At 43.1% G+C, this 144,179-nt stretch overlaps 1 protein-coding gene across 2 annotated transcripts; it reads right to left on the bottom strand.

Annotated features, from left to right (window-relative positions):
• Window positions 1-50,697: 50,697 nt before the first annotated feature.
• On the bottom strand, window positions 50,698-128,839 carry Ryk (receptor like tyrosine kinase). Of its 2 annotated transcripts, none has more exons than XM_038323950.2 (15): window positions 128,656-128,839; window positions 102,668-102,789; window positions 96,849-96,948; window positions 93,924-94,058; window positions 92,006-92,059; window positions 88,759-88,903; window positions 82,473-82,573; window positions 77,132-77,266; window positions 74,784-74,870; window positions 71,776-71,845; window positions 65,678-65,810; window positions 64,415-64,524; window positions 64,113-64,272; window positions 52,887-53,023; window positions 50,698-51,758 (listed from the first exon to the last, which is right to left on the bottom strand). In XM_038323950.2, the coding sequence occupies exons 1-15, from the start codon at window positions 128,837-128,839 to the stop codon at window positions 51,647-51,649; spliced, it is 1,785 nt and encodes a 594-aa protein (XP_038179878.1). In that variant the 3' UTR covers window positions 50,698-51,646. The 2 variants fall into 2 exon arrangements, with proteins under 2 accessions (XP_038179878.1, XP_038179879.1); XM_038323951.2 differs by having other exon boundaries at window positions 77,132-77,257.
• Between the last annotated feature and the right edge of the window lie 15,340 nt (window positions 128,840-144,179).

The following is a 144,179-nucleotide window of genomic DNA, read 5'->3' as shown; positions in this document are numbered from 1 at the left end:
AGCCTCTTGTCAGATATCAATTGACTTTATATATGAATGAGTGGAGGAAGGTGATGGAGAAGAGAATAGAGAGGTCTCATGAAGCACTAAATCCCTTCTCTACCCATCTCTCTGTGTGTACATGTGTGTATGTGTGTACCTGTGTGTTTGTACACAGATGCTCATAGGTACACATGTGTGTGTGTGTGCGCATGTCAAGGCCAGAGATCTTAGTTAAGGCTTCTGCTGCTGTGAAGAGACACCATGACCATGGCAACTCTTATAATGGAAAACATTTAATTGGGGTGACTTGTTTACAGGTCAGAGGTTCAGTCCGTTATCATCATAGCAGGGAACATGGCAGTGGGCAGGGAGACATAGTGCTGGAGAGGTAGCTGTTGCAGGCAACAGGAAGTGGTCTCAGACACTGGGTGATACCTTGGGCATGTATGAGACCTCAAAGTCCACCTCCACAGTGACACACTTCCTCCAACAAGACCACACCTACTCCCACAAGGCCACACCTCCTAATAAAGCTACTCCTTGTGAGATTATAGGGACCAATTGCATTCAAACTATGACACTGGTGTTCAACCTTGGTTACCATTCCTCAGGTGCCAACCACCTTGTTGAAAATATGGAACACATGAGCTAGAGATCTGGCTCAGTGGTTAAGAGCACTGGCGGCTGTTCCAAAGAACCCAGGTTTGATTCCTAGCACCTGCAGAGCAACCCACAACCATCTGTGACCCTGCACTCTGGCCCTTAGGGTGTTAACGATGGAGAAACTTCACCCAACTGACCCCTCCTCCCTCTACATGTGATGAGGAAGTACCCACGTGAGCAATCCTGGCTTCTGCCCCCTGCTGTTCTCTTCCTGGCATTGTAAGGCCAGGTCCTGGAGAAGGCATGCTGTCTCTCTCTTCCTGTAACTGCCCCACAGGCAGGACTTGGGTGGGGTGCTGCCTGGAGCACCTGGGGAGCCTAGCAGGCCAGGTCAGAGGCTCCTGGTTCTGCTGATCTCCAGGACTGTCTGCCGTTCTTCACGTGTTGCGAGATAACAACGGGGCTTTCACTGTTGTCACAACATTAGCGTCCTCAGACCATGGCTTTTGCTCTATAAACACCCAGGGATGTCTTGTTGCTTCACAAGGGCAGGGACTGGTGACCCTGCGGTATGCTTCTAGCTGACCACATTCCTGGGAGGCAGATGGAACCAGAGCTGGGGAAGTCACGGAGCTGACCAAGCCTCGTTTCCCAAGTATCAGTTAGGGGTTATGGAATGACGGAGTGAGGAAGCCTCTGTTCTCAAACAGACACCGAAGACCCAGCCGAAAATGGGAATATTCTATTACTTACCGCTCATAGAGGAAGATCGCCATGAATGGGAGCGATCACACAGAGGGGTCTACAACGGTTGTCGGCTTCCTCACCTTGCTTCTAAGCCACATCGTCGGTGGGTTTAGACTACTAAGAGCCACAAAGAGTCATGTGACTGTTTGTAGTGGGAAATTCCTTTCTGTGGTCAGTTGGTCAAGCATGCTCAGATGCCGGTGAAGGGGTAGAACATTCTCTTTGCGTAGGACAACCGTAGGCAACTGCCTCACTGTTTCTTTCTGTAAGGCAGGATGATTTCAGGCAGCTGCTTTTCCCAGATAACTGTCAGGCACCATTTCTTAAGAAGGATTTTATAGTTTAAAAAAAATGCCTTTTTCCTCTTAATTTTCTCTTTTACAGGAGTTCATTGTGGCCAGGGTGATGCTTGCTGATCTAAGCAAGTGTGTGTGTGTGCTGTAGCTTGCACAGGGAGGTCAGAGGACCATTGGCAGGAGCGAGTCCCTTCCTTCCATCATGTGGGTCCCAGGAATTGAACTCTGGTCTTTGGTGGCAAGCGCCGTACCCTTGAGCCATCTCACGGGTCTGTGTGTGCTTCTCTTTATGGGCATGTTCTATTGCTAGCAGGCTTTCCAACTACAATGACATATGCAGAAGATTTTCTCTTACCTCTACATGCCCACTGTGCATACCATGTGTACAAACACTCACTCTATCAATCAATAAAAATAAGTTTTTAAGCAAAATCTAAAGAAGACAAATTCCTTTCAAACAAACAGCCTTATATGGCAAACTGCTGATACCTCATCTGGCCTTTCAACTTATTTATTTATTTATTTATTTATTTATTTATTTATTTATTTATTTTCGGTTTTCTTTGCATCAGTAAAATATGTCTTATCTTCTCCATTATTGGTGTGTAACACGTCACAGGTCACAGGTTATAGCAGACAGATAAAATTTGCCTAGTCTACTTTAAGGTGAGGATGTGTGGAAAGAGAAAGCTTATCCACTCGCTGCTGGTGGGAGCATCCTCATTTGCCAGTATTTGTTGTTTGTTTTCTTGATGATAACTGTCCTTACTGTGCTGACCTAGAGTCCTGAAATCATTTGAATTTGCATTGAAATGGTGACTGAGAGACAGGTGTGTCCAACGGTGCAATAGCAGCATGGTGGTTATTGGGGTGACCAACCCTTTCCAGACTGGATTTGAGACCTTCTCCACAGAAGGGACTCATGTGTGGCACTAAAAGTCTGGTCAAAAGCCTGTGAGCCTGGAGATCTTAGGCCCTAGACAGGGAATCCACTGGTGGTGTTTGGAAAGTGGTCATGTTGTTAAAGTATCTTCTTAACATTTATGTTTATACACACACATTTGTGATGCTCTCTGCCTTGGTGAGAGAAGCTTGTTTTGGCAGTGGGTGGTGGCTAACGCAGAGATTCATAACTGGCCAAAGTGCTGAGAGTTAGAGACGTGAATGCTCAGCCACAGAAAGTCCTGGACAGCTACAGATGATGATATCAGCCCCGCCCAACCCACTCAACCCAAGTCTCAGGAAACACCGAAGAAGAAGGATGGGAAGAATGTAAGAGCCAGAGAACGGGAAGGAGAGCTATGAAAAGCCAATGTAGGCTTCAACTCCCGGCAGCTGTGGCTGCCTGTACCAAGTCCTGCACAAGAGCAAGTCACTCAAAATTCCAGCATGAATGAGGCCTCATCCCTAGGTGAGCAGCTTAGTTCGATGCTTATTTAGGGATAGAGAATCACTTTTCAATAGGAACGTAGTCACTGTTTGCCCATGCCTCGTTGGAACATGGCCCAACATCCATATACATGTGGTCAGCTAATTCAGCTAAAGAGGCTATTCATAATAACAATATTTTTTTAAAAAGACATGAAGTTGGGAGGGAGACAGGTTGGTGGATCCTTGCAAAAGTGGGGAGAGGCTGAATAAGGTCAAAATATATTATATGCTTGTATAAAAATTTCAAAGTAAAATGTTCTTTTAAAAAGAAAAGAAAATGTTGCTAAGGATATTGGATGCTTTTTAAAGTATTTACTGGCTATTTGTATTCCTAGAAGGTGAGCTACTAAGGAACAGAAAGGGAGCCGCAGGAGAGAAGGAAGAAAGGAGACTGGGGAATGACTATGATTAAACTAGCTATGCAAAGGTCTGAGAAGAAAACCCATCGTTTCTCACAACTAAAAATGCTAATTTATTTTTAGTGAAACCGGCCCCTCTTAAAAGGATTAATGGACCCAAAAGCTGCCTTTTATGTTCCGGACATGGCCGTTCCTGGCACCCTTCATTCCCTTGTACAAATCTACACTCCTGTCTGATGCAAGGATTTCTCTGACCTTCCTGGTAGGTGCAAGTCTGCACTTGCCGATGACTTCCTCTGGGATTTTTAGGCCTGAAAAAGGTTATTTCACCGTTACTGAAAGACATTTTTACTAGGAAAAAAATGCTCTTATCTCTATTTTAAAAATGTTGTTCTAGCTCGTGACAATTCCGACAAGGAAGATTTCTGCCGTCTCTCCTCCCTCGGGCTATGGATTAGAATTTGTCGCGTCAATCTTGAAGCATTTAGTAACGAAGTGCTTGGTGTGGCTTCTATAGTCAGTAGCTCATAGAATTACTTTTGTTCCATCTCTCCTCTTCAGGGGCTCCAATGACATGCGCACTGGGGTGTCCGTTGCTGCCTCGGAGCTCACTGTGTCTTGTTTTGTTTCAATTTTCAGGGTGTTTTTCCTTTGTGTTTCCAGGTTGTTTGTATCTTTCTGTCTTCCGTTCCCTCGTCTTCTCGCTGTGATGTCCAACCCACCATTTTCAGTTCTGGATAAACCTCCCTGTCTGTAACTTGGGTCTAGCCCTTCTCCCTCTTCCGTCCCTCCCAGCTTCCCCCAGATTCAGTGAAGCGATGTGTGAAGGTCTTGGCCTACTGAGTCTATTGTTTATGGAGGTTCCGAGTTAGTTCTTATTGGTAACATTCCCTCTTCATTGTGGATCATGTCTGAGTCTTTTCATACCTGGTAATATTTGAGTGCATGCTAACATGCAAATATTATCCTGTTGGATACTAGAATGTTTTGGTATTCCTATAAGCATGCTTGAACTTTGTAATGAGACATAATTAAGACACTTAAAGACTGATTCTTTAAATAAGAAAAAGAAATAAAATTATTTTTAAATACGCGTATGTGTTTCCATGTGGGTGTGTACACGTAAGTGCAGCCTCCCAGAGAGGCCAGGAAAAGGCCCTGGATCCCCTGGAGCTTGAGTTATGGGGTGGAAGGGCTGGGCTGCCTATCGTGAGTGTTGGAAGTGAACTTGGGTCCTCTGCAAGAGTAGTATATGCCCGTAACTGCTGAGCTACTGCTCATAATCCCAAGAGTAATGCTTTTAAGACTTGCTTTTAAATTTGATTATATTAAATCAGAATAGCATTTAGTCTGAGGCTAATTTCTTCTGGTCACTGCTTCAGTGACCAGACTACAAAAGTTTCCATTCTGGATGGCACAGCCAGAATGCTTTCTTTCCTTTGAACTACAAAGATTTCCCCTCTTCGGTCTTTTTGGGGGGGATGTGTTCCCCTGCCTTATATGACCTACACTCTTGTGCTCTAGATACTTGAAGGGCCCTCTGTGTATTTCTAGTGTTTTCTTTCTACAGATTCTCTTGGCTACTGATTTTCTCTGCAAAGCCAAGCCCCTTTCAGCCTCCAGTTCTGTCTCCTCATTTTAGGGCGATTCTTTCATCTCTCCCTAATTTATCCTTCTGGAATCAGCTGGGGCATGGTGGGCTCCACCTCCGTTGCCTCTCTTGCATCAGGGGTTGGAGTTCCTTCTTGCCCCATATCTAATGTGTTAAGAGAGAGTGTGTCATACATTTGTCAAGAAGTTTGGGCTGTTGAGGGTGGAAGTAAACCTGCTCCATTAATCCATCTTGTTCAGAACTGGGAGTCTCGAATATCCATCTTTTGTTGGATAAGCCTGAAGTCTCTGTTAGTCATCCGAGCTGTGATGTATATCCCAGGACCTTATGAGTCAAAGGCTGTGGGGAATGGCCTGTTTTCTTGGAACTTGCTGCGAACACCTTGGCAGCTGACAGATAGGAGAGGATCCCAAGACGTTCTGTGCTGGGAGGAATGTGTGGCCCAGGCTCATTCCCCGCTCCAGCACTCCGCCACTCTGACGACTGTTCCGTCTTGAACAGACAGAACCATGTCTGCTGCACCGCTGTCGAGGCTTGTGGTAGATTACAAACTGTAATTCCTTCAAGCGCTTACTCAATGGCTAATTTCTGTGTTAAGTTCCGGGTATTAATCACAACACGTTCTTTCTCCTCGTGTTCTCAAAGCTGAACATCGGCTTTCTCACACCCACCACTGCTGTCTCTCCTCTTGAACAAAAAAGGCAAATTAAAATTTTTACCATGAGCATTTATTGAACGGGTATGACTGAACCGTTGTTGTCTATGAAAAATTTCATTTTATTCCTTCTCAGAGCTTCAGAATCTTCTATCATTATTGTCTGTCCAACACCCTCCTATTTTAGAATGTCTTGATTTTATTGATTTCTATCTATGGTGGCAGATTTTTTGCTGGGTGCATGACATTCTTGCAGTGCTAACTTACCCAATGACATCTGTGCCCACTATCTGGGACTCTGCTCACCTATTCCTTCCTGGTCCAAAGGTTCTGGCAGTGTGTGCCCTTCCTCTCCCTCTTGACAAAACAATGATTCTACCAAACAATTGCCCTCTGACAATGTGGGCCCCTTCTCCAGATGCTGGTAACCAGCTCCCTCACTCTTACAACCTGTTACTAAGCCAGCAGCGTTTATTTGGGGGGATTTTATCCCAACAAGCTTACTGCCTTTAATCATCTTTGTATAAATCAAGGGGCTAGTACAATATATTCTTGTGGGGCTTTCTCCTACTCTAACACAGTGAGTGTTTCTGGTTGAGTGCTTGCTTTTAGATGGTGGCTTCTCGACAACCTCAGCTAGGTCCTCTGTGTTCAGGGAGCTAAAGGCAGAAGACAGATGAAGTGCTCATGAGGTGGCCAGGCATGGTGGTGCATGCCTTCAAACACAGATGAGGCAGAAGCAGGTGAAGTTGTGTGAACTGGAGGCCAGCCTAGTCTACATAGTGAATTCCTGCACAGCCAGAGCTACATAATAGAAATATTCTGTCTCATACAACAACGTCAGCAACAACAACAAAAGAGTTCACAAGGGAGCTGAAGCACAATTAGTAAAAACTCAGAGAGAGAAATCAGAGTTCACCCTGAAGACCTGAAAAAGAAAACAGCCAACCACTGGCTTTTACCTTGACCTCAGTCCAAAATGGCAATCCTGCCTCCAGGAATCTCAGAATGAGACTGTGTCTGAGAGCTGTCTCCTCCCATTTTATATCCTCTCTAGGACTGGGATTAAAGGCATACACCACTGGGATTAAAGGCATACACTACCAGGTTTCTATGGCAAACTAGTTTGGCTACTAGGATCAAAGGTGTGTGTCACCACTGCCTGGTCTATAAGGCTGACTAGTGTGGCTGTTTTACTCTCTGATTTTCAGGCAAGCTTTATTTATTAAAAGACAAATGGAAATACCACTACAGGGAGCTTAGGCACTGGGGCAAGAAGTGACATTGCATTTGCCAGAACTAGCTGCGTGGTCTTGAATGAGAAACAGGAATGAAAAAGAAAAGGAAATGACTGGCCCTGGGTTTCTGCACCAGATGAATGAGTGAGAAACAAGGGGAGGGAAGGACATGACTACTATGATTGTGGTGGAGGAGAACGTTTACTGTAGATAAAAGGGAGAGCGTAAGTAGAGGCAGGATGTCTGGGAAGTCAGGAGCGAACATGACCAGACTGAGCTAGGGGAGAGGAGGAGGGAAAAGGAGAAGGGAGGCAGGGGAATGAGGTGCAGCAGCCAGGAGACCATAGGTACAAAAGGGGCAAGTAACCAAAATGTCTGGATTATATAGGAAAGAGTCTCTGAGGCTGGAGGATTCAGGGTGGGGTGAGGTGGGGGCATGCTAGCCATCCATACCCAGTAACAGAAAGGGACTGAGGGATGCTGGGAAAACCTGGAGGCCAGATCCACTTCGATATGTTAAATAGGCACTTCAGCTATTTGTCCCAGGTTTGAAACTTAACAGGCCCCATCCAGAAACAGGGAACACTGGGAAATGCAGTCATCATACATGGCATTTACTCTGAAAGAAAAGAAAATTGCTTGGAGATTTCCCAGCACTGTCCAGGTACCAATCTTCACACCCTCCCGCCTGCATCCCTCTCCCCACTGCAGTCAGGAGCCTTCAAAAAGACAGAAGCAACAGGCTAGGCTTAAGACATAAGGAAAGAGATTTACTCTGAGAGACTGGCACGTGCAATTACGAAAGTTGAGATGCCCCATGATCTTTGACCTGCAAACTGGAGAGCAAGCAATGCTAATATACTTTCAAGTTATGAAACCTGAGACCTTATAGCCAATTGTATATTTTTTAGTCTGAATTCAAAGACTTAAGAATCAAGGATACTGACCTCTGAGGAGAGGAGGAGACGAGAGAAGAAGAGAGGGGAGGAAAAGGGAGGGGAGGGGAGAAAAGAGGAAAGGAGAGGAGAGGAGAGGAGAAGAGAGGAGAGGAGAGGAGAGGAGAGGAGAGGAGAGGAGAGGAGAGGAGAGGAGAGGAGAGGAGAGGAGAGGAGAGGAGAGGAGAGGAGAAGACCATTTCCTAGACCTTTTTGTCCTATTCTGGTTTTCAATGCATTGGATGATGTCTACTCCTACTAGCCAGGGTGATTTTTTTTTTATAGTCCCTGACACAATGTTTTCTAGAAACATCCTCACAGGACACTTAGGACTAATGCTTAACCAGCCCTCAGGACATCCCTTAGCCTCGTCAAGTTGAAATAAAAAATTAAGTCTCCCATCGTCCTCCTTGTGATGCGCAACACTTCTAAGCACTGACCATTTCAGAGGCCAGGACACGGGGTAGCCATGTGTTGTTGTTTGGGTGTGTCCTTCCAAAATCCACAGGCTGGAACCTTCAGTTCTTAACTGGCAGTGTGCGGAGTTGATGCCTAGGGACAAGGCGATTGGTGTCAGCTCCTTTCGGCCCTTTGTCTCCTGTGCCTAGTTCCACATTCTTTTGCCAGTAACTCCTCATACCTGTGAATACACCTTTTTCTTAATTCATGAGGGGGGGGTGTCTCAGAAGGGATATATCACTCTCATGTCACTAGTGGGGACATGCTTCCTTCCCTAGGACAGAACCTAGGCTTTTATACTCGGACTTCAAGGAAAGGAGTCTATGACCCTCCTCTTGGACACACAGTCTGGGGAGAAAGAATTGCCTGCCGCACTGCTAGTTCCCGTTGGTGTCGGTATCCACCCTGTTGCCAGACCTTGCAGCCCCTGCCGACGCAGACAGATCTTGTCTGTCTGTCTACCTCTGGCAGCAGATACGTGCTGAATAAAAGAATGTAGAATGGGGGAGACTGAGCAAGACACTCCCAGGGCTTCTACTCTCTGTCGATGGAGCTGACTCTAGTCTTCGTCTTGAGGAAGTGGAATTTGTGTGCAGCAGAGCATAGTTCGTGGACGGAAGAAGCCTCCTGAGGCCAAGTGATGGGAGGTTGCTGTTAAAATTCCTTTCCTGAGGGCAGACAAGTAACGTCTACCTTTCCTCCCCAGGGCCCAATGACACACTAGGGCTCCACCAGACTTCTCTCTGGAGGCTCTGGAGGGCAAATGACTTTAATGACTCTTTTAAGCCTAGGTGAGGGGTTACTTTCAGGGATATGACACTCCTCCCACAGCTGTCCACATCTGGAAAGCCTTAACCAACAAGCATGAGGGTTTCCTAGTCTTCCCCAGCCTGCGTCCTCTAGCTCCTTCCCCAGGTGATGTGCGGAGCTGCTGGGTGGTAGGGAGCAGCTGGATACTCAGAAGAGGCTCTAGCGTATAAACTGTCAATCATCCCAAATGGGATGGTATTTTATGTGTGTGTGGGGGGGTACAGCTGAACTCTCCAAGATGGTGGTGGTTGTACTTGGGGGACAGTCACTCATGGCAGAGGTACCACATCAGGAGCTTCAGCTTCAATTAAGAAAAGGTTCAGGGCCCCCTCCCCACCCACTCAGATGGACTGGGAGGCAGCACTACGTCCATTAGTGCCTCTCATGTTTGTGCTGTAGCATAAGGTCTTTAGTTATGACGTCATTGTAAAGTTTGTTGAATGCTTATCATGTGCTGGGTACCATGTTGGATGCAGGCGATCTCATACAATCAACACAGGTCCTCATCTAACGGTCCTTCCAGCTAACTAGCCAATAACTATCTGTATAGCATGGGGACTTCACAGTCCCCTGTCCAGGAATGCATCTCCTCCTTCTCTACACCCACCCTGGGTGACAAGAAGGCTCTGTGTAGATGAGCAGGGTTTCCTTACCCATCACTTGCCTTCCTGGGGCAAGATTCCAAGTCACTTCATCTCTTCCCAAGTGTGATGATTAGCCTTCACTGTCCATGTGACTGACTTGGAATCACCTAGGGTGGGTAGGTGGGTAGGTGTGTGAGGATGTTTCTAGGAAGGCTTAACTAAGGAGAGAAGACCCATTTTATGTATTTATTTATGTATTTATTTATTTATTTATTGGATTTTTGAGACAGGGTTTCTCTGTATCTTTGGTGCCTGTATTGGAAATAGTTTTTGTAGACCAGGCTGGCCTCGAACTCACAGAGATCTGCCTGCCTCTGCCTCCCGAGTGCTGGGATCAAAGGTGTGCGCCACCACCACCCAGCAAGAGAAGACCCATTTAAAATGTGAGTGGCACCATGCCATGGGCTAAGATGCCAGGCTTAATGAAAAGGGTAAAGAGGAGGCCGGCTGGGCACCACACTCCTCTCTTCTCTGCTTCCTGGCTCCCAGCACAAGGTGGCCAGCCACTTCACGCTCCGACCACCACAGCCGCGCCTGCTAGAGCCCCCACACCTCTACTATATGCACTGTACCCTTAAACTGAGACAAAGTAAATCCTTCGGGAAGCTGATTTGGCAAGGTATTTTATCACAGTGATAAGTAATTAATACACCAAGCTAGGCTAACGGGGAAAGAGGAGGTATTCCTGAGGGAAGTGGAGGGAAAAAGCAGAAAGCGAACATTAAAATGTACCTGGGACACATCAGGCCTGCTTGCCCTTCAGCTCTGTGTCACATCATGTACCGGCAGAATGAGGGTACATCTGTCTCTACAGAACAGGGTGGAGACACAGCTGGCTTGAGAGTTGCACCCAGGCGGTCCTGACAGAGTTCTAAAGAGACCCTCGCCCCCCTTCCCAGTCACTCAGGTAAAGGCTCCCAGCAAAATGGCATCTTTCCAGGAGTCTCATCTGGAAGAGGGGGGAAAGCTGAAGCACTGGTGCCAGCCAGGAAAGGAACTTCAGCTTTGGCAACTTGCCAGACCACTCTGCGGGAGAGAACGGGTTCCGTGATGGGAAGGGCGCCACCTTTCCTGCACCGTTTAGTTACACAGACCTCTTACCCTCAACTTAAGCCTCAACTTCACATCGGGATCCCGAAGATTGACCTGGGGGAGATCACTGGACACCTTCATCTGCTCCTCTTCCTCGTGTGACCACGTGGACTAAATCACCTTTCTATACCTGACACTATGACTTGGTTAACTGGTTGACTGAGAACGGTAGCCCAGCCCACTTTGTTAGGGCTGCCTGGGCCAAGGTTCTGACTGTACCAACGCCGGAAACGACAGGGTAGCCCAGGTGAAAATGTGTTGTCCTGAGGGTGCATTTCCAAAGCCTCCTGCTCCCCCAGGTACACTTCCACATATAGGATGACACATTCCTAGATCCCGAGAGTGTGCCTGTCAATTCCACAGGAAGCCCCGTCAGAGGTGGGCTCTTCCCTCAGGGTTTCCAGATGGAGCTGCCACCAGAATCATAGTGTTAGATCCACAGGCACTAAACTTAAGGAAAGGTCCCAACACGTCCCTTGGTGCCATGCTTGGATCTTTCTGGAAACTTCTATTGCTTAGGTATTAGTACAACATTTTGAGTATTCACAAGAAGCACCCAAAGACTCACTGTTGGTGCCACAGTTCCGGGGGACCTGGTATTTTCCATTTGGTTTTAACAGCTGCAGTGGGAGAAAGCAATTTTTCTTTTCTAATAAAAATATTTTTACGTGTGTGAATGTCTTGCCTGCATGTATGTCTGTGCACTGCTTGCATGCCTAGTGCCCTCAGAGGCCAGAAGAGGTCACTGGATCCCCTGTAACTGGAGTTACAGATAATTGTGAGGCACCGTGTGGGTGCTGGAAATCAAAGCATGGGTCCCCTGGAAGAGTAGCCAGTGCTGCTAATCACTGAGCCATCCTTCTGGCTTTTGTTGGGCAGATAGCTTTGTGCTTTGGGAAGCCTGCTGTGGTAGCACAGGACAGGAGAGGACAGTGGCCATATCTTTGGACTTGATCTCGTTCTCTGCTCCTTAAATGGCACGCGAGTTCCTGCTGAAGGGTTAAACGTGCCGAGAGACTGAAGATACGTAATGAGAAGATAAGACCCTGTGTGGAGAGGGTGTCTCTAAAGAATCCCCATTAGGCCCATGCCTTTAATCCCAGCACTTGGGAGGCAGAGGCTGGTGGATCTCTGTGAGTTTGAGACCAACTTGGTATACAGAGTGAGTTCCAGGACTGACTCCATAGACACGGAAAACCTCTGTCTTGAAAAACCAAAAAAAAAAAAAAAAAAAAAAGAAAGAAAGAAAGGAAGGAAGGAAGGAAGGAAGGAAGGAAAAGAAAAAGAAAAGGAAAAAAGAATCCTCATTAGGTACTATTCACTGTAGTGGGGGCGGTTGACCCCTGCATAGTGGGTGAGCGCTGGAAGGTGGTTTCATTCCTCTAGGTCCTGAGACCATTCATGACTCTTTATTTTGACATTGCCTTCCTGCTGCCCCCCTCCCCCGCACCCTTCTCAGCCTCATTCTGGTGAAAAGATCAGCTGTTACTATTTCTAAAGGGAAACACCCCTCTGCAAACACAGGGAAGACTCGCTTAGCTAGCTCTAAGCGGGGTGAGAAAAGACTCCCGTGAGGAGGTGCGAGATTTTTAAAAGATGAAACAAAACCTGTGCACTATGTAACACCCCCTCCCCAAGTCCTCCAGGGCCAAACATCTGAATCTTAATGATTAAACAAATCAGTCGAGGATCTAGTTAAAGCTCAGATTTAAAAGGTATGCAGGGGCTGAGGGAGGAGTGGTGTAGCTGGAGAGATGGCTCAGGGGTTAAGAGCATTGACTGCACTTCCAAAGGACCCTGGTTCAATTCCCATCACCCACATGGCAGCTCACAAGTGTCTGTGACTCCAGTTCCAGGGGACCTGGCACCATTACACAGACATACATGCAAGCAAAACACCAATGCACATAAAACCTTAAAAAATGTATTCCCGATGCCACTGAACCAGGCTGCAGAGCACACACTGAGGACAAGGCCTAGGAAACTGCTAAGCAGGCAAGTGGGAACCCTGCAGGGCAGTGGTTCTCAACCTTTATATGCTATGACCATTTAATATAGTTCCTCAGTTGCAGCATGAATAAATACTGTCGCTCCCAGACAGCAGGAAGTAAATTTAAAAACACAATGCTCACATTCCCAAGAGGTGGGGTGGGTGGTTGTTGGTCTTTCATTGGGTTATAGATATTTGTCTTTGTTTAGGGGGATTGTTTACAAGTTGTTATTGGTAATCGTCAGGAAACACACTGAGCAAAAGAAATTAGATTCAAGATTCTTGTTTTGAAAAGGAAAAGGAGGGATATAGATATGATAGGATAAAAGGGTAGATTGTTGAATCTACTCAAAAAATATAAAAATGATAGGATAAAAAGGTAGATTATTGAATCTGCTTTTAAAAAGCAACTACTAGTTTTAAATGTTTTACATTGGATTGGAGTTTTGTGTATTGTATACAAATTTTATATGTTGAAACAAATTTCAGACTAATCTTGTTAGAGCATACTGTACATACATTTCTACTCTTGTTTGAGGTTTGTACCTATACAACTCATTTAACAAGGTAATGCATATTTCTAGTCCTTGGAAATTATTATCACCAACTGTTTAGAAAAATAAGGAAATTGAGAATAGTAATTAATCACCTGTTACAATTGAACTTGTAGCCACATTAGGTATTTTCCAAGGTCAAACAAAGATATATTTTAGATAGGTCATTTTCAAACACTCCAGAGATCTACAGAATATTTATTTATTTATTTATTTATTTATTTATTTATTTATTTATTATGTATACAATATTCTGTCTGTGTGTATGCCTTCAGGCCAGAAGAGGGCACCAGACCCCATTACAGATGGTTGTGAGCCACCATGTGGTTGCTGGGAATTGAACTCAGGACCTCTGGAAGAGCAGTCAGTGCTCTTAACCTCGGGATAACACGTAAGATATTTTAATAGCACAGGCTCTTTTTAATGAGAATGAGACACATCTGTTCCTGGCAGCATCAATCTACTCCAGAGAAGATGATGGGCATTGAAGAAACTCCACATGGAGTTTATTTTCTTTGTGGTAAAAATAAGCCACTGGACAAGAAAGTGCCCTTGCCTTGACTGCTGACAGTGTGTTGTTCTAATTGGACAAGCAGAACACACACACAAAAGTGACTGCCAAACATTGTCAAGACAAGGAGGGATAACCCTTCAGAATATCCTGCTTCACAGAAAATTCTGTCAGATATATAAGGCCTGTAGCCCAAAGATGGGTGTACCAACATTACAGAGAAACCTTGGGTGACTGTCCAGGCAGCCAGATGATTTTGTCATTTCTCACATCTTTTGGAAGTTGCTTGTTCACATTTCTTGCTTACTCAGTTAATATTATTTTATTCTTGCCTCCCTGAAGGAGTTGAAGACCAGATAGTTACAATTATAGTTTTCTTTGTTTACCAGATGTAGAAAGGAAATTCACTAAAGAGGTGTAAAGTGTATAAGGTTGAGAGATATCAAAAGATAGTTTTGGATGGTGTGTTATGATAGTTTGAATGGCAAGTTATGATAGAAAGTAAATTAGGTACAAGACTTTGGACTCACCAAAATAGGATAGATAATGGAGTGTTTTCTCTGAATTTGTCAAATGCAAAAGACTAGACAATATTGATATACTTATTGACCACATATATTGTATTTGTTATTGTATATTGTTATTGCATATTGTTTTTATAATTGTTGTATATCATTTTTTTTTAATCCTAGTGTTTGGGAGTCACACACCTTTAATCCCAGGACTAGGGAGGTGGAGGCAGGAGTGATATGGCTGGGCAGAAAGAGAAATATAAAGGGAAAGAGATAGGAACTCACTAGAGTGTGGAGTCTACAGTACAATCCAGGTAGTCCGAGGATCGCTCCTTTGACCTTAGCATTGGTAGAGATAAAAGATCTCTCTAGTGGCTTACTGTTCTGCTTCTCTGATCTTCAGTTTTAATGCCTATATCTGTCTCTGGGTTTTTATTATTCATGCTACACTCAGTTCCTTATTTTGTGGTGAACTCAACCATAAAATTATTTTCATTGCAACTTCATAACTGTAATTTTGCTGTTATGAATTGTAATGTAAATATCTGATGTGACCCCCCAAAGGGATTGAGACCTACAGATTGAAAATCACTACTTTGAAGCTTCCCTCCAAAGACACAGATGCACAGAACCCTTCCTTGAGCTTGACCAGATGCTGCAGGTAGCAAAAGCCCAGGCAAAGGGACCACAGATCCCATTTGGACAGGAGTTCCCTGGGGAACTTGGTGCATTGATACCCTACCTCTCAACCTCTTCCATCCCTTCTCTTTCAATATCAGGCGGGTCACATTTTCTGCCCCATGTTCCTTCTCTCTGTTTCCTCTCCCTGATAACTGGTTCATCAGAAGGGAGACAGACTTACCAATATGATGGTTAGAACATAGAGTATTTGCCAGCTGACCTTCCAGATCCATTCAGGATTCACTGTTGCCTGCAGATCCTCTTGCTAACCTGAGTGTTTCTTTCCTACATAGAGTGTGTAGTGATGAGGCGAGCAGGTCTGCTTTTGGTCTCGCCAGGATCCCACACGGCTAGCTTAGCCCCAGAATAATTACATGGAAACTGTATTCATTTAAACACTGCCTGGCCCATTAGCTCTAGCCCCTTACTGGCTAACTCTCACATCTTGACTAACCCATTTCTATTCATGTGTGTAGCACTATGAGGTGGTGGCTTATGGAGAAGATTCTACCCTATGTCCATCTTGGGCCAGAGCTTCATGGCGACTGCCTCACTGCCTTCTTCCTCCCAGCATTCTGTTCTGTCTTCCCCGCCTACCTATGTTCTGACCTATCAGGCCAAGCAGTTTTCTTTATTAATTAACCAATGAAAACAATAGATAGAAAACCCTCCTACATCATTTCCCCTTTTTATGTTTAAACAAAAAAGAAAGGCTTTCATTTTACCATAGTAAAATTACATATAACAAAACAGTTATCAAGCAAGAATTTCAGTTACAATATTTATATCTACTTTATCTTTTATCATAACTAAGGAAAACTATAACTATTTATTCTTCAACTCTATCAAAGACTCCAGAAGGATATACTACTACCTAAGTAAACAAGAAATAAGCAACTTCCAAAACTCTAGAAATGACAGAGACATCTCGCTGCCTGGACAGTCACCCAAAGTTCCTCTGTACCATTGGGGCATCCATCTTTAGCCTACAGGCCCATAGTATCCAGCAGACATTTCCATGAACCAGGAAATTTCAAAGATAGTTCAGTCACTTTCTTTTGTATCCTGCAGAATGTCTCGCAGACTCTTTCATGTATCAGGAACCCTGAAAGACCATCTCACCTTTAGGCAAGTTCAGCAGTCCTCTCTCTGTGGGTTTTTTGTGTCCAGTTTATGCATCAGTCCAGGCAAGAGCAGTTTCTTGCCCAAATGGCTATCAAACTCCATAAGGAGCCTCTTCAATCCCCATCTTCCTCTTGAAGTAGATTGGTGCTGCCAGGAGCAAACGTGTCTCATTGTCATGAAAAGCCCTAAGTTATTAAAACATTAAATACCATATTCTATAGTCTTTGAAAGATATGAAGAATGCCTATTTAACTGAAATAGATCTCTATATATCTAGAAAATCTAACTAACATGACTACAAGCTTGACTATTATTGATGATTATCCATTAACAACCCATATTTCCTAATTATACATTACATTTTAAAAATGAACTACACAATCACAATACCTTAATCAAGAGCAGAAATACATACACATATAACAAAATTGACCTTAAAATCCATACCAATGCAAATTATTCATATCTATATCATATTCTCCCTTTAAATATAAAAGAACATTTATAAACAATATTTGGGAACATGGGTGCAGTTTTTTCTGTCTAAACTGCTTCCTGCTGTATGGGGGCACTGTTAATCAGGTCTTTTATGGTGACATCTCAGTCACCAGTTGAGTGTCATGTGACACTTCTCCATGCCCAGATAGTAGATTGACTTGGGATTTGAGGGCAACTCTCCTCTAGCCATTGTCTTTCAAAAGCCTCACGCTGATAAGTACCAGTGTATTAACTACGTAACTATTGCAATGAGAAAACGCCATGAACAGTGTCTTAGCTAGGACACTATGACCTAAAAAACTTTAGAAGGAAAAGGTTTATTTCATCCTTCAATTGGAGACCATTATCCAGGGAAGACAGACAGGAACCTGAAGGTAGGAACTAAAGCAGAGGCCATAGAGGAATGCTATTACTGGCTTACTCTCATGGCTTGCTCATTCTGAATTTTTATACAGCTTAGGACCACCAACCCAAGGGTTGTACTCCCCATAATGAATTGAACTCTCCTAACATCAACCTCCAGAAAATTCTCCATAGGTTTGCCCACAGGCCAACCTTATGAAAGCATTTTTTCCTCAATTAAGATTCCTTCTTCTCAAGTGACCTTAACTTAATTTTTAGTTCAGTTCTTTTTTTCCCCAGTCCTGGGGACCAATCGGTGTTCTGCCACTGAGCTACACCCCAGCCCTGGCTTATATGTCCTAAGGGAACTTATTTATTAACAATCTTAAGTGTCTAGAGATAGGTCTGAGCTGCCAGCTAGGGTGCCAGGACTTGGGGAAGGGGCACAGAGAAAAAGACTGGCACACTGAGAGTCTGCTCACCTGTGTGATGGCAGAGACCCTGAGAAGGCACAGTGGCTGGGGTGGTGAAGCCAGACTGCAGCCGCCGGTCCCCCATTTCCAAGCTCACTGTGTAGTATTCATTGTTCTGACCAGTGTGTCTGGCTTGACTCTTTAACGATCCCTGCATCCACATTGTTTTCTGGTCCAAGGCTTCGAAGTCATCTCTCTCTGGTCTCCGTTCCTTGACAGTTTGACTTTTTGATGACCCCCACATGCAACTGTCATTCCAAAGATCCTAAGCAAAGACACCAGGTCTGTGGCAAGTGAGGCCTGGAGCTATAAAAGGAAAGGAAACTAGACAAGAAAGCACAAACTGTAATGCCTTGGTCCTAATTATACACACAAATCAAACCCAAACAGCAAGAGGGTGACGCGGCTCGTGTTGCCACAGGGTCGTCAAACATTAAGAACAATTAAGATGGGAGACAGTGTTTGTTGTTGCTGTTCCTCACTGCCATGTTAGGAAAACCCCCGAGAGTTTTGCTCAGCCAAGCTTCTAGCCATCGTTCTTTCTCCCGCCCCGCCCCACCCCCATTCCCGGGCTCACCGTGCAGCAGCCATTTTTCTGACCAGTCTATCTGGCTTGACTAAATGGGAATGAATCAAACTAAAATGTGGGGATAAAAATGGGGGTAACAGAGATAGCGAGACGCGGAGACAGAAACTGAAAGTTGTGGGAGCAAGAGACGAAGAAACGACAGTAGGGACGCAAGCTCGTACACCCAGAGTCACGACAAGCTCGTACACAGAGCCATCGCAAGCTAGTACACCCAGAGTAACTGCAGGCTAGTACACAAAGCCATAGCAAGTTAGTACACCCAGAGTAACTGCAGGCTAGTACACAGAGCCATCACAAGTTAGTACAGATAGAGTCATGGCAAGCTAACACACCGAGCCATTGCAAGCTAACACACCGAGCCATTGCAAGCTAACACACCGAGCCATTGCAAGCTAACACATTGAGCCATTCCAAGCTAGCACACCGAGCCATTGCAAGCTAATACACAGAGTCATCGCAAGTTGACACACATAGAATCATCACGAGCTAACACACACAGAGGCATTGCAAGCTTACACACAGTGAGGAGTCATTGTTGGGACCATCTGGAGTCCTGGCCTCCAGCTGCTCTCCCCTGCTAGTGACCTTTACTTGGCCTTCTGATTTGTGCTACTGAAAGCTGTGGCCAGCTCTGCTTCCTGAGCACGTGTTGTCTTGTCCTTGATTAAGGATCAGGAGATGAGGTTTTCACCTGCTGGCCCACCTGACTGTGTTGGGTATATAAGCCTCTGTGGTGTTATTCAATAGGGGGCTTCTTTACCAGTGACTAGAGGTGTATGTCTCTGTCTGAGCTGTCTCTGTGTGTCTTTGTGTGTTTCAATCTCCGGCCCCTTGCCTGAGGCTCACAGATGGTCCTGTAGTGCAGGCGCCGCAGTACAGGAGTAGGGCCGCACTGTCCCGTAGAACAGGCGGGCAACTACAAGTCATCACTGAGACAGAGTGGCTTAAGAGGAAAGCAGGAAGCCAGTGCTTTTTACTGTGCTGGTGCTCACAAGTCAGAGTACCCCGGATGTAGCTCTAGCTGAACAGGTCTTTGCTGCAACAAGGGAAACCACGGCCCCCGGGGAACTTTAGGATGCTGCTGCTGCCTTCAGTGCCGTAACAACAAACCAAATTTCGCCTAAGTGTGCTTCTAGTAGTCTTTGGCTGAAGTCATCAATACCTGGGATGGCAATGATTGTGATAGTGGATCCACCATGATTTGCCTGTTGTTTTGAGACAGGGTTTCTCTGTGTAGCTCTGGCTGTCCTGGAACTTGCTCTATAGACCAGGCTGACCTCCAACTCAAGAGGTTTGCCTGCCTCTGCCTCCTGAGTGCTGCGATTAAAAACATGCACCACCCACCACTTTTTAAAAGGCTTTCAGAGCCGGGCGGTGGTGGCGCACGCCTTTAATTCCAGCACTCGGGAGGCAGAGGCAGGCGGATCTCTGAGTTCGAGACCAGCCTGCTCTACAAGAGCTAGATCCAGGACAGGCTCTAGAAACTACAGGGAAACCCTGTCTCGAAAAACCAAAAAAAAAAAAAAAAAAAAAAAAAAGGCTTTCAGATTATATTTGAAAAAAAGTGAAAATTACACTGTTTTTTTTCCAAGAATATAATAAATTAAACAATAGGAGAAGTTTTAAATTAAAAGGATAGATAAAGATACGGCACACAATGCTAACGAAAAGGAAGCAAGTGTATATGTGTGTGCGTGTGGGTATGTGCCACCGTGTGTGTATGTGGGAGAATGGAGCTTATAAAAGAGGCAGACTAAGTCTCGTGTAATAGACAACTTTATTCAGGGCCCCAGGAAATTTATACTCTGAGAGTTCAAAAAGGTAGCCTGCTGAGATAATGGGAGTGGGAAGGCTTTCTCCACATCCCTCATCCACCATGCGGTGGCGAGGGTGGAAGAAAGATGCCATCCCTCCTTGCCTCTTGCCACCTGTAGTGGATGCGAGAGCCGACCCTGCCCCTAACAGGCTGCGGCACTCGGGAGAGCAGGCCCTACATCTTGCCTTGGCAACACAGTAGAGAAGGGACTTGGGTGAACCAACCCTAAGAACGTAAGCCTGAGAGATCTGGCTCTGCACCTCATTTGTCACATGATCATGAGAGCGAGGGAGAGATGCCCTCCCCACCCTCCCATTCCTCACCGCATGCAGCAGGTAGACTGGCCCTGAGGTAGTGAGAGCCGGTGAACTGGCCTGGCACCTCAACAGCTGCAGCCCTCAGGAGATCAGACCCTGCACCGTGCCTGGGTACCATAGCAGAGCTGGCCCTGCCGGTGGGGCATGGCTGAGCCTGCCCTGAGGGCATGAGCATGGGAGTGCTGGTCCCACTACTTTGCCTGTCATGCATGGGTTGGGGGGAGATGCCTCCCCTTTTACCTCTCATCCTTGCTGCCTGTGGCAGGTGGGAGAGATGACCTCTGGGTCATGAGAGTGGAAGAGATGGCCCTCCTCCCACACACACACCAGATGTAGCACTCGGGAGAGCAGGCTCCGCACCCCACCTGAGCAACATAATAGAGCTGACCCTGTTGATGGGGGTGCAGGTGAGCTGGCCCTAAGAATGTGAGCATGAGAAATCTGGCCCTGCCCCTCATCTGCCATATGGTGGCTGAGCAAGAGAGAGAGGCCCCCTCCTCCAACCTTGTGCCCTTTGAGGTCTGTGGCAGGTGGGAGAGCTGCCCCTGGGGTCATAAGAGTGAGAGAGCTGGCCCTGCCTCTCACCAGCTGCAGCACTCAGCAGAGAGGCCCCTACACCTCTTGTGGGCAACACAGTAGAGCTGGCCCTGGGAATGTAGGTGTGGGCAAGCTGGCCTGAAGGATATCAGCTCCACCCCTTGTTGCTTACTCCATAGAGTGAGCTAGCGTGGGCAGTGCTGGAGAGTTCACCCTGGCATTGAGGGTAAGGAAGAGCTGGCAGGCTGACCAACCTAGCAACAACCTAGACCCAGAACCAGGGCTAGGAGTTGGCCCATCCCAGCATTCACTCTTAGATCTGCTGGAACAAACAAAGGGGCTGGTTCTGCAGACCCAAAGTTTCAGGATCTCCATGGCATATGACAATACAGGATATCCAAGAGGAGCCCTAGTGAGGGCTCAGTATCGATGGTATAGCAGAAGTCAGAGGCCTCGAACCAGACCAATGACTCAATGCGATGAACACTTAAAATAATAATATGTGTACTAAAGGGTGCACTGTGTGACTCACCGAGCCACACTACAGCTTCCATGATGAGATTTGTCTTTCCTTTTCTCTTAAATTTCATTTTGTTTCATCTGGGGGTGGGGGTTTGCAAGAGTAGAAGGTAGATGGGAAGGGACAGGAAGATGGAGTGGAGTCAAAACACATGATGTGAAGTCCACAAAGAATCAATAGAAACTTAAACTGGGGAAAAAAGAGAAAGGTAACCTGAACAAAACAACAAACAAACAAACAAACAAACAAGTAAATAGTCCTCTGAGGAAAGGTTCTAATGAATTCAAGAACAAGCTACACATGGCAAAAACATGTTTTTCCATAGAGGTATATAAAGGAGAGTTTACGCATCTGCTAGAAGAGCAGCAGCCAGCTGTAATGAGTGATCTAAAGTCAACTCACACCTCCTGCTACACCTGGGAGCAGCATGAAGAGACGTTCCAAGAACAACTCCGTGGTTGGAAAAACTGAGGTCACAAGACTCTTGTCTGTTTTCTTGGAGTTTTCTCACAAGCACTCAGAATTCTCCTCACATGACTCCATTCCTGGACGGTGTTCTGACGTGTATGAGTGTATACATGTGTATGTGCGTGTGTGTGTGCATATGTATATATGTGCATGTATGTGTATATATGTGTGTACACATGTGTGTGCATATGTGTATATGTGTGTTCACAAGACTCTTGTCTGTTTTCTTGGAGTTTTCTCACAAGCACTCAGAATTCTCCTCACATGACTCCATTCTTGGATGGTGTTCTGACGTGTATGAGTGTATACATGTGTATGTAAGTGTATGTGTGCATATGTGTATATGTGCATATATGTGTGTACACATGTGTGTGCATATGTGTATATATGTGTGTATGTGTATATATGTGTGTGTGAGAGAGAGAGAGACCTCTGGCCTCTGCAAGCATCTGCATTCTCATGCACATATCCACACACTGGTATACATGCATACACATAATTAAAAATAATAAAATAAATATTTTTAAAATATGTGTGAAATAATGAATGAAAAATTGGAAATAAATAAAAAAACCACATACACCAATTAAATAAAAAGTCAGCACAGAAAGTTACAAAGCATGAGATGGGAGAAGGATGTCTAATAGGAAGCATTATAAGATGTTAAATAAGATGCATAATAAAAAGATTATACTCTTCATTAATAAGAAAGCATGGCAATTGTAAGTCTTTACACCCAAACATGTTTCACACTGTGTGAAATTAAGATTGCAGATATGCATCGAAACTGCATACCTATTAGCGTAGAAACACGACTTCAATGAATATTCGTTATTTCTCCTCAAATTTCTCTGGAGGATTAGAAGACCTTAGTTTACTATCAGAAACAGTGGTTCAGGAAAAATTGAAAAGCAAAGCTCAGGAGGGTAACTCAGATAAAGCTGGGACATTGTACTCAAAACAAAATGAATAAACACATTTTTTAAAAACCTGGGGTAATCACAGCACCTCCCATTATAGCAAACCTCTTAAAAAATAAATCTTGACCCTGCCTGGGGTCCCATAACAAACTGTGAGGGTTGTGAACAATCTGGTAGAGGTTAAAGTTTTCTGAACCCACGAGGACTAAAAATGAATCCAAAACCAAAGATGTGGATCCAAGCTGCTTCCAGAGACGCTCGCCCCTGCTCTGCCACACAACACGTGCACCTTACATTGAGCATGCCACACGTGGTGGCATGCTCTAGCTGAGACCCCACAGTTTGACATGACTGTGCTTTTTGCTCTTCCAAAGACACATTGGCTTGATTCTGTAAACAAAAGGCTCGTTCTCCCACCATCATTTCTTGATGTGCAACTAACTGGCTCAGTGTATCTTTGGACTGGAGTGCGTTAGATGAATAAACACATTCATCTCATGAGTATAATTTTGCCTTTAATAAATGTAAAGTTATATACATGCCAAAGAATTGTTTTAAAATAATCTTCCTTATGATTTGCTACCGGTAAATGCTTGATTTATATATCTGTACCTATACACTCTGGCTGAAATGATGAAAAGAGATGTGAATAGAAAAGTTCAAGAAATCCTATCACAGACGACAAAGCCAATCTCCAAAGTCCCACCTGTTCACGAACCGTAGTTAAATTTAATTACAAATTAGTACTAAAATGAGAGCAAGGTACAGGAACATGGAAAAAATAATCTTCCATTTTCTAAGTCAATTTTAGGTTACAAAAAGGGGAGAAACTCCATCAAAATCACATTTAAAATTATTTTGAAACGATTTAAACTATTTGAGGCAAGTAACACCAGCAAGATGGCGAACCAGGAGGCCACAGTCACGGTTATTAACAAGACATGGACCCAGTCTGCCTCTAGGAGGATGCCAGTGAGCAGTGAGAGACTGCACAGGCCGACTGTTAGACAACTAAAGCCACAGCCCAGTGAACACAGTAGCGCCATTTTCGGAGGAAGATGGATCTGATCGTACCCCTCCTCCACACACAGCATAGATTACCCAGGCAGACACTCACAACCAAGGCAGGGCTCTTCTCTGAGAAGGAAAGCAGAAAGATGGACCTTACACTCAATGTCATGGTCTAAAAGACCTAACAAGCCAGAGTCTGGGAGCCACTGAATAGAGGTGAGTGTCACGAGGCCACTGCAGGTCTTCAGATAGACATCAGGGACAGCCCGAGATAAGGGAGATCTATCTGTGAGGCCCTAAACCCTCTGAGCTGGGCCAATCCACTCAAAGTACTGGGAGGGGCAATTGCTTTTTTTATCCCCAAATATCAGCTAAATAAATAATAAATAATATAAAGTACAAAGCATACAAAACACCAGAGACGTAGTCCAGTCGAGCCCTATGACAGGAAGAGAGAGGGTTGGTGGAAGTCACCACTAATATTTGAGTACTCTCCTAGACTGTCCTAGAAAATCTTCAGACAGGACGAAGAGGCAGTACGTCTGTCTAGACTACATAAACAGAGCTATCTGTTATTGTTAGCAATAAAATCATGTACATCGGAAAGCCCCATAAAACCAATTAAGCCGGGCGGTGGTGGCGCATGCCTTTAATCCCAGCACTCGGGAGGCAGAGGCAGGCTGTTCGAGACCAGCCTGGTCTACAAGAGCTAGCTCCAGGACAGGCTCTAAAAAAGCTGCAGAGAAACCCTGTCTCGAAAAACAAAAAACAAAAAACAAACAAACAAAAAAAAAAAACCCAATTAATAAGTTGTCAGAACAAGAGGTAGGGCAGCCTGAAACACATGATTTTGGAATTATAATGGAAAAATCACTATTCTGATTTTCAAAAGTTTCATGAAACTTCTAATTTCAGGCTATAAAAAGTATTACTATAAAATAATATTTAGAATTAATTGCTGAAACCCTTAATACAGAGACTATACATTTTTAAGCCCTTTATATATAAAGTAGATGTACAGTTTTAAAGGACATGGACTGGCAAGACAGCTTGGTGGGTAAAAGTCTTTGCCATGTAACCCTGGCAACTAACCCTGGCAACGCTACTTCGATCTTCAGAATCCCAGTGGGAGGGAGCGACTCCTGCAAGCTGTCCTTTGATCATGTACATGAGATACTGTTGCATGTGTGTGTGAATCACATGTAATAATAATAATAAAAACAAGAATTTGACATACATAAAAAAGTGACTTGTTATAAGGAACATACACTGTGGCACTGAATAGGAGGGCCCTATATGTCACCGTGTTAATTCTCTAAAATGTCCTTGCAATGTTCCTTCAATATCCACTGAGGCTTGGCTCCAGGATTCTCTCCTCCACCCTGAAGTTCAAAGTCCTTTCTAGAGACTGGATGGGTATTTGTACATGTTCACACCAATCTTCCCGTGTTATTTCAGCCATCTCTAGATTACTTACTAGGCCTTGTAAAATATTATTTTAAGGTGTGTTACTTTTGTTTATGCTCTGAAACATTTGTTTAATGATGTAAAGATGTGTTTGATTAAATAAAATTCACCAGCGGTCAGGAGGTTGACTCAGCAACCAGCTGACCGGAAGTTGTAGGGAGGAGCCAGGTAGAGAAGCGTTCTTAAGGAGGGGCGATCAGAAGCAAGAGAATGTCTTGGGAGACAGGTGAGCTGCTTGCTATTCAGCTCTCTGGGGAGCTGGATTCCACCTCAACCTTTGAGTTCTAAGAGGAACTTAGATTTCGATAAGTTCCTTTTGTAGCTTTGAAAGAGCTGGTGCCTGAGGGAACAGAATTTCCTCAGGCCTACCGCTGCTGGTAGCAGTGTAGTTGCAGCTGCTGGCTAGAATAGCCGTAGCTTAAAAGGCAGCAACAATTAGAAAAGAAAGCAACAAGGCCTAATGCAAAGCGAATGCTATGTTAAGTAGCTGCCTTACTGTCTGTTTAAGGGATCATGGCAAAAGGAAAGTCTGTCCAGATTCAGTGCACATGCTTTTTTAAACATAATACTTTTATTTGATTATATGGGAACTTCACATAATGCATCCCAAGCACCCTTACTTCCCAATCCTTCCAAGTCTGCCCCCCACTCTTGTGCCCACTTCCTCAAAAAAGATAAAGAAAAGTCCAGTTTGTGGTGTCCACATAGTCACGTGGTCAAACTCCTGGTGGCCAGACCAGTAAAGAAAAGTGGGTCCCTCCCCACCCTACCCCGGCCAGTAGCCCTCTCTTGTGGGTCCCTCCCCACCCCACCCCTGCCAGTAGCCCTCTGTTGTGGGTCCCTCCCCACCCCACCCCTGCCAGTAGCCCTCTGTTGTGGGTCCCTCCCCACCCTACCCCTGCCAGTAGCCCTCTCTTGTGGGTCCCTCCCCACCCCACCCCTGCCAGTAGCCCTCTCTTGTGGGTCCCTCCCCACCTCACCCCTGCCAGTAGCCCTCTGTTGTGGAGAGCTACACTTCAGCATCCCTACCACAATTTTTAGAGTTCTCTTCCATGGCCTTCGGTCGAGGTTACTTTTGGGGGCGGTCACAGAAGCCCTCCATGTCTCCTACTCTCGACCATGAGTCTGCAGTCATTGGTACCACTGCAAACGAAGCCTCCCTGTCCTCCACAATCAGGAAGAGCGGGCATCATGGATTTCTACATGGTATCTGGTGAGAGCACAGACCAGAGAAGTCCACCTGGCCTTCGGTGGCAGTACAGGCCACGGACCTCAGCATGGTCTCCGGTGGCAGTACAGGCCACGGACCTCAGCATGGTCTCTGGTGGCAGTACAGGCCATGGACACCAACATGGTCCCCACTGGCAGCCTGGCCCATAGATTTCAACCTGGTCTCTCACATTTGTCTGGTCCCCAGAAGCACCACAACCCATGGGCATCAACATGACTTTAGGCTGTGGCTCAGACCGTGGACATCTGCATGGCCTTTGGTTGCAACACAGGCCATGGTCATCAATATGACCCTCAGCATGGTCTCCAGTGGCAGTACAGACCACAGCTTGGGCCACAGATACTCTCACAGCGCCAGGCAGCAAGCACAGGCCGGGGACCTCAACTCTGCCTTTGGAGCAACAGGAGCCACAGACACCAACATGGTCCCTGGCAGCTACCCAACCCACAGAACATCAACACAGTTTCAGGCAGCAGCACAGACCACAGGTGTCACAAGCTATAAAAATAATTTTAGGGGTTGGAGAGATGGCTCAGAGGTTAAGAGTACTGGCTGCTCTCCCAGTTGTCCTGAATTCAATTCCCAGCACCCACATGGTGCCTCACAGCCATCTGTAATGAGATCTGGTACCCTCTTCTGGCCTGCAGGTAGAGCACTGTATGCATAGTAAATAAATTTTAAAAATAACTTTAATATCGACTAGTAAGTTCCTAGTTAAAGTGAAACACAAGAATTAAATTGACTCATGAAAGAGAAGTGAATTGGTTAATGGTGGCCTCACAGGTGAGTTTTTCATTTTGTTTTGTGAGGTCAGGTCCAGCTATGGGATCCAGGTTGGCCTAGAACTCACCACATAGCTCAGACTGGCCTCAGCTTCAAGATCTTTCCAGCTCAGTCTCCCAAGTGCAGGTTTTACCGGCGTCTGTCATCATACCTGATGCAAATGGGTTTTTGAAGGATGGGATATTTGACCAGTGATTTGGGGACAATTGGCTGTTACTGTGGAAGAAAGGACAGAATAAACTCACCTTATCCCTCTATAAATACAAACTCTGAGAGAAGCTAAGAACTAAATGCAAAACATAGCCAAAAAATCTATAAAGAGAAAATTTAGTGTGATGTATTTAGAGTTCTTGGAGACTGGGAATATCATTCTATTAGCAGAGCACTTGCCCTGAATGCACAAAGCCCTCGGTGCAGTCCACAGCATCATATAAATAGACATGGTGTTGCATGCCTCTAGTCTGGAAACTTGCAGGGAGGCTGGAGGGTCAAAGGTTTCATCCGCAACTGTAAAGGAGTTTGAGATCAGCCTGTGCTACATGAGACTCTGTGTTTGAGCGCACATGGAAGCCAGGGCCAGTGCTGGATGTGTCCCCTTCCTCAGCTATGCCCTACTTTTCTGAGCAGGGTCTTTCAGTGACCCTTTCTCCGGGGGTCTGCTTGTCTCTGCACCTCCAGTGCTGGGACTTCAGATGTGTGCCTATCTTTTCATGTGGGTGCTGGGCGTCTGAACGGACTCAGCCGTCTGCTCTGTCAAGAAAGAAAGGAAAGAAGGAGGGAGGGAGGGAGGGAGGGAGGGAGGGAGGGAGGGTTGGAAAGGTAGCTCCGTGGTTAAGAGCACTGTCTGCTGTCCCAGAAGACCCAGGTTCAATTTCTAGCACCCACATGGTAGCTCACAGCCATCTGTAACTCCAGCTCCAGATGATCCCGCACCTTCTTCTTGCCTCCACAGATACCTGGCACTCAAGTCAGGCCCAGACATACATGCAGACAAAACATCCATATACATAAATTTAGAGAAGAATTAATTAATTCCCAGTATAAAAATTAATAGAGAAAAAACTGATAAATTTGACCATACCAAAGTGCAATTGTTAGCCTAGTGTGGTGGCACACACCTTTAATCCCTGCACTTGGGAGGCAGAGGCAGGCAGATGTCTATGAGTTCAAAGCCAGCCTGGTCTACATAGTGAGTTCCAAGACAACCTGGGTCTTTCCCATGAATAAACACTGTCTCAAAAAAAAACCAACTAGAAATATAAGCAAACAAACAAAATATAATAAAAAGTATGACAGACTGGGAGAAAAACATTTTCATCCTCTACATCAAATAATAAGTAATAGCTAAAATATCATAAATTCAAGTGAAAAGAATAAGCGAAAGAGATGCCACTCAAAGGGAAACTAATAAGCAAGTGTCACAAACAGGCAATTCTCAGGAAAATTTATTTTTAAGATTTTATTCTTTTTTTAATTAGACTTATTTTATGTTTTGTTTATGTCTGCTTTGCCTGCACACATGTCTGTCACCAAGTGTGTTCCTGGTACTTGTGGAGGTCAGAAGAAGGAGTCAAATCCCCTGGAACTGGAGTCACAGACAGTTGTGAGCGCCTGTGTGGGTGCTGGGGATCGAATCTTGTCCCCTGCAATTGCTCTGAGCAATCAGTGCTCTTAACCACTGAACTATCTCTGCAGCCCCAGGAATCGTGTTGTTTTATTAGTATCCAAAACTGTCCCAAGAAGATGAGAAAACTTCCTACCATTCTGTCTTTCTGCTTTTGGGCCTAAAACAGGAGTACAGTTGTGGGAAGCAGGGAACTAAAAACTGGATTTAGTCACAGCCAGAAAACCAAAACGAGAGGTCCTGGGAAACAGGAAGTAAGAGGGGGTGCAAAGAATAAGGATCTGGGTGCAGAACTCCATTCTATTCTGTATGGCATTCCATGTTCACCCCTAACTGTAAATGCATGGATATGACCCTTAAAAAACACACCAAAACATCCGAGAACCACATAGAGTCAGAGCAGGGTGCCTGACTAGCAAACACAAGGGTTTTGAAAATGGAGTTTCACAAACACAAACTCCAGAAGTTAGGTTAGAACTTGCAAGCAGAACCCAATTGAGTTGATTGGCTCTAAAAGCCAAGAACAATGTTCTCTGGAGAAATTACACCAGACTTGGATCTGATCCATCATATCCAAGATGACCAGAACACAACCCAAAATGATTTGACACACAAAGGGCAGGAAAATTTCAAATCCCATGGGGAGAGACAGCAGCAAGTGCCAGCACCAATATGACATGAATATTGGGACTACCTGACAAAGACCGGACCAACTGTCGCGAAATGCCACGAAGTGAGAGCATGCCTTCTTAAAATGGACAGAAGTGAAGATTTAAAGGAAAACCGCGTGGAAATTTCAGATCTAAATAATACAACAAGCAAACTGGAACTTCCCAGGATGGATGAGAAGGCAAGGAAGATGGCAGGGGAAATTCAGAGACCTTGAAAACCGATCAGTAGAAATGATCCAATTGGGAGAATGGAGGGAAGAAATTAAATTAATATTTTTTATAAAACAATAGAGCTGTGAATAATTTGTGTCATCAAAGTTGCAGAAGAACAGGAAGATGCAGAAGAGAAACACACACACTCACACAAACACACACACTCACACAAACACACTCATGCACACACACACACACACACACACACACACATACTCACACAGAAGTTGAACTCTCTCCAAACGGCATATGAGATGTAACTCTACAGACTGAAGCTCAGTAAACTGAGAAAGTAAACACCAAGAAATCATCTCAGCAAATTGCCTCAAGCTAAAGACAAGGGGAAAGATCCTGTAAACACAAAGTAAAAATAAAACATCTTTTAAAAACAGACGATCAAACGACTGGTTTCTTTTCAAAAACAAAAGCAACACGGAGGGAGTGGAGTGACATTTTGAACACGATGTGTCCTGATGGCGCAGATGTTTCCAAACCTCTGGCTGTGTTGAAGTTCATAGGATGACACACAGGAAAAACTAAAATTCTCATGTTAAATAAGTTATTAAAATAAACTCAAGAGTAGACTTCTCCTTGGGAGGCAGAGGCAGGCAGATATCTGTGAGTCCGAGGCCAGCCTAGGAATCTGACACCCTCTTCTGGCTTCCACAGGCACCTACACATACGTACCATTCTCTCTCTCTCTCTCTCTCTCTCTCTCTCTCTCTCTCTCTCTCTCTCTCTCTCTCTCTCTCTCTCTCTCTCTCTCTCCTCATGCTTCTGCAGTCTTTAACTTACCTCTAGCGCCCACACCACCAGGATGTTATCATCAACAACATCCTGTGCTGACGACTTGAGCAATGCAGTCAGCAAATGAGTAGCAACAGCACGTTTTGCTGTGTGAATCTAACAACCATGGATACACATTCTTTTCAGGCACACTTAGAATAGTTACAGAAATCTGCCATAAAAGCATAAAAAAAAACCCAACACATTTTGTGTGAACATAAATAGAGAGAAAGCACTCTGTAGCCATTATGTAGTTATTTCTGGAAATTGATTCACTACAGTTACAATTTCTTGTTTATTTGGTTATTAATGAATTTGCTTATAAATAATCACTAGGTTAAATAATCACGCTAGAAATCAGGCATTATTCTGGATAGCGATGACAATGATGAGCAGCAAAGTCACGGAGCTCAACTGAAGCAACATGTGTCAGGAAAGGCAGGCAATAAATATGAAAGAAAAACACTAACGGTAAGCATTTCAGATAAAGAAAAAGATATACAATTGAGTCAGTGAAATACAAACAAGCAAATAAGAAAAAGATGGAACAGGGAGGACAAAAAACTAGTTTATTACTTCATAGAATTTTAAAAACTGATTGACTTGCCAAGACCCATTAGTGAAAAATAGGTTAAAATACAGTAAAATAATAATAAAGATGAAATAACTCTTTATACTATGGCCATTAAAATGTAAGAAATATCAGAACAACATGGCTTTGAAATTCTTAGAGAAAAAAACTAGCAAGAAGAAATAGAATTTTATAATCGTCCTATATCCTCAGAGAAGCTAACCAGTGGTCACAGGGCTTGCTGCAGAGAAAAGCCTAGAGCTAAGATTACTAATTAATCTAGAAATAAACAATCCCAATATTATATGACTTCTCCTAGAGAAAGAAAAACAAGGAATACTTCCAATATTCAAAAGAAGGAATGTTATTCCTTCTGGGGACTGATACCATAACCTAACAAAGAAAGTAGGACAGAAAACTAGGGGGGACTATCACAATCATAAACCAATAAAGGTCTTTCAAAAGTGCTGCTGTATCTGATTCAGCAATATATAAAAATAATACATCCTGACAGAATAATATTTACTTACAGAATATAAGATTGGGATGTTAGTTTCTGTGTTACCAGAAAACTAATCAGTAAATTAATTTTCCACCTAAAGGGCTAGATAAAAACCTATATGATATTTATTATCAGTAGGTGTGCATGTAGAATAGTTTAAGATATATCCCTCCTGTTAGTCAGTTTTTCCATCACTGCGACACAGGACACCTGAGCAAAGCAACTCAGAAAGCGGAGAGATTTTTCAGAGGCCGCAGCCACGGCAGATTGGTACCCTTGCTGTGGGGAAGCACAGAGAAGGAAGGGCATCGTAGAAGCAGAGCTGCTCCTCATGCCAGCCAGGAAGCAGAGAAAACGTGACAAAGGAAGAGGCTTACCGGGAAGATTCTAGCCTCTCCATCTCGGAGAGGAGAGTCATGGTGACTGCTTGAGCCATCTGCCTCACTTCCTTCTTCCCAGCATTCTGTTCTGTCTACTCTACCTATCTAAATCCTGCCCTATCAAAAAGCCAAGGCAGTTTCTTTATTAACAAATGAGAGTCCTCCATCAGGCATGCACAGGCCCTTTGTGAAGGAGCAAGTCACAGCTCTGGACATGGGACCTGATATGGATTCTCCATTCTGTTTTGTGAATAACTGTGCATGGATTTCGATTGTTAATAAAATGGTAAAGTAATCAGTTGCCTTCATTCATTAACTAAATGTAAACATAGGCAGAGTTCTTCTTTTGTCCTGGACACTTGATTGTTGACAGGGATTTCTATCCTACCTGGTCCTGCAGCCATTCAGCCCCGAAGAAACACACAGTGGTCAACATTAATTATAAACCGGTTGGCCTATTAGCTCAGGCTTCTTATTAGCTTTTTTTTTAAATATCTATTTATTTATTATGTATACAATATTCTGTCTGTGTGTATGTCTGCAGGCCAGAAGAGGGCACCAGACCCCATTACAGATGGTTGTGAGCCACCATGTGGTTGCTGGGAATTGAACTCAGGACCTTTGGAAGAGCAGGCAGCGCTCTTAACCTCTGAGCCATCTCTCCAGCCCCCTTTTTATTAGCTCTTATAACTTACATTAGCCCATAATTCTTGTCTGTGTTAGCCACGTGGTTTGGTACCTTTTATCAGTGAGACATTCTCATCTTACTTTCTCTGTGTCTGGGTGATGACTGCAAACTCGGCCTTTCCTCTTCCCAGAATTCTTTTGTTCTCATCACCCATCTCTACCTCCTGCCTGGCTATTGGCCAATCAATGTTTATTAAAATACGAGTAACAAATCTTTACAGGGTACAAGACCATTGTCCCACAGCACTTGGTACCAAATATTCACACAAAAGCTTATATTAATTATAGAAAGCTCGACCTATAGCTCAGGCTTATTCCTAAGTAGGTCTTACAACTTAACCTGTTTCTTTTAATCTACATTTTGCCATGTAGCTTTGTGGCTTTATCTGTTATCTCATATCTTGCTTCCCTGTGGCTGGCTCATCTTTTTCCCTTACTCCATCTTTCTCCTCTCTGTATTTCTAGTTTGTCTTTCCTGCCTAGCCTTATTCTGCCTTGCCATAGGCCAAAGAAGCTTCTTTATTAACAAATGAGAGGAATACATATTCACAGTGTAGAGAAGGATTATCCCACAGCATTTTCCCCTTTCTGTCTAATCAAAAAGGAAGGTTTTAACTTTAACATAGTAAAATTATATATAACAAAACAGCTATCAAGCAAAAATTACAGTTACAATATCCATTCCATTTGTATTTGTCAAGATTAGAAAGAATACTCTATTATCTACCTTATCTTGGTAAATCCAAAGTTTTATATCAAATTTACCTTTTTATCATAACAGAATCTTTTTATCAAAACTAAGAAAACTATAACTATCTAGTCTTCAACCCCATCAGAAACCTAAGAAAAAATAATAAACAAGTAGGAAGTACAAGCAAGTGGCTCTCAAAAAATGTAAGAAATGACAGAAAGAGCTGACTGCCTGGACAGTCACCCAAAGTTCCTCTGTACTGTTGGGGCATCCATCTTTGGTCAATAATACTAGCATATCTGACAGATTCTCTGTGAAGTAGGGAGATCTGAAAAACTGTTTGAGCTTGTCTTGACAAAACTTGGCAGTCAATGTTTATGTAAATATTTTAAGTTATATAAATACAAGCTATAAAGATATTTTGTTACACTGAGATTTCAAAGGTTCAAAGTTTTAGCATTGATAAATGGAGTTCTGATAACCAGTAGAGCACTGACTGCTTGCTGTGGGACAATGGTCTTGTACCCTGTAAAGATTTGTCATTTGTATTAGTTTAATAAAATGCTGATTGACCAGTAGCCAGGCAGGAAGTATAGGTGGAGCCACCAGAACAGGAGAATTCTGGGAAGAGGAAAGACTAAGTCTGTAGTCATCACCCAGACACAGAGGAAGTAAGATGAGAATGCCTCACTGATAAAAGGTACAAAGCCACATGACTAACACAGACAAGAATTATGGGTTACTTTAAGATGTAAGAGTTAATAAGAAGCTAAGCTAATAGGCCAACCAGTTTATAATTAATGTAAACCTCTGGGTATTCTTTGGGACTGAATGGCTGTGGGACAGGGTGGGACAAAAACCTCTGTCAACAACTGCTCACTATTCAGTCACAAGGTCAAGATTTTAAATTTTCTTTTGTTGTCTTCTAAATATAGACTTAAAGATTTTTTTTATCAAGCTTAAAACATCTCTATCCAATCTATATACCTGGCTCTCAGACAGAGGAAAAAATAGTAATGCTTTTTAATACAAAGCCATAACTTTTGTTATGACTCCAAGGTATAAATCTGGTCCAGCTGTTTTACACACACCCATTAATTGCTTTTTCTACCTGTGAATTTCAGTACAATGGTAATGCTAATATACCTAAACCTTTGTAAACTAAAAATGTTCTTTGTAAATTAAAAATTCATGTAAGCTTTAGGGAGTCAAAAAAGGTCATAAGGCTTGGAGCCATCTGTCACAGGTCAACTGGACTCTAGATAAGTACAGCCTAAATTTTTTTTTTACCTTTCTATTCCTGGAAATGGAATCTCTCTCCTGCTCTTGGGATTTGTCCTGTCCCTCAATTTCTAGGACTGTGTTTGGAACTGAAAGTTCCAAATGGAAGGTTTTCGTTTAAGTTCCTAAATTTTAAGTCCCTAGACTGTATTTGTCTCAGCAGATTTCTGCTTGGCTGACAGAGACCATCCAGGTGCACACTGCCAGCTCTGGACTTACTGAAAGGTGGTGTGATTGTTCCCTGTCTCTTCAACTGGATCCGCTAACCAGAGGCTTCTAATAAATGCCCATTACCTAGTCTCTGATTAACCTTTCAGCCTTCCTGGGCCACAGCAACCGACACTCTACTTCCAGCTGGAAGTCGTTACAGAGGAGAGTACACCATCCCTTGCCCCTTTAACAGGCTGAAATGCTAAGTCAGAAGGGAACTCCCAGACATAGGCAACAAAATGGATACCTATAATACCAATTAGCACACCAGGAAAAGAGGGCTCAGATATCTCAACAGGTAGATTCATTAACTAAAACAGTTCTACAATATTATAGGACACTTGGCCTGCTTTATATAGAACAAAGAAATATCATTCATCACAGAGCTTTTGACCTTCCTGTTTCTGCCAATTACTATTGGCTCTTACATCATTGGTAAAATAACTAAGGAATAATTCCTATCTGGGTACATAAGTTGATGATTATGAGATCAAAATATAAAAAAGCACCTATCAACCATTTGACCCAGGATACAACTTGGTGGGGGGGAATGCAATGCCCTAAGTTAACCTGTAAGCCTCACTTGCCCAAAGACCAGGTAACTCCCAGGGATGCGAGGAACTGTAATTCTTAGAGAGGAACAACAAAACCACATAGGAAACTGCAGCGGCCTTGTGGGTTTTCCTTAAATAGCTTTGTAACGTGTGTTTCAGGGCCACTCAGCTGGGAAATTTCAGAGAGTGACCCTGACCAAAGCCCAATTTGGTCAGTATTTAATATATAAATAAAGCTTTCTTCAAATCCGGCTCAGAATGGTAGAACTGGTTTTTCTCTGGTGAATCACAGGATTAACACAAGTTGCGCTGCAAACCAGGGAGACAGACAAGCGGATTGAGAACACCATAGCTCACTCGGAGAGCCCCGGGAGTGGAAGCCACAGCTGGAGTTGGGAAAAGGGAAAAGGAATATTTAAATAGAAGTGCTGGTGAAGTCGGTTGTCTTGAGGCAGCAGAGTGATCCCAGATACAGTACAGAACACACGACACCAGACTCTCAGCAGAAAGGAGATCGTATTATTGTTAGAGGGACAAGTGGGGACCGCCTCTAGATTGGGCAAAGACAGGGATGGCGCCTGGCACAGCTGTTGCTAAGAACTCAAGAGTGGGGAAGGAGGAAACGGTTGTCCTCTCCCCCAGAGTCAGGGTGGCTGTCTCTGACTAGCTAGGAGGACAATGATGGAGGTGGGGTAGAGGCTTTTCATCAGGTAGCCAGATGCCACGTCATGAGGTAACATGCTTTTGGTCACAAGATTGTCGGGTTTGAGAGAGTGTATCAGGGCCAACAATTTTTAGGAATGATCGTGGTAGATGGTGATACTATACCATGACCTCATTTGAGACACAAGCTGGGTGGCCATAAGGTTAATGACGTCAATGCTAGGAGCCAATTAAGTAAATAGCCTTAAGAAATGGCCTGGCTCCCTGGGGCCCTCAAGAGGTGATAAGGTTTACAGGACCCTCCTGGCTCAACAGCAAAGATGCCTAGAGGAATACTGGCCCTTGGGAAGGCCCAATCAGTTTCATAATCGCCAACTGGCTTCCTGTCAGGCCCTATAGTGGTTCTGTTGGTGGCGATGGTGGTGAGGAGGAAAGAATGTGACTGGATCTGTCAAAGTCACAAAAACTGAACCAAAGGAACTCGGAGAGATCTACTCCACTTTTCTAGAGTTCAGGAAGTAAGCCCAGGATTCCACACAGATGAGCAAGGTGTGCACCACATAGTGAATGACGTCGCTAAGGTCTCAGAAGAGCACAAAAGGTGGAATTCCATACATAGTACGTTTAAGATTGCTGTGAAATCCCACCAGCAATAGCAGCTTTGTAAAGGAAGATCTCAAAACTCGCCTTGACTCTTTCTGTGGATACTCCCAATTCATGGCATCCTGCACCATCTCTTTCTGGCTGTGTTGGTTTGACCCCAGTTGTTGCTGATATTGGCACCTTAAAGTGCCTCTCACTGCATAGCCCATAGCTCTTCAAACTGTAGTTCCACACAGTCAAGAAACCAACTATCAGCCAAGAGGATTGTACAAAGATCTGTGAGGTAAGAAGACACTGTATGCTGGCTCCCTAGGCGCCTGCCTCCAGAATAAACAAGAGTATCAGGCACCCCTTAATTGCCCTAGTCAAAGACTTCAACAGTACCCAGAGTCTTAGAGAAAGCCAGACTGTGATTGTGAGACCTATGGGAAGTGTCCACAGAAGAAGGGGAAACCCTCTCTGAAGCACAGTGCCCCTTTGGACAATCTTCCCATTGGACCATATCGTTCCTGTGGTGGTTTGAAAGAAAATGGCCCCCAAGAAGAGTGGTACTATTGGAGTTGTGGCTCAATGGAGTAGGGGTAGCCTTGTTGGAGGAAGTGTGTCACTGTGGAAGCAGGCTTTGAGGTCTCACATATGTTCAAGCTTTGCTCAGTGTGATACACAGTCCACTTCCTGTTGCCTTCTGATCAAGATGTAGGCAGTGCACATCTGCCTGCATGCCACCATGTTCCCCACTATCATAATGGACTGAACCTCTGAACTGTAAGCCACCACCCCAATTAAGTGTTTTCCTTTATCATGTCTCTTCACCGCAATAAAACCCTAACTAAGACAATTCCTGTGAACCAAGCTCAGTCCTCCTGGGCCCCATGGAGCCAGGCTATCCTAAGCACAGGATGCAGCTGGAAGGAAGAGTAGGCTTTTGTTCCAGGGCTGAGGGCTAGGGTATGTGACAACCTTCTCCTCACTGCTCTCAAAGCAAAGCTACCCTGCAAAGGGCTGAGTTTCCTGAGAGGAACACTGCTCCATCCTTCAAGGCCAGGCCATACTGCCTCACAAAGCCTCGCTGACCCACCCATTTGAGTACCTTCTACCTCTTAGGCTGTAACAGTAAGCCAGCCAGCAGTGCATGCACAATGCTGGATCCAAGGCCCTCCCATCACTCAGCCTCCTGCACTGGGCTGCTTGTATACCAGGGGTCTACCCCACTTATGCACAGGGGACTTTTTATTTTGGTATTAGCATTTGTCTAAAGATCTGGGATGGAGGGCTACATTGATACATCTAACATTCTGTATGCTCCACACAGATTTACTCCACGGTAAGAACAAGTGGATTCTACATCCCCATCCTCAGGGTCCATTCCCACTAGGTTCTCCAGCTACTCTCGGGGGGAAAAGTTTGAGAGTCCAGTCTGCCATCCCATCACACTGTAACCCAGATGGTTAGCACCACCTTTCTTCCAGGAAGGACACTCCGCATAGTCACAGGTTTTGACGGAGATCTCAGAGCCCTAGGGAGAGGAAGAGAAGTCACGAGCCCAGGGTCTCCCCTCTCAAGCCTTAGGCTAGCCTCCAGCAAAGCAGTCGTCATCACCGGCAGTCATGGCCCAGCCCTGTAGCCAGCACGGGAGCTGGCTAACTCACAAGCCAAGCCATCTGTTATCATCAGGCTACGGTTGAGCTATAGCTAAGAGGCACCGAGCCCCCACTTCCATAAATAAAAATCATTAGTGACAATAGATCTTTTCACACTGTTATAGAAAGTGAGAATCAAGCCCCTTTAGAAGGCTTTTCTGTAAGCCTGTGGACTCAGAAGAACAGAGTGCTCTCTGCAAACCAGAACAACGGATCTCTGGGTCCCCTCCACCCACAATGCCGCCCAGACGTTCTGACGCTGACACGGGTTAGTTCACTCATTCTTCAATCTCAGAGCACTGTGTACTTCTCAGTGATGTTTATGACTTGTAATCAATTTACTCCTTACCATGAACAAGTGAATTACAGACTGTAGGCAGCAAATTTCCTTCTTCCTGCTCCCTCATGCAACCTCTAGCAGGCTCCCCAGCTTTCCAATTATTCTTGAATAGTTATCACTAACCATTATCACGTCTCCAATCACTTCTGGTTTTAAGAATCTTATAATAATGACAACAGCCCTGTGAAATCACCAAAGCTCTGTGACCAGTAAAATTTTCTCCCTCGGTGCCCCAGGCCACTCCCTCCTGGGTTGTCATGTTCTGAAGTGTTTGGGCAAGGGCCCTCTGTGCCTCAGTTTCTTAGTCAGCAAAACAGAAAAGCTGCCATGTACACCGTTTATCTTACCAGTTTCTCTTCCAGATAAATGTTAGGTCTTGTTTGCCAAGTCCGTGTTGTAACTGCACAGCCTGCGTTAGCAGCTTGGGAAGAAGTGATGTGTTTATGGTCTTGGATCTCTGTATCAGAAACACAGTCAACATCGCTGTGTAATCAGAGCTGTTTTCAGTTCGCTGCTTCCATGCATGCGTCATGCATTTGTTGATTTGTTTATTCCTTATTTATATCAGTTGTTTTAAAGCTATTTTACTCAATTCTTCTAAAAAATGGTTACTGAATTTATTACTAGCTATACGACACATTAAGTTCTCTTTACCAGGTTTCTTGGTTATTAGTATTTTAAATTTATTCTAATAGGTGATTGGCTGTCTTCCATTTTCTGGGTTCATTACAAAATCACCTATAAACCACCCCCCTCCCAATAACTTCTTGTCCATGTCTCACTGTCAGGATGAATGTGCTTGCTAGTTTTATGTCAACTTGACACAAACTGGAAAGAGGAAGCTGAGAAAGTGCAGCCACCAGATTGGTCTACGAGCAAGCCTGTGGGGAAGCTTCCTGACAGACGATTGATGTGGGAGGGACCAGCTCAGTACAGGTGGTACCACTCCTGGGAAAGTTGTCCTGTGTTCTATAATAAGCCAGGTTGAACAAGCCTTAGGGAGCAAGCCAGTAAGCTACACTCCCCCATAGTCTCTGCTTCAGTTTCTGCCTCCAGGTTCCTGCTTGAGTTCCTGCTCTGACTTCCCTCAGGGATGGAGTTCAACGGGAAAGTTTAAGAAGAAATAAACCTTCCCTTGAACTAGTTGCTTTTGGTCATGTTTTATCGTAGCAATAGAAAGCCTAAGACAGTGAGCAATAATGTAACAAGAGCAGCAGAAACCGGGCCCTGCATCTATATCCTGCTGCTGTAATCATGTATGTGAAATGTCCATGCCCCCCATATCTGTATGTGGTATGTCCACATGTGTGAGCATGCACGCGGAGGCCAGAGGAGCTCGGATGCTATCACTCTCCACCTCTTCTCTTACGAGGCTCTCTCACTGGACGACAGCTAGTGGCCGGAGAGGCCCCAGAGATTCCCATCCCTGCTCTCAGCACTGGGGTGTAGGTGGGGGCTTGGCCATGCCCACCTATTCCATGGGTGCTGGGATTTGAACTCAGGTCTCCACACTTCTAGAACAAGTGCTCTTACCCACTGAGCCACCTCTCCAATACTGCATGTGCTGCTGCAGAAGTTGAGTGTGTTCGGGTGAGTTCTCGAAGAATTCTGTTGTGAATGGGTGCAGGATTATCCAAGGCTCTTTTTAGGGTTTATTAAGGCAATGTTATTTTTCCATCAATCTCGTGCTGAACCAACATTAACTTTTCTCTATTGATTATGCTCATGCTCCCGACATTAACTTTTCTCCATTGATTATGCTCATGCTCCCGACATTAACTTTTCTCCATTGATTATGCTCATGCTCCCGAGAGTCAGGTTTTGGTTGTCATGATCTTACTATCATACTTCTATTTTTGCTGGTTTCTACCAAAATTTCACTATTCTTTCATCAGACGAAGCTGTTTTTTCTATAGTTTCCAAATGGATGGCCTTAAGGTATTAGTTTTAGATTTTCTTATACCGGCATTCAACCTTAGCTATACCTCAAAAATCAGTAATTTGTTATTTTGTACGTATTTGATATGTATAGGTATGAATTAAGCTTGCCACATAACTTGATGGCCTGAGTTTGATCCCTGACACCCCAAGAAAGAAGAGAACCAACTACTGGAAATTTTCCTCTGACTTCCATACATTCAACATGGAACATGCATGCCTGCACACGGCTGTGTACTGTGTCTGTGGGTGGGTGTGCGCGCATGCTCATGCGTGTGTGAGGCTCTCATAAGCAAAACTTGAAGAAAAAAGAATTATTATATTGATTATCAAGTTTGGCTATACTTGGAATTATGTAGGAAACATAAAAAAAAAATACTGATGCCTAAACTTCTGATATAATTGTTCCAGGTTATAGCCAGGGTATCTTGGGTGTTTTTTCAGTTCTTTCAAACTTTAAAATGCAGTAAAAGCTGACAACCGCTGCACTGTGGCCATTGTTGGGCACCTGCTGTCTTCAGACTAAGAGCAGCAGCAGCAGCCTGGAACTCTTGAAAGGCTGGATGGCAGGCTCCACCCCAGACTCTAAGGTGAGGCTCAGGGTTCTGTATTTAGAGAAGCTTCCCAGGTGGCTATGAGGCTCACTCCAGTTTGAGACCACAGATCTAAGAGAGAAAACACAATCCTTGAGAAGGCGAGAGCAAGGGCCAGACCCTAGACGGAACTGACCTCTCTCAGGCTGGGATGCTTTCCCACCCTAGAGGGAAAGGCACTTTTAACACATGAACCTTCTGGGGGAGGAGACATTCCACATCCTCACCATAGCAGCAGCAAACTTGTGCAAGGATGCCATGTGACGTCAGAGGTCTTCATTCAAAAGGGTCTATAATTTTCAGAAATACTCAGAGTGGTTTACTCTCTTCCTTTGAAACTGCCGTTTTTCCCCCTTTTATGTTTTGTTTTGATGAGACAAGAAAATTCCATGTAGCTCAGGCTGGCCTCCAATAGTTCTAATGGAGTTCTGGGAGTACAGAAACATGTGTGTCTGGCTTTTGAGGCAAGAAGCAGACTCCAAGCACCTGACCTACAATGAACCTGACCTGGCAGGACAAGGAAGGAGTCTTACTGGTGGAATGGATTAAACCAATGAAAACAGCCTTCATGGATCTAAAGGACAGGTGGGGCAAAGCTGATAGAGCGTGGCTAGTGTTTTAGTTTTAGCTGCTATCATAAAACACTCTTGACAAAAGCAACTTTTGAGCTACCAGATAGCTCAAGTCTGATGGCGTGAGCTTGATCAATCGGTCCTTCATGGTAGAAGAGGTGAACCAGCTCCCACACGTTATCTTCTGACCACACATATGTGCTGTGGCCTGACAAGGATGCACGCCCCACTACACATAATATAAAATAAATAAAACTGGAAAAAATGTGAAGCAACTTGGGGGAGAAAGGGTGATTCTAGCTCATGGTGAAAGTATGGACCGGAAGCAGAGAAGAAGGATAAATGCATGTTGCTGCTATGCTCCTTTACTCCATTTATATACAGTTCAGGATCCCATCAGGAATGGTGCCACCCACATTGGGCAAATCTTTCCATCTCAATTAACATAATCAAGATAATCTCTCCCACAGGCATACCCAGAAGCCATTCTCCCAGGCAACGTTAATAATTAACAGTAACTGTCACAGCCTGCAGGCCTCTAAGCAGCAGAAGCCACCCATGATCCTGTACAACACTGATTCCACCCCATTTGGAAGAAAAGGGCACTGGGTGACTGGGTGAGAATGACGAAGGGTCCCCACTGTCACTCTACTTCCAGGATTTACAGAAGAGTTTGTTTGTGTATACAGCCAGTAGTTTATTCTAAAGACTCTGACTTGAAGCCCCAGTTTCTAGAAGTTTCAGACCTGAAATGTATACTGACGGAGTACTTAGGAGAGCCAGGGTCATCAGAAGCTGCCTCACCACCAGGCAAAGGAGTGAAAGGTGCCATTGCATCTTCATCCTGGGTTCTGAGAGGGCAAGAAAACGTACCCTTGAGGAATGAACGATCCTAGACTGGCAACTGCATGTGTTTGAACTGTATCAAAAACAAGTTAAGGTTTAATAAGCCATCAGTAGGCCAATTAGTAATAGAAGCAACCAGTGAGCTAAATCACTAGGAGTCATAACAAATGAGACACGGGCTTGCTGCAGAGCCTATGGATTTTGACAAACAAGGAATAGGGTTAGTGAAACCATACGAGGAAAAAAGCCACCATGGATAGACAGTAAAAGCATGCATAGCTTTCAAGAGCTTCAAAAATCACTATAACATAGTTTTTTTAAGAAATAAATAAATAAATAAAATAAAAAAAATATAAAAAAAAAGAAAAGAAAAAGCCCGCAGTAGTGGTGTACAATCTGTTCTCAAAAATGACCAAATGCTCAAAAATTAACATAGATAAAAAAGAAATCTTTAAGAATTTTAAGAAATGTTGAGCATATTAGTGTACATCTTTAATCCAGCACTTGGGAGGCAGAGGCAGGTGGATCTCTGAGTTCAAGGCCAGTCTGGTCTACAGAGTTCCAGAACAGCCAGGGCTGCACAGGGAAACCCTGTTTTGTAACAAAACAAAAATAAAAAACAAAAAGCACCTAAGTGCAGTATCTGGAAGTGGATAAAGAGAGCTAAAGCAGACAGCGGGTTACAGTCCCTCTGAGCGCAAAATTAACATGAGGAGCAATGTTTTCAAAATACCCTAAAAGGGTTGCAAGAATAGAGAGAGACCATAGAAGGCTTCAAAACTAGTTCTTCTTATTGTTAAGAATTTATTGACCAGCTATAAATCCTGAGCCTATATTCAGCATTTGACATTTTGTTTCAAAAATGCAATCAAACGCTTACTGTAGCAAATACAAAAATGTAGCAAAAATCTATATTTCAGTAGAACTTCGGAAAACAGTTTCAAAGCATCTTTCTAGTAACCTGGGCCTGTAGGAAAGAGCATCTGTAACTTTGTAACAAGGTACCGTGTACAGCAGAAGGTTGTCTCGAGAAACCCAATTTCCCAGGCAGGAGAGAGACAGGCTACTTGTTGCAAAACCATTCTGTAGGCAGTATCTCCCCCAGGGAAGAGCAGCCGACTGTGGCAGCTCTGTAGAGCAGCATTCTAGCTCATGTTCCTGTGAGTGAACCGATGAGGTAGGATATGGCTGACGGCAGGTCACAGGCCATTTCCTCAGAGGCTCACAGTCATGGGTTGAGCCCAAACCCAGCAGGCGCCTTGTGGTCTCAGGCCTAGATGCAGAGGTCAGGGTCAACATGTTGAAGTTCCTACTTCTACTAGGAAAGCAACGTTGGGACTAGCTGGGTAGCGTAGGCTGAGTAATTATGGGCCAGAGTGTGAGCATAAAGACAGGCTGTGAGGAAAGGCCCCTTCCTTAGACATGGCTCTCTCTGCGGGTCAGCACTGAGGTGCCCAGACTGAGAACAGAGACTTCGAGAGGCCAAGGATTCAGAAGAACCTTCTTAGGTGGGTTGTACAGAACAAAAGCGTTGCCTAGACTACAGGGATGGAGCAACATTAGACAGATGGGATTACATGTGAAGGCACAAAGGGTGTGCGTGTGTCTGTGCACGTACAAGCACATGCAAATTCAATGTCACAAGTAGAAATGAAACCCGCTTGTGAAGTCGAGGGTCAGGGACCAAATGATGCTACAGTTTGAGCCATATGTTAAAAATTTGGTCCTCAGTTCAAGGACAAATTGTGAGGGGGTAGCACCTTTAAGAGGTGGGGCCTATTTAGAGGTCTTCCAGCCAAAAGCGGTCATGCCTTTAGATGAACTCTAGGATCCTGGCATTTCCTTTCTCTCTGGTTTCTGGCTACCATCAGGAAACCTGTTAGTCCCCCATATGCAGCCTCCCATGTCATCAACCTGCCATGCCATACTGCCTTGCCACAAGCACAAAAGCAAGAGGGCCAGCCCCATGTGCACTGCAACCGCCACAAACTGTAAGTGAACATAAGTTCTCCTCTTTCCCTCAGCCACCTCAGGTATTGCATTAGATTGAGCTAAGAGAGAGTAGAGGGTCCTGTGTCCTAGATGCCACCGCTGACCATGCCATGCTGTGACTGTCCCACCCCAATCCCTCCACCTCCCAAACTATGGCTTCAGGAGTCTTATCCTTCAGAACTAAGACACTTTGGGCTCAAATCCAGATTCCACTGTAGCCACAAACCACCACCTTTCATGCACTGACTTTCTGCCCTACTCCCATATTTACTCTGGAAACTCTCAGGCTCATGGTATTCAGATCTCCGGTATCTTTGCTTCAGATACTTTGCTTAACTTGAGGGCATGACGAGGTAACTCACTTTAGCCATCAGTCAAAAATCTGAGTGCTGCTAACCTCACAGCTATCCAGAAAAGCCCAGTTCTTGATTAACTCCTCCATTAACCCTTCTCTTCTTTGGTAGGCTATTTCCATTCTCTCCCAGCCAGTGGCCTCGTTGAGGCTCTTTCTAGATGATGTCCCTGCAGCTGGTACTCATGTCTTCCCCGACAGAGCAGCAGAAGCATAGCTTTTCTATCACTTGTGAGAAAATGACTTTTCACTAGGCTTGTGCCCTCTTCTGGGAGTTGCAGTGATGTCACAACCCAGCAGTCCCATAAAAATGGCGTGTGATGTGGAAGGACAGGATGGAAGGTGCCTGAGATGGGTCCTTAGACACCCTCCTCCCTTTGGACTACAATATAAGAGGCAAACTTCTGTAGTGAGGAGGCGAGCAGGCCTGCTTTTCGCCCTGCCTGGCTCCAGCATGGCTAGCTTAAAACCCGAAATAACAACACACAAACTGTATTCATTTAAACACTGCCTGGCCCATTAGTTTCAGCCTCTTACTCACATTTTGACTAACCCATATCTAATAATCTGTGTAACAGAGTGGTGTCTTACCGGGGAAGATTCAGCATGTCTGACCAGGCGGCTGGCTCCATAGCGTCTGTCTCAGAGAGGAGAGGCATGATGACTGCCCAAGGCATCTACCTAACTTCCCTTCTTCCCAGCATTCTGTTCTGTCTACTCCACCCACCTAAATCCTGCCCTATCAAAAAGCCAAGGCAGTTTCTTTATTAACCAATGAGAGTCCTCCATCAGCAAACGTTTACTTTACTGTTTGTTACAGCAGATTCCACTATAACCAAATTCCTGACAAAAAATGGGATGATCAACCAGGGTAGTATCAATATGACTTGCCTTAGCTCTGGCCCCTTTTTCATTTGTACCTGGCTAGCTCCCTTTCTAATTTCCCTCTGTAGAGTTCTAGCTCCTACAAGGCTTATAAGCCCCTATTCAACCTTGCACTCCCCATCAGAATTACTGCCTCTCACACCATTAGAAGTGTTGAGACCAATAGGCAGGGTCTCCTAAGATGTCCTGCCACCCTTGCAAATCTTTTCTTCTCACCTCAAGGATACGGTGTTTTGGCCAGACTCCCTGGATTAAAACACAGCACTACTTACGCAACTGAGCTCAGCTTTCACTTGCTCGAATGCAAACTGGACAGGACAGTGGGTAACCAGTCCCATGCCTGATGTACGGTGGCAACAGCTGCCTGCCACTAACACTGCAGGAACAGCGACTGCATCACTCTCTAATGTGAGCCCTTTATTGAGTTTCTATCACCTCCTCACCGAAGTGTCCACTTCTGGTTGTTAGACCCTCACGGCACCCCTGCCCACTTACCTCCCAACCTTCCCTCCTTGGGAAGGAACCTCATGTTTAACCAATAATAGCATGCTGTCCATGGGTCCAGAAAACCAAAATCATGAATCTGTACTCATTTGACAGGTGTTAATTAAAATGACTATTAATGGGATGTAGGTCAGCGTCCTATCAAATTCATTTCCCTTCCCGGAAAAGTACACCCACCTCCTATAATCACCAACACAAGAAACAGCCTGCTACACACCTTATGCCTACAAGCGACAGTGAGTTCCATTTCCTTCATTTGTAAAATAAGGGAGTTAGGCTATTAGTGCCATCTCCAAAGCACAGCTATGCAGAGGCGTGTGCAGGCGGAGATGGGAAAATCCAGTATTTATATCCTCTACCAGATCTTATACTATTTCAGTGCACCTAAGGGCCACATCCTGTGGAAAGAGACCAGAGTTCCTCAACAGGGACGTGAACAGCACGAGCCAGAGGCCGAGGCCAACAACAAAGGGTGCCTAAAGCGTGCAGGGCCTGAAGGTCAGGGAAGGTGGAGCAGGGAACTTCCCACCAAGCCCAACAGGCCAGCCTGTCTCTTCCATTTCCTGCCTTCCCAGAAGGGCTGAGGAGGATCCTATGGGAGCACTTAACACAAAACAAGAATCTGTTTAGGTGACCAAGATGGCTGTCAGGTCAACTACACCCTCACCACCCTCTCCTTCAGCTAAGGCATCTGTGGGACAAAGGGGCATTGCCTAGAGATTGCAACACAGAACTCAAACACAAACACTGTGCACTGCACTTCCTGGCCTCGTCAGACCAATGCCATTCTGGCTTCAGACAAGTTGGGGCCGAAGGATTTTTACACATAATAGTAACTCTGGCATTTCTGTGAAGCCGGGAATGGCGGCCAACACCCCCTTCAAGTCGCCGCCGATCTCTGAAGACAAATCCTAAATACACATACTTTTGTGACTACGTAGAGCTAGTTTAAGTTGACAGACCTAGGTGCCAGGGGAAGGAGGAGATGGCTTAGTCACCAAAGCACCTATCAATGGACCACAAGGATCTGGGTTCAATCCCCAGCACATACACAAAAGCCAAGTGTGACCGTATAAACCTGCAATCCAATGCTGGGAAGCGATCAGAGAATCCATGACGCTTGTTAGCCAGCTAGTCTAGACAATCAGTGAGAGCAACTGAGGAAGTCAGCTCTGCCCTACACACACATAAAATTAAAATGTCTAGCTGGACATGATATTGCACACCTATCTTACTGCCGACACTAGGGGATCAAGAGTATTTATATCTACTACCAGATCTTATACTGCAGGACACCTCATAATGGAAAGTTCAGAATAGAGATAAGCAGATTAGTAGCTGCCTAAGGCTAGGAGTGGGAAAGGAGGGCTGGAGAGATCTCAGAGATGAAGAGCACTGGCTGCCTGTCCAGAGGACCTGAGTTCAAGTCCCAACAACCATGTGGTGGCTCACAGCCATCAACAAGGAGATCTGGTGCCCTCTTCTGGATTGCAGGTATACATGCAGGCAGAATCCTGTATATATAATAAATAAACCTTAAAGGAAGTGGGAAAGGAATGTGGGCGACTGCAAATGGGCACTGGGTTTCTTTCAGGAGTGACGTCTGAGATGGAGAACAAGGCACAATGGTGCCCCACTTTATTCCAGTGTTGAAGAGGTTAAAGCAGGAGGAATGCATGGCCAACCTGGGCCACAGTCAGAACCTCCTGGGCTGCACTGTAAGGAAGGTCCTGTCTCAAACAAACAAAAAAAAAACCAAAGACAAACTGAATTAGACTGTGGTTGATGACCATTCAACAATGGACATATCAAAACCCACCTACTTTGAATTCAATTATCAATTATATCTCAGTAAAGCTATTTTTTAAAACCCAACAAAATCTAACTCCTGAGCTGCAGACATAGCTCAGGGGTTAGAGCAGTCACTGCTCTAGCAGAGAAGCCGGGTTCCATTCCCAGCATATATGTGGTGGCTCATCTGTAACTCCAGTTCCAGGTCATCTGACACCCTCTTCTGGCCTCTATAGGTACCAGGCACACACACGGTGCACACAGTACATACAAGCAGGCAAACACTCATACACATAAAATATAAATAATTCTTAAAATTTCTTTTTTCTAGAATGCCTAATAGTCATGTGTACTCATGATAAAACTACAGTTAGCCCGCCCTGTGTTCCATGTCTTTGAACTCAACCAACCTTAGACCAAGAAGATTTGGGAAACTGCACTAAACATGTATGGATTTTCAACTCAGTGTTCCCTACGAGCACAGCAGGGCAACTATTCACGTTCTATTGGTAACCTAGAGAGAAACCATTTTAGGAGCCTTCAGCATCTGTGGATTTGGGACCTGGAACCCACCTCCTTTGAGATGCTGTGGAGTGACTTTTTTTTTTTTGGTTGCCATCACTCTGATGTAGGTCTCCACCTAATAACCTGTGCTAATTCTTGGATGCAAAAAAAAGGTCAAAACCTAAAAAAGATAACCAGAAACGCTGACTCCAAATGGAAAGTATCTCCAAATTTTGTTTAAAGTTAACTTTTTAGAAGATTTATCTATTATCTACACAGTGTTCTGCCTACATGGCAGAAGAGGGCACCAGATCTCATTATAGATGGTTCTGAGTCAACATGTGGTTGCTGGGACTTGAACTCAGGGACTCTGGAAGAACAGCCAGTGCTCTTAACCTCTGAGCCATTTTCCAGCCTCCAAGATGATAACTTTCAAACTGTGCTTATTTCTTAATATTTTTTTTATAGATTCAGAGATGCCCTTACTACTTTAGACATGTCCATACTACTAAGCTAGACATGGTGGTTTTACTTTTAGCCAGGCAGGAGGATGGCTGCAAATTTTGAGCCTAGCCTGGGCTACATTGCAAGATGCTATGCCAAAAAATTTTAAGAATACTGTCAGCAAAGACAGCCTACGGCTGTCTCTGGTGCTCTATCAACGTGCTCCTTTTTTATACACTTATGTTTTTCTGGGGGTGGGGAGAGATAATGCTCAGCAGTAGTCACAAGGTATACAAGCCACTGGAGGAGGATCAGCTGTGGAAAGCTTGGAACTGTCCTTTTCTTCCCTTGTCACTATCTCCAAATAGTTCAGCAGAAAAACCTACTGAACCAAAAGAGCACGTACATGTGCCTATGCAAAAGAGCTTAACAAAACCCAAAGCAAACTGAAGCACGTCTTCACTTTACCTTAAACACGTGTGCGCGCGTGCAACGCACGCCTTTTAAGTTTATGACATCATGTGCGTGTGTGTGCCTGGCACCTCTGGAAGTCAAAGGGATCCCCTGGGGTTGGAGTTCCAGGTGACTGAGCCACCTGCTGTTGTGTTCTGGGATCCTAACTCAGGCGCTCTAGACAAGAGGTGAGCAGACTTAACTACAGCCATCTCTCCAGTCCCAGAGAGGGTTTCTCTGTGTAACAGCCTTGGCTGTCCTGGAACTCGCTTTGTAGACCAGGCTGGCCTCAAACTCACAGAGATCTACCTGCTTCTCCCTCTTGAGTGCTGGGATTAAAGGCGTGCACCACCACCCAGCTGCCTTTTTTTCTCAAAGCAATTCTTGTACACTGAACTGTGACTTCTAAACACTGTTCTCATCTGACGATAGAAAGAGTGCACTGAATGCTGGAAAAGACGGGAAGAGCTGATTGCTCTATGAAAGTGATGTACACCCTAGGATTTGTTGACTGCCTTTTAAGATGTAGGTTATTCACAAAGCATCTCCAAGTTACAAACACATCAAAAGAAACATTTTAAAACTGAGACATGTGGGGATGAAGCGCATCATGAACACAACACCAGCATGTTTTGTGTGGACAAAACATCTGCACGATAGGCTGTGTGGACAGAACACCAGCAGGTTAGGTTGTGTGGACAGAACACCAGCACGTTAGGCTGTGTGGGCAGAACATTAGCATATTAGATTGTGTGAGGGACACTGTGCGTAGGACATCAAGGTCCTGATTGCTTGTGGGAGCTTGCACTGCGGGAGCTGTTTTTCAGATGTTCTGCTCATTCGTAAGGCTTATTTTAACATAACAGCCCTGTGTTCTTCCTCACAGCCCTGAGAGGAAGGACAGAGAGGCAGGCCGCTGTAGGCCGCCCAGTAAATTCACAGGCTCACTTGACTCTCCCTTAGGTCAAGAAAACACATGCCATCGACTGGCTCTGGAGAGACGGCTCCATGTGATATTTCCTTGTAATACTAATTCCAACTTCACACGCCACAGAGGCCAGTAAGAGTCAGCTGCCCTCCTGTAGGGGTTTTGGAACTGAGGCACACTCTCATGAGATCAAACACAACTATCCAGCAGTTGCATGTTCAAAGACTTCCAAGACACAACCACCAACCACACATTATGAGCAGTATTTGAATACCATTGTATAAAATGAGTTCTTTAATTTTCCAAGTGTTTTAAAAAACAAATTTATACTTAAGCCAGCTTTGAAGAGAAGCATAAAAATTACCAATTTAAACTAGAAACAAAACAACCCAAGCCCACAGCAACCGAAGCGCCAGCTCTGTGTACACAAGCCCAGGTGCACACAGAGGGAACCGCGGGCATAGAGAGGGTTCACTTTCTGGAACTGTATCATCTCCTTGCCCAGAGAGCAAAAATAAATAAGGTCACCACTGCTTCTGTGAATCTGCCCCAGCCTTCTTCTGGCTCACAGGAAAGCTGAGATGTGATGAACGCAGCCACCTCTTCCCCAGACAAGAGAGCAGAGCCATGTTCACTAAACAAGCAATTTTCTATGCAGGGGCACTATGGCTTTTGTTGTTGTTGTTAAATTTTTCTCTTTACCTTTTCTTCAATTTTCCTTCTGCTGATATACTGTCTTTCTTTGTATAAGGCAAATCAGGCATTTTTTATGCTGTTTTTCCTAAGAAAAGTACCATGTTTTGAAGACAAACCATTCCCAAAAGCAGTGAGAAAAATATTAAAACAGCTGTAAAGGTGAGTCACCTATATCACCTCAGTGAAGTAAAACATAGAGATAAAAGCAGTTGGCACTAAGACAGCTATTCCAAATATCTGTGTCTAAACAATTTTTAAAACTGTTTATTTTTTTAAGAATGCACCCCCTAGTCCAAAGTAACTATATTTAAAAAAATTTTTGGCCAAAAAATTTACAAAACCCCTTCAGTTCAACCTAATAAAAGTGGTATCTAGAAAATACTCCACATGAAGTCTGTCTTTAGAAGTTCAGGTTTGAAAGCATTCCTAAGGCACGGTGTTCTGGGAGACAGGTGCTTCTGCAGGCACTGTGCTAAGCATCTGCAACAGGCACTTTCTTCGGAGCTGTGGGTCTGGGAGAGCAATCAGACGTAGGCTCCCAGGGCGGCATGGAACTCTGTGAGGCACTGGACCAGCTGCTGAAACTTAGGCCTCTCCTCCGGGTCCAAGGCCCAGCAACAGGCCATCACAGCAAACCTGCGGAGTGACGTGGAAACAAGGCTAGTCAGGGTCTTGCGGTCAGTTCTGCGCCAGCTACGTTTTCTGTTCAAATGTGGTTGTGGAGAAGACAGCCTAGTAACAATCACTTAGTCTGACTATGAGCTAGCAGTTTTAGAATTGAAAAGAAGCTGAGTTATTTGGATTACACACATGGATTTCAGTTCTTCCTGAGAATACAAAATACACAGCAGGTGCAGAGTTTCTTGTAAACACACAGAACACAGAACAACAGCCTGTGTCATCCTGGATGCTGAGGGAGAAGAACTCTGAGGAAGTGTTAACTGAAATCAGGATTCCTGATGAACTGGCAGAGAAACCTTCTTGGGCCTCTTAGACAACATTCACTTCTGCACTCACTTCCCAGACTCTGTGCACCCCACGGCCATGATGGAGAAGGCCAGCTATGTGATGAAGGCAGGAGGTCAGAAGCACCTGTCACCCGCTAGCCCAGAGCATCTTCCTGAAGCATCACTGACGCTTGGCAAGGCAAGATCACAAAGAGAAATATATCTGTCTTTCTGTCTCTGATCTCTGGTGTGGTCTATGTACATGTCTGTGTGGCTGTATGCATGTGTGTAGGCCAGAGGACAACAGTGAGTACTGCCTCTATTGTTTTCTATTTTCAGACAGGATATCTTACTGAGTTCATAGATGCAGCTATGAACGCTAGCCAACAAGCTTCAGGGATCTGCTTGTCTCCAGTCACCTTGTGGTACGGTCACAGACACACACTACCATACATGTCCTTTTAGTGGGTGCTGGGCATCCAAATCTGGACCCCCAAAAAGGCTTTTCTAAGTACTGGATCTTGTTAAACAGTCTGTTTAAACAAAAGTCAGGAAACTGAAATAATATCCTGTGAGTTTCCTCACTATTATGTTAGATTCTCAGACCAATTCTTAGTAATTAAGATTATGCGCCACTGATACAAGATGCTAAGGCATTCAACAGTGACTGTGCAGTTGTCCACAGGTCTCAGTCACATCTAAAGACTCATCACTCTCGAGGGGCAAGGCTCTGTATGAACACAGGAACTTGTTTTCCTACTTTTATAATAATACAGTAAATGCATCAAAGCTCACGTCCAAGACCCAAAGCACTCACAGTTCATCAGGGCAGTTGATTGGCTGGGCGATTCGGTAACCATCTTTCAGGTAAGCGGCCATCTCAAAGGGGTCGATGTCCACGTAGGGCGTCTGGCCCAGCGTCATGAGCTCCCACAGTGTCACTCCAAAGGCCCACTAAGAGAGGAATAGCAGCATAATGAAGGGACATTTAAAAACTGGATGCTGGTGTCTACAGCAAGCTATAGACCAAAACCAGCAGCTGAACAAACTCTTAAAGAGAATAGTGTTCATAAAAGAAATCTATCACACTGGTTAGTTTTGCTGGCTGGGATAAGAAAGAACATTTTAATAAATTTATTCTTTAATATGAATATTGGTATTATTTGTTCTGAGTAATTTATGTTTGTTGGAATAAGCCATTTTTACCACTGGCTATAAATCATGCTACCCCCAAATTATTTAATCATGCTGGGAAATGGAAAACAACTTAAATGGACAGAACACCCTCGATAAATGAAATACGTAGATTATATAAACTGTAAGAAGTTTTGAGTTTCTGATTTGCTTATTTTGCAGAGCTAGAGATGGAACTCGGGTATAGCGCACGAAAGCACTTGTTCTGTCACTGGGGTGCACCATGAGCTCTCTATTTACAACTTTCGGTCAGTAGATGGAAACACCCTGACTTACTCAATTCAGCAGGGGAACGGTCAGTAAGAACAGAACCTATGAAGAGGCAGCAGGAGCACTGGGGGACGGATTAGGCCTTCCCCTCTCAGCTCAGCCCTGCTGCACAGTAGCTCCTGGAGAATGTGCTGAAGACAAGCTCCAAGTGCACCCAAAGCTACTGGCATGCCACCGGGAAAGGTCTGGGTGGGGACAGTCTCCAGCCTGCTGTCACTTGTGAACACTGAACACACAACAGCTGAAGCCAGGGAAAGAGAGCAATGCCTGTGTGCCAAGAGCTCAAGAATTCTCGCAGTATTTTGCCAAGAGCTTCCAGTCACATTCAGTTTGCACAACAAACTCGAGAAGCTCAGATGGGGAGCTAAGATTCATAAGGTGAGAAAGCAGGTGAAATTAGTGGCTTTCCCAACCACACATTTCCCAGTGAGTGAGAGAAAAACTGGGGAGTGGGGAACACAAGGCAAATACATTCTGCAGAGTCCAAGCACAGAGCACTGAACTTGAGGTTATTGCTTTTCAGTATGAATGAAATCTGGAATCAGTGGGTAAAATACACGTCTCCTTGTTTTTTTATAAAAGCTTTTGCAGGCTGAACATCTCTAATCCAAAATGCTCCAAAATCCAAGTTACAGAGCTGACATGACAATAAAGAAATTTCCATACCATAAAACTGTTTCATGAACAAAATCATTAAAAATATTACACAAAATAAAACTGTGTTTAGACTTGAGTCCTATAATACATGCACACGCACACACACGCACGCACGCACACACACACATACACACACACACACACACACACACACACACACACGTCTAGAAAAAAATCCTGACATTTTGGATGAAGGATACTCAACCTATTAGTGAGTAACAGCCACATTTCTTAGCAGAATCTATGAAAATAACAATGGAATGACATTAAAATTTACTCTAAAAAGTGATCTCCTTTCCAGTTCTAGCTTCTTTGGTCAGCAGTCCTTCGTGTTTCTTAACGCCACATTCCTAGTTACAGGGATTAGGATTTCAATACATCTTTTGGAGAATTGGGGTGGGGAGGTTATATAATTCAATCCACTACACAATGCTATAAACTCTTAAGGAGCAGGCAGCACTTCCTCAACATCAAAGCCAAAGGGTCCGGCCTTTCACAGTGAGCAGCACAGCTATCTGACCTTGGGGTTGCTTTGACAGAGGTCATGTAAGTAAGAGGTGTAGGTGAATGCTCTTCTCTATTTTGGGGGGAGGTATATGTACACTCCTCTCTCTCTAACCCAGGCTGATCCCAGACTCCAGCAATTCTTCCTCAGCTTCCTAAAGTGCTGGGACACCACTCGTGATCTTGCCATTTAAGATGAAAGACATGAAGCTATTCTTTCCATTAACAATACGGCATGGGTTGTCAGAAAGTATGCAATTGTTTTCATCTTAATGCACAAGGCTGGAACCACTGGACGATGGAACTTCTATGTGACCGATTGAAACATCAGACTGTCTTTAGCATAGCAGTCAGTCAGCTGACTGACAGTAAATAAATATGAATATTCAGTGGGAAAGTAGTGCAATGAAATACGCTTCCATGCTCTGCGCTGTCTGGCTGGACCCTGGCAGACAGCCACCAGGGAAGTTTTGTGAGCAGCTGTGGGTGAAGTTACCACTGGACTGGATGGCAAGGTTCTGAGCTAAAGAGAATCACAGGAGTCTAAAGTATCATTGCATTTGTTGGGCTTTGGCTTTTTTTTTTTTTAAGTCAGACATTGTATTGTGGTTGTTTTTCCTTTCCTGTTTTATCCTTTTGGAGACAGATACACCAACCTAAACCCACCCCACCACTGCATTTTCAAAGTCAGCAATTTTCTTGGTTTCCTAAACTTAGAGCTGAAAACAAATTTGCCTCCGCATAAATCTTACCTTGAGGCTGACTCACATCTGACGAGATTCTGATTTTAGGCAAATGAGTTATAAGGCTTTTAGGACTATTAGGAAGGAATGACAGCAATCTACCACAAGAAGGATGTGAATCAGAAGACCTGGTAGCAGAACATGATGTACTCTCTGTGTGTGCGCCTCCGCCACACACACGCTGAACTCCTGACCCCAGTGTGATGGAGTTAGCAGGTAGGGCTTTGGGGGAGTTGACACCACGAGGGTGGAGACCCCAGGAGTGAGATTGGCACCTTATAAAGACCTCAGCAGACCCCACTCCTCCCTGTGCCATGTAAAGATGTAGCAGCAAGGACGTTCTGATCCAGACCTCACACTCGACTTCCCAGGCTTCAGCGCTATGAGGAACACAGCCTGTGTCTTAAGAGACCCAGTCTTCTATCAGCCATAACCTACTCAGACACCACTTAACCTTGAAAATCAGCAATCTGTAGCTGCAAGTAAAACTAAGTCCTTAGACACGGATACACATGGCTTCATCGGAACATCAGGGTCTTCCAAGGGAATATGAAGCAGAGGGGAAGAACAAGCTTTCAAAGCAACCAGGAAGAGAGATGCTCAGAGCCCCATGAGATCTCGAAAGGCAGCAGCCACAGACAACACTGCCTGGGCAATTGCTCACTTCCGGAAATACTAGAACTGGTCTTCCTTCTTTCCTTCCTTCCTTCCTTCCTTCCTTCCTTCCTTCCTTCCTTCCTTCCTTCCTTTCTTTTTTACAAAACAGGGTTTCTTTGTGTGGCCCTGGCTATCCTGGAACTTGCTCTGTAGACCAGGCTGGCCTTGAACTCACAGAGATCCACCTGACTCTGCCTCCCTAGTGCTGGGATTAAAGGCGTGTGCCACCACTGCCCGGCTAGTGCTCATTTTTAGGAAATATCAGGACAACTAAAGTTAGAATAATACAACTAAACAGCATCTTAGCATCAAGAATAGTAAATCTCTGTTTTTTAAACGAAGTCTAAACTCATCTTTTCATCTCTGTGTTGTTCTTTGTGTCTTTATATTAATTCTCTTAATGAAAATTGGAAACTTAAATAATAGGTTCAAGATTGCTGGTGTGTAAAACCTGCAGCCATGAGGGAAACAATCCTCTAAGCACTACTCTAACCTTAGTAATGGAAAACATAAAACAAAAAGCATTCTATACTTTTAAAAATAATAAGCACCTTCCAGCAACTCCAGCCTTCACTGAGATACCACCAGCGTTCCAAAGGCAGCTCTCAGGGAAATACTGTGAACCTTGAGGGTCTCCTGAGTGAGTCTGCTCAGTACATGGCAATGGTCTCTAGAACACTGGGCAAACAGGAGTAAGATGCAGATGCAAGCTCTGGATAACACAGATTTTTTTCCTCCTAGGGAAATGCCCACTAATGTCTACAAAGAAACAGCAAGGCACTGGGGCATATCTGATTTGCCCTGTGGCGTAAAAACGGTTCAAATGCGGTAAAAGACGGCTGTAAATCACACTGGTAAGATTAGCACGGGAGTCATTTCCTTGATTTGTTTTTCTCAAGAAAATGCTTTTTAAACACAATGTAGGACCATAAAGACAAGAAAACCAGTGTGAAAACTCTCAACTGTGGTTTCCTGATTGCATTCAGCCCTCAATTGGGGATAGAGTCTTGACAGCTGAACTATGTTAGCTACTACAATTATCTAAATAATTCAAAGGAGGAATCTATCAAAAATTTTTTTTCAAATACAGGAAAAGTCATAGAAATCTGTGTTTGTACCTACATTTGACGAAAATATTGAACAAGAACAATACCCAGACAGCCCTCAAAGGGCCTATGTGAAATCACATAAGATTAGAGACATTCATAATTAGCTGAATCTGGTAGTGGGCATTTCCTAAGCTGATAGTTAAAAGATGATGGTAATACCATTAGACTCTTTTTTTAAAAATATTTATTTATTATGTATACAATATTCTGCCTGTGTGTATGTCTGCAGGCCAGAAGAGGGCACCAGACCTCATTACAGATGGTTGTGAGCCACCATGTGGTTGCTGGGAATTGAACTCAGGACCTTTAGGAAGAACAGGCAGTGCTCTTAACCACTGAGCCATCTCTCCAGCCTCCCCATTAGACTCTTAACGCACCAAAATATTGGAAGTTTTCAGTAAGAATTACAAAAATAAAACCCAGTAACAATATATTACTTTTATGACAACAGGAAACAAAAACAAAAAACAATGTGTTTCTAAGCAGATCATGAAAAAGTCTTAACTACAAAGAAATGCAGAACTGTTAAGGTTCTTTCAAGGAAAGAAAAGCGTCCTGTCTATGGCCATACCACCCTGAACTCACCTGGTCTCGTCTGATCTCAGAAGTTAAGCAGGGTTGGGCCTGGTTAGTACTTGGATGGGAGAAAAGGGTCCTTATTCCTACAAATGTTCATTTTACACACCTACAAAGTGTGCATTTTACACATGCACACTCCAGTGGGGGTGAGGGTAATTTTTTTTAGTACATGATGGTGAAAACTGTTCAGCAACCTCTAAAAACGATAGTGAGTACAATTCTGACACCCACCTCCTAAGCTGGGCATGATACCCACCTCCTAAGTTGGGCATGGTGGGTGGAACACACCTTTAACCCCAGCACCTGGGGGACAGAGGCAGGTGGAGCCCTAAATTTAAGGTCAGCCTGGTCTACAGGGCAAATTCCCAAGAACAGCCAGGCAACTCTGCCTAGAAAAATAAATAAACAGAGCAACTCTGCCTAGAAAAATAAAACAAACAAACAAACAAACAAACAAACAAATAAATAAATGAAACCTCCCCTCCACCCACAGAGGTAAATGAACTCTGCCTGTGTTCATGGAGTTGTTGGCATTTTCTACCCCAACATTAGAATGTAACATTTAACAATCTCTAAGAATTTAAAGCAATATTCAATGCCCTAAACTGAAAGGCAGAATTTTCACACTAATAGGCAATCATAGTCACAGAAAAAGACATAACCTTTAGTCCCAATTATTCAAGGCAAAAGACACTTAAAGAAGGTATCTGTGCATGAGAGAATTTGTGCATGAGATGAATCTAAGAATTTAAAAGAGAAAAATCTGAACATTTTTAAGAGTTAGCCACTTTAAATGTAACCAAGGGACATTCTTATAATGATGTGCTAAGCCCAACCAAAAAGAATTTTAAATAAGACAAAAATATAATACTTAAACCCTGGTAGCACATGCCTGCAATCCTAGCACTTAGGAGGCTGAAGCCAGATTTCATGTTTAAGACCAGCCTGAACTGTAAGAGTGAAAACCTTGTCAAAACAGGGATTGGTATTGTGAGTTTAGAAAATTCTGTCAAGATGTCCATTACTGAACTCATAGTAATTAAAACAAAATAAAGCTAGGCCATTTGAGGAAACCTACCACAATAGAAATTTCTTAAAATATATACATATATGAAAGACAGGCAGATCTCTAAGTTCGAGGTCAGCCTGCTCTACAAAGTGAGTTCCAGGACAGCCTCCAAAGCTACATAGGAAGAAGCATCATCTCGAAAAACCATTTAAAAAAATAAATTAAGGGCTGGAGAGATGGTTCAGAGGTTAAGAGCATTGCCTGCTCTTCCAAAGGTCCTGAGTTCAATTCCCAGCAACCACATGGTAGCTGACAACCATCTGTAATGGGGTATGGTGCCCTCTTCTGGCCTGCAGGCATAAACACAGACAGAACATTGTATATATAATAAATAAATAAATATTAAAAAAATAAACTAAAATTAATAAAAATTAAATTAAACCATTAACACACACACACACACAAAAGAAATCTAAATGGAGTCACCAAATGATGGAAGAGAGAATGCCCCCCAACTAGACATCTTTCACCATCAAGTGAAACTTCCAGTAACAGGAAAGAGTTACATCTAGTTGAGCTGCTGCCAAAGGGGCCCCATGGAAATCCCCAATCAACTCATGCTATTGCCAGGGTTATTGGTTGCTCTTCACAAGCTGATAAGGACTTATCACTGAAGACAACACCTACATTAACTCACTGAACATAGAGAAGTCACACTGGTGCCTAACTAAGTGTCTTCACCCCTACTGACTAGTGTTTACGGCACACTACCGAAAAAAAAGGTAAAACCACCAACCCATTCACAAACCCTGAAATCTACGATGGTTACTGCCTGCATGATGCGCTGGTGCCATAGTGGCACAAACACTGTGGGAGTAGCCGACCACTATCTGACTGGATTTAAGACCCACTCCATGACATAGAACCCATGCCTGATACTGGGTGGGTGATCAAGAACCTGAGATTAGATTGACCATAATCTTATAAGAAAACCAAATACTATTGTTATGCTAAAGGAATAATATAGCGATAAAATGACTCCTAATGACATTCTACCTGTCCCATAGATCAGTGTCTTGCCTAGCCATCACCAGAGAACCTTTCTCCTGCAACAGATGGGATTACTACAGAGAACCACAGCTGGACAAAGTGTAGACAGCGAGTCTCTGGAATTCTTAGTCCTAACTGGACTGTCTCCTCAGAGCTCAAGGAACTATGCAGAAAAGGCGGCACGAAGATTATGAGAGCCAAAGGGGACAGACAACAGCGAGGAAACAGTATCTTCCAGACACGAGGACTGACATACATATGAACCCATAAGAATGTGGCAGCATGCACAGGTCCAAGCCAGATGGAGTTCCAGGACTGAGAGGTGAAAGTGAACACAATCCCTAACCCAGAAGCTATTTCTGATTGATAACTGCTTACAAAGGAAAAAAATTCAGTTCTCTGCAATGGATCTCACTGGGTTTGGAAACAGTTAAGGGCAGGCCCCATGTTCAGCAGCAGTAGGCCAACACAAAATAAACTCACTGATATTTCTGGTCTCATGTTGTTTTGTTTGGGCCTTTTAAAAAAACTCTTACTGGTCTTTTGTATATTTTGTTTATTATGATTTCTGATTTTGTATTTTTATGGGTTTTGCTTTGTGTGTGTGTCTCTGCATGTGTTCTTATGCTTTATCTTTGTCTTTGTTTTATCTGATACAATTTGGTCTGTTTGTATTTGCTGTTTGTTTTCTAAGAGAGAGAGGAAGAAGGCATGGAGTTGGATGAGTGGGGAGGATCTGGGAGACAATGGGAGAATAGAAACCTCACTCAGATATACTGTATATGAAAAATCTGTTTTCAATTAAAAAGTGAAAAAATTAAATAATAAAAAATAAGGCTGTCAAAAAATAGAAACAAAGTATTTGGTATAACGGCATTCTGAGTCCGACAGGATCTTACACAAATATGAATGCTCACAAGTTTTATAAAATATCATGACTGCAAAGATAAGTGATTATAAGTATGATTTTGAGAATTTTTTAAAGCATGATGTTCCAGTAGCCCAGAGCAGTTTCATTCAGTAATTCAGCATTCATACATTATATTCTAGTTAAATAAAAATACATGTCTGAACAGTGCCTGAAGAGGCACCATCTGTACTGTTTAGATTTGCATTATATTAACTAGAGTCCCATTCGTTCTGCTTATCTGTACCGTCTAGATATGCATGACATTAACTCGAATCCCACTCATCCAGTTTATTTTTGCTTTAGGAGTCCTAGAAAGTATGTGATCATAAGTGTGATTTTAAAATAGCTTTGCTGAGGCTGGAGCGATGGCTCAGCAGTTAAGAGATGCTCTTCTAGCAGACCCAGACCCAGGTTCAATTCCCAGCACCCACATGGCAGCTCACAACTAACTGTCCCTAAGTCCAGTTCCAGGGGATCCAGACATACATGCAAGTAAGATACCCACAAACATAAAATAATTTCTAATTATTCTATTATATTTTGGAATAACTACACAGACACAAATCAATTAAGCAATCCATACTGAAGCACTATTGGACATCTAGCAATTCACATTACGGCTCCAGACATCTTACACGCTCTTCTGAAATATTTTTTAACGTTTATTCTTCTCCTATACAATATATCCTGACTATAGTTTCCCTTCCCTCCACTCCTCCCAGACCCTGCCTGCATACCCCTCTCCCCCAGATCAATTCCTCTTCCGTGTCAAAAAAAAAAAAAAGGAGCAGGTCTCCCAGGGATATCCACCAAACATGGCCTAGTAAATTACAGTAAGACTAGGCACAAACCCTCATTTCATAGCTGGATGTGGCATATGAGGAAAAGGGTCCCAAGACCAGGCTAAAGAGTCAGAGACACTCCTCCCCGCTCTCCCACTTTAGTCCCACAAGAACACCAGGCTACACAACCATAAGGTATATGCAGAGGACCTAGCTCAGACCCATGCAGGGGCTGTGCTTGCCACTTTAGCTTCTGAGAGCCCCTATGAGCCCTGCTTAGTTGATTCTGTGGCCATGTTGTTCTCTTGGTGTCCTTGACACCTCTGGTTCCTACAACCCTTCCTCCCTCTTCTGAATAGCTATCAATATTCTTTTTACCAAGAAAAAAATTACTATTTTCCAGTCTCCTGAAGTTTACTTTAAAATAACAAATATATTTACAAATTATCATCTAAGAAATGACTCCTTTTTCCTGCCCATCAAATAGCTTTTGAGTTTCCAAAACTATGATTTCAGTCCAGGCAGAGACGCCTACTGATTTCACTGGAACGCTAACTTGTGAACATTAACGTTACAGAAAGAAGCTGTTTCATGACAAGAAGCTCTGGAGAGCCCAGACCTGGTTCTCTGCTTTCTTGTAAGCTGAACCCTTAAGACTCTACATTTATCTTCCCCCCACCCGCCACCTTCTTTCCAGCATGCTGCAGGCTTCTCTGAGCAACATAAAGCAGGTTCCTTTTGGAGTCAGCCCGGCAGTCCCTCCTGGAGTCAGGTAACACCCATTCTTATAATCATGTGTGCTTACTCTACACATTTCATATGTCAGGGTTGGGTTTTTGTTTTTTGAGAATAGTTAATTTTAAAATAAGTAAAAAATGACTTTGACTATAATATATATAGAAAACCTTAATTAACAGGAAAGGTTTTTTAAGAACTCAGTAAATTATTCATTCACATCAAGTGAACAAATTTTACAATACATAGTACATAAAAAGAAAAATACATCAAACAGCATCCAGTTTATAAAGGAGAAAAAAATCAATTAAATCATAATTAATGAGAGGTTTTTCTTTCTTTATCAAATCATTCTGTTTCCAAATACTGTAAATTGGAGTTGTTTTTCAATAAGAAAACCAGATCATTTCAATTATGGAGAACAGTGAACTGAATGATAGCCCTAAAGATCCATTTCCTAACCCCTAAAACCCTTGATGGAAAACAATGTGACTGAGACCTTGAAAGGAGAAGCTTATTCTGGACTGTGCAGGATGAATGCAGTCACCAGTCTCGTCAGAGAGGAACAGAGTTCTGAAACGCATCCAGTGCATATGAGTGTGCAACACAGATGGAACCACAAACCAAGCACTGCCACCAGCCACCAGATGTCTCTGGAAAGATCACGGTCCTGCCAACATCTTTAATTCAGCCTCTAGAACCTTCTGTGAGAGAATAAATCTACTGTTTTAAATTACTGTGGTTGTAGTACTTTGTTATAGCAGCCAGCAAAAATTAATACACTGAGTATATGACAGAGTTTACACTAATCAATGTAAATAATAAACTAGTAAAACTGGTGTCAGCAATACACTATTAAAATAGAAATTTCTAACGCATACAAACTGAAATTAAAAAGGTAACTCAATAATAAAATACAATGGTATACAAAACACAGTAGGCCCACTTCTTCAATGCAGAAACATGAGATCAAATCCCAATTAATTATATAAAAACTATAGTATTATTGAGAGATGATTTAGGAAACCTTAAAAGCAAAAGTTCTTACCAAATTTCTAAATATACAGCTACAATATGTAACAGACAAGAGATAGAAAAACACATTAGTTTTTCATTCTTCTTTTCTTTTTGTTCTCTGTGTAGCCCTGGCTGCCCTGGAACTTGCTTTGTAGACCAGACTGGCCTCGAACTCACAGAGATCCGCCTGGCTGCTGAGTGCTGGGATTAAAGGCTTAGTTTTTCACTCCGACTTGAGATAAGTCACTATGTACCCTAGGTGGGCCTGGAGCTCATGAGCCCCGTCTTCGCCTTTCAAGGGCTGGGATTACAGGCATGTGCCACCATGCCTGGCCCAATTATGATCTAAACTGGAATAAAAAGTCAAGCAATGAGAAAGAAAACTATGACAGCAGATGAGAACATGTGGCTCCTGAAACTGCCTCACTAAATAGAAGGGCCCAGATGTGTGATCTGGATGAGGAGACGGAGTAACTGAAGCATTGCTGTTCAACTGAGAAGAGACCATTTTTAGAAAGCAATGCCTTCTGTGCTTTAGTAGCTACTTGGTCATCTGAGACTTGCACAGGGAGATAATGAGCTGGTCAACTCTCCCAACCTCCGTGTCCTACTCTAACACTGGACACCAGTGCTCGCCATAGTGGTCAGCTTGTGTCAACAGGGAGAGCACAGCACCAGCCCAGGATCTGGGACAGTTTCTGTGTTGTAAGAGGGTCAAAAGGGAGCTAACCACACATGCTCTCTAGTGAAAATACCAAGGACTAGCAGCAAGGTTTTTAAAATGACGAAACGACTACATGCTGTTGACCCCTGGGCTCCAAACTCACCACGTCGCCAGCGCTAGAGAATTCATTGTTAACCAGGCTTTCCAGAGCCATCCATCTCACTGGTCTGTTCTCATTGTCCCCCAGACAGTGGTAGTCCATGGGAAATAAGTCTCTGGAAAGGGCATTGTCTGTGATTTTCACTTGAAGAGTGTCGTCAATGCTGAGAAGTAAAAACACATCAGGGTGTCAAGAAGACCCACCGTCACCCATACACAGTCTGAGTCCCACAATGACTCCCAAGAGAACCCCAAATCCAGGAAGCACTACCCAGCTAGTGAAAGTAGCGAGCCCTTGACACCTACACACAGTTCCTAGCAGCCAGGTCTTTATGGATCACTTCCCTTCTTGCCAGGTAGCTCATTCCACAGGCAATCTGAATAGCCATATGTACCAAGTCTTGCTGGGAAATTGCCTGTCATAACAGAAAAAAAAAGACATTTGCTGACAGTACAAAGGTGGTTTGAGATCTGACTCTATGAGTCCATAGTCCAACCCTAAAACACTTCCTTGCACTGAGTTTTTTTAAACCTATTTCTCAAGCAAGATGTGCTCTAGAAGTACTGTGCGCTGCTCATCTACTTGAATAGCCCCGGATTTGCCATCTGTATGACTTCATCTACATGACGTAGCTCATCTGCTGCATGTCTCTAAAATCAGCATTACAGAACAGCTTCTCGGTGACTCCTGCTCAATGACCATGGAATCTCTGAAGCAACATGTCAAAAGGGTGTGCAGCAATGATCTGCTCTTTTCCTTTGTAGTAGTAGGTTTTATAGGATTACCCCTAGGGTCCTTCCACTAAACAAGTCCATAGCTCTCTCTGCTGACATGTTCCTAGATGCACAGCAGCACTGCAGGCTGGGGAAGGAAGTTCTCCCCCTGGTGATACTCGTGGGCCAGAGCCTCCAACTACATGGTTCAAACCACAGCTTTATCCTTTTAGCTTAAACAACGTATCATATACATTAAGCCAAATTCTCAGTGCAGATCTGAGTCCATTTTTCTTATTAACTACAATAGGTATGCTATTATAAATCTTAAAACCAACTTAATGAAACCACAAAATATAGTCGAGGGCAAAACACCAAGCAGACTCTCTTACCACTCCTATAACACGTCTGGACTCTGCTCAGGTGTCCCAGCAGAGGATATGGGTAGTAAAACTGATGGCATCTTACAGCCAAGCAATGACCTCCCACAATGCAGGCCTCTCATCATTGCCACTGTTAGCACACTATGGTCACACAGACCTGTTATGGTTTCCTTTCCTGGAAGGGAAACCTGGACACACGTCTTCAGAAGCTATCCTGCAAAGGACTGAGATGCTGTCACCGGGCACCGGAGGTGACTATGAATGAATGCCCAGTGAACAAAGCAAAACAGCATCAGTCAAGTGTGCTCCAGGGGAACCACGAGTCATCCTTATTTTCCTCTAAATCAACAGATTATAAATAATGCCTGATTCATTCTGAGGTTCTTTGCAAGTCTTTAAAACACATGTGTGGTTATTAATATCTACTTCAAAAGACATCAGAAACCATTGGTATTTGGGGAAAATTTCTCACCTGTGGATTATTGGCTTCTACTAATTTGCACTGCCGTAGAAACAACTTAAGATTCCCCCAGTTCATGTATGGCAGTATCACCATGGGCTTTTCTCCTTCTTCTATGCACACATGAGTAATAGGAAGAAGGTTTCTATAAAATAATAAGAAATTGGGAAAAATACAAATGAAATCTAAAACTTTATGGGTTTATCTTAAATTAAAATAAAGATAATCGAAAACAAAACAAAATCCCAAAAACATCTAAAAAGATAATCATTACAACTTTTATTTACAAATGTTCTCCTTTTTGAACCATGTGTTAACAGTCTCTGTATATATGAGCATTCTTTGTAGGATAAAAATTACTAACACAAAATGGATCCCTTTATACTATACTTTCTGAAGATACTCTAGGCACGCTAAGTCTCCATGCCAAAGGCTAATCACGGACAGCTGAAAACGGTTTGGCCCGAGTGCATCAGGATGAAATACCACTAGTCTCACCAGCACACTTAAAAATAAAAAGGCCCACACTAGACTGTGAATAAAAATATGGTCATCCAAAAGGTCTTTAACTGATAAGTAAAATGCTTATGGTCACACAGAATTTAGAATCCAATTTTTAAAAGCAAAATTCACTATCTGGATGAAAGAGAGGGAGAGAAGGGAGTGTCTGTGCACCTTGGCCTTAGTTTTCAAACTTGTAACATGGATTTCACCAACTAAAGACAGTTTTATATGCAAAATACACCAAGTGTATGGTGAACAATCTTATCTACCTTACCTTTCTCTCCCTCTCTCCCCCCCCACACCATTCTCTGTGGAATGACACCCCAGCTAATGTATGAAAATAACTATTTTTCCCCAAGATTGTAACTATTTAAGTAATCACCTCCACTTTACTAAGCCAGAAGTAATCACAGATTCAACTTATATATTCAGTGTCATGTCCTGTGCCATTACAATATTTAATACCTATTTGAAACACATATAACAATGATCTAAAAGCAATCCTATTTCTTAGTAAATTTTGTTTCTAAGGATAGTTTCATAAAGAATTAAATATCAAACATAAAAAGCTACAATACCAAGATCACTCAATAGACTATCAATAGTGAAAAGTCACAAACAACGTGAATGCCCAAGAATAATGAAATAACACGTTACAGCTGAATGATCACAAATTTAAGAAAACATGAGAGGAGCTTAAAGAACATGAGACACAAACCACACATTCACAGGATAGTCACAAAGACAGAGGGAAAACTGCAGAAATATACCAAGGAGTTGTCTCTTTGACTCATAAGACTACAGTTAGTTTCTGCTTTGCCTTTCTTTATGTACTAAAAACGTCCCCACTGAGCAGAACTGTAAGAGGCATTAGTCTCTAAGAGGCACTGGACCCTCCAGGGTTTCTGCTTGTACTACTGACAGCCAGGCCAGGGAGAAAGGCTAGGGAACCTACGGACAAAGATCAAGTATAAGGAGAAGAAAATGCAGGTATCATGAGATTCCACGCTCCATACTTTCCCCTGGGCTGCTGGACATTTCCTCCCAGTTAAAAAGGGAGAACCCAGGAAGAACTGCAGAGCCACACGCACCCCCAGCAACCTCCATGCACACAACAACTCACAACTCACTTTGAGTCAGCCAAAGCAAATCCTGACTTCAGAATGAGTAGGTGAACTGGCCCCTTCTTTAGCCCTAAAGGATTATCTCTGCTCCATCCCTCACGACTGAAATAGTTCAGCAGAATTAATGGCATTTTGTCCAGATACAACAAATACGATAAATGAAATCAAAACTTTTATTCTATAACCCCAGGATTAAAAATCCTCTGGAGTCAGTGGTTAAGAACTAAGAACACTGGCTGCTCTTGTAGAGAGACCAGGTTTGATTCCTAGCATGCATATGGTGGCTCACAACGGTCTTTAACTCCAGTCTCAGGAGATCTGAAGCCCTACATGTGGTGCACAGATATACATATATTCAAAACACTGATGTACATAAAGTAAAAGGGGAAAACCAACTCTGGAAGCAGTAATAAGCTTTATGGAAATGTTTTCAAGAACAAATGACAGCCCTTCGCTCTGTTCATTTTACAAAGAAAAACAAAGAGAAAGGTCTGAGACATCTCAGAATGGATTAATGGGTGGGTGTAAAGGAGGTGCGTGTGGAGAGAAGGTAGAGGGAAGGTGGGGTTGTGGGGCTGGGAACACTTCCCCACTTGCAGCCTTAAAGCTGTGTGTCATTCAGCACTAACAAGTGTCATCATCAGGCATTCTGGGCCAATGGGGACTGCAAGTCACAAGAAATGGCTTAGGGATTCTCTGACATGAAGTAAGGGAAGCAGATTATTTTTAATTTATGTGAGTATTTACTATGATAAAAACTTATGCTTACAAGTCCCAGTGGAAAAATAAAAACAAAAAATAGAATTTCAAGATGCTTTAAAATGCATCAGTGCCTCTACCCTTCATCACAGAATATTAAAACAGAAAGCAAACTTTATAAACACACCAGTTCAAACAGTGAAATCTGCAAAAAGGTAACATTTCTTGCCAAGCACATTGAGTCTGCACAAAAAATTCTATAGTATTGATCTAAGATTACTGTTTCATTTTTATTCTGCGTCTAGCACCAAAACGGGAAGTTAATGAATCTTTAAATCAAAGAGAGCGAACACACAGCCATGAACGCCTAAGACGAAAGTGTGGTGAGATGAAGTGCTACAGGGAAAGCTGCACACGAACAGTTTTATCCCTACAACTGGAGCCCTGATGTCACTTCCCACACAAGACGACGAGTTGACCAAGCTACAACCTGCCTACAAGTCTCCCTCTTATCCAGTTATCAAATGTTTCACGTCAATATCACTCAGCTCCATTCTGTGGGGTGTCATGGGACTGCTAATCCATCATGGCGGGATCCTGAGACACCATGCAGTCCACAGCTCCATGAAGGAATGCTGTAGATACCTGCCTGGGTTGCTTAACCAAAGAATGCTTAGGGATACAGTGGATCTAAAACAACTTCTTAAGGAAAACCTGCCTTTGCCTGCATTTATCCCTGCCACATGCTTCTGTGCTGGTGGGTAAGCAGTTCTCTGGGCAGAGAACTGGCTAGGAGAAGTCCTAGCACAGTAGACTTGTGGGAAACACAGCTGGCGTGCCCTCCACGTGTCAATCAAGACTCACTCACAGCACTGTCAGAAAGGACAGTCCAAATGTCCCGAGGAAACAAAAACACATTTGGGGGGGCTGTTTGTTTGTGTTATTGTTTTATTTTGTTTGACAAATAAAGCTATTTTTTAAAAGCACATATAACCTAAAAGGGGAGAGCTGTCTATCCGTTCCCCACAAGTGAGGACGTCAGTTCCTGGGGCTGAACCTGGCCAATGAAAGGCAGCATTCTTGAGTCGTGGAGCTCAACTCTTTCATGGCACACTCTACTATTCCACAATACTGAATTCAACTTTTTTCCAAAGCCTATTGTTTTTCTTCAGTGAAATTTTTAGAAATGAGTATTTACTTTTATATCAGGCACTATCTACATTATATAATAAACCAAATGTGACATATCTTAGAATCTGAAACTAAAAAACTTTTTAAAATTCCTACCCTAAACAAAGTATTTTTTCTTTTCCATCTGTTACTAAGATTTACTGGACTTTAAGGTTGCCTTTGTTTCAACGAACCAGAAGTTAAGAATTATATTGCTTTAAAAAACAACAACAACAACAAAAAAAAAGATTTAGGGCTGGAGAGATGGCTCAGAGGTTAAGAGCACAGACTGTTCTTCCAGAGGTCCTAAGTTCAATTCCCAGCAACCACATGGTGGCTCACAACCATCTGTAATGACATCTGGTGCCCTCTTCTGGCCTGCAGGCATGGAGGCTGAACACTGTGTACATAATAAATAAATCTTTAAAAAAAAAGATTTACTTATTATATATATGTATATATATATGTGTGTATATATAAGTGTGTGTATATATATATAGTGTTCTGTCTGCATGTATGCTTGCACATAAGAAGAAGGCATCAGATAGATGGTTGTAAGCTGCCATGTGGTTGCTGGGAATTGAACTTAGGCCCTCTTAAAGAGCACTCAATGCTCTTAACTTAAGCCATCTCTCCAGCCCAGAATTATGATGTGTTTAATCCCAGCCCAAACAGTTGTCTTCTGCTCTTCGTTTGTTTTCTTTTCTGCTAACACAATGCCAAAAGTCTGTCTCATTTTCATTACCAGTCTTATTTTTATGTGGCTGTCATCTTCTTGGGCCCTCAAAAGCCAAAGTAAAAAACAAAATGAAAAGAAGAAAGTTCTGTGTTTCTTATTTTTTATCAGAGCTCAAGTAACCACTCAAGTCCACTGAAATGGAATCATGGTGCCCTCTGCATACATCACTTCCTGTTCCCAGAAGTCCATAGACCCTTTCAACATGTAGAGTCATGGTTCATTTTCTGAGCATATGAAATTCTCATTAGTCATACAAACTAAGGTGAGTCTACACAGTATTTGTGTGTGGTGCATGTACATGTGTATATACATGTTTGAGCATGTGTGTAGAGGTCAGTGGTCAACATCATGCGTCTTCCTTAGCTGCTCTCCATCATGGTCTCTCACTGACCTGGAGCACACTGATTCAGCTAGGATGGTCAGTGAGCTCCAGATATGTACTTGTCTGTACCCCAAGAACTCTGGGTCATAGATGTACACCACCTCTGAGATCTCTAATCAGTGCTTTGCCAGCTGAGCTTAGTGACACACGTCTTTAATCCCAGCACTTAGGAAGCAGAGGCAGGCGGGTCTTGGTAAGTTTGATGACAGCTTGGTCTACAAAGCGAGTCCCAGGACAGTCTGTATAGAAACCCTGGCTCAAAAACAAAAAAACAAAAAACAACAACTTTGCCATGATATTGATGCTGCTGTCCCTTGGTGATTCTTGATCTAGAATTTTCCCTACAAGTACCTTTTGTGAAATCATACTACAATTCTAAGAGATGTAATAGATAAATTAAATAAAATGTGGTATAGCCATTCCGTAAACCACTAAGTAGCCTTTTAAAATGAGACAGGAATTTATAGTTACCAACATGAAAACCTAGAAACAGTTATTTTTATTAGAATAAGAAATGCATTAATTTTATTAAAGATAATGCTATCCTTTTTAAATGTATACTGGAAACACTAACATGTTGAGATATCTAACATATTATAAAATATCTCTACAGACAAATACATAGATGCTGTTTCTAGATATATAGACCTCTACCACAGACACACACAGACACGGTCACACACACACACACATACACACACATTTGAGTGCACACTCAGCAAACATGACAGACCATCAACCTCACTATATATCTAAGAGTGATGGAGGACTTTCATTGGTTAATTAACAAAGAAACTGCTTGGCAATAGGTCAGAACATAGGTGGGTGGAGTAGACAGAACAGGATGCTGGGAGAGAGAAGGCAGACGCTTCAGGCAGTCACCATAGTGAGTCGCCATGCCTCTCCTCTCCAAGAAAGATGAAGGTTAAGATCTCTCCTGGTAAGCGACCACCTTGTGGTGCTACACGGATTACTAAATATGGGTTAATTAGCCAATAAGAGGCTGAAACTAATGGGCCACGCAGTGTTTAAAAGAATACAGTTTCCGTGTAATTATTTCGGGTGTAAAGCTAGCCGGGCGGCGAGACGCAGCCCCGCAGCTCCATCTACATAAGAGTAGTTGAAGTATTTTTGTCAATGGTGTTCTATATATTTGAAATTTTCATTGCAATTAACTTTAATCTATGCATCACTTTTGTCATATTTTTAAGGGGAGACAAGTGCATAAATATGCACAGACTATTTTATAAAGCTTAGTTGTATCCATTTATTATTTACGTAGCTTACATACTGCCCCCTATCTTCTTTGTGCTTTACTATCTTCAAATATTATTCAATAAACATGCATTTACCATCATAGTCAGAAAAAAAAAGGCAAAAAACAAAAACCAAGCTATTGCAAAAGTTTTCAATTCAGAACCAGACAAAACGTTCTTAAATAATAAAAGGAACTGAGCTGTGCTTGATGCTGAGGTGTGGCCTTTGCTCTCACCTGTGATGGAGACCGCGAAGCTTACAGCTCTCAGTCAGCATCATCGTCACCTGAACTTCAGACGCTTGATCTGTATGAAGAAGAGACATAGCCTTGAATGACACTGTATTCGGGACATTAACATTTTATTAGCAAATACCTTTTACTCCAAGGTAAATTTTCATTGTAAGTTAAGAGTAAATCAAGAGATACAGCCTAAAGTTCCATTGCAGCAGACAGAGCCCTGCTGTATAGGTCAGCTTTCTCAGAAACTCCACAGATGACAGGAACTAAGTAAGGTTCCATAAGCCAAGGAGAAGAGACGGCAGTAGACTAGGAAAACACACAAGACACACAGAGGGCTCGTCCACTCTTCATAAAGATGCCATACAACTACTAGGGAAATACAGAAGCACAGATGGAGCCCAGAAAGATTATAAAAAGACTCTGGGTCCCACTACTAAGTGAAGATACCCAGACTGAACTAGGAGAGGCCACTTCCCATCAGACCAGTTGCCTGCTGATTTGGGCAAGAATGTATGGAGGCAAGCTTGTGGAGGTGGGTGGGAGAAGCCACACTAACAAATACGAGAACACATTTATTTGCACTTGCATCATCACCAAATGCAGACTCATCAAGAGCCACATGGGCTCCCTGGAGTGTCTCAGAGATAGGTCTGCATGAACCGACAGTGGAAGTCATTAATTTAAACATACATTAAATTTCAGGAGCAAAGTGCAAAGGTCTGTGTGATCACTAAAAACAGAATTTCATGAAAAAAAAAAAAAGAAAAAAGATCAAAAGATCCAGGAGCATGTTTTTCCCTGACTCGGAGAAAGAGTCATAAACTCTTATGCTGGTTCCTTGGGATAAGATAACTTAGATTTTGCACCTCTCTGTACTGTTTCAACTTTCTGAACTTAAAAAGTCTCCTGCTATGTAGCCTAGGGTGGCCTCCAACTCTTGGTCCCCCTGCTTCAGCCTCTTAGACGCTACGATGACAGGCATGCTGTACTATTTGTGGCTTTGGTCCAGGTGACACTGGACATCCATTAGCTCTCTGTGTACAATTTTTAAACTTAAAAAAAAAATTTTTCCCATAAAAAATGTGTTCTCTAAAACGAAACCCCAAAACCCAGAATTTATTCTTTGTAAACTACTGTTTATCAAGCATGTGATAAGAGGAAATAAAGCAACGACCCTGTAGGAAGTCTGCTGGCAGTACACAACACACACTGTTAACCAAAAATCACCAGGCTAAAGGATAAACTCAGTGTGGGGCGTGCCCCGCTGTGCTTCCCTCAGCCCAACACCAGCCCTGACTGGAGGCTGAGGACCCCTGTGTTCTCCCGTTTCCCTCCAATTAGGGAGAGCACAGGAGTGAGAGCAAGGCCTAGCCATGACAACAGCTCTGGCTCAGAAGAGCAAGCTTATCGCAGAGTTGCAGAATCCGTACTGTGTTTTCTTATCATTATTATTTCCTTTTCAACCCTAAATCAAGCCAATTCTGTGTGGAAAACTCTTTTGTTAATCCAGGATTCATTATGATCCATAGAGTGTTTATAAATCCAAAAAATATCAGCATTAAAATAAAATATGTCCTTTAAAAAATAAGAAAACAAAAAGCCGTTTCTTTTACTAAACTTGTGGCTCAAACCTCATATTTATAAAGAATAAAATATAAAAAGAGTCATGAACACCATCCTTCAAAACTAGTCAGAAAGCCCACTACAATCTAACAAAATATTAGATGTTTTGGGAACTAAGGGGAGTTGGTAAACAAAAACTAAATAAAATAGCAATTTAAACCATTTATCTAGAAAAGGTAAGGGGAGTGTGAAGGGTTTTAATTATTTGCAGCTGCCTTAACTGGGCAATTTTGCTAAATTACAGGCAATAAATTCCAAGCATTTTACTTAGACTAGTAAAACCCAAATATTTAGAAATAATATACGTAAGTCTTCTATCCTTCCCATGTATGCCTTTAAGTAAATTTAGAAAAAGTTATCGTTTAACTTTGTAAATCTCAAAAAAAAAAAAAAAAAGGAGTATAGGTAAATTCCCCTCAATCTCTGCAAAGTGCTTAATTTCTTTTTCAGAAATTAGACTTACTAGGTTGGGGAGAAGGCTTGGTCTGTGAAGCACCTGCTTCAAGCACAGGGCACAAGGTTGATGGTGACGTAAAAACCAGCACTGTTGAGACATGTCCAGGTGGGTCCCGCCTAACTGGAAAGCCTGGGCCACAGAGAGATACCTGTCCCCAAAACAAGGTGGGCCGGGCTAGAGAGACAAAAAGTTCTGGCAGCTTTTCCAGAAGACCTGGGTTCAATTCCCAGCACCCACATGGTGGCTCACACCATCTGTTCCAGGGGATCCAACATACTCCTTGGGGTCTGGGGTACCCATGTGGTAAAAACACACACAAGCAGGCAAAATACTCATATACATAAAATAAAATATTTAGAAAAGAAAGTGAGAAAACCAAGGTGTATAGCACTTGATTAAAGAAACCTAATGTTGACCCCTGGTCTCGGCATATATGTACACTTGCTCACCCACAGGGGTGGGGTTAGGGAGTAGCAATGGGGGCAGGGACTGTCAGGCAGGCATTCCCTAGGATACTATACAGCATATAACAGAACAAGATGGAGAGGAAATGAAAGATAAACTGCGTATATCTAAGGTACTGGGGATCTGAGGACATTTAACTGTTTTCTTTGTAATGTCTCTGTTGAAAAATAATTGTAATATTTTCTTAGGTGGGATAAAGGATGGTATGAAAAAGTTTTACAGGACAAACCCAAAATTAGATACAGCAACAGTCAAGTTAAGAACTTACAATTTAACTACAGTTAAAATCATATCTAATGTTTAGTAAGTTAGAAAACTATTTTCTATACCTGATAAGAAAAGTGAGCCTCTGAGTTACACTAATTACAAAGGTCTGGCACACAGAGACAGAAACAAAGCTTTACTAGCTTGAGTCATCTACACGTAAACTATTATGAAAACAGCAAGAAGACACTACCTTTAACTGTTTTTACAAATGTTTGCTTTTCTTTATTTGGATCTTTTTCATCTACTAAAATCCCATGGAAAATACGCCCAAAAGTACCTAAAAGAAAAAATAACAGTTAATGAGGCCATATGATCATCTATCTTCACATCACAAAGCTTTCTGGCAATGTCACCCAACATGATGGATATGGCGGTCATTATTCTCGCTCCAGAGTAAACCCTGGACCAAAGCAGCTAAAAGCCATCTGTGTCCACAAAGCCACTTGCTTTGAGTTTCATAAACTAAGTATATGAGAATGTTTTTCTTAACTTCCCTAACTAAACTAGGAACACAGTCAGGACTGCTTCCTGCATAGCTACAGGTATCAGCCCAGAGAGTCGCCTCTGATCAATGGCAAAGGGACAAAAAGGGCTTCTCCTTTCTGCTGATGCAGACTTCAGTGAAGAAATTGCCAAGGTGCAAACCCTGGCTTGAGAGGTTCCATGCCTTGCACCGTTAAGTCTCAGACAGGTGACTGAACTCTCAGGTCATTCTGTGTTCCTAAAAAGCTCTTACAGCAGAAAGAAATCCTAACACTTCTGTGGGGATAAAGCAGTGGTTCAAACAGATATATAAAAATCCCCACAGATTTATTAGTGAAATATTTTAATTTTAATCCTCTTTTTTCTTGTTTCATTTTTCTGGGGAGAGGTTGTGAGTCAGGGTTTCTCTGTATAGCCCTGGCTGTCCTGGATTCAAAAGGCTTTCTCATGAGACGAAAAATTAATTGCATGTTGTTCTTTCACACAAGACCATTTTTACGTTCATCCTTCCATAATTTAAAAGAAATGCCTGAGATGCTTTACATTGCTGTGGACATTAAACACACCCTGGGCTTTAATGTCTGTCACATTATGGATGTGCTGAAGTTACTGGTGCCCGTGTGGAAGGTCCCACTGAGGCACAGAAATGGAGGAACGTGGATGCTGGAGGCAGAAGGCATTGGAGAACCTTCGTGCCTCTGCACTGTCAAAGAAGCTCCTCCGTGGTACACAGTGGTTCCCCATGCCCAGTCCCTCTAACTAACCGGGCGAACCCATACTAAAAGCACATGTGCATACAGATCAAACAGTTTATTCCCTGTCTGGATTATCTAGATATATCTTTAATTATGTCTAATCTGACAGATGGAAAGTGGCCCATTAACTATTGCTTGATTTGTATTTATCAGAGTTCCAGTGAACCTGACCAATTTACAAAATTTTAGTCAGCCATGTTTTCTTTCCTGAAAGCAAAAGTTCTAAACAAACAAACAAAACCCAACCATTTCAGTTCCAAAAACATCAAGAAAAACACCTGATTCCAAATTTCCTCAAATTATGAGCAAGTAACCTTGCTCCATTCTGTTTGGGGTCCCAGAAAACTGTAAGCAAAACCATTAATTCTGTAGGAAATGCTGTCTGGCCTAGCTACCCTCTTCAGACTGCAGACAGATCTGAAAGCCAGTTATTCTTAGAAAATGGACAGATGCAGCTGCAGCACTCATACACTGCAAAGGGAGGGGTGACACCTGCTTCCACTGAGGGCCATTTCCTTTAAGGGACTTTAAGTTTCTCACTTTGCTGAGGCTAGCTTCCAGGGGTCCCAGCAAACAGAACGGTTTCATATGACCAAAAACATTCCATAGCAAACGGTGGCAGAGGAAAGAAGTTATCTGCCACCTAATAACATGAAAAGCTCAGGGCAGTTATTTTATTGTTAATTTCTGTCCTCCTCTTTTACCATCTCCTTAATCAAGACCCTAAAACTCAAAACAGAAAGCAAGGACCTGCAAGATGAGGTGGAAAGAGTACTGGATATGTCAAATACAAACTCTGTGAACTCTTTCACGTGCGTCCTTCCATCTCCGCTCTCAGCTAATCTAAGAGTGATCAAGACCACTATGTTGTTAATTCTACTATTGTGGAAATTCATTCAGCCAATAGCCTTTTGGGTGCCAGTCCATTAGGGCGTGGTCTGAGGTACTACGTGGGGACTGATAACTCTAAGATGCTGTGTGGTTTCTCTACAGTCACACAGGGGCTGGAATCAGAGTCTAACCCCAAAGCCCATCCATCCACTTGATCACCCACAACCCATGAGAGTAAAAAAAAATGATCCAAATATTTCAAATACACCTGCTGGGAACTGATCACTTTAAAAAAGAATAAATAATAAAATATACACCTATAGATAATAAGTGCTAGTCTATGTTTTATCACACTTCAAAATCAAGATGCTCATCAAAGCTGCTAGGGCAAACCGAGTGAAGTTTAAAAAAAGGAAAATGAAATCTTATTTTTTTTAAACAAATCTGAAAATTTAGAGAAAATAAGTACCTTCTTGAAGTACATCTTTCAGTGTTATCCGTTCCCTGGATATTGCTATATCCTTCACCTTGGCTTTGGCCTCCAAAAGGGTGACACTCCGCAAGTCGTTCTTCTCTATCCTCAAGGTAGGATAACCTGAGGAGCCAACAAAGCCAGACCAAGCAATATAAATACCCTACTGTGGCACTGGAGTGGGCTAGTTATTTATGATCTCAGGACTGAAGGCACAGCAATGAATAATGCAACAATACAAAAGCAAACAAATATATACACAAACCAGAAAAGCTACTTATGAAGGGCACATAAGATGCTTAAAAAAAAAAAAGAAAGAAAGAAAAGAAACTGGAGAGATAGCTCAGTGGTTAAGAGAATTGTCTGCTCTTCCAGAGGACCCAGGTTCAATCCCCACAAGGCAGCTTACAACTTTTTAACTCCAGGTCCAAGGGATCAGACACCCTCACACAGACATACATGCAAGAAGAAAAAAAAAATCAATGCATACAAAATAAAAATAAATTAAAAATATTAAAGAAAACATTGCAACCCACCACAATACTACCCCCAAAAGTATAAATACAGTGAAAGAAAAGCTAAAACTATGACTACTTGAAGGCCTTTAAGACAAACGGCATCCTCTGATTTAGACTTTAATCCTTCTTATGTAGTTTTCCTTCCAAATGATTTTCAATATAATCATGTAACAAAAGATCTTTTCAAAGGAAGAGACATCTGAAAAGGCATCGTTTAATAACATGCATCATCATTTGATCACTTGCGTTTGTACTCCCACAGCCTAGCCTGGGGTCCAAATTTAAGTTCACTTAATTTCCACCCACTCTCAATACATTGACAACAAAAACAGAATTTACAGCCATAATTAAAAGTTCTCATGACAAGAGAATAATTAGGATAAAAGGAAGAACCACTATGGGCAAACAAACTGAAATGGCATTTCTAATGACTTACTACCTTTGATAGATAACAGAAAGAAAGCAAGGAGGAGGGATGGGCAAGGCTAGAGGACGGGAAAGGAGGAAACCATGCGATTACATCTTAATTTTTTTTAAATATTTATTTATTTATTATGTATACAATATTCTGTCTGTGTGTATTTCTGCAGGCCAGAAGAGGGCACCAGACCCCATTACAGATGGTTGTGAGCCACCATGTGGTTGCTGGGAGTTGAACTCAGGACCTTTGGAAGAGCAGTCAATGTTCTTAACCTCTGCACCATCTCTCCAGCCCTACATCTTAATTTTTTTTAAAAAAAAATGGGGGGCTGTTGACATGGCTCAGAGGTTAAGAGCACTGACTGATCTTCCAAAGGTCCTGAGTTCAATTCCCAGCAACCACATGGTGGCTCACAGCCATCTATAATGAGATTTGGTGCCCTCTTCTGGTATGCAAACATACATGGAAGGAATGTTGTATACATAATAAATAAATAAATCTTTAAAATAAATAAATAACTGGAACATAATGAGCATCAGTGGCTGCCAGAGGACTATATGAAGGCACTAAAAAATTTCGTAACAGATGTAGTCTGGCAAAGCCTGAACCCAATGATAAGCCATTTTCACATGTTTAATTCTACCTGAAGTTCTCTGAGTGTCTTGGATCTGTGCTATGTTCTATTCTGTTGCCTTGAAAAATTCTTGGCCAATATATCTTAAGTTTTTGGGGTTTTTTTTTCTGCCTTCTTTTCTTTTCTTTTGGAGACAAGGTCTCACTAGAACTCATCATCTGCCTCAGCTTCCCAAGTATAGGGGTTATGGGTATGAACCACTATGCTCCATTCCTTTTTTGTTATTAGCTACTATTTTCTCTTGAGACAGGATCTCACTATGCAGAGCTGGTATCCCTGGCTGGTGTGGAACTATGTAGAGCTGGACGGCCTCAACTTTACAGAGATACACCTGCCTCTGCCTCCTGAGTGCTAGGATTTAAAGTGTGCACCACCATGTCTGGCCTTCCTTTTTTAGTTATAAAACAAATGTATTTCTATTGAGCTTTTTTTTCTCTAAGAATTTCCTTCTTTCTTCTTTCTTTCTTTCTTTCTTTCTTTCTTTCTTTCTTTCTTTCTTTCTTTCTTTCTTTCATCTGTTGAGCTTTTTAAACAGTGTTTTGTGGTGGCTGGAGAGGAAGAGGTTAAGTTCCCAGCACCTACATGGCAGCTCATGACTGAAACTGGTCCCAGGAGATCCAATGTCCTCTTTTGCTCTCTGCAGGCACCTCATGCCCACGGTCACATATACACATACAGGCAAAACACTCATACATATAAAATAAATGTAAAGGTTAGAAAGTTTTAAGTGTTTTGTTTTCATCATCTATTAATAATGAATTACCTGGTTCTTTATGGTAATGTTTACAATTCAAAACAAAAATTAAAAATTTCATATTAATGATAAATTTTTAAGATGTAAATATACTTTTATTGCCTTTCTTAAAAGAAAAAATTTATCATATGTAGTCACTGAAGTATCTACTTATAAGGTCATATCCACAGGCAAGAACAGGCCCTAATAAGCAAAACCTGGTGTGTAAACATTAAAAGCAATGGCGTGTCTTTCTGAGCAGGTGTGACTTTCATATCTACCATGGCATTTTCGTGAAGGGCTCTTTCTATTTCTTTCTTTCTAGAGAGTGACAGTAGGTACTGCAATGATTTCTCCTAAGTTTCTTGTCATCCCCTCTTTCTTGACACAGTGAAGGAAATGGATCACCTCTGCAGAACTGGCCCCTCTGCTCCTTGGTGTATCATGTATCTTCTTTCTCTGCCTCTTTATTACACAAAACTGCAATTCCTACAGCCTTGGTTAAATTCAAATATTTAAATTTAAATTGGTTAAATTCAGGCTAATTATTTTGGGTTGGAATATCATATCCACAGGTACAAAACATGTTTGCAGCATTTTTTCTACAGCTAATTTTTCTACAGTGGATTCGAAGAGGATTTGGGCTAGCTAATGGTAAAGCCTCCATTTTCCTTTGTTCTTAGGGTTTTCATCAATGACAATCTTTCCTAAATAAGGTATTTTGTTAAGGATTGTAAATCTCATTTTCTAATTGTATCATTCCTTTCACTTTCATAATCTGGGCGCCTTCTGTAAAGAAATGTTTATCCTAATCAACCAGCACCAGCTCGTGACCCTGGAATATAATTCATTTAGCTAGCTGCCAAAATAATAAGGTAGTGATGGAACCCTAGATATTAATTATGCTGAGCAATGTTAAGCATTATAAATGTATAGATTATTACACATCTTTTGTAATCCACTGCAGTCATCATTCTCTTGGATACTCAATGGCTCCGTCCTTGGTCAGTGGGGGCTTCAATCTGCAGCAACACGTCTCAGAATTACTATGTTCATTTCCTGACCCAGACCTGGGATCTGCTTTCTCCTAAAAATGCTCATTCTTTTTCAGGGGAAAATTCAGAAAGACCACAACAAAGGGTGGTGGCTTGAATAAGGATGGCTTCCACAGGTTCATATACTTGAATGCTTAGCCACCAAAGAATGGAACTGTTTGAAAGGATTAGCAGGATTAGAAGGTGTGGCCTTGTTGGAGGAAGTGTGTCACTGAGGGTGGGCTCTGAGATTTCAACATTCCATGCCAGGCCCAGGTTCTACACCTGTGGATCAGGATGTAGATCAGCTATTGTCCTAGCACTATGCTCCCAGGCATAATGAGAATGCGTGAAACTGTAAGAAAGCCCCCAATTAAATGTTTTCTTTTGTAAGAGCTGCCTTGGTAGTAGTGCCTCTTCACAGTAATGGACCACTGACTAAGACACAGAAGAAGAGAGTCTTGATCTAACTTTCCTAAAACAAAAATGCCAGTCCAAGGAAACGGATAACTAACTACAAAATCCTAAACTAATTAGCCACCTTTCCAAGTCAAGGTCTTATCTGGGACTCTTTAGACCTTTCTTTATCTTATATTTTGTTTTCATGCTGATTCCCCACTATAATTAAATTATATTTCCACAAAGACTATATTATTACATGCATATTTCATATCACACTGTATATAATAAATCTGTCAATTAATTATTTTTTAAAAAGAATTGCTTTAGCTCGGTGGTGATGGTGCATGTCTTTAATCCCAGGACTTGGGAGTCAGAGGCAAGAGATCTCTGAGTTTGAGGCTAGCCTGGTTTACAAAGCAAGTTCCAGGATTATCAGGGCTACACAGAGAAATCTTATGATCCCTCCCCAAAATTAAAATAAAAATACCCCCAAATACATAGCACTGACGTGCATGAAAATAAAAATGGACCAGGAATGTTGGCCCCTATAAGGTCAATCAAAGTTATGTGCTAGAGTTCCAGGCTAGCCTGAGCTAGAAACCAGTTAGGTAACATTCATCAAAATTCTGTTAATCAGAAGGAAATTAAGGGGGCCTGGAGAGATGGCTCAGCAGTTAAGAGCACTGCCTGTTCTCTCAGAGGTCCTGAGTTCAATTCCTAGCAATCACATGATGGCTCACAACCATCTATATAGTGGGATCTGATGCCCTCTTCTGGCATAAAGTTGTACATGCAGACTGAGCACTTCGATTCATAAAAACAAATAACTCTTTTAAAGAATCTTTTTTTAAAAAGAAGGAAAGTAAGGCTCAGGAGATGGCTCAGTAGCTAAGAGCACTCAATACTCTTCCACAGGACCCAAGTTCAATTCCCAGAACCCAAATCAAGCAATTTTCACCAGCATTCGTGTGTGGACGTGTGCACACATGCATACACACAAACACACACACACGTTTAAAAAAATTAAGACACTAGGGATGTCACTCAGTGGTAAAGCACTTGTGGCATAAGTGAGGGCCCTTGGATTTGATCCCAGCACAGTGGGGGGAAATTTAAAATTCCATGTACATAACCAATGGTAACTAGCTTGTATTATGATTAGAAAACAGCATAAAGGACTGGTGGACTGCTCCATGACACGGAATATGGTCGGCATGTTGGAGACTCTAGGCTCAATCTCCAACAGCAGGTGAATAAAACCAATTGCAAGTTCCTATGTGTTCCGTGGAAATATTAACTCATTCCCTAAAACTACCTAAAAACTTTCAGTTTGGATTTGTAGAGAATTGATTTATAAGCTCTTTTAATATCATTAAATATGGAAATCTCCCCCAAAGCAGAATTAGCTTTAATAATTTTTATATTAAATACTCCAATTTTAAAATGTTTTATTCAATGTTCTAAGAAACAAAACTTGAAGATCAAACCAACTTTAGAACAAGTTAGATAATTCCACAAATACACTAACCATATTAGGGCCACAGACAGAGACCATACAAGATTTGCAAACAGCTGTAGAATTAAATTAACTCTTACTGGTGATGGGAGTTGCATTGTTGGGTGTGTCAGCTCTCAGATACTGAGTCGTCTGGGTGGACGGCTGAGACAGCCCTTGGGAACTACTGCTGGCGCTGATGCTGCAAATAATTTTGAGAGAGAAATATTTGGCAAGTGAATCTCAGTAAGAAATTTCTTTTGCGTACATATAAAATACATGCTACTTTACAACCTGCCTAGAATTCTCGTAGATAAATGCATTCATCCCTATCAGTATTCCATTCTGAACTCCTAAGCTACTTCACAATACATGGTTCAATTTAGCCTTTTATTTGTACCTCCAAAATGACCAAGCATGTCATCATAGCAAAACTGTTCAGAAATGTAGATGGAAGTCCTCAGAAAGCAATTCTGAACCTCACACAGGGTATATCAAGGAACTATTGGCTCATCTCTCTAGAGAAGAGCCCATACCATTCAGCTGGACTGGCTTTCAGAAAAGAGAAACAAGTTCCTTTAAGTAGTGGTCCAAAGCAGATGGACTTGAGATGAAGTGGTCACAGTCTACATCAGTGTATCATGTGCAAGTGTAGGAAGCGGCATCATATCTGACCCGTTTCCCCTCTTCACCTCCCCTCACCCCACTTCCTTGGAATTCACAGTTCTCAGAAATCTCTAGTACTTGAAACTTACATTATACCACACAATACCCAAGTAAAAGGAAACCCTGAAGGCAGTGGATGCAAATCTTGTTAATTAGATATCTGCAATTACTATAAATCAATGGCTCCCAAACCTTTTCTGTGGGTGATCTTGTTCCTGGTCACCCCTGGGCACATCCTGACCTCACTGCCTTATTTTAAGTTTGTAGCCAAGGGGAAGTAAAACAGAAACTCAGCATAGATGGAACTCCTGTAACTACAGAGGCAGTAGAGCCATCAAATTTCCTATGTATGAACAAAGTTTGGACTGACTGCTCTTTGTGCCTTATCACTGCACTCTCAAAGCCTAGTGATTACAATGAGACTAGTGATCAACGGCCATATGATCTGGAACACTTGCACATGTACTTGTATTTTGTCAATTTCAAGAGTCCACACACATGTGAAAACCATAAAGACATAAAATATCCACACAATGAGTGCTGTAAGCTCTATGTAGCCTTCTAAAAGGTTAATATAATTTTGAATTATTATATTGTGGTTAAAGTAGTGAGATAGGGGTGTCCTCTGACAAATATCTGGAGAGCATCTGTATACACAAGCCATTTTGCTGAGCACATCCTCCATCTGAAATGCCTGTGTGTCTAATGGGATGCCCTCAGCACGCTGTCCCTGCACATGCTCACATTTCAGATTACTATCTTCCTGTGAGCCTGCAGTCAGCTTTGTTTCCAAGCAACTTTGCTGAAGGGACTTTCAACTCAGAGAATCTAACAAAGATTTGTCAGGACATCGTGTGGTCGGAGTTCTGGAAGTTATTAAGTAGTGATTTATGTGAGTTTACATATGTAGTTGGTCATAAGCAAATGAAAAACATAAACCTTTAAATCATAATTGCCAGCACCACCAGCTGCACAGCTTAGGCAAACTATTCCATCCTTCTGGAGCCTCACACTCTCTGGGGATAAAAGGAACATAAAGCAACTCCCAACAAGACTGCTAACGGGGTTCCATGGAGGATGTGCAGGTACAGCCCTGAGGATGCCACTCAGCCCTCAAACACACACTTATAAACCATCATTATTTTACCCTGAGGAATACTGTGCATCATGTCCCCAACCTTAGAATAATAAGGACCTACAGGGTGCATGCTTTTGCTGAGGCGTTCTCAACGATCTCACTGAAGACTAATTTGTTAGAAGTTCAGTATTTGGTACAGTGGGGGAAGGGCTGCATCTCAAAGGGGAAGCAGATGAGGAATTCCTCCTCAGAAGTGAAGCGAGAAAACCTTCCTCACAGGATTTCTGTGAGGCTCAAATTTATGATGGATGTGAAAGCTCAACAAAATGCCCTGCAAGCAATGGTACCTATGGCCGAATAAACTTCAACAACTGAACACTAGGTGGCACTCCTGGGTCATCTAAAAATGTTCAAGATTGCTAGCGGTCAAGCAGCCTTATGGCCATGTACGTCAGACTTTGATTTCCTTAAGATATTGGGGTGAAATGTCCAAGAAAAGAATAAGCAAAGCAACAGTGGAGAGAGAAACATTTTTTGGAACCAAAAACTTACTTTATAAGAAAAGCAAGGTATAGTCAGAGGCCTGCCCCTGACATCCAGTAAAGGCCACACGTTCATAGCTACATCACAAGACGTAGAAAACAGATTAAAATGTATATTTGCTAACATTTAATAGTTTAAGACTATTCTAAATAGATCTGATTTTCAGAAGTAGGCATCTTGGTTTAGAATAAGCTAAGAATTTGGACAGAGATCTTCAAAATACTAAATTCTTACTCTGTATTCTCAATAAATGTTTATCAAGTGTCTATGGGGTGGCGGGTGCTGCTCTGGCTGCTGAGGACACAGCAGTGAACACGAAGTAGTTTCCCGCCCTATTTACAGCTGGGACTTCTTGCTGGGTGTCTCACTGAGGCAGACCATAAACTCCATGGGGAGAGTTAAGTGCCCGTCCACTCTGCCCTCTCCAACAACACCAGTGCCTGGCACAGTAAGCCCCTGACCCCCATGTGAGCCCAAATCACAGTGAGTTAACTACTCGCTGATGCTGATGGAGAAGCCACATTCACCAAGTGGGAAGACATAACCCAGACAGCAGAACACTTGCTTCTGACAGGAGTGGCTGCTACTTGATGAAAAAGGAACTACTCAGTGTGGATTAACTTTCCTGCTTCTCTTCATTCTTCATTCAAATGGGTGTCCTGGATAGTTTTTGTCAAGCTAGAGTTGTTTCAGAAGAGGTAAGTCAATTGAGAAAATGCTCCCATCAGACTGGTCTGAGGCAAGCCTGTAAGGCATTTACCTGATTAATGACCCATGTGGGAGGGCTCAACTCACTGTGGGTGGTTCCATTCCTGAACTGGTGGACCCAAGGTGTCTAAGAAAGGCTGGGCAAGCCAGTAAGTAGCTTCCTTCCTGCATGGATTCTACATCAGTTCCTGCCTGGACGTCGCTCTGGGATTGAGTGTGATCTGCAAGTTACTAACTGAAATAAACCCTTTTCTCTCCAAATTCTTTTGGTCATGGTGTTCTATCACAGCAATAGGAACTCTAAGCAGGCTGCGGTGGATACACAGAGAAACCCTATCTCAAAGAAGAAAACAAAAGAAACTCTAGTACTCTTTATATCATTATGTATGCCAGTCTGTTACAGCATGAAGGTAAAAACAAATACAGGAAAAACAGACACACTCTGTCACCGATAATGATGAAGGTAGTGGGATGCTGGAAAAAAATGGAAAATAGAAAAATGAAAATACCACCAAATAACACATCCAAGTATCGCATATGCAAAGAACTGATTTCTCAATCTCCGACAGGGAGACCACAAAGAAGACAGTTGCAGGCTCATCTCTCTGGGGGAGACAGACACTCCGCCCCTTCAGGACAGACTCACTGGTGTAACAGACTGCAGATCAGTTTGCTGGGTTAGGAGAGGGAAAGTCACATGTGTGGGCTCCATGGGTCCCTGATGAGAACACACCTCAGGGTAGCTACACTCTCTGCCTCTAAAGAAACTCTATATGTAACAGGTCACTGGCTCCTGGGTGCTCACAATGAATGAGCTCTCTACTGCCCCAAGAGTTCACTGCAGTACAGGTTCCTGCTAGCCTACCAGGGAACACAGCCTGGCATGCAGCAAGCATGTTATGTAACTACAATACAGAAATGATCAGAATGCAGACTTCCTGCTTTGCGCAGGTCATTATGGTACAATCCCAGAAGTCACCGTCTTTAAAGTCTGTTTCTGGGTCTTGATTACACAATCAGCAAAAGGACTCTGCAGAGAGGAGCAGCAGGTGTCTCTTCAGTGCTGTCAGAGCGCTGCATAGGAACCTGGGCTCCACCATCAGCTTGCCTGGTGTGTAGTTGTTGCTAGGAGGACCCACGATTAGCATACTGCACCTTTCTGAAAATGAAATTGCCACGGCGGCACTTGCTGCATTTGGGGCTGAGACCTACTACCTCTCTAGCATCATTTCTCTAAACCCCACTATCTCTGCTTTACAGGTGAGGAGGCTGGAAGGCTAGTCACAGAAGATCTGGACACAGATACAGACAGCCGGGCCCCAGGGGCTAGCTCTTAACTACTAAGCTATGCCCTGAAAACAAGCAATAATATAAATTGCTTTTATTCAGACAATATCTAGAAACCTAGAGAGTTTGAAGCTCCTACTTGTGTGGAGACTACTTACTTAGCTGGAAGACACATACGTTTCATGGAATCTAAGTTACAGAACAACTTCAGCTTGTGTGAATTCATGACCTTAAAACACATACCAGCAGTCAAGAAAAACACAACTCTATGGGCATCAGGAGAGATCTGTGAATTGGGCCTAACAGTAATGTATGTGCCTGTTAGGAAGTGGAGGCAGGAGGATCAAGAGCCCAAGACCAAGACCAGCCTGGGTTCAAGAGACACTGCCTCAAAAAAACAAAACAAATAAACAAAAGACACACCTAAGTGTGACTTATGACTATCCTGCTCTTCAGTGACTCCTGTCGCTTACACCATCTCTCAAAATCATATACAAAATGTCTGTTATCGCTTTTATCCCCTCAACTGCTTCCAAATGTCAGTTCATCCTCTGTTAACACTGAACTCCATTACCACAGTGTATACCACACATTCTGAAACATAGCATCCACTATCCTAGCTAGCTGTCAACTTGACACAGCCTAGAGTCATATGAAGGAGTCTCAGTTGAGGACTGCTCAATCAGACGGGCCTGTGGCTATGTAGATGAGGAATTAACCACTGATACGAGTGGGTCCAGCCTACTGTGAGCATCAACCCAGGCAGGCGGGCCTGAGATGTATAAGGAAGCTAACTGGACAGGAGTGAGAAAGCCAGGCAGTTAGCATCCATCCCCCCGTAGTTTCTGCCCCAGGTTCCTGCCTTGATTTCCCTTAGTGACAGGCTGTGACCTGAAAGTGTAAAATGAAATAAAGCCTTTCCTCCTCTAACTTGGTTTTGGTCAGCGTGTGTTACCATGGCTACAGAAAAGCCAACTAGAGCGTCCGCACGTGCTCCACTGTGCGCCCATCACTTCTCTTCCTTCTCTACTCGAGGAAGGGAAGGAACAATGAAGACAGTACTTAGGAGTACTGCATCCATCCAGCTCCCTGGCCTTTCTGGATCTTGTTTATAAAGGAATGTTTCCCTTTATGCCTTTTACAGGTCTACCATACAGTGTTAGGACTCAGAGTTTAGGGAGAGGAGACACTGCTCTCTGCCTGGAAAAAGCTTACATTGTCGTTCTAGGAAATCTGGAGTATGAATTATGGGTTTAGACTGGCAGAAAGACCCCATGGCCCCAGTATGAACAAACACTCTGAAGGGCAAGGTACAAGGCACACGGTGAGGGGTAAGGACTCACCCGACAAGGTGCAATTAAGGATTCAGCAAGAGTGGTAGCAAGTCAAATACAATGCTGAGAATGTCTTAGATGGTGTGTAGGAGGCACTAAGGATTGTGGGTTGTGAGCAGGCATCTACCATTCCATCTTTACTTCTCATTGCGTTCTGGCTACAGCATCATCTCTGACTCACCCAGGTTAGGCAGGCACCTTCTGTATTCACACACTACATTATACATATCACAATAATCAATTCTATACTGTAATTATGAGTTGACATCAAAGAACCTTGATACCATGAAGTGTATCATTAATCTTTGTAATCCCAGCACTTAGTGTGATTATCTATCCAAGGTATCTCTACTCTGCTATGTATTAGGATCATCCAGAAAACTTTAGAGCACAGCAGATACCCAAGTGGGGAGGGAAGGCAGGTGGGAGGGAAGGATAGAGGGAGGGTATTGGAAGAATCTAGAAGGAAGGAAGGAAAGGAACAGTTTCAAAAGGGCAATTGGAGCCTGGAAGCAAGTCAGGATAATAGAGATGAAAAACATATTTGCCCACTACTTCTCACTAAGTTATAACTCCACAAAATTTAAAAGATAAAAATAAAAGCAGGAAAACATAAAGAGGGTAACAAGGCATCTTATTTCCTCTTTGGCTGAGGCTTGATCACCCTCCCTCCTCCCCTGCACCGGTGCGCATGGATGGGGGTTGGGAGGCACTCATGCACATGGCAAGCAACTGATTTTATTTTTTCTTTTCCCAAAACATGTACAATACCTGTCATCCAGTTCAATCCTTTTCATACTATGAAGGTGCAAAACAGCTAATATTATTGCTACAAGAAATATTACTGCACAACAAACTCCTACACTGATATAAAACACACGCGTGGAAGTAGTTGGAGCTGCATGTACAGGATCATCTGAAACAAAAATGAAAAGCACATTAGGCTTTTTAAACAAAGCCGATGGCATGCTCTGTCCTAACACAGTGAGTACTCACCGTTCCTCACAAAACCCATATTTCATCACACTCATTCTTTGATAAAAATCAGAAACCTGCAGTGTGGGGCTCACGCAAATTTTGGTGTCTTTGTTATAGTTTTAAGAAAAGACTTACAATTTCTGGTTAATAAAAGCCATAGACCCTCAAAGGGGGCATATATAAAGTGCCCAGTCCATAAGACATTGGCAGAGCTGTCCCACAGAATGCTCTGCAGGAAAGCAATGTTCTACTGCATATTTACAGAAACAGAGAAATGGAATATTCCATCTAACACAGTTGCCACTAGCCACCTTGGCTATGTGGCATGAAAAACAACTAGAGCAATTTTATATCATGCTAATGAATTTACAACTTTGAGGTTACATGGGGCTAATAGTCACCCAGCTGGGCAAACAGCACAGTTTTTTTTAATCAATAAATATTATTTTGCTTCTTTGATTTTTTAAAAAAGGTTCTATTGATTAAATATGATTATACCCAGCTAATGTTATTTTAAGACAAGAAACACCTCAGGAATAGGAAAATTAATTCAATGCATAAAAGATTATACCACACACACAACACACAACACACACACTCTCTCTCCCTTCTTCCCTTTCTTTCTCTGCTTCCCTCCTCTCCTCCCTCCATCCCAGGCTGATCAGAGGACAGCAGAAGGCAAACTGTGAAGGGGCTCATAGAGACGGAAGTATACATATTATGAGTAGAATGCTGAGACAGAGCTGCACATGTTTCACATCACAACCCTATCTTAAAGTACCCAAGGAATCTGGAGTTTATTCCAAACGAGACTGGCAGTCACAACAGACACACGCAATGGCCTGAGGACTGGATGCTGCGTGACCCAGCTACAGAGGGAGCAAGAGCAGAGCTGGAATGAATGAGATCGTTACTAAGCCCTCTGATAGAGAGGCTACCTAGGCTCTGCTGAAAGAGCTGGTGAAGGCACCAAGTGAGCAGAGTGAAGCAGAGTCACAAACTTACAGGGGCTCAAAGGAAAAGGCAGCAAAGCTGTGGCTTAAGAACCCATTGATGCTACCTTTAAGAAGCTATAAAAAAAAAAAAACAGGTTGGAGAAGCTTGAGAATTAATTCTTGAATATTTTTTTCCTTGTGTATAAGTTAAGTTTAAAATTACCATGTGGAGATGTCAAACAAAATAACAGACAAGCACTGGGTGGTAGAACCAGCTCAGTGGGTAAATGTGCTGCACAAGCCTGGCCACCTAAATGTGGGAGCCACATCAAAATCAAGTACAGTGGCGCGCACTTATAATCCAACATTCCTAAAGCAAAACCAGCAACCAAACAATTAAACTTTGAGAAAAAAAATCCAAAAGATCAATTCAAGCAATCACGTGGGAGGGCTAGCTGTGCGTAGGTGAAGACAGGACTCTCGAGGGTTTCTGCATGCCAAGGGAGAGTTGCAAAGTCTTGGGAGGGGTGGAAAAGAGCTAAGGCCTGCGTGGACAATGAGACTCAAGCAGTGGCCAGAGCAGAGCGTCTTCTGGGCAAGCTGTCCACGTGCACTCAGTCCAGCCACTCAGCTTTCGGCAGGCGTAGCTGCTCCTCCTCCTCGCTGAGGTTCAGCTGTCAGAACCCAGCTGTCCTGCAGGTCTCAGGCACTTTCCTTAGACAGCTGCTATCTCTATCCTTTAGAGGAGGTTACATGCCCCTCCTCAGGGTTTCCAAAGTCCCTTGTACTCTCCCTCCGAATCTCTCAGTCTACCATGCTGGGCTGCCATCACCACCTGATGCCTGTTCCATCTCCCCTGGAACACTCTAAGCACCTAACAGCTGGGCTGTTTGCTCAGTTTGCTTCTGCCTCAGTCATATCATCCTGGTCATTGCAGACTCAATAAATGTTGAATAGAAGTATAAAAAATAAAAGGAACGAGCAAGGAAGAGAGGGAGGCCAACACTACCACATTGCTCTTCCTAAGAAATACCCTAAGAGCATTAAAAAAAAATAAAGCACCAGAATTTAAGTAAACTTGGGAAACAGTGGCATTTAAATTTTTTCTTTTCTTCCTTCTCAGAGATAAATAGTCTAGCAAGTACACAATCTCTGACATTATTTTGTCTTTTGAAAAGCTCTACTTAATTCCTAGCACTCCAGAGGCAGAGAAATGAGAATCAGAAACTCAGGGTCACTCTCAACAACACACAGAGCTCCAGGCCAGCCTGAACTAGTGTGTGTTGGTCTGCCTGTCCCATCCCGCCCAAAGTGTGTGTTATATCTCTGTCACTGTCTCTGTGTGTGTGCGCATGTGTGTTTGTATGTTATATGCAGGTGTTTATATGTGTGCACATGTATAGAGACCGGAATCTGACCTTCATTATCTTCCTCTATCATTTCCTACCTTACTTTTGGAGACAGGACCCCACGTAGACCCTGGAGCTCACTGACCAGCGAGCTCTGAAGATCTGCCTGTCGCTGCCCCTCTTCCACCTCCCACCTTCCCATGCCACACAGTGCTGATGGTACAGGAGTATACCGCAACACCCGGCTTTTACATGGGTGCTGGGAATCGGAACAAGTCTTCATGTTTGCGTAGCAAGCACTTTACCAACTAAGTCATCTTCCTCTCAAAATAAAAAAATAAATAACATAAATTTGCATTTTCACCTAGATGAAATTAGCTGAAGGTTGGGTCCAAACTATGAGTCAGATTCTCTTAACACTGTGCTAATGAAGGTCTTACACATATTTTTTTTGATATTTGTTCCTTTATTAGGCCTACCTGAGAAAAATCACAATATAAAGTCTTGCTCCTAAAAGGCGTTTGTTAGTTTGTCAGTGCTGTAAAAGATGTACAAGTTTCAATTCTCAAAATCTTCAATATCCTAACAGCTTCAATTGGTCTATGTATCAATCCACAGAACCCCAGCAGAATAAAGAGCAAACTAACGTCAACACTGGAGCAGGCATCAAGCTCCACGCAAGCACACTCACGTGCTCACACACTCACATGCACTCTTCACTCTCATGACAGAGAAAGGTAACACGGTAACACTTACAAATAGTTCTGCTAGTGTTTCTGTCCAAGGCTGAAGTTTTTACTTCTTCAAGTTCTGGATTAAAAAGGAAATAAAAGGTACTTCAGAAATGGCTTTCCATAAGAATCCTTACACACTAACACACACACATCCTCTGAACACGAGGTATTTGCTGTGCATCCTTCTATGGTCATCAGCGCCATCACAGTAGAAAAACAGCCTGTGCTGGTCACTTACAGCTTCCCAATGAGATAGATAGGTTTCCGTGGTGAAGAGCGTAGAGAAACCCACAAACTTACCGTCTTCATGGAAACTCACGGCACAACCAGCTCAGTGGAAAGACTCTAGAATGCTAGAGAAGGAATGCTTCCTGATCCCTAATTCTCACCCAAAGATAAAGAAACTTGCAGGGAATAACAGCTCTTAGCATTCCACACAGCACAGGGGTGCTTGCTAGTGCAGTTGTGGACAAATTACGACCACACATTAAAAAGGTGGTATATAGTAAATCTAAAATGGAAATTTTCAGAAGTCAGGCATGGTAGTGCATGCCTTAATCTCAGTTTACCAAGGAGTGTCACAAGTTTAAGGCTTGACTGGGTAGGTAGTGAGTTCAAGGCCAGCATGGGTAATTTAGTAAGATCCTGTCTCAAACAAATATGCTAAAATAGAATTTGAATACAGCTCAGTGGCAAAGCACTCTCCTAGCACACCAAGTCCAACCCTAGTATCCATCCATCCTCCATCTTGACTAGTTATACAAGTCCAGGTAGTGTCTTCAAGGCCCAGTGTCCTCATGCCAATCACATAACGATAAGATTAGAGTAGAGCCTCTATAATCCCCCTAGGCTTTAAACTTACATCAAAGTAGGTATATAACTCATAGAACTAGAACTGCACCAAAGCTAAGGGCGCTAATTTTTTATTTTAAAAATGTCTCTACTCAATGCAATATAGCTTCTTTGTTAGTATGTGTCTTGACATTTGCCACTGTAACTCACTTGCTGACCCTGGATGTTTGAATAACACCCAGCACTAATTTCAACTGGAAAATTTGTAAATAGACAGTTTCACAAAAAAGCCAAGAACCCGGGTTTGCCCCTTAGCTGCAGCACTTTGTCTGAGCCTGGGCAGGTTACTCAGCTCTTCTGAAAACACACCACCTGGAGCTGATGTAAGGCTATGTGGTTCAGTGCAGGTAACACTTACAGACCACTGAAAGTACTGAGTGAGTTTATAGTTTGTTTTGTTTCTACCTTAAACAGTAAACAGTTCGACCTATTTGTAAATTCAGAAACTTTACCTCTGGGCTACATGGAGATTAGATAACCTTTAAGAATTCTTAACATCTCAAAACTCAGCCTTGGTGTGCTAGCACTCACTGCATCTGTGGTGACCCAAAGAGCAAAAAACTATTAAGTACCCACACATGACATCCTAATTCTAGGCTAGATTTAATTATCCTTTAAACCCTCTCTGAAACAGCATCATGCGTATTTTATAGATGAGAACCTGAGCCTCACACGGTGTAACAACTTATCCCCTCCTGAGAAGAGCAGAGATACGGTTCCAACCGGGCCCACATGACCCCCAAGTGAAGCTCCTGCAGAAGCCAAGTCCATCAAGCAAATGCTTAGTCACAGCTGCTGTGGCCCCTGTGGAGTTCATTTTCCTTCTTTACCTGTCAGTCATACAGGATCCACTTCACACATCTAATGGAAACATGCGGGCAATTCTACAGACAGAGAACCAGAGGCTGAGTGGGGTTGAGTGAGATCCTGGCTACATACTATCTGGGGTTACCCCAGGATTCCATCAACTTGTCCTTTTCTCACAACTATATTAAAGACTTGGTCATAATTAGTCTGTAAACAAGCACCACGATCTTCTATGAACCTCTTATTTTCATGAAACACGTTTTGTTAAATACAATCCTTACTTTTGTAGCACATTTTCCTTCGTTTAAAATTTAAGACTGTGAAGTTTTTGGAAGGATGTACTGTCAGGTTGAGCTGCATTAGTATCATGACTTCAGAGTCTACTTTGCCGGTACAGGAAAGCTCGACCCGAAACACTGTTTAAAAGAAGAAAGAGAAAATACTTCAGTGTCCTAAAAATCAGGATCAATGCCCCAACAGTACCATTCAACGTTTTCATTTATTTCTGCTCTCAAATAAAACAAACAAACACATTTAAATAAGTGGACCAGACAGAAGCTTTCAGAGACTGAATCACCTCAGTTCTGGACATTTATTTTCTTTAATATTCATTTCTTTATTTATTATGTATACAATATTCTGTCTTGTGTGTCTGCCTGCAGGCCAGAAGAAGGCATCAGATCTCATTTCAGATGGTTGTGAGCCACCATGTGGTTGCTGGGAATTGAACTCAGGACCTTTGGAAGAGCAGGCAATGCTCTTAACCTCTGAGCCATCTCTCCAGCCCAGTTCTGGACATTTATATTCCTTTCACTGTAGATATAGAAGAGTGCTGAAGAGGAAAGCAAGACAGAGAGGAAGGACAAGGACTGTCGAGCTTTCTTGAGATTTTGAACATGCTAGTTTGTTGTATTCTGCTTTCCAATATACTGAAGCTACAAAACCCTACAGCAAACCCTGCTGACCTTGCCAGTCTCACGAGAAACAGTAACAAGATTACACGATAAGTAACGACTATGCAGTAACAAATACAGTTATATATCACTCCAGGCCTTGAAGGATGTAAATGTCAGGAAGGCAGCATATGTGTTGTTCTCTGTGGGGCAGACATGAGATGCACAAAATAAAACACATATTCCTAGAGCAGGGCATCCTTTCTTGCTGTCTAGCTAACAAAATGGGGGAAAACAAAAGCCACGCTGAACTGGGTGGCAGGAGAGTTCCTGTTGGACTTAGAGCTATGACATACAGATGAGCAAATACAAACATTAACACATCACCATGACAAACAGAGCCATAGTAAGAGCATGTTTGGAAGTACTCTCTGTGGAAAATGTGTATGTGTATTTAGTGATCACATTTAAAAATTATCTTATCCAAAAGAGAAATTACTCATAAGTACCCCTTAGGAAATAAAAACATTGTTACTGGGGTAAATTACAATAAATGTATAAACGAAACTGACAAATTCTTCGCTAGGAATTAAAAACAACACTGCCCTTCTAAATAGGATTAGCTTTAAAAAGTTTTCTAGGGCTGGAGAGATGGCTCAGAGGTTAAGAGCATTGCCTGCTCTTCCAAAGGTCCTGAGTTCAATTCCCAGCAACCACATGGTGGCTCACAACCATCTATAATGGGGTCTGGTGCCCTCTTCTGGCCTGCAGGCATACATACAGACAGAATATTGTATACATAATAAAAAAATAAATTATTTTTTAAAAAGTTTTCTAGTGATGTTAATAATGAAAAAGTAGATTTTAATAACTTTTTTCCTATCTTTTGGTTTAAGATTTCTTTCCTATAAATTGAGAAATTATTTCACTATCTATATGAGTGGATCAGAGATTTAGGCATTTCTGAACATCCTTGCTGACCAACAAAAATTAACCAGCCTTCCAGCACTGTCTTAAAGCCTAAACGAGCATGTGCCACTAAGAATGAATGAATAAATAAGTGAATAAAACTGCCAGGAAAGCTCTACTTCTTTGTTCTTTAAAACAAAGTGGTGGTGGTGATGATGATGATGGATTTTAAAAACTCCCATGTCCTAGAGTCTTTCTGTGTTGCTTAGTTTTTATCAGCTTGACACAAACTAGAATCACCTGAGATTGGAATCTCCAGCGAAGGTAACTGCCCCCATCAGACTGGCCAGGCACATCTGTGGGGCATTTTCTTAATTAATGATTGTTATGGGAAGGCCTAGCCCACTGTAGGAAGTGCCAGTCATGGGCAGGTGGTCCTGGGTTGTATAAGGAAGCAAACTGAGAAAGTCATGGAGAGCAAATAACGCTCCTCCAAGATCTCTGCTTCAGTTCCTGCTTTGAGTTCCTGCCTTGGCTTCCCTTGAGAATGGACTCTAGAAAGTTGAAATAAACCCTTTCTTCCCCAAGTGGTGTTTAAGACAACAGAAAACTCCCCAGGATACCTTTCAAATGGTCTGTTTACAAGCTGTGAGGGTAAATACTCAGTCCACTTATTCAGACACATACTGAGCGCCAATTGCATGCCAACTGCTGGGCAAGGAATCACCAGATACTGTAATAAGTTTATTAACAGTTACATGCCAAGTTGGTATGGGCAAGAAGCACAGAGGAGTTAACAACTGGAGGTGGGAAAGGAAAGGGATGGTGTAGACTGCATCTTATACACTGGATAGATGGGAACTCACAAGCAGAAATAGGGGAAAGAAGGTTCCAAATTGAGGCCAGCACGTACAAAGGCCTGGGTGTGAAAATTATATACAAACTGGAGTGTTTGAATATTCTGGGGCATGTGCAAAGGCCTAGGTATGAGAACTGAACAAAGATCAGACTCTTGGGGTGCTGGAACATGGGCAGTGGCCAGGGCAGGTGGTAATGGACGCAGGAAAAGTTGAGAAGTCTGCAATGAGCCAGTTGACTGGAGCAGGAGACACTAGAGGTCTTGATGCCCTGTGGTCAGATGCAAATGGACAATGGCCACCCAAGTCAATGGTAGCGGGTGGGACTTAAACCAAAGGGAGTAAAGGGCAGAGGCAGGGACTCAGATGCAGATGCCAGAAACACAGAAAAGGAGCCAAGGATGAGCTAAGTAAAGACAGCTCTACAAAGATATAACAGAATTCATTAAAAGTGCTTTTCAAAGCCAGGCACTCAGTACACTGTCCTTGTAGGGATGTGAGGGAGACAGCTGAAAGCAGTGTGCTAAGGCTGTTTTCGCTGGCTCACCTGATAAAGTGCGTGGCACTTCCCCTTGAGCAGAGATATTGACCTGGGGCATGCCCATAGCCACAAAATTGTCTACTTGGAATCCCAGCTTATATTCAACCTGTGAAATGAAGAGAGACAAAAACATTGGACCTGTAACAACAGAAAGGACTTCATTAATGAGCTCATAATTAAGCAGGGCACAAGCTATTCACAGGTGCAAACAATTTCAAAGAGCAGGTCTCCAATCCCAGCACTCGGCAGGCAAAGGAAGGTGGTTCAGTGAATTTGAGGCCACCTTGGCCTACATGGTGAGTTCTAGGTCAATCAAAGCTACAAAGTAAGACTCTTTCTCAAAAAATAAATAAAAATAATAAAAATAAAATCATACTAGGAATTTTCAACCAGATAAAATTCAATCCGAAGGCTATTTGGTATCTAGACCAGGACCACCCTTTCCCATAAAACTCCAGCAGCCTTCCTGACAGTGATGATACAGCCAGAGATTTACTGTTACCATGGTGTCACCACAACATCATGACTGCCACCAAGGGGTGCGAGAGAGCTATCCCTAAGGTACCCTCGGGCTTTCTAACAATAAAAGGATGACTGCACAGCTGTGCCAAAGTTATCTCTGAAGAGAACCATACAGCCAGGAAAGGTGCAAGAAGGAAATTAGCATGGCTCTAAAACCACGAAGTCATGTGACCTACACAGATAAGCAACTTTTCCCAAGCTTCAATTTTTAGAAAATAAGGATCATTCAACATGAGGAGCAACTGTGTTGACAACAGAACACACTGTGACAATGGCTCGGGGCCCTTTGCTAACTGAAGACCCAGAAGCCTCAGAAGCCTCTCCCAATGCCAAGCCACACTTCTCAGAAACCACCAGCTTCCTCCCACTCCAGGGGTTCTCATGCAAACCTCCTGTGCTGTCAACACCGCTGCATTCCTTTTTGTTCCCCATGTGAGAAAAACCTCAGGATTCTGGACAGTCTTTCCTACTCTCAGCCTCTTCACAGCTATCTCCCTCACGCTCTCCCTCAACATGACTTTCCCTTCCAGGCAACCTCCTCCTCTTCCTAATGTCCTGGGGTCAGTAAGGGTCTGAGGCTGTAATGGCCTCTCTAGAAGTCCTGTGTGGAATCACCCTCTACTCCGAAGCTCACTCCCACTCCCAGTGGCATGTCTCCTGACATCCACATGCTAACACACTGGACTCTACAGAGGTTCTGACCTCTGGCTCACTTTGTCCCCTGCCATCCACAAGCTAACACACTGGACTCTACAGAGGTTTTGACTGCTGGCTCACTTTGTCTCCTGCCATCTTTCTGTTAACTTTGAAATGCAGTGTTCATTCTGACATACCACTCAACTTCTCCATGTCCAAAACAGATAGAAAAATACTGCCCATTCCATCCAAGATCCCAGCACGACTACTGACCACCCACCACTGGTCCCTACAAAAGCAGTTCTTTGTGCTCACTACTTTAAGTCAGACAACATTTATGAGGCATGTTTATGAGCCAAGGCTGTGCTTGTAGAGGGGGAAGGCAGTGGTCAATTAAACTACTTCCTTCCTTCCCAGCACAGCCAGGACCACTTGGTTTCACGTTCCCACAGCCTGAGCCCCAGCAGGCACATCACTGACACAGTCATTTTGACACCTTCTCCTGGTTCACTCCTTATTCCACACATTTGGATAGCAGCTGCTGCAAACCCACTGCCCTTGGCTTAGCTTGCTGGGGGAATGAAATCCTGGGGCACAGAGTTTACACATGATGAGACCCCATCCCCACCCCCGGCAAGTCCTGTGCCCAATGGTTGCTCTTCTTCAACCTCACTGATGGTCCTTGGTCCTTACTGCTACGGCACCTTCCCCGCTTCTTCTCTTTCAGCTAGCACAGAGGAATTTTGTTTGTCCTTTCCAGCATCGGACAGATCTGTCAGAACATCTACTCTCTGTAGTCTGGTCCCAAAGAAAGATCCAGCCTCTCGTCACAGAATAAATCCTTCTGCCCATACACTAGGCTCCAACCCATTTCACCACGACAAAGATCTCATCTTGTCTCTCACTCTCCTTTACCTCCAACTATCTGCTAGGCATACCACCTTGTAACCCTACAGCCTCACATTTAAAAGATTCAGAGTCGAGCTTCCCCCCCTTTCACCAAACTCACAAAGTTTCTGTAGAATGTCATGCTAAAGAATCCAGCCTCTGCTCAGGTCACTATCTGTAGCAGTCTCCTCTCATAGATACAGACAGGCACCCTACTGAGACACTGTCTGTGAGTTCCTAGCTAAAGTCACTCTGGGGCCAGGATCTCTCACCTGGGAAATTAGTTACTTGGTGACACTTCCTGCTCCCCAGTCCCCTCCTGGCTGGGAATCAGAGAATCCGCCTATAGGCATATGCTATGAGACTTAGTCCATCTTCAGATATAAAAATAAGACACTACCTCTATCACATGGATTCTGATGCCTCTCTCCAGACACCCTGCCATGCTGTCATTCTCTGATGCTAGAGCCTAAACTCTCCTTGAGACGCTTGTCACTGTTGCCTGTCTGCCCATGACATTAATAGCTTTTCTAGAAACTTCTTACTTCCCTAGCAATCCCCTGCAGTGTCCCTCTTGAGTAATCCCCACAAAACCTTTTGATCTCCTTTATTAAAAGCCTCAGTTACTATAAGCAGAGGAAGAGCTGTCCAGGGACCAAAACCCCTAGGAAAGCAAAGACGGTACAGCCAAGGAATCAAAGGACCCCAATGGCAGAGCTGAGGGCAGGGGACAGAGTATTAGGCAGGTTTAGAGAGGGAAAAGAAATGATGCTGTAGGTGGAGGCAGGGAAATGAGGAGCGGAAGCAGGAGCAGGAGGGGACAAAGAGGCTGAGGAGAGGCTTAGAGGAGCCATGGGAAGAAGCAGGAAGCCTGCCCTTTGGTCAGGCTGAATGGACAAGAGAAGCATCACAAGGCAGCAATCTCCTCCCACTGGGCTCCTTAGAGTACCTAATTTTTAAATGTACTTTTCAAAGTCAGAGAAGACTGCCAATTACTGAAATCCAATTTTCCCTACTTTGGCACGCAAGGATCTGTAAGGAACACTTGTCAATCACCTTTGAAGAAACAGACCTATTTAGAAACTACCTCACAGAGTACCAAACAAAAAACTCTGAACAGCAGTTGTTTATCAGCAAAATAAACAAGCCAAAATACTTCAGAAAAATTACTAGATAAAATATAAATATTTGAAGAAGCTAAAAAATAAACGTTTGGTATTTTTCCCCTACTTGGAAGACATGGCAGCTGATGAGTGAGACCGTCTCTCTCTGGAACACAGATCTAAAAAGGGAATGTGCTCGCTATGGTCCAACGGCCTTTCACTTTCTCTGACACTGCCAGACCTGCCTTTCTCACAGCTACTTCCCTCCACTGGGACACAGCAGGCTGGCTCCAGAGGCTGCTGCTGCAGCTCTGACAGGCTCTCTGCAGCCTCTCCTGGACCGACACCAAGGAGAGTGGGTGGTGGGAGTCTTCTGCCACGTCTTAGTATGCCTCTGCCTTTTGGCTATCTAGGATAGCTACTGACACTTAACAGACACAGTTGCAAGCTTTTTCTTGAACGCTGGGGAATTTTCTGGAACATACAAGAAACTAATTATCTGTTAAGACCGCCTAGTAGTCTACTCTTGAGAGAATCAATACCAGAGCTCTACTCCCATCTTAAAACACAATTAACACACTCTCAACCACTCACTAAGGCACGCGTGACGTAGATGTTAAAGAAAAGGACACACACAGCTCCAGCCTCTGAGGGAACTAAAATCTTTGGCACGGCCAGTCAAGTAAACACTACAGAACACTACCAGCTAAAGCTTTGATGTGGAAAAACTGATGTTAAAGTATCTGTGCTGCTGAAGTGATACACCAGGGCGTCTGGAGACCCTCGGAAGCAAGTATTTCGTCTTCTGGCAAATCTTAAAGAGACCAAGCTGAGAGTTTCTGACAGAGTGTCAGACATTGAAAGTGGCAGCCTTCCTTCTGAAAGTTTATGACTGCATCTCAAAGCCAAACGATCAAGAAAAGCCATCATCATACCACTCTGGCCCTCCTGGGTGACTGCCATTTCAGGTCACCTAGAGTGCCTGCTTCTTCTGCCTCCAGACTCGTTTGAGCAAGTCCTTCACAAACAAGGGTCACAGTTTCCTCTTGCAGGAAATGATCAACAAACCAAAGCACAGCTATACAGGAAAATATGATTCAGTTATTTGAAGGGGGGAGACAAAAATCAATGCGAAGGAACAGAGAACCTTTACCAGGACACGTTGCCCAGAACTCTGCACTACACAACAGCATGACACATTTAAGTGTATATATGCACAGCACATACACATACACTACCTTCCTTAGGAGACAGAATCGGGCTAGAAGGCCAGGTGAGAACAAAGATCTGGACGGGCTTGCTCAGCATGCTACTACAATGGTGGAAAACCTTCCTTTCCATTGTATACTCTTTTAATGTTTGGAATTTTATCATATCCATATACTGCCTACTCATATGATTAACTTTTTAAATAAGCTGCAACTAGTCAACCGTGCCAAAAGTCACCAGATTCTATGACCTAAGAACTAGAATTAGGAACTGCAACATCGTAAGAAGAAGCCCAAAGCTATAGTTTAAAAACATATTCTAACCAAGTGTGGTGGTGCACATCTTTAATCCCAGCACTAGCGAGTCAGAAGCAGGCAGATATCTAGGAGTACAAAGCCAGCCTGGTCTATGTTGAGTTCTAGGACAGCCAGAGCGATAGAGTAAGACACCGTCTCAAGAAAAGGAAAGGAAAGGAAAAGAAGGAAAAGGAAAGGAAAAGGAAAGAAATCTACAAGATAATGGAATAATTAGAGTTATACCAGGCCCCTCCAGTGTTTACCCTGCAAGCATATATATATTCAGAGAAGATCCCTCCAAGCTAGCTTACGCCATGACAGGTTCCCCACTATCAGTAACTTCTGAGGCTGAAACAAAACTTGAGATTGACACAAACTAAAGCAATATCAACTAGTGAGACATTAGAAAGACGCTGGGGATAACCATGAACTGCATTAAACTTCCTGATTCTGGAAACTGTACTTGATTGTGTAAATAACACCAGTGTCCTGCAGACTAAGGCATTTAGGAGTGAGGAAGGCAATACTTTCAATGAACTTTTAATAGTTCAAGGGCAAACAAAAGCAGGGAGCAAATAATACAAACAGTTTCACTTGGCAAATCTGTGAAATGAGGATGTAAGATTTCTTGGGCTGGAGTAATCTAGGCAGTCAGAGATGTGAAGAAATCACCAATGAATAAACCAGACAAGAAGTTGCTAAGTCCCCACGTTCAGCCTCTAAGGTTACTGGGGCTCAGCACGGTGCACGCGGGAAGCTGCCAATGCTGCACCTTTGTTTCACTGTGAATATGAAAACTGTATTCAAGTCAACAAGAGTGCCTGGAAGAACCAGCTCAGCAACGCTTCTCCCCACACACGCACACCCATCCTCCAACCATATACGGCTTCTCCATAACAACAGCGTCATCATCAAATCCAACTGTTCTCTTCCCAAGTTAGAATCAGATCCCACTGAAAATGCCTGTAAGGACCCAGTCGTAGGTGATGATCATCCACCTGGTGGTCACCTAAACCTGATGTTTTAGCAGAACAGGCTCAAGACTCTATCTGTAAGACATAAACCTGAAAAGTCCCAGTGCTCCTCGGTGTACTACCACTCACCCTTCTATGGAGAGGAAGGCCCATCCTCAGGGGCAGTCCCTGTCAAGCTGTCTGCCAGCGGCTCTTACCTTGGACTTTGCATGCCAAGTGAAGTGCAGGAAGTTTGTCTCACTGGGCACTAGCAGGTTAAAGGACAGAGCGTAGTGACTAATAAGATCATTTCTCACATAGTAAAGTTCTGCGTCAAGACCTAGAAAAAAAAAAAGGAGAAACAGTTAAGCATCCAAATGTCTTCAGAGTATCACAAACACTAGTGCAGTGCAGAGAGAGAACGCTGATGCAAAGTGTGCGCTGCAGACAGCTGACATATGAGCAGCCTCACGAAGCAGGAGGCTGCAGCATCATAGCCCGCAAACAGAGAAACCGGCACCCAAAAAGTAGCTGTCCTTCTGAGACAGCCATGCCAGGACCACCTGCAGCCACTTGTATCTCTGGATACAGTGCCTCTCGGAGGAGCATCAAAGAGGAAGAACTCCTCCTTCTTCAACACTGACCCATACGTAGAGGGAGGGAGACTGCCTGCACTGGAGTTATGGAAGCTTATGAGCCACCACCTCTTGGTCTGAGCTAAGTCACTTATCTCTCCAGCCCCTGAAGAAAAGTTTTACACCACTACCTTCAGTGGAAAATCAACTTCCTGTGGGTTAAAAGAAAGGAAGGAAGGGAAAGATGGAGGGAGAGAGGAAGGGAGGAAGGAAGAAGAAGAAAGAAGTTACAAGGAAAATAAAACAACAGTAATTACTGGTGCTATCAAGGCAGTGAACTTGAGGCCTGGGCACTGTTAACAAAAGAGGGAGGTATTAGCAAGTGTTAGAGACAGGCAAAGAATCAAAGAACTGAAAGAATCATGGCAGAATTATGTCCTTTAAATTGATTTGCTGTTAAAGTTTAGTCCAGATGTTCCTAGTGCTCAGGCAGGACAAAATGAAATTGAAATCGTACATTTCCTGAGCATGCACAGCAGGTCTGAAACCCAAGGGTGGTAAGAAAGAGGTCAAACTGGCACCTCAGACCTCCCAATCGCACAGAGAAAGCACAACTCCGCCACAGACAGTTCACCTGTCAGCGTTGCTTCTTCATTTGACTCGGATCTGATAATCCCTTTAAGTCAAAAATGAGACTTGGGCAGCACTGTTTTATGCATTCTGCATGGGAATACAACGAGAGAAGCTGGAAGCCTGTGCAGAAGGCTCTCCCTGCTGACACGACAGGAAATGCTAAGTGCAGAAAGACAGAAAGACCGCAGGAAGATATAGGGATTGAATGGGAAAGAAATATGAATTCAAAGACAACACCAATAATCACAGTAATATGTGGTTTAAATTCATTTAAGGGGCTGGAGAGGTGCTTGGCAGTTAAGAGCACGATTGCTCTTTCAATGGACCTGGGTCTGATTACACCCACATGGCAGCTCGCAACAGTTCATTACTTCATTCCCAGGGGTCTAATGCCCTCTCTGGCCTCTGTGGGCACTGCACACATGCAGCGCACAGACTTTCAAGCAGATAAAACACCTATGCACATAAAAATAATAAAATGTTTACAAAAACTCACTTAGGCCTGAGATATGCTAGTATAGGTAGGTTTATAAAAACAGGACTAAAATAAAGTTCAGAAATATATGTCAAGAAAAAGGAAAAAAACAAATGAAGCAGAAGTGACAGCAATCAAGAAACCTACCCAAGGAGAAAACTCTAGTCACCAGTAAATTCAAAACATTACAGACGATAACACCAATCTTAAATAACTGTCAGAAAATAAGAGCAAAGATCATTTTATTACTCACAAGGCCAGCACAAACCCAAGAACTAATTAAAATAACACAGAATAGAATACTACAGACCAACATTTTTCACACGGATTCAAACATTCTCCACAAAGTATTAGCAAATGTAATACAGCAGTATCTGGAAGGCAAAACAAGTAACTTCCAAAAAGTCAGAAGTCACCACACTAGTAGAAAAGGAAAGGATAACAAAGCGGATGTGGTGGCTCCCACCAGTAATCCCAGCACTAGGGAAGTAGAAGCAAGAGGGTCAGAAGCTGAAGACCCTGTTTCAAAACAAAACACTGAGGACATCTCAGATTGAAAGCCTATACTGATAAAAATAATTAACAAATAATGAATGAACAAATCCTTTCTCGGTCTGGTAAAGAGCACTTACAAAGCCACACAGTTAGCATGCTCAATAGTGAAGTCTTAAATTCTTAAAATCACTTACAAGGTAAGGACATTCCTACTCCTACTCAATTTCATACTATGGGTCCTTGCCAATGAGAAGACATTACAGAAATTATAGGTGTAGAAAGCCATGAAAATCCATTAAACACTATGAAAAACTAGTGGGGAATTTGTGCTAGACAAGTGCTTTTAGGAGAAAACTCCACTTGTGGGAAGAGATCTGCTGCCCCTTTAAATGCTAGTTAGCCTTCTTCCAAGATAGTCTATGCTTTAGATAGGGCTGTGCAAAGAAACCAAAAGGAATGAGCTTGAAGAGGCCCAGGCCTCTTCTCAAGACCTAAGGAAAATTTGCTCTCAGTCACATCATCTGAGTAGAAGAGAGATTGGTGCATTTCACAGTAAGATATACACAGAGCCATGGAAATGTGAAGAGGTGCTAAAACACATCATTAATCTTCAGAAAAACAAAGGTTAGAAGTAAAATGAAAACCATTAGCACCCAAGAGAATAACTACAATTGATTCTGGCAACGCTGGCTGGCAAGCATGAAAAACAAAAAAACAAAAAACAAAAAACGCTCAACTGCTTTGAAAAGCTTATAAATGAAACACACTCTTACTCTGTGACCATCAATTCCAATTGAGGTAATTATGCAAAGGAAATGAAAACACTGTATCCACAAAACACTTGTGCACAGATGTTCATAGGCCTTTTATTCTTAATAAGCAGAGGTGGAAACAATGCAAATGTCTGAACTTGATTCCAACTGTTAACATTTAACAATGGAATACTGCTCTACAATAAAAACCAGACTTTGTAACAAGGATGGACTTCTCAGATTCAAAGAAACTTGACACATGAGAATATCAACTATTTGAGTCCAGTTAGATAAAATTTCTAGAGCATACAACACTAGTTCACAGTGATAAAACTCAACCATGTCCATCTAGAAAGAAGGATAGGAGGCAGGAGGATTACAAGGAACTTCCTGTGATAATGGCAATGTTCAATATCTTGCCCTGAGTCTAGGTCACAAAGGTGTACATAAGTAATTTGTTTTTAACTTTGGGGACTGGGGGAGTGTATGCACATGTCAATGCAGGTACTTGCAGAATCCAGAAGAGGGTGTTGGGGCCCCTGGAGCTAGAGTTATGGGCAGTTGTTAGTCTCCTGACATGGGAGCTCTGCAAGAATTTTAAGTGCTTTTAACAAGGGAATCACCTCTCCAGTGCCAAGGTAGGGGTGGGGGGTTGGTGTTTTGGTGCTGCTGCTAGAGCTAACGGTTGGGCTCAGGGCCTTCCACAGGCTAGCAAGTGCTCTACCACTGAGCTACATCCTCTGCATTTCTTAAAGATCAATCTACTGATTTACTGAACACATAAAGCCAATATATTTCATTTTATATAAGTTTACCTAAAATTTCTGAGAGGAGTAAAAGACAACACTCAAAGATTTTTACCTCTTTTTAATCTCAAAATTAATTACTAATCACAAAATAGGATAGCACAATCAAATAATTTTTTAAAAAATTGGTTATATAAGTAATCAATTTCCAAATTTCAACATCAAAAACTTTCCCAGGGAAATAAGGAGTTCTTCTCCTGACAACACAGCAAAGGGGCTGGGACAGGAAGAGAACTCTATTTCAGTAGCAATGGCCCGCAAACCAACTCAGCTCCAAATAGCTCTTTCAGCTCCATTTCAAGAATATTTAAGGTGACTACATGCACACGGGCTCTCTCCCCAAGGGGCACAGACTGGCCTGTGTGTGGTTCCTGACAGAGCAGGCTGCACTTCCCCTATACAATCCCTAGGGCAGGCTCACCGCGAGGCCTGCAATTTCCATCCTCGCACATTTTAATAGCTTTCCTCTGCTCTCAGGCAGCCTGAGCCGCAGTGAGTGGTTTGACTGGGCGACCCACCTTACCTCATAAGGTACCAATTATGCTTTTGTTAGTGCTCTCTGCTCTGGAATAGCAAAAGTCTTGAGTGGTCTGCCTTGAACCTTCTTTTCACCATAATCCCTTTATTTTTAGTGAATAAGCACTCTTGATATTGTACCAGAAATGCTTCTGTTCTTTAAATATAACACTGAATGCTGGGCAGGGTGTGGCAGCAATCTGTGACTGTAAACTTATAAGCAATGTAAATTCCTAGCAGGACAGCGGTGATTAATAAACCATGGTCACATCTGTAAGAAAACGATGATTCTAAACATTTCTTTCTCTGCAGAATACCCTCTGAGGTGGTTGGTACCCAGGGATCATGGCCTTTCAATCTAACCCATTCCTGTTCATCCTTGCAATACATAGACACCTGTTATGGTTGAAGTTTGGTCTGTTGCCACAAATTCATGCTTTAAATGCTATGCTTATGCTTCTATTTTGAAAGCTGTGGAGGGAGCCTTCAGGGAGCACACCCTGCTGTCAGAAGTAGGTCCCTAAGTGCAGGTCTCAGGAGGTACAGGCCACTGGCTTCCAGCCTGCCTTGTCTGCTTCCTGTCCGCTGCCTGTAAACAAATCACTGCCTGAAGTCCTGCTGCCAGGCCTTCCCTGTCATGACAGACTGGACCCTCTGCAATGCAAAGCAACAGTCAGCCTTCCCTTCCGCAACTCGCTTCCATCAGGGTTTCTGTACCAGTAATACAAAGTAACTCTGACGACTGACACCATGAACAGGGCTTCTACAAATACAATGAAATGATCTGAGTCGGTGTAGGAGGTCCTTCTGTTTGTGTGTTGCTTTCACTGGTTAACAAATAAAGAAACTGCCTTGGCCTAGTTGATAGGGCAGAACTTAGGTAGGCAGGGAAGACAGAACTGAATGCTGGGAGGAAGAAAGGTGGAGTAGGAGAGACGCCATGGATCCACTACCAGAGATAGACATGCTGAATCTTTCCCGGTAAGCCACTGCCACGTGGCGATATACAGATTAATAGAAATGGGTTAAATCAAGATGTGAGAGTTAGCCAATAAGAGGCTAGAGCAAATGGGCTAAGCAGTGTTTTAAATAATACAGTTTCTCAGGGCTAAGCTAGCCGGACGGCCGGGATGAATAACACTGAGTTTTGTCCAGAAGTTAATCCTAAAGAAAAACAGGCAAGAAGCAAATATTCAGCCAATTTTCAAAACTACCTGACACCTAGAAGTGTTCAATAAATATTCAGGAAATTAAAGTTAAATATATATATATATATATATATATATGATATAGGAATATGTGTGTTATGTATGCTCCACTTTTTTAAAGAAAGTAAATATCAGAATATACTAAGTAGTTGATTATAAATAGTGGATTATGAATGATTTTTATGTGCCCTTATTTCTTTTCTTTCTCCTTAAGCTTTCTTTGAAGGATGAACATGGTGGTACATGCCTTTAACTCTAGCACTTGGGAGGAAGACAGGTAGATCCTACATAGTGAGTTCCTCGCCAGTACAGCCAAAACAATATACTAAGACCTCATCTAAAACATATGTTTTCTATTAATTATAACTAGGAAAAAAACTAAAGGTTTTCAAAAACATTTAGAGAAATATGCACATAGCATTTAGTGAGTCCTGAAAACCAAAATCCAATTACTTTCTTTAGTGTTTTGAATGAAAATGGCCCCTATAGGCTCATATATTTGAATGCTTGGTTCACGGTTGGAACTGTAAGGATTGGGAGGTGTGGCCTTGCTAGAGGAGGTGTGTCACTGGAGGCGGGCTTTAAGGCTTCAAAAGCTTTTACCATCTGTGGGGCCTTGTGGGTGTGGAGCTGCAGCAACTGCTCCAACACTCTGCCCACTTGCTTGCTGCCATGCTCCCTGCCATGATGACTGTGGACTCACCCTTGAAACTGTAAGAAGGCCCCCAGTCAAATGCTTTCTTTCTAAGCTGCCTTGGTCATGGTGTCTCCTCACAGCAACAAAAAAATACACTTTCAGTCGGGTGATGGTGGGGCATGCCTCTAATCCCAGCACTTGAGAGGTAAAAAATAGGCTCTGTGAGTTCAAGGACAGCCTGGTCTACAGAGCAAGTTCTAGGACAGGCTCCAAAGCTACAGAGAAACCCTGACTTGAAAAGCAAACAACCCACTTTCTTTTAAAAATCCATTAAGGTTTCTAAGAGCTAAGAAAACAGCTGCCCATGTCCCCCATCCCAATTTTTTTCAATTAAAAAAATTACTATGAAGATATCATCTTTGGTATATTAAAGTTAACACTAATAATGACAAATCATTAATAACTAAAATTCCTTCCTCCACCTTCCCTTAAAATATCCCGATATATCAAAAAGCAAAATCTGGTAAGTACAAAAAAACGAAAGAGCACAGTTTAGGCAGAATCTCCCCTACAGCACTGACGCTTCAGACTGGCCCTGTTCACTGCAGAGACTAACATGGAAAAACCCTAGAATGCTGGAACAAAGCAAGTTTTCTGGAGAAGAAAAGGCCATCAACAAAGTCCATTTCCAAACAATTCTGATCCTATGCAAAGAAAGCACAGTCTCAGGGGCCTCCGAAAACAGCCATTTGCATAATCTTACCCAGTAAGTAACTCTAACTCATACTGAGCGAGCTTCAAAGTTTCTTTTTTAACAGGGAATAGAGAATCCTTTATACTACGGAAATGCTTATGATAAAATAAACATCAATCTTTTTTTTTAATGTTCGTTGGTGTTTTACCTGTATATTTGTCTGTGTGAGGATGCCAGGTACCCTGGAACTGGAGTGACAGACAGTTGTGAACGAACTGCCATGTGGGTGCTGAAAATTGAAGCTGGGTCCTCTGAAGAGTAGCCAATAACCTCTGAGCTATCCCTCCAATCTCAATAAATGTCAATCTTCATTAGCTCTAAATAAAATGTAAAGCGTTTCTGAGGCTGGAAAGAAGGCACAATGGCTAAGACCACTGACTGCTCTTGCGGAGGACCCATATTTGATTTCTAGCACCATATGGCAGCTTACAACTATCTGTAACTACTGTTCAAGAGGATATGCCCTCTTCTGGTCTCCATAAGCATGTACATGGAGCATATACATATATACGGACAAGCAATCAACCAACCAATCAATCAATCAATTTTTTAATGTAAAGCATTTCTAAACATATAGAGAACCCAATGTTAAGTACAACTGGGGTGTGAAATTAGTATACAGAGAACAGAAAACATGCACATCTATAATCAGTATAGCCATAACTAAGGCACACATCAAGATGGTACATTACTGAAACCATCTCCCCTCAAATCACCCACAAGACAGTTACATGAAGTTATCAACAGCCAGGCTGGTGACACACTAGTAATTCTAGCAATTGGGGTGTGGAGGCAGCAGGCATTCAAGGCATCTCAGCTACTTACCAAGTTTTTAGTTAGTCTGGGCTACATAAAACAGTGTTCACAAATAAAAACAAAACATGGGGCTGACAAATGGCCAAGTGGGTAAAAGTACTTGCTGAACAAGCCTAGTCAGCTAAATTCAGTGCCCAGATCCCACAGTGGAAGATAAAACCCCTGAGAGCTGTTCTCTGACCTCCACACTGGTGCCACATCCCTCCCCATAGCTATAAAATAGCGATTTCCCCCTCATTTTAAAAGTTATCAGTTATAAAGAAATGTACAATCAACTTCTTAAGGCAGGAAACGCACAGGCCACAATTGGTCGACAGTGGGTGAGAAGAAGGCTGAGTGACAGAAAGCTCATGGAGGTTATGAGTCTGCCCACATTCTTCACCTTCAAAGTGCTCACCCACATAAAGAAAAACAAGAATGCAGGAAACAGGCTAGAAAGATTATTTACCAAACGTGGTAATGAATGTTTATTATTTTTCTTTTTCTTCTTTATGAACATATATTTTCCAAATGGTCAATAGACAATGTTTTGCACTGACATCCAGGAAATAAAATTAGGAAAATAATAGGAATTTTAAACAATTTTATCTTAATTTTCTGACAAATATTAAATTTATAGGGAATAACATACTTTATATTTCTGGATTTAATCTTTTTCTTTCCTTTCTCATCATATACTCAAAGGGGGAAAAAAGGCAAGTGAAGATAATACAATCTATCCCTTTCCAACTGCTACCAATTATCAATGCTTCAACTGTAACCACAGTAATTAAATGCAGACTGAGCTCAGGGATGGGGCTGGCAGATATAACTACGGAGAATGGTGGGGCGGGCACCTACCAACTCAAATGGACACTGAGGAGTAGTGTTGAGGCAGAGAGGAAAATAACACATTCCACAAATGCATCAGTGAGCCAGTTTCACAGCAAGCCCTAAGTACAGGAATGCTATAAGACCAGGAACAAGGAAAGGTCGTGGAAGGAAGGCTCAGAGCTAGGTCAGAACAGGAAGAGGATGAGTCTAAAGGTTAGTTACTCCAACGTGTGCCTCTTTAGAGAAGAGTCCTGAAAAACCAGGACCATCACGATCCAAAGAGAAATAACTGAAAGAAAATCAGAATAGGTTCTGATGTTTTGGGGAGATAAAAGTCAATAAAGAAAACTGGTCTTAGAGAATAAAGTCTTTGGGGATCACTTTGTAGAGGTCTTCTGACTCCAATACTAATGGGCATAAGGTCACATAAAATAACAATCATACAACAAAAGAGAGGAGGATTCCCAGTCACCACCCTGGGGCAAAACAACAGAAGGAAAGACAGAATGCGGGGTAAGAGCAGTTCCTCAAAGAATGATTCCAAATGAAAATTAAGAAACCAATTCCATTTATAGCCACATCTCAAAGGATAAACTACTTAGGAAGCAATGTAAACAAAGAAATAAAAGACTAAGTTAAAAAATACAAAATACTGAAATAACTAAACAGAAAAACATCCCATGTCTATGGTTGGGGAGACAATAGGCTTAGTCAGAGGGCAATATAACCCAAGTATAGAGTCAGTGCAATCTCTATCAAAACTCCACCTGCCTTTTACGCAGAAATAGAAAAGCAGATCCTCAAATAGATATGGAATTGCAAAGTTGCTCCAAATAGTCAAAAGGCACATATATAGAAGACTGACATTTCAGTTTCAGAACTCACTACAAAGTGACTCAGATCAAGACAGTGCAGTAGTGGCACACATGCCTTGGTGGTAACCAAAGCTCTCTAATTTGACGTAAGACCTGCTCAACAAGAGGGAAATCATGCCTCGAACTGGAAACCTAGCCAACTACCAGGGCTAGTGAAGTCATTGGTCTTGGAGGAGCGCCTACAACTGCCACTTTAATAAACCAGCATAATCCCTAACTATATTCCAAATATTTATCTCAATACCCACAGATAAGTCCTTCACTGAGGAAACTTCTGTTTTATAACAGAAAGAGACCATTACAGAAAGCCACACCAATCAAAATGCAGAGTTGTGAAGCCTAGTCCCAAATACACACACACACACACACACACACACACACACACAAAGCACAACTGCAACTAAGGCTCAGGGATCACTGTGGAAGACAGGAAGGAGGGAAGGAAAGACTAAGAACCAGAGGAACAGGAAGTTGGCTATGAGACGTTAGAAGCTACACTCATAAAGACTCACCAACATGACTGATTAAATATCAGTTGAACGAGGACAACAGACATCTAAAGTGGATTAGAGAAAGTTGATGAGGCCTCAACTCTATATAAACTATAAGCAACTAAGGAATGCTGAGAGCCAGAGAACTAGTCTTCCCCAGGGACAAGCATACCAACCAGTTATTCAATAACAAATGGTTAGTACTGAAAACATACATAAAAGTAATATTATACAGACTGATCAGGCTGTATTTATGTATTTAGGAACACACAAACACAAAATGAAAACAGAGACCATGAATTTGAAAGAGAGGAAGGAGGGTTATATAGAAAGGCTAAGGGGGAGGAAAGAAAGGCAGAAATAATGTAATTATAATCTCAAAAAAATTAGAAATAGTAATAATAGTATGGTTATAATAAGGGCAGCCATTTAAACCAAAAGAACAGAATTGAGCCAGAAATAAAGTCATAAAATTCTTAAGACTCAAGTTTTGATAAGGGTACCAAGATCATTTACCAGAGAAAGACTACTATCTTTTCAGCAAATAACAGTGAGACAGAAGAATGAAACTGGACCCCTACCTCATACTACATATAAAAATTAATTAAAAATAGATCAATGACCTAAATATAAGACTTAAAACCATAAAACTCATAGAAAAAACATACAGTCATATCTTCATAACACTGGATTTGGTAACAGATTTTTTAAAAGATTTATTTATTTATTATGTATACAGTGTTCTGCCTGCATGTATGCCCAAAGGCCAGAAGAGGGCACCAGATCTCATTACAGATGGTTATGAGCCACCATGTGGTTGCTGGGAATTGAACTCAGGACCTCCGCAGGAGCAACCAGTGCTCTTAACCTCTGAGCCATCTCTCCAGCTCTAGTAACATAAGACAGGATACCAAAGCACAAGCAATGGATGACAAAAGCAGATACACCAGTTCATAAAGTTTTTAAAGTTCTATGTAAAAAAAGAAAGAGAGAAAGAAAGAAAAAAAATCTCACTATTACAAAGAGGACAACACATAGACTAGAAGATGATACCTGGAATTCACACCTGGTAAGGGTCTAGAATTCTGGATATATAAACAGGCTTCACAATTCAACAAAAGGCTATTATTGTGATTATAATCTCAAAAAGTTTTAAGAAATAAGAGTAGTATGGTTCTAGCAAAAGGGCAGCCATTTAAACCAACAGAGCAGAACACCAGTCCAATCTAAAAGTGGACAAGGGACTTGAACACCCATTTCTCCAGAAAAGACACAAAATAACCACATGAAAAGATGTTCCACAGTATTCAATACTAGGGTAACAGAAGTCAAAACGAAAACGAGGTACTTCATACTACCCAGAATAACCACAACCAAAAAAAGCAGAAATTTTCAAGAGTTGGCAAAGGTATAGAGAAACAGGGATCACTGCAGTTTTGGGAGGAATGTAAAACAGTCAGTCACTGAAAATATTCCAGCAGTGCCTCAAAAAGTTAAACAGTGTTACCAGATGATTCATGATTCTATTCTAAGTATATATCTAACTTGAACATGTATCCAATTGGGTACTTGCATGTTCTCAGACCATTATTCATAACAGCCAAAATGTACAAACAACTCAAAAGTCCACAAAAAGATGAAGAGCAAATTGTGGTATAAAAACAGAATGAAAAGATATATGTGAACCTCCACAATATTGTGCTACATGAAACTAGCTAGATGAAACACCACATTGTGTGTGAATCCACTCAGATAAATTTATAGAACATGGTTAGTGGAGACTTCAGCCAGTAAAGTTACCTGCCACCAACAATGACCTGAGTTCGATCCCCAAAAACCTCACAGTGGAGAGAAACAATTTCTACATAGGCAGGCAGGCAGGCAGGCAGGCAGATTTTTTTAAATAAGCAGCACTATGAAGACTCATAGGAGACTCAAAAATTCAATTCCACCGTATGAAGGGGGAGGGCCAAGAGAAGAGGGAACAAAACAGGGAAAACAGTACAGGCACAGTAGAAAGGGGCTCTGTGGAGGTAGACAAGGCAAATGCCACCGGCCATGAACTGACGAGGCAGCATTTAGGAATCAGAATGCACAGAATATTGCCATTCTGACTTAGGATAAATGTTTCAATGGTTCAACTACAGTAGCCAAACTTCGCTTCTTGCTGCCAATTTCAGTAAAGTAGGGATAATGCTCTCTCCTAAGGAAGGATAACATTTGTTCATAATTAGATTTTTAAATAACCCATATTTGATGCTGTAAAACTTGTTATTCCTGCAAAACTCTCATGACCCTATCTAGAAAACTAGGCTTTTCACTATACAGTGCTAAGTCCCAAATTTAATTCCTGCGTGACCTGCTCAACTGTACAGAATCTAATAATCCACCAAGTAAATCTTTTCCAAGTGATCCTGACAGGTAACTACAGGTTTCCCAATGCTGCCATTCTGTGGGCAAGCGGCACCTCAGTGAAGAAATCTCCCTTTATGAAGAGTGCCATCGTCACAGCACTTGACAGAATGCATTCCACGAGCTGCCTGTGGCAGGCAACCTTTTCTACCTAGCGCGCTTTAAGCATTCAACATCAGATGCATGAATAGCTGGCTGTTGATAAAAATCAACTACATCAAAGATGGATTTTAAGGAAAAGTTGTTTGTTTTTTTTAAATGCCAGGAATCAGTTAAAATAAGAAAACAGAAGTAACGCTGTGGAGATGCAACTAAAGCAGCATTATGGTGCGGACTTCTTTTCCTGGCTCTGAGACTAAGTAGCTGAGTGGCCTTTGGCACTCAATTCCTGAGCCATCCAGATGATATTAATCCCCCTTCACTGAAAAATTTTGCAATTTTATGACATCACCAGTTGTTTCCAGATGTCAGCCAAAACATAAGTATTCTATGATATCATCCATAATTCCTACATATCAATCAAAACTTTAAAAAAGTTCATGAAACCAAGACAATCTTTAAGGTCTAATCAGAGAAAAGTAACCAATGAATTTTAAACCACTAAATAAACTTATTAATGCAAAATGAAAATGAAGGACTCTTACTTCAAATGTTTCTAATTTATATAAACTAATAAACTGAAAATAAGTAAGTTTGCTGGACGGAGGTGGTGCACAACTTAATCCTTGCACTCTCTGTAAGTTCAAGGCCAGTCGGGACTACAGAGCTAGTTCCAGGACAGCTAAGACTACACAAAGGAAAAAAAAGAAAGAAAGAAAATAAATAAGTTTGTTCATCAAAATTTAGCAAATCTAGTTATACCCAAAGTACAGCCAAAAAAATTTGTTGAGAATATTTAACTACACACAGCAGTTTGCCAGGGCTAGAGAGATAGCTCAGCGGTTAAACACACTGGCTGCTCTTCCAGAAAGTTCTGAGTTTAGTTTCCAGCACACACATGGTAGCTCACTGCAGAGAACTGCCAACATCTAATGGCAGGGAAGGAGCTTTTTGTGTTTTTTTCCACAATTAAAAATGTGCACGGTCTTCAAACCTTGTGGCTATTCAAACACAAACCATGAAAACTGAGAATTGTAATGTACTACTCAGCCACACTGAGTATCTGCTTCATTTACTTCTCTTTCAACCTTAAATATCTTGGCAGAATTGAGTTCACAGTGTATAATTGCATACAGAGGATACAAGGCAAGGATGGTACTTAAAAAAAAAAAATCTAAGATGAATAAAAGATCACTATGCCCTCACTTTGCGCCCCTTTTATTTCAGGCTACCTCCTTCAGACTAAGACCTGTATCCACAAATCCTTGGTAATTCTGCGATACCTGATTACAGAAACTCAAAGCCATCGATCACAAAAGCTGTGTTCTGCTTTGTCTCTGCTAGTGGAGGAAGTCATGTGGACTTGGAGGAAGAATAAGGTCATTTGATCTCAGATAGATGCACTGCCACCTTCCCCCATCAGCAAATACTGTAGCAAATGGCTAAGGCTTTAAATTAAAAAAAAAAAGACCACTCCCAATAAAAATATAGGTCAAAGAAAAATGTATAAGAAAATTACTCCGGGCTGGAGAGATGGCTCAGCGGTTAAGAGCATTGACTGCTCTTCCAAAGGTCTTGAGGTCAATTCCCAGCAACCACATGGTGGCTCACAACCATCTGTAATGGGGTCTGGTGCCCTCTTCTGGCCTTCAGGCATACATGCAGAGAGAATATTGTATACATAATAAATAAATAAATATAAAAAAAAAGAAAAAAAGAAAATTACCCTAAAAAATGTGATTCAGTGTGATTTGTACACTAGCCGAGAGTATAAAAGGTACTTCCCAAATCTCTTTCACTTGTTCCAGTGTTAAAACATAAAATACAACCTCCCTGACATGGAGCCAGAATCCCAGCATCTAGACAATAATTTGGACACTGTGTAAATTACACTGTGATTGGTTTAATAAAGAAGCTGACTGGCCAATAGCTGGACAGGATAAGGTTAGGTGGGAAAACCAGACTAAGGACACTGGGAAGAAACGCAGAGTCAGAGGAGCTGCCAGAGAGACACGAAGAGCAAACAGAAGGTGCAAGATGAAAAAGAGGTAACCCAACATGGCAGAAAGTAGATTAATAGAAATGGGCTAGTTTACATTATAAGAACTAGTTAGTAATAAGCCTGAACTATCAGCCAAGCATTTATAATTAATATTGAGTCTTCAGGTCAGTTATTTTGAAACTAGTGAGTGGGAAGGAAAAGTCCACCTACATGATATGGGAGGTGATGTATGCTGTGAATGTTTTATTGCCATTGGTTAATAAAGAAGCTGCTTTCGGTAAATGGCTTAACAGACTAAAGCCAGACTCGAGATATAAATATAGAGTAGGTGGAATCAGAGAAAAGCCGTGTAGCCGCCTGCAGGACACAAACATACAGGAATGTTTCTAGTAAGAAACAGCCACGTGGCAATACACAGATTAATAGAAATGGGTTGATTTAAGATATAAGTGTTAGCCAATACACTTAAGCTATTGGCCAAACAGTATTGCGAATAATACAGTTTCTGAAGGATTATTTTGTGGTCTGGGCCACAAAGTGTTAGCCAGGAACGAACAAGTGGCCTCCGCCAACACCTACCTTGTTCCCTGACCTAAAAGAAAGCGATTTGAGCAGCTCACACTTACACCACTGACACAGTCAGAGATGGAGACTTGTACCCTGTGCTTCAAGAAGCACTGCCCAAATTCTTTCACAGCTACTCCTAGCAGGAGCACACTGAGGCCAGAGGACTCAGACCTGCCCGCTAATCTAGGCTGATATCACAAAACACAGGGAACTCACGGGCATCACTTCTCCCTGCCAGCAACAAGCAGCAGAGTGCTATCTCAGGAATTCAACTCCAAAGCTATAGGAATTTTTTAAAGGCAAATCACAGAGCTCTCTGTCAAAAGTTAGTTCCACAAGGACAGGCTCCTTGTCTGTTTTATTCAACAAAAATATACCCAGGAACATAAAATAAGGTCATGTTACACATGTAAGTGAATACTGAGTGTTACTGAAGGCAAGCAACCAACCATCTAAATGGTTCAGTAATCTGAGGCTTGGTCTGTTAAAGTAGTGGCAGATAGTAGCCACTCCAGTGGGTTGTGCCTCAGACAGCAGGCCACATACAGTATTTCCTCTTATAGCCAAAAGGAGCTCAAGGGTTGCAGTGACCTGCTCCTCCTGGAATGATCAATAGGTTCTTTCTCTGTCTCCTGCAGCTTATTCCAAGCCCTTTCTCATAACAGAGCAAATGTGCCAGCCTACTCTCATTGGTGGGGCCCAACCAGAAATGAAGCAGCCTGAAATATTTGGATATTTGTTTTTAATACAAAGATGCTGAAACCCCCACCAGTGACTAAAATAAACTGTTCTGAAGCTCATGCAGCATATTCAAATGCATGGCAGCACCTGTATTAGGAGCAACCCTTCTCACATACGCAAAGGCACACTCAGAACACTGGTCACACGCTGCTTCAGCTCACTTTTCTGCTGCTGTGATACGTCAAAGCAACCTGGGGAAGGAGATTGATTTCTTCTTATACAACCAATGAGGGGAGTGAAGCAGGACCCAGAGAGAAACAGAAACTCTCCTACACTTGCTGGCTCACTCACTAGCTCGTGCTAGACAGCTTCTGTTTCTAAGACAGGATGTCTCTATGAAACTTACTCTGTGGACCACGCCTCAGAGATCTGCCTGACTCTGCCTACTGAGTGCTGGGATTAAAGACATGAGCCACCACCGCCTGCCCAGAGATGGCACTATCCACAATGGGCTAGGCCCCGCCATGTCAATCATTCATCAAGAAAATGCCCCACAAATACGTACACAGGACAATCTGATGGGAGCAATTCTTTAATAGAGGCTCCCTCTTTCCAGGTCTGTCAAGCTGACCATCAAGGTCAGCCACCACACATGGCTACCCACAGAGTGAAGGAAGGGATGGAATTAACACTCAAATGTGAACTCCCAACCCAATACTCATCTGCTCACAAGTGTGCATGCACAAACAGACCCAAACCTTACACATTGCTTCTTTTAGCAGACTACTTCCTTCCTCTAGTCAATTATTAAGGAAATAACCATAGGGAGACACAAACAATAAGCATTTAATTAGAGCAGCAGGAGCTACATTGATCCTCTCAACTGAAATAATAAGACTGGACACAACTGACTCACTAGTTTAAATCACCGTCACCAGGCAACAGTGATCCCTGAACAAAGACCATAAGTAGGTGAGTTCTAAGGTTACAGTGCAGAGGAGGGAGGGAGGAAGATGGTTCATCACAGAGTCTGATGACAAAACTCACATATCTGAAAGAGAGAATTGGCTCCTCAAAGTTGTCCACATGAATGTTGTGGCATGTGCATGCACACAGATAAACGGATGGATGGATGGATGGATGGATGGATGGATGGATGGATGGAGACAGACAGACAGACAGACAGACAGACAGACAGACAGGGCTGAGGAAGAAACTGAGGCAACAAAAGTAAACTAAGCTTGTAGCATACACCTGTACCCCAGGTACTCAAGAGGCGAAGGCAAGAGGGTTGCTGTGAGTTTGAGAAGCCAGCTTAAGCTACAGCTTGAGTTCTTGTCTCCAAAAACAAAAACAAAACAAAATCAAAAGATAGTAATATGTTTAAAAGGTCAAAATCCAGAAAGATAAGATTCTAGAGATATGGTTCACAAAACAAATTACTAGAAAGGAGAGCTAAACAAGGTAAGAAATTCAAGGTCTGGAGGGTTGAGTTCCAGTGTCCTAATGGGACATGCATATAAGGAAGCCATTCAAGGGCAGAGAAAGTGTAAAAGTGAACAGTGCCCAGCACTTGGAATCTGGATCCATTCCCACCAGCCAGACTGGAGGGCCTCATGCTTCACGGTTTGCTGGGGATAAATACAGAAGTGTCTTGACTCACTGGTAAGGAATAATGAGCCCGATTACTTCATTCTGTTTTGTCCCATCCAACAAACCTTATAAGCAACATCCAGAAGACTCAAACTGTTTCCAAGTAATTTAACTGCATCCCAGAACAAAATCCAAGCATTTTTAAAGGACTACATAAATGTTCAGCAGCCAGGCATGCTGGCACATACCTACAATTCCAGCATGTAGGAAAATGAAGGAGGATCATATGTTCAAGGCCAGCCTGCATCATAGAACAAGTGTCTGCCTAAAACCAACAAGAGCAAAAACATAAAGTAAGGAAAAGAAAGGCAAGTAGGCAGGCTGAGGAGATGCTCAGTTGATAACATGCTTGCTACAGGAGTGAGAACCTGAGTTTAGACCCCAGCAGATTGAGTTGCTACAGTATCTTGATAACAGCCTGTGTCACTATCTGAAGTATATCACCAGCGGGAAAACAGTCTGTTAACTGATGACTCCCAAGAACTGAAAGACAGCTGCAAGTGTTACAAGCTGTGCATCTTATAGTCAATGAGGCAGAGCATTCAAGTCAAAAGGTTGACTCTTCTGAGCTCCATCTCAGATCAACTACAGGAACTGAGGGCCTGGCTCAGGAGACACAGCATCTACCTGGCATTCATGAAGACCTGGCTTGATCTCCAGCACCATATTAACCAGGTATGGTGGACACCTGGAATGCCAGGGCTTTGTGGGGAGGGAGGTAAGTCAGGAGGACCAGAAGTTCAGACTGCTACACCAGTTCGTACATCTAGGAATCTGCAGGTTGTTGCAGCTCCCCAGCTGAATTTCAGTAAGCACCAAACAGACTGCTAACATGTTAGCACAGGGTAGAAAGTGCACTTCTGAGCTGCATAACTGCTCACAACTGAGACCTCCAGAAAATTGTGTAATTTTCCTGAATCTTGGTTGTATCTGTTTAAAAAGTAACCAATAGGGGCTGGAGAGATGGCTCAGAGGTTAAGAACACTGGCTTCTCTACCAGAGGTTCTGAGTTCAATTCCCAGCACCCACATGGTGGCTCACAACCATCTGTAATGAGATCTGGTACTCTCTTCTGGCCTGCAGACAAAAATGCAAGCAGAACACTATATACATAATAAATCTTTAAGAAATAAACTGTTCTGGTGTTGCTGAAGAGCATGTGTGAAGTACCTGGTATGTGTAAGATGTGTTTGCTCTCTCTAGATTACAGGCATCTCCCAAGTTAAGAGCTGTGTGCATTTTATTCCAGCTTAAAATGTAAGTAAGACTGTTACTCAGCATTGTCATTGCTGGGAGCAGCAAAATAAACTGCTCAGTAAGCGCTTACTACACAACTCGGCCCTACACACACGTGTGTTTTGGCAAGGAACATTTTAGGAAGTGCTACACAAGGGAATGCTGTTTGGTAACATCCAGATTAGAGCATACATCAACAAGAATAACACACAAAAAAGTGTATTTCTACTATAATTTCAGAGTAACTTAATGGTTTGGTCTCAAGTACAGGATATTCTTATCTCTCAGACTAGCAAGATCTGTAAGGACAGTGACATAATGCCAGCAAAAACCAAAGTGATGCTTGACAGTTTCTCAATTCCAAGTGCTCGAGGAAAGAAATGGGCACCTTCCATTTACTCTTGAAGTGAACCTTGAAACCCAAGCAGCATTTTAGGCAGCACCTTCAGAATTCACTCATTAACTCAGGATATGACTCACAGAGGACAAGTTTAGCCATAATTGGATAGAATTTTCCTCCATATGTGCGATGGGGAAAGAAATTCAAACCCACAATTGCACAATGTCTCAGCCCCACTCTCCCAATGAAGAACACATGGGCTCAGATTAAGCTGTGCCAATACCACCAACCCCAACGTAACGCCTAGGGTTAAGGGTTCACTTCAGGATGCTAACCCACTCCAGCCAAAGCTGCCCTGTGGCAGGTTATGCCAGTACCACCAGCACGGAGTACATCAGCCCTCCCTCCCAACCAGAATTTAGCCTCAGATTTTGGAAGAGAGGAGTCTGGCTAGGAAGAATAATTGGCTCATCATACTTTTCTTTTTCCTCAACTGCCTTTCCCATAAAGACACCCAAATCTAAACCACGGACTCTGAAGAAGACCTTCTCTTTAGCCCCGAGGTCTCCTTCCTTTAAGCCTCCCAATTCTTTGCAATAAACCGGCCCCACCTCTTTACTTGCTCCCCCAATCCACGAACCATGGCAGGTGTCTTAACTATGACCAAGGGGCGGTTTCTATAACCCAGTACTGACTACATGCTCCTTTTCCTAAATTCTGCTTTACTTGTTTTGGAATGATTTGTTTTGTTGGCTGGGTTTTGTTGTTTTGTTTGGCAAGGGGGGTGGAGGATGGGGGTGGGGTCAAGAGTCTGGCCTGGAAGTCCTGATCTTCCTGCCTCCAAGTCTGGAGTACTGCCCAAATGCTTCCACAGCTTTCCCTTTCTTCAAATCTCTAACCCACCATCCAAAAACCTCCCAGTTGTCCTTGTCTCTTCTTTGCTCCCTGTTCTCATCCCAGCCACTTCTGAGTTCTGTATTTCACACACATCTGCCTACACACCCCATGCCACCCTTCAGTGCTTCTTTTTCTCTCTTCTGCCTGCCCAGCTCAACATTGAGATGAGATGTAAATGATTTCTTTCCTGGGTTCCCTTCCCCAAATGCTCCAAGCCTCTCTTTCCTCTCTCAAATGTAATTATTCCTACAAATAAACATTAACCACAGAGGGAAGCAACCCTGCCCATCACTTAGCCCTATCAATCACAGTCAAAAGGCATCACTCCTCCAATAATGTATCAATCCAAAATGGAACTCTTTACATGGAAAAATCCCCCAACAAAATCCTCAGCTCAAGAAGAGGAATCTAATCATTTTTAGTCATTATCTTTACAATACATAACACTTGATTTGGTTTCAATTTTCTTTCCCTAGACCGCTCTGAAGAGCAAGAGTCTAAAACCAGTGTGAACTGACTTTAAATAAACTGTGAACAAGCACGGCTCTCCCAGAAGCGATTCAGTGTGAAAGGAGAAGCAAGCCATCCTGAGGAAATGTTGACCTGGTCCACATCTCTCAGACGCTGTCTTCACCCCTATGCACGCCTAGGGACCACAGCTCCCTGTCACAGGCGTCACTGTCACCATGACTTCCTACCCACTGGCATCGTAGTCCCAAAACCTCTGGCACTGCTCCAGCAGTCACAGAGCACAGGGCTATGGCAGCAAACCTAAGAGGACACTGACAGTAACCAGGACCACAAACTAGCACTGCTTAAGATCTGGCTTAACTGCAGCTCTTAGAGGACTGGAGGAAGCAGCAGGGACAGCTGGGTCAAGGCCTCGCTTTCTCCATGTCCACAACACCCTGGATCAAGGTCCTCACAGTTAAAATGTGGGCGCTGGTAGCCAGTGCTGTAGTCAGTATTAGACAGTATTAAGAGCCACAGGCAGGGCCTCATGTGACATGGGATTAAACCCCCCCAAGAGCTGGCAACTCTTCAGAAAAAGCGGACTTCCACCAGGACCACATGCAAAGGGCATAGACTAAGGACCCACCACAAGCCTGTTTCATCAGTGCTAAGGTAAAAACCTCTCCCTGCATCGGAATTCATGTTACGATTCTAAACCCCAGGTAAGACAGATAAGTAAGCAGGGCCTCTGGAGGGGACTAGGTCAGAACGATGTGAGTGGGACTAGTGCCCCTGTAATGAAGACCACAGAGCCCACTTCACACTCTCACTGTGTGAGAACACAGCTAGGATATCTATGAAGCAGAAAGAAAGCCCTCACCAGAAACCTCCCCACCAGCACTTTGATGGTGGCATTCCCAGCAACCAGAACTGCGAAAAACACATTTCTGTTGCTTCTAAGCACTTCAGTTTGTGGGATCTTGTTTCAGCTGCCCCTGTGTACAGGATGAACGCGGTAGTACACACCTATAAGGACGATGTATCTAACACAAACGACTCCCACACATCAGCAGCACTCCCTCCACCACTCTCCCTACAGAACAACTGCCACAAGTCATCTTCAGTAAGGACCAAGCTTAGCCGCCATTACACAGCTAAGAATGTCTCAAGGCTTTAGACAGTAAAGGAACCGCATATCAAGCCAAGATAGAAAGAGGAAAACATCATATATTTTAGCAAACTTTTGCTGATGGAAAGCAGGTAGAGGAGATCACAACCCCCATGATCCCTCAGAGGCTCAGTTCTAGAGGTACCTAGGAGGTACTAAAGGCTGCCCAGAAGTCAGGACTCACAAGGAAGGAGTCACTCTGCAAATACTCAAAGCTGCAGGTCCCCAGGTTCAGCAGGAGTCCCCAGGTCAAGGAAATAGAGCCAAAAGGGAGGGGATTTTATAGCCAGTAGTCAAAGCCTATAACCCAAAGGGTGATAACTTCCATTCCTCCCCCAGCCAGGTAGTCCATATCCTGACAGCTGATTTATCACCCAGCATTCCAGAGACAGGAAGTTCCCAGAGGCTTCTTTACCGACACTGAGCAGAACCCTAATTGGATACAAACTCTGGTGTTTTGGACAGGCTTCCAGCACAAAGTCCACCTGCACTGCAGCAGACATCAGGATTCATCCACATCTCTCCTGTCAATCCCAGGACACATCAGGATTCATCCACATCTCTCCTGTCAATCCCAGGACCCATCAGGATTCATCCACATCTCTCCTGTCAATCACAGGACACATCAGGATTCATCCACATCTCGCCTGTCAATCCCAGCAGACATCAGGATTCATCCACATCTCTCCTGTCAATCCCAGCAGACATCAGGACTCATCCACATCTCTCCTGTCAATCCCAGCAGACATCAGGACTCATCCACATCTCTCCTGTCAATCCCAGGAGGCTTCAGGATTCATCCACATCTCTCCTGTCAATCCCAGGATGCATCAGCATTCATCCACATCTCTCCTGTCAATCCAAGCTATCTCACTCCTCACTAACAAAGCCAAGGATCATCCATCTATGACCATAAGCAGAACTGAAACAGAAAGGCAAAAAAAAAAAAAGTAATACACACCTCTGATAAAAATGAGGATGACACACTCATAAGACACAATGAAATATAGAGAACAAAAATCCTAAAACTTACAAATATTTTTTAGATGAAAGGGAGAACTCTCTGTCTACTAGCTTCATTACAAAGAAATAAAAGGTAAGGTAAGAAAACTTCAAGATCAACTTGGGAGACTCAATAGACACAGGTCAGCCATCTCCAAAAAAATATATGGGAAAAAATAAGGCATAGGATATTATTTAAAAAGCGAACAAACCCTCCCAAAATTGGAAGGCTTTACATCCAGATTAACAAATGAACCCAAATGCTTGCTTATAAAACTTCAGAATGCTGCCAGGCGGTGGTGGCACACACTTTTAATCCCAGCACTCAGGAGGCAGAGCCAGGCAGATCTCTGGAGTTTGAGGCCAGCCTGGTCTACAGAGCAAGTTCCAGGACAGGCCCCAAAGCCACAGAGAAACCCTGTCTCAACAAACAAACAAGCAAAACACTTTAGAATGCCAGAGGAAAACACTCTGAAAGTCTAATAACTGTGTGTGGGGTGAGGGTGGGGGGTTAAAAATGATTTCAGATCTTTTATTTGAAATTCTTACAAGAAAAATTACTGTTAGAATTGTAAAAAATCTAAAATTCTAAAGTCAGTCAGACTGTCTACAAAGTGTGAGGATAAAATGAAAATGTTCAGACATGTTGGGCCTCTTCCCCATGCACCCCACCATTCTGAGGACTGTGCTGAGGATATACACAATCAGCAAAGGAAAGCAAATCAAGAAAGCAGAAGACACGAGACAAAAAGAGGGCAGAGGAGGCACAAAGTGCTACTGTCCAGCCTGAAGCAAGAGTATGAAGGACACTAAATCAAGACATCGCTAGGAGAAATCCAATGGAACTAACAGATGTCTTGAAATGCTACCTGAAAGGGGGTTGGGAGAAGGGAGGAATCAGAAGCACTCAGCACGTACCTGAGGGAATACATGCACAGACACAAGGCAGACTAATCAGAAAAGCTCAAAATCCAACTCTTTGCTCCTGGGGAAACAAAAAATGGAGTGCGGGTGGAGTGGCCAGTTTCTATTCAATTCAGACAAGGACAATATACTGTATTTGTATACAGTAATATCAATACTGACTTCTGGCTTTAAAATGCACTGGAGGGGCTCAGAGGTTAAGAGCACTGGCTGCTCTTCCAGAGGACCTAGGTTCAATTCCCAGCATCCCACGAGGCAGCTCACAACTGTCTGTAACTTTAGTTCCAGGGGATCTATCACTCTCATATAGGCAAAACTTGAATGCACATGAAATAAAAATAAATAAATCATTTAAAGATTTTTTTTTTAACTGCATTGGAGAGTATGGTGTATAGGAATGATTCTGGAAGACAAATGCTCATTCCACACTGGTGCAGAAATTCAAAAGAAAAACATGGAAAAAATAAACAGAAGAACAGTTGAGAGAACTATGACCACTGGGGAAATGGAGCCCAGAGAGCAAAAAGGCCAAAGGCAGGGAGGGTACTGATAGTTTCTGGGTTAAGCCCTCTTTTGCTATTGGATGTTTTCAGCTGTGTGCTTGTAGTGGATTAAAACCACTTCTATCAAGCACGACTAGTTCAACATATAAAGTTGTCACTACTGAATTCTAGGTTTTTACTTGGCATTCTGAACCCACTGTCTTAGAAACGCTGTGAAATGAAGATTAGCTTATCTAAGCTTTTGGAAGGCATTCAACCATTTAAACATATGAAAATATGTAGGAACGCACTATTCCAAGGAGTGCACACCATAACAGCCACGTTCAGGAGGCCCTGCTGACATCCCTCTTCTTACTCTTTGCCATCCAGACAAAGCCAGAGAATCCTTCAAAGGCAGCGCCTCTGAGTGTGACATTAAGGGATAGAAAGAGGCCCTAGCTCTGGTAGATGAAGACTTAGACACTACACTGTAATAGGTCAACTCAGTTTGCTAGGCAGAAAATACTTCAGCGTAGATGAGAAACTAGGAGGCAAGATCCCCACTTCCACATCACACACTGCCAGGAGTGAGCATACTCGTTGAGTGTTCATCAATCCTAAGAAAATCAGTTCCTGGCTACAAAAGAATCACTTCAAGTACTAATGAGCAGTGGTCTCTTTTCTAACAGGCCATAATCAAACTTCTATATGCACAGTATCTTCATACCTTAAACTTAGTCTGCAGCCAGCAAACACTGTTTTGTGTGGACACAAACCATATGTGTAATATATGAAATAAGCCATGTCACCTCAAGCAAGTTATTTAAAGCCTCACTTTCCTCATCTCCCATGACACTTATCCCACTGGATAACAAGAAACTTGAGAAGAAGTAACATGTATAAGTTTACACTGCTCCCCCAGCAAGATGGCTCAGCAGATAAAGGTGCTAGAAGTCATGGTGGGTCACCTGAGCTCAAGTCGTAGGACCCATATTGTGGAAGGGGACAAGCTACTCCCTCAAGTTGTCCTCTGATCTCCACGCAACAAACACATCGTGGGACACACACAAATATAAATAAATAAATAAATAAATAAATAAATAAATAAATAAATAAATAAATAAAGCAAGCAAGCAAACTTCTAATGTGCAACATATCTACATACGTGTAAGCACTCGGTCCATGTCTGCAGCTAGCTGTCTTTGTCCCCAACTTCCATCCTGGCTGAGACAGGAGAAGAGGAAGTGCATGTCGATAAAGTCACAACTGTGTAAGTTCTTTCAACAACAACAACAACAACAGACAACACTTTACAACAGCATGCCTAGCCTTGGAGTTGCTTTACAAACCGTCATTTTTCTTAAGCCCTTCTCCCATGTTCCAAGAGCAACTGAGATGCAGTTTCAATTCTGTTAGATGAAATTCAGACTACAAGGAGGATTAAGACAGGACATTACAAAAACACAAGTCCTCTTTGGTTAGAATAGGAACCCACACATATAGCAAAGTCTAAACAGTCTGCTAAAAGCAATTTCATTCCGATGCTGAGCTCTCTCAACAGACCTCAAGAAACTCCACTAACAGACTAACAGGCAGGCCTGTGAGCTCGAGGCCAACCTGGTCTACACAGTGGATTCCAGACCAGCCCAGGATACTGAGTCCCTGTCTCCAAAATGGGGGGGGGGGGGGGGAAGGAAAAAAGAAACTCCTCTCTCTCACACACACACACAGAGGGAGAGAGAGGAGAGAGGGAGAAACATGAGCGCCCACAAAAATAAAAGTGACAGAAATGGATGTTTTGGAGGCGAACTTTTCAGTTCCAACACTCCACTCAGAAACGCCACACCCTGAGACCAAGAGGACTGCCTTAATGCACAAAAGGTGAAAGTTGGGTATGGTCAACAACCAGAGACTTCCTTCTGATGGCTGGCCAGGCCTTCCTTGAAGGGCTGACCTTTCGAATCCAAAGTTCCAAGCGGAGGGGGGGGAATCATTTTCCAAACGGACTCCCACACAACGGAGCTAACCAGGTAAATGCAACTACTGACCGACCCAAAGCCAACTTCTCGCTCCTGGGTCTGCAGAGCAGGCGAGTGGCCTGGAATCGCAGCCCCAGGTCACACTCAACGATCCCCAAGACCAACCTCAAAGCAGCAGGTCCGATCGGCCCTAAGGTGTGCAGGATGCCACACACCCGGGGCGTCCGGCTCACCTTGCCCCCACTCGCTAACCAGAGAGCACGCGCGCAGCAGCGTGGCCTCTGGGCCACCCACAACAAGCTAAGGGACGGCCACCCAGGTCCGAAGCGCCGACTCCGAGGCTCCGGAGCTCCGCGGCCTAGAGTGACCCGCGCAGAGAGGCTGCGGCGAGAGCGGGCGAGCGAGCGCGCGCGGGCGGGCAGCAGCACCGCGGGCTCACGAGGCCCCGGGAGCGGCGCTACTCACCAAGCAGCCGGCGCACCTCGTCCTCGCTCAGGTAGAGGCTCACGCTGGGCCCCGCAGGAGCGGCGGCCAGGGCCGGGGACCGCGGGGCGGCGGCGGGCAGCAGCGCCAGCAGCAGCAGCAGCAGCGGCGGCGGCGGGGCCTTCAGGCCGCCGGTCCCCGGGACGTCGCCCCGGCCCGCGCGCATGGCCGCCGCCGAGCAGGAGCGTCCGCCGCCCGCCGCGCCTCCGCGCACCCCGGCCCCGAGCGCCTCACAGCCCCGAGCCGGGGGCGGCCGGCCAGCTCATAGCGCCGCCGCTTCAGACCGGCCGCCCGGGAACGGGAGGGCGGGGGAGGGAGGGAGCTACCGGCGGAGACGCGCGCGTGCGCGTGGCCGAGGGCGCGCACGCACGCTCCGCCCGGCTGAAAGCGCCCGGGTCTGGAACGCGCGTGCACGCGGGGGCGTCGCAGACTTGAAGTCGTGGTTGGGGCAGCGAGTCCTGGTTGATATAAATAACATACGTTGTTTACATGTGTGGAATGTGCAAAGAATGAAGAAAATAAGATAAAGAGGAACAAGTTAATCCAAAAATAATGAAGTGACCTGACCAGGCGAAGGGTTCTGGGTGCAGCCTCTGTAAAGATAGCCAGTCCCTGGCCCACATTGTTGATTGCTGGGGTTGATTGGTCCACGGTAAACCTCTGATCCTTTCATTCTTCCCCAGATGCGCCCCAAGTCTTGGGTGCATTCGGATGCTGTTTTATTTAGTGAGACGGTGTGGGCAAGTAGTCTTCCCTTAAACCATCGTCAGAAGTCAGTCTTGACGACCTTCTCGAGTCTGTTTCCTGGGATTTATATGCCCCACACTTTCCAGAAAGACCTAGGCAAACTTTAATAAGCTTGTTTTTATTTTATATCTTGGCTTTTGTTCTTTTGTTTGGGCTTGGGTTTTGGTTTGTTTGTTTGTTTGTTTGTTTGTTTGAGACAGGGTCTCACTAAGTGGCCCTTGCTGGCCTGGAACTTGATATGCATACCAGGCTGACCTCAAACTCACAGAAGTCCGCCTGCCTCTGCTTCCTAAGTGCTCAGATTAAAGGCGTTCGCCACCACGCCCAGAAAATTTGTTTTTATGTGCGACGAATTTGTATTTCTTATTCTACTTCGCTGTAAGTCAACAAGCGTCTGGAGTTTTAACCTGTGGCCTATGCCAGCCCACCCCCTCCCAATATGCAGCATATGTATGCTATGAATTGCTGTCTGTGTCCATGGACGCTTCCACATACACCAAAGTGGTTTTTCATTTCATTGCTTGCTCTAGGAAGCCTTTGTCTCCCTAAACAAGCTAAGAATCTCTGATATACCCCAGAGCCCCAGAGACTCTGAAAAAGAATATGGGGGGGGGGGGCTGGAGAGATGGCTCAGAGGTTAAGAGCACTGCCAGCTTTTCCAAAGGTCCTGAGTTCAATTCCCAGCAACCACATGGTGGCTCACAACCATCTGTAATGGGGTCTGGTGCCCTCTTCTGGCCTGAGGACATACACACAGACAGAATATTGTATGCATAATAAATAAATATTTTTTAAAAAATATTGGGGAGCTCCCTACCATAACAACCAAGCTCATGCCAAGAGTTATCACTCAGGTTGGCTCCCAAGTGTCCCACCTCAGTTCCTCCGGACCAGGGTCATCCCATCCTTGTGGCCTGTGCACTGACCTCATGCCTCCCTCCGTGCCTGTAGAGAGCAGCTGCTCTCTGCCCTGCCCGGCTTCAAGCTCACAGTTGCCCCTAAGAGATGCTATTTTTATCCCCTGCCAGGGCAGGAAGAGAGAGACTGAGGAGGAAGGGAAGTGTTGGACAATGATTTTTTTTTTCCTCTCTCCTGTAGTGAGAGGGCTGGATTCCATTTGGAGACAAGCTGGCCTCAATTTGTCAAGCTTTAATTCCCCAGCACGGAATACAGTGCCCATAGCCCTGCAGGAAGAGACTGGGAATTGGGAATGAACTGAATGAAAAGCGTGCCATCAGTGAAAGGTGAAAAACACAGAAGTCTGCTGCGGCCACTGCTACCTGGGAGGGAACGAGGGCTCCTTCAGGAAAGACCTGAAGGTGGAAACCCGCTGTGTGAACAGGGCTCTCTATTCAAGAAAACAAAAGGCAGGAGGGGATTGTGGGGAGGGGGTGTGTTACTTTAAGGCGAAGATACAGCATCCACATTTTGCAACGAGCTAATAATCCCCAAGGAAGGAAGCTGAGGCTTCCAGAGGACCTTTCAGACTTGCCCATCCTTGGCCAATGACATCTTGAGACAGTATGATCCCAAAGCTGTCATTCAGGCCAGGCTAGATTCTGGTATTTACTAATGGTGTAGCCTTGGGAAAATTTAACTCTCTAGAGCTTTGGTTTCCTCGTTTATAAAACAGAAGCGCTAAGGCCTGACTTGCAGGGCTTTTACAAGGACTTAATTGGAGAAGCTATAAATAAAACACCTGAGCAGACACCAGGTAAGCGCCATATTGGTATGATGAACCCTTCGCTCTAGTGGCCACTTCTGTGAGTTTCATCACCAAACACTACCAAACAGTTCAAATGAGGAACTTTCGACAAGTTCGTTCACTAATACTGAGTGTGGCCAAAAGCCTGTGCCCAACAAATGTACATTTTTCCTGGGACAAACATGAGGCCCTAGGGACACAGGAATGACAAAGAGCTTCCTTGAGTACTTAGAAGCAGCTATTACTAACTGCAAGTTTTCATCAGTGCTGTGGAGGAAATCTTAAAGGGCCCCTGGGTGTGATTCCCAAACCAGCTGCATCACCAGGGAATTATAGAAATGCAAATTCCTGGGCCTCGCCCCAGACTAAAAGGAGGAGCAACTGGAATGGGGGTGGGGGCCAACCTGTGTTCTCAGGAGCCCTAAAGGTGATTCTGGTACTGGCCACCCAGTGAAGAAAGGCTCAGCTCCTGCCTCTCCTTTGATCTGTTGCAGGTGCCTCCCCAACCCCACACCCCCACCCCATCACCCCGTCACCACATGGAGCCTGCCTGCCACTCTCCCTCACTCACAGTGTGTTCTAACGCACCAGCCAGAGTCATCCTGTAAAAGCATCAGCCTAATGAGTCATGCACCGGCTTTCCGGTGCCAGTGTCTCCCTAGCTCTTCCAAAATAAAAGGCAAAAGTTCTTGCAAGATGTGAAAGCAGTTCTCAGGTCTGACCCTCACTCAACCGTGCCTTCTAATGCTGCCTCCTACTCTCCTCCAGCTACCATAGCTGCAACTGTGGCTCCCTGACTCTTCTTCCAACCTTAGACACACAATCCTTCCTCTGGCTTGGATTCTTCTTCCCTCTGACATCCATATTGCTTCTTTTCTCACCTCCTTCACATCCGCATTCAATGTTAATCTCTGAGTGAGAATAAAATAGCAACACTGTTATTGAACCTGCAGAAACCAAGCGCAGACTCTTCCTGATGTCACATCGTGGTCCCCACACTGTGTAGCCCTCTAAGTCACTTCTCTCCCTTGCCAAGGTGTGGGTGGCAATTTCTGACATTTCCCAATATGCCTCAGCATCTAGATGCTGGGAAGCTCTGACCTCAGCCTGAGGCTTCTTTGCCCCAGGGAAAATGAAAGCCACAGCCACAACCACACTCTACAAACCTACCCCCAACCTCCTTGGTTTTGCCTGTCACCGTGGCTGACCTTATTCTTCTCCAGAAGGACATAATTAAGAAAAGTCAGAAAATACCATAGCACTTGGTATTCACTACTCTGAAAGCAGGTCAGCCTTGGGCTTGAGATGCCACAGGATTGGGGCCTTGGAAACACTGCAGGCTGGCGGGGAGGGGGGACGGGGATGGAGTTGACAGGTGTTCTTTGCATGGCTCTTTTATAGCCTCAGTGATTCCACTGGCTAGTACCCACAAAGACAGATATCCAGGCAACCCAGAGCTCACAGAGCCAGGGATTCCTGCACCCCTATCCCTGACTGGTTTACATCTCCAAGAGCGAGCATCATGTGCTGCATCACCTGAGAGCACCCCTCTGCAAACCTCCCTGGTTTTATGCTGGAAACAAACAGCAGAGAAGCACAAGGCATAGAACGTGAACTTTCTCCTCCACATGTGCCTTCCCTCTTCTTCCCTGTCACCTAGCTTGGTGCTTGCCCCTTTCTCTAGGCATTTACACATATGTTAGATCCACAACTGTGTTTAAAATTTTCCATGGTTCACATGATTGTGATGGGGGGTTTTGTTTGTTTGTTTTCTGTTTTGTTTGAGACAGGGCTAATATCCCAGGCTGACCTCAAACTCAACATATAGTTGAGGATGCCCTTGAACTTCTGATCCTCCTTCCTTCACTTCTTGAGTGCTGGGATTACACAAGTTCCACCATGCCTGGTTTAAGTGCCTGCTGGAGAACGAGCCCTGAGCCTCATACATGCTCCACAAGCCGGCCAGGCTCCACTGTTAACCCCATGGTTTGCTTCTTTAACTCATCAAAATCCCTTGAAATTTTGAGGAGTCTTATATGACAAAGCACCCAGAAAGGAATCATGCCAGTTAGTTGTTGGCAACTTGGTACAAACTAGAGTCACCCAGGAAGAAGGAACCTTGTTGCAGAATATTACCTTAACTGTGTAAAGGTGTGTTGCATTTGTTTTACCTTGCCTGTCTAAGGCAACTGATTGGTCTAATAAAACACTGAACAACCAATAGCTGGGCAGTAGAATGATGGGGGGGGCTGGTGGGCAGAGAGAATAAGTAGGAGGAGGAATCTAGGCTTGAGAGGGAACAAGGGAGACACCCAGGGCCAGCCATCCAGGCAGCTGCCAGACAAACAGACACAGAGGAAACAGGAAAGTAGGACATATAGAATGAAAGGAAAGTAAAAATCCCTAGGCAGAACGTAGATGAAGAGAAACAGGTTAAATTAAGTTATAAGAGCTAGTGGAACAAGCATAAGATAAGACCAAGCCTTCATAGTTAATAAATCTTCAGCCCGGTGGTGGTGATGGCGCACGCCTTTAATCCCAGCACTCAGGAGGCAGAGACAGGAGGATCTCTGTGAGTTTGAGGCCAGCCTGGTCTACAAGAGCTAGTTCCAGGACAGGCTCCAAAGCTACAACAAAACCCTGTCTCAAAAATCAAAAAAAAAAAAGTCTCCATGTCTGTAGGCAAAAACTGTTTGTTCATTTCCCAGCCATCCAGACCCGAAATAATCACACAGAAACTATATTAATTAAAAGACTGCTTGACCAATTAGCTCAGGCTTCTTATTAACTAACTCTTACATCTACATTAACTCATTTCTGTTATTTTATATTTTATCACGAGGCTTGTGGTTTACCAATAAAGTTCTGTCGTCTGTTTCCTTCGGCAGCTACATGGCATTTTGCTGACTGACTCTGCCTACTTTCTCCTCTATCTCTGTTTGTAATTCCCACCTTGCTCTATTCTGCCCTGTAATAGGCCCAAGCAACTTCTTTGTTCATTAATTATTAAATGCACATATATACAGGACTTCCTACACCACATGCCATGCTTTGGGGGCTGGTGGTCTGAGAATGCCTGCTACAGAACCTCACTTGAAGAATTAGCTCCATCAGATTGGCCTTTGGTCATGTATATAGGTCAGTTTTGGTGATTGCTATAGCAGGGCCTCACCCATTGTGGGTGGTGCCATTCCTGAACAAGCAGGGCAAACCAGTAAACAGCATTCCACCATGGTATCTGCTTCAGTTCTTGCCTTTAGGTTCCTGCTTTGAGTTTATGTCTTGGCTTCCCTCAACGAAGAATAAACCTTTACCTCCCTGAAGATGTTTATGGTCATTGTTTTATCACAGTAACTGGAGAAAGAAAAGTAGATCGTTATTGTTCGATCTTTATTGCCTTCAATCAGCAGTGAGTTTGAGCAGTCTGTACATTTATAGCTTTTACATAACCAATATATATAGAAAGGAGAATTTATGCATTTTAATTTGCATTTTAAAGTATCTGTTCAGGGAACTGTGAAATGTCTCCAGTGGGTAGAGTTGTCTGCCAGGCAAGCCTGATGACTAGGATTCGATCCCTGAAACTGACCATCCCTGGGGCTAATGGACAGGTGAATGGATAACTGACTCCACACCTGTGCCATGGTGTGTGATTGCCCACACACACACACACACACACACACACACACACATGAAATAAAATACTGAGTGTAATAAAGTATTTGTAACTTTGGCATGGTTTTTGGTTGGTTGTCTTCTAACTGATTTATTTGCATTTCTTTTTCTGTATCCCTTGTCCTTAACTTTGCTTACTATTTTGCTTAAAGTTTGGGTTTTTATTTTTGATAACTGACAGTCTTTTCTGTATGGTTTCTATATCTTGTGTCTTGCTTAAGAAAGACTGTCCAATTAACAATTTTTGCATTTTTAATGCTTTTGTGTTTTTCTCTTTAAGAAATTTGGTTTCTTCCTCAATCTGGAACATGTTTATACACAGTATATGACACAATTTTATTTTTTCCATATGGGGAGCCATTTGTTGAAAACATCATATATTGTATATTAAATATTGCATAGTATTATATAGCATAGTCCACTCAGTAGCTCTCTGGAACTTTAAGCAAAACAAGAACTTTCACCTGCTTCCACCTCCTCCTCTCTACCCCTCTACATAGAACTCTCCAGAACTCCACCCATGGCACCAAACATGTTAGCCATGCTTGTGTGGCAGCTGAGTGCTTGACATATGGCTGGTAGGAACTGAGATAGGGTACTAGTGAAAATATACACCAGGTTTTCAAGAATGTACAAGTGTCGTTAACCTATACTACATTGGTCACATGTCAAAGTGATACTATTTTAAATGGTTTGTGCTAAATTATATTTATTAAAATTTATTTCACTTGTTTCTTTTTACCCTCTTGAAACATCCAGATTGTTCGATATTTCATTTTAATGGGTTATATTTTTCTTTTTTTTAATTTATCTTATTTGCATTGTTGTGAAGATGTCAGATCCCCTGGAACTGGAGTTTCAGGCAGTTGTGAGCTGTCATGTGGGTGCTGGGAATTGAACTTGGGTCCTCTGGAAGAACAGTCAATGCTTTAACCACTGAGCCATCTCTCCAGTCCCTGGGTTACATTTTTCATGGCACTTTAAACAGTTCACTAATTGCCAGAGTTACACAATAGTACTAACTAAAGCAGCCCTAGTATCATAAATAAATTTTGTCTCTTATAAGCATTTAAAAAAACCACAAACACAAAATAAATGCCACAAAAATGATACAACTTTCATCCAAGTAAAGTATTATTACATTGGCATTTGAAATGAATGTAGAGTTCACTTAGTTGGTAAAGTGCTTGCCACACAAGGATAAAGACCAGAGTTCGAGTCTCCAGAAGCTAAATCAAAAGCTAGATATGGCGTACACACTTCTAGTTCCAGAGCAGGGGAGACTAGAGACAGGAGGATCTCTGGGGTGGGCTGGCCAACCACCCCAGCCAAATCAGCGAGCTCAGGTTCAGTAAGAGACCCTGTTCAGAAAGCTAAGAAGTTGAACAGTTGGGGAAGATGCCAAGCATCAACTTCTGTCCTCTACAGGTGCACATATATGTGCGTGCACACACATTCACACAAATACAGGCACATACATAATTTTTATTTTAAATTTTATATTTTGATTTAGTGTGTGTGTGTGTGTGTGTGTGTGTGTGTGTGTGTGTATGTATGAGTATTTTTCTCTCATATATGTCTGGGGACCACATAGGTGTCTGGTGCTTGATGTCAGAAGAGGCCGTAAGATCCCTCCCCTGAAACTGGAGTTATGTACCATTGTAAGTTGCCATATGAGTGCTGGGAATTGAACCTGGATCCCTGCAAAATCAATAAGTGCTCTTAAACACTGAGCATCTCTCCAGGCCCATTTATTTTTAAAAGAAAGAGAAGCATCCTTCCTAGTCAGTGCCTTGGGCTAACGCCTCAAGATGCCTATTTGTGATACTAAAAGGAACAGGGAGTCTTGGCCGGGCTGGAAGTCATAGTAAACTGTGGGGAGGGACTAGTTCTCACTAGTACAGCAAAACTCAAAAGTTTACTAACATATTCTATTGGCACAGATGTGGGAAAGCTCTGACAATGGCATGGTGGCTATAAACGCTTATACCTACTGACCCAGTAATTCAGCACCAAGGGCTTGACTTTATGCATATATCTGTACATTTGTACAACAGTTTATAGTAGAGATAACTTCAGCAGTACTGTCTGCCAGAAGATTGAAAGCCTGGAGGTCTGTCAGTAGGAGATATCCTTATTTATGATCCATCACAAATGTCTTAGAAAAGCTGGACATGGATGACCCTCTGGACCCTGGGTTGAGGATATGGTTGGAGCCAAAGGGAAGAGACATTCGTGTTCCTGGCAGGCACAAGTTGTCCCCTGAATCCATCCTCCTCTTTTTCAACTCTCATATAGTTTTGGCTATGCCAACCCCCCAGCCTCCCTTGCAATTTATCTAAGTTCTCACTGATGGGATGTGAGAAAAAAAAATGATATCTGTGACTTGTGATCTCCTTTGCATGCTGTTGTGGGAGGCTCGGGAGAACACAGGGCCTGACCAGAGGTGAGCAGGATAGTGGGACTGGCCTGTGACTTCTTAATCCTCAACTTACAAACTCGGCAAACTTATGTGGGAAGGAGGCTTCTACCTTACAAGAGTCACTGGGAACTCTGCTATGATGGCTTTTTCTTACCCTACTCAATGTGTTTCTGTCTCTCAGAACATAGGCTTTACTTAGGGAGAAGACCTAGAAGACTCTTTCGGATAAAACCACCTTCAGGTCTGCACCTGATTTGAACTCATTCACAATTCTGAGCCACTCTTCGCTGAGGGAAAAAGAGACACACATGACTTTAGACCACTGACTTGACGCTTGGCTTAGAGTCCTTTCAGGGACTTGAGGATGATTTTAAAAGACTTTTTGGGAGGTAGATTTGAAAATGCTGGGCACACGAACAAGGAGAAAGTGAGAGAAAACCCAAGGAATGTTCTTTTAGGTTGTAACCATGTCTGCACCGTTGAGGACTTGCATCCGCGTTCTCCTGGAACTGAGTGCAGTCCTAATGGGATGAGCAGAAGGTGGTTCTGAAGACAAGTCTCTCTGACCAGCTTTCCCCAGCGCCAGCACTCCTGTCTGCTGTAGCATGCTGCAGCAGATCAAGGAAGCCCTCATGGAAGGCAAGCACCAACTCCCAAAAGTTGTCCTCTCACCTCCAGGCACACATTGCTGCACATGTGCACACACACACGTGAATGAGTTAAAAAGAAAAGAGTTTTTTTTTCTATCTGAATTCCTGACATTCAAAAGTTATGGTGTAGAATATTCCTAGATTGCTGTTGACTGATATTTCCTTATGATTCAAGTTATGTAGTTTGGGCAGGGATATCACAGAAATGTCATATTCTTCTTAATGCACTATTTCAGGCCTTAGACTGAGGGTGGAGCCTGGTGGGAGAGCACTTACCTAGCATGTAGGGCCCTGGGTTCCAGCTCCAGCACAGAAAAATTAATTTTGTCCTATTACTGTGATGTCAATGTTAACCACTTAGTTAAGGTATTAAGGATACATCTTCTCACTTTAACATTTGGTATTTTCCCTTTCTAAGAAGTTTGGGAGTAATATTTTGAATTTATGTAAATCTGTTTTATATCAAATGTTTGTCTAATAATTTGATCATCCATTGATGATTTTCTAATTATATTATTTCTTTCCAACGGAGTTGGCATTTTGACACAATGCAATTTTTTCCCTATTCCCCCACTTATTGTTCACTTACTTATATTGTAATTAATTCATATTTTATTTGGTAGATTACAACCCATTACAATCATTGTATATTTTCAGGCTCAAATTGGTCCATATTTTCCTGTATGATTCCCTCCAGCTGGCATCTGTGTTTTCTGAGAAGGTCTCTAGGAATTTATTGAACATTTTCATAGTTTTGAAAACAACATAATATTCCTGTCTCTTTTTCTGGCCCAGCTTTAAGTCAGCCTTTTTTTAAAAAAAAAAAATAATTTTATGGATATAATAATTTTGCCTACATGCATGTCTGTGTACCATTTGTATACCTGGTGCCCACGGAGGCTAAAAGAGGGCATTAGAACCCCGGGAATGAAGTAACAAACTGTTGTGAGCTGCGATGTAGGTACAGGGACTCAGACCAGTTCCTCTGAAAGAACAATCAGTACTCATAACCACTAAGCCATCTCTCCAGCCTCTGAGTTGGCATTTTTTTTAATCCTCAGAACTTCAGTTTCTTTTTATGGAAAATGGCATTTAAAATCAAGATTTGCAAGCTAGGCGTACTTACTGCTACCAGTGTTATAATTGTTCAAAGGCCCTTTCAGGAGACAGACTAAAGAAGCAATGTATTTATGAAAGTGTATATCTGTGTGTGTCTATATGTTTATGCACACAAGAATCTGTAAAATCTATTTGCTCTCTTCAGCACTTTTGATTCCAGGCCCATGCATTCCTTCCTCTTTCCCTGTGTTTTTTTTTCTATGACAATAAGAAACCTGGCTTCCATTATCTTCAATGAAGCTTACTTCTCTCTTCTCCACTGGTAAGCATACACCTGCCCCACCTACTGAAAATTCAGTCCCAGACACAACAGTCTTCACATCAGTGATGTCCTTTAGAGGATCCACTTCTGTGAAGGGACAGGGAGGAGAGGCCAGTTACAAAGCTGGGCCCCTGACATCCTGTGCCCCACCTCCTGGGGGCACTGGCCCAAACCCTAATCCTAATTTACTTTAGAATCTGTCCTATGACATTGTTCAGTGCACCTTGCTTATTTACATGTTTGCCATGAATTCTTAGTTTCTAATTTCTTAATTGTTCTGCCACTCTACGGCAACCAGTGATTACTTTCTTGCTTCATTTGTTTTGGTTTGGTTGTTAGAGACAGGTATCCATTATGTAGTCAAGATTGGCCTAGAATTCAGGATCCTCTTGCTTCAGTTTCCTAAATGCTTAGATTATGGGCAAACAGCACATGCTGCTCCTTTGTTTTCATTTGTTTGTATGTTTGGTTAGGGGGTTTGTGATGGTGGGGGGGGTGAGATGGCCTTGAACTCACTTTGTTGCTGAGGTTGGCCTTGAGCTGCTGATATTCCTGCTGTCACCTTCCAAATTACAGGTATGTTTGTATATTTAATAACAATAATATCTATGTTTATTGAGCATTTATTACTGGCTCGTTACTGAAGTGAGTGTTTTTATCTGATTATCTCAGTTAATTTTCAGAATAATCACATATGCTTGGTATTATTTAGATCCCCATTTTATAGATAGGAAAAATGAGGCATAATTTGGGCAATGATGCCAACACTTTCCATGCACCTAGAAAATGGTACGGCTGAATATTGGTTGCAGGCCATTTGATTCCAGAGGCATATAGGAGAAACAGTCTTTAGAATTCTCTGAATTCTCTGTTTTGTGGGAAAGTCTGCAAGATATTATGGGCCTGTAGGCTGAAGATGGATGCTCCAACATTACAAAAGAACTTTGGGTGACAGTCCAGGTAGCAAGATGTCGCTGTCATTTTTAGAGTTTTGGAAGTTTCTGACAATGCCCTTCCTGTTTACCTAGGTAGTATGATATTCTTCTGGGGTCTTTGATGGAATTAAAAACAGTTATATAGTTATAGTTTTCCTTAGTTATGATAAAAGATAAATTAAATATAAAACTTTAAACTCTCAAAGATAGGATAGATGATAGAGTATTTTCCTTAATTTGCCAAATGTATATGGACTAAATATCATAACTATAATTCTTGCTTGATAACTGTTTTGTATTTGTAATTTTACTATGTTAAAATTGAAACCTTTCTTTTTATGTAGACAGAAAAGGGGAGATGATGTGGGATTCCCCTCTGTATGCTGTGAATGTGTTTTATGACCATTGGTTAATAAAGAAGCTGCTTCAACCTATGGCAGAGCAGAATGGTATTAGGCAGTAAAACCAAACTGAATGCAGGGATAAAGAAGGCAGAGTCAGGGAGATACCGTGTATCTGCCGAAGGAGGAAGATGCCAAAACCTTATCGGTAGGCCACAGCCTCATGGTAATTTATAGATTAACAAAAATGGGTTAATTCAAGGCATAAGAGCTAGCTAGAAATATGTCTGAGCCATCAGTCAAATAATGTAATTAATATAGCTTTTGTGTGATTGTTCAGGTCTGGGCAGCCAGGAAACTAAAGCTTAGTCTCCGTTTACAAGTCCACATTCAACATTCTATAGCAATAGGTTACTGTACTTTAAACTCCCTCTTTGTTCTGACTCTTTTCCAGATGTCTGTCTTCTCTGCTCTCTTTCAGAGTGTTGGTTTCCTCCATCATCTCGTAACCATTGGTTACCTATCACCCTGGTCTTCTGTGTTGTGAACTTAAAGAAAGAAATTCTCCATATAGGTGGTTTTGCCTATGTGTGTGCCTGAGTATTATTTTCATGTCTAGTGCCATGGAGCCAGAAGAGCCTCAAAATGGAATTACAGACACTTGTGAGCTACCATGTGGGTGTGGGAATCGAACCCAGTCCTCTGGAAGAGTAGTGAGTGCTCTTAACCTCTGTACCATCTCTCCACCCACTTGTATCAGGTTCTAGAGGCAATGGTGTGTTCTGGGGAACACACAGACTTTCTGTGGGATTCTCTCTACCCATGCTTTCTCTGTCCTGGCATTGCTTGCTGCCAGGACATCATTCTGCCTCTCTGGTCCCAGCTCCGAAGGTCACTCCCCAGGAAACAAGTCCACCGCTAATGCCTGCTCAGCACAGGAGGAACAGCCTGAAGATTGCTCCAACCAGATGCTCTAAATTAAACGCGCTGGTGTTGGCCCAGGGGCACCCCCCTTCCTTGAGTCTCTTGACCCTGAACTTGGAGCTGTTCCAAAATCACTCCCACCTCCAAAGCAGGACCTTCTCTGGGTGTGTTTTACGATGTGGTTTTCTCTGATCTTATTTTGCTGCTAATTTGATACCATCTGCTTTCTTTTACACGATTTCTCAATTTTTTTTGTGATCCATTCATAAGAAATAAAATGTTTCTGCATGACAAAATAACTATAAACAAAGGCAGAAAACAGAAGACAGACTGAGGGAAATCTTTGCAGTCTCACCACAGTCAAAGAACTGTGTTATGTGAGGAGCTTTTGGCAGCTGACAGAAACAGACGCTGGTGTACACACATACACACACATACACACACCATTCAACCTACAATTCAACAGCAACAGAAATAGGCAAAGAAATAGAAAATCCACGGAAAATGCAAATACTTTGGAAATTTGTTAAAAAAATTAATTATAAATGTCTTTTAAAAAAAATTTTTTATTTTATGTGTCTGGGTATTTTGCCCACCTGTCTGTATGTGTACCACTTGCATGCAGTCGCTACGGAGGACAGAAGAGGGTGTCAGATGTCCTGGAACTGGAGTTACAGATGGTTGTGAACCACCATGTGAATTCTGGATATCAATCCCTGGCTGTCTGGAACAGCAACCAATATTTTTAAATGCTAAGCAGTCTTTCCAGCCTCCTTAACCATAGTCAAGAGAAAAATTCACTTTCCCTTCCTAATAATCTAAACTCTAACCTATTAGAATCTAGTCTAATGATTAGATGATGTGGTGGTCTGAGTAAAAATAGTTCCCATAGGTTCATAGAGAATGACACTATTAGGAGTTGTGGCTTTGTTGGAGGAAGTGCATCACTAGGGTGGTGGGCTTTGAGGTCTCAGAAACTCAAACCAGATCTTCTCCTGCTGCCCGTGGATCAAAGTGTTGAACTCTCAACACCTTCCCCAGCACCATGTCTACCTGCAAAGCTGCCATGCTTCTCGAACTGAAGCTGTAAGCCAGCCCCCAATGAAATGTTTTCCTTTATAAGAGTTGCCGTGGTCATGGGGTCTTTTCACAGCCATAGAAGCCCTAACTAAGACAGATGGTCCAGTTCCTACAGTTTGACAGCATGGTATTGGTCACAGTGTGGGGAAACAGGTACTTTCACACATGCCGGATGGAGTGAAAGTCACTAGCATCTCCTGTACAGATAGCGTGACAATTGTCTGTTCATTTCACAGGTGCATATTCTTTGCAACTCATCTCTTCCACGTCTAGTACTTCAATCTGAAGATGTGTTTGCGCATCAGGTACCCAAGTGAGGCCACTGTCCTCTTTTGCTTTCTATTGGTGCGAGAAACACCATGACCAAAAGCAGCTTGGGAAGGAATAAATGTATTTCACCTTATGCTTTCCTGTCACTGTTCATCATTGAGGGGACTCAGGGGACAGGAACCTGGAGGCAGAAACTAAAAGAGAGGCCATGAAATAGCTCTCTCTGGCTTGCTCAGCTTGTTTTCTTAGTCAACCCAGGATCACCAGTCCAGGGGCAGCACTGCCTACAGTGGACTGGACCCGCCTACTTCAATCGTTAGTCAAGAAAATGCCCTCTCAGAGTTGCTCACGGGCCAACCTGATGGAGGCAGTTCCTCAGTTGAGGTTCCTTCTTCCCAGGTGACTTACATTTGTGTCTGGTTGAAAAATACCAGCCAGCACAGTCACCCACTGCACTGTGTTAGTATGATGACAGGAGTCACCGGGAGGCAGTGGCCCATGGGGCAGCACAGTGTGTGACAAGTCACAGCAAGTGCACCTGGTATATGGCCATAAAGAAAATCAAGAAACCTCTTTAATGTATGGATTCTACATGAGAGCCAGAGGAAGTGCAGGGCGGCATAGAGAGCAAGAAGCGGGACAAAAATACAGTTCCATTGCTTGAGTTTGCTGCGAACCGCTGACCCAAACCTACAATGACTGTCTAGGGCAAATGGTTAGGGCCGCTATGAAAGAGAAACGTCCCTGCAGACCAATGGAACTTTATAGGCCTTCGGATCCAGGTGAGTGTTCTTCCTTCTTCAACAGTTTACTTTATGAATCTCAGAACCCAGCAACAGCGTGGTACTGACTATCACTTCCCTGTTTTCTGCCTCTATTGTGAGTCTGCTTCCCTGCCTCCTTGGTCCCTTCTCTTTCCTGTGTTGTCCCCAACTTTAGGAAAGGGATTTGGGACTTGTGAGGGGATAATAAGCATGTACCTCCCTGCTTCCACCTGGTCCTTTAAGTTCTCTTGCATTTTTATTTATGTATGTATGAATTTGTTTGTTCTGCAGTGTCAGGAATGAGACCCAGGGTCCCATTCATCCTAGGCATCCCTTTAATTCTTAATCTCTAGTGACTACGGTCATGCTGAAAATAGTATAAATGTACATGTATAGAGAAAGACAGACAGATGGACTCAGTGAAACAGAGAGGGACTTTAAGGAATTAGCTCACATGGTGGTCGGACAGGCAAGGCTGAAACCTGTAGCAGCCAAAGGCGTTGAACATAGAGGGAAGAGTTAATGTTCATGCCTCAGTTGAGACTGAAACCTGTGGACTAGAAACTCGACCGAGGTTTCTTTGTTGTCTGGAAACCAGTCTTTGCTGTTAGG

This window comes from Arvicola amphibius, chromosome 3, assembly GCF_903992535.2.
Source record: "Arvicola amphibius chromosome 3, mArvAmp1.2, whole genome shotgun sequence".
In the NCBI taxonomy this organism is placed as follows: domain Eukaryota; kingdom Metazoa; phylum Chordata; class Mammalia; order Rodentia; family Cricetidae; genus Arvicola; species Arvicola amphibius.
Note: the sequence above shows the minus strand (reverse complement) of the source record. Positions and strands in the feature narration are given on the sequence as shown.

What these genes read in the sequence shown, in the direction of transcription:
- Ryk (XM_038323950.2), bottom strand. Translation starts at nt 128,839, where the DNA reads ATGCGCGCGGGCCGGGGCGACGTCCCGGGGACCGGCGGCCTGAAGGCC. An exon ending in ATTTGTAAAAACAGTTAAAG is followed by an intron (nt 71,846 to 74,783) that starts GTAGTGTCTTCT and finishes TTCTTCATACAG; the next exon opens with ATCAAGCGTCTGAAGTTCAG. An exon ending in CTGGCTGCTAGGAACTGTGT is followed by an intron (nt 64,273 to 64,414) that starts GTAGGTGTCAAG and finishes TTTACTTCTCAG; the next exon opens with CATTGACGACACTCTTCAAG.